This window comes from Onychomys torridus, chromosome 16, assembly GCF_903995425.1.
Source record: "Onychomys torridus chromosome 16, mOncTor1.1, whole genome shotgun sequence".
Taxonomy (NCBI): domain Eukaryota; kingdom Metazoa; phylum Chordata; class Mammalia; order Rodentia; family Cricetidae; genus Onychomys; species Onychomys torridus.
This window is the reverse complement of record NC_050458.1, coordinates 29,635,338-29,767,814: the sequence shown is the minus strand read 5'-3', so window position 1 is coordinate 29,767,814 and position 132,477 is coordinate 29,635,338. Positions and strand designations below refer to the sequence as shown.

Here is a 132,477-nt window from a genome sequence, read left to right as displayed (position 1 = left end):
AATAGTCAGTCTATCAAGGGCTGGCAATGGATGTCAGATGTCATGTGCTCTTGAGCAATAGTGATTAACCAGGGCCTGGCAAGACTTGGCCAAGGCTACTCATATTGTTAGTGCAGACCTAGGGCCAGAAACTCAGCTCAGGAAGCCCACATCCAAGCAGCCCCAGCTTCGGCATGTGGTCCTCACTCTTGTTCACCTTTTAGGATCTCCTTTCGACCCCTGACCCTTTTACCTACTAGGGCTCCCAGAATGTAGAGGATAGCCCTGCCTCTCAACTGTGACAAGTTGCCTGTGGAGTCTTGGAGGATGCTTAAGACAAAGCCCCCAGGGCCTTCCAGCTGAGCCAGCAACCCAGTGTCCAGAGCCTGTTCCAGCTGCAGGGAAAAGATGTAAGGAAGAGGTCCTTGTTCATGCATTCAATGCCCCTGTCCATTCAAGGAGTCATTCCTGCCTCTGGGTACCCATGAGCATGCAAAGAGCTTGATTTGGGCTTGAGCTTGGCCAAACCAGATTCTTCCTAACTGGGTAGGCCAATGGGGGTCTGGGCTTCAGTGTTTGGCACAGTAGCTGACACTAAGGCATGCTAGTCCATGCATGGCCAACCTCACATTCCCAGCAGTGTGTGTGAGAGCCCCAGGGAAGCCCTGTCAGGTACCAAGCTCTGTTTCTGCCCCTTCTGCCCTTTCCCTGTCTGCATGCCCAGATCTGGGGCCTTTGCCAAATCTGGCCAGTGTGCCCATCACCGTGTCCTCCAGCTCTTGGAGTGCCTGGCGGTCTTGTAGTAGCTCCTGGAGGGCACCCAGCAATGTGTCCCGTAGCTCTGAGGACAGTGCGGCCAGGTCCTGCAACTGGCCATGCGCTTGGTCCTGCAAGCTCTGGAAGTTAGACTCCTCCTCTGAATCCTGGCTGAAGGCTAAGCCTGTAGAGATCAGGTGATCAGCCACTTAGTCTTGGGCTCAGTCACCTGTTCAGGGGTTCTTTGTGCTCTCAGCCTCCCTAGGAGATCCAGTGTCCCAGGAGTGGTCCTGTGCAGCCCCCTCACACAAAAGTACATATGTGCCATATGTACTCACCTCATTTCCTCCTTCACCAGACATTTGCAGGGCATTTTGCCCATACCAGGCGTCACAGGTCTTAGCCAGCCTCCCTATTTTTCTCCCCCTTTCACAGTGCTCCCAGGGAAAGAATAAAGTCTGACCTAGCTTTCTCTTCCAGGGCTGCTAGGCCTCTCTAATTGTGGGAACCCTGGCTGACTCGGGCCTAGCCTCTGAGGCTCTGGCTCTCATCCTCTAGGCTGGAGAGGTAAGTGTCAAGCTCTGCGTACAGGAGAGGGAACCAGGATTGGAACAGTTAGGGGTCTCCAATGGGGCAACTCAGCCACTCATTCCTCTTGACAATTATGACTCACTTTACCTCATCAGGTGGATCACCCCATAGCATTGGGAAGGGGGCCACAGAACCATGTCAGAGCAGTCACCCATCTTGGGTAGTCACTCACCTCTCCGGGTGTCCCCACAGAGCTTTCTCTCAGGGAAGTGAAGGACAGCTGTATGGAGCAGAGCAGAGAAAATACAGACAAACCCAAACATGCAGGACATGGTCAGGGAGGCTGCAGCTCCATGCTGACCAGCAGGGGTGGCGCACTGCAGGGTTTCCCACACGCCATCCTAAATCAGCCCAAGCCCTGCTAGAGAGTGACAGGGGCCACAGATGACAATAGTTGGCTCCTGAACTCATGCTTTTCCCTTCCACGGTGGGGGTGTGGGGGGGGACAAAGAAACTGTGTTGATTTGCCGCCTTCTCTCTCTCCAAGGCAAACCCTAAAGATCCAGGGGCCAGACTGAGGGCCTAGAGCTGGTGCCATCTAGGAAGTTTCCAGATGCATCTCTGGTTTAGGACATGGATGGACGCAGCAAGGCCCACTGTGTCTCTGGGCTCAACTTCTGACTACAGCTGTGCATGCAGAGAGACTTTGTTCCAATTATGTAACAAAGGCCCTCTCCCTAGTAGTCAGCTGGGGCAGACTGGGTTTAAAGCTCCCCAAAATCTGACCTCAGCGGCCTCCTACAAAAGTTAACTCTTTTCAGGTGGCCTGACCAACCATTGCTCAGCCAATGGGGAGCACTGGGACTTCCTCATCTCTTTCGCGACTGTTGGTAGGGGTTGGGTGGGGTAGGGACCAGGGATGAATAGGCTTACCCCAGCCATCTTCTTCCACCACCAGCTGCAGAGCCCTGTAGGCCAGTACACTGCCCTGTGGGATGCTCACCGCTTTCTCTGTGTCCATGTGGCTCTGAACCTGGACCTATGATGGAGGCAGGGGGACACGGACACCAGGCCTCAGGCCTCCAGAAGCTCCAGGCATGGGTTTGGGAGGCAGATAGGAAGACTATGAGGGTCTTGATGACAAGATTCCTGGAGGGTTGGTGACAGGTAGCTGAAAGTGGGGCCAGAAGGACCCCTAAATGAAGCAAGAACACAAAATATGCCTACTGTGGGAGCCCGTGTTCAGGTTCCTTGTGGCTTTACCCAGCAGGTCCGCATAGAGGATGACTAGGGTCACGGGCCTCAGTGCAGGTGTCTGAGATGGTCTGCACTTGGCTGTGCTGGGGCGGGCTGTGTGTGTGTGTATGTGTGTCTTTTGCTCCACCCATTGGTGTCTCTATAAATACCTTGGGGCAGAGACAGTCAGGGGCCGTTGAAATAGGTTCCAGGTCCTCTCGAGGCTATTCTTTATTTTCTGTTTATCTCCACACTCTAAATCCTTATCTAATATTTCCTGCTGCTCACACTCAAGAAAACCCTGGGGAGCTGTGGGGTTGGTGGGTAAACACCCTGCAGACTACATAGAAGATATTTCCAGAAAATAACCCAAGACATTCTGGACTTTAACAATGCACCTGGCTTAGTAAAGTTTTAAGAAGTTACACAACAAAGACACCACTGTGTGTTTTGTCCCATTAAACGTGTTACGTTCTCTTTGGGACATTCACTTGGAAAATGCTGAGGTGTAGGCATGGAGGCATGGCTAGTGTATCTAGACTTCACATGGCCACAAAGAGCCTTTCTCCCATTTTCCACATGGAAACCATGACTTAGGTAAAGGTATGAGAGGAAGGCAATGACCCTGGAGGCTAGGCTTCCATGACACTTGCTTGACCCATTGGCACAGCCATTTCTGCCTGCTCCCACAGGCAAGAGCTACTTACAAGCAATTGTCACACAGCTCATACACCTTCAGCAGGCAACATGATCATGCTGGATACAGGCTACCATCTTGCAGCAAGATGGGGCCACATAGCCAAGCTTCGGCTGACAGGACAGTGATGTTGGCAAGTTTTGGGGAGCATTGCTCCCTCTCCCCTGTTCTGTGGTCTGGGATGGATACCATAGCCATGCTGGCACATGAGATGAGAGTCATACACTGGGAGTGACGGCATTGAATGATAGAAAGGCCAGATCCTGGGTAACTGCAGTCTACCACTGGGACTCTTGGGCTCCTACCTGGACTTTTGTGGAAGCAGAAAATGCTTTTCTTCCTTTGAGTCAGTATTATTTTTTAATTCCCTCTCACTTGCCAGTAGATCGTCCCATCTGCTGGGGGACCAAGTGATTAGAATGCATTTACAGGCTGCGCTGCTCTTCACATGTGTGTTGAACACATGGGTCAGACTTGAACTTGGATCCCACCACTTACTGGCAGTGAGGTCCTCAGCTAGGGACTTCCTCTGTGCTCTGGTTTCCTCAGATAAAGAAGCAGACGTAATAAACATACTTCCTGGAATCATCAGGATGAATTGATAGGGCCTGTTGAATGCTTACAGGCAATACTCCCATCATGGGAGGGAGGCTCTCCTTAAAAGCGGTCCCTATTTGTAGGCAGCTACATTGGTGGGCATGCTAAGGGGATCTGCCACCTGTGCCTGCAGCTAATAAGTGGGAGACAGTGAGCCCCAGAGCCCTAGAAGGCTTGTGTGAAGCCAGCCTTTTTCTATGTGACTGTAAGAGAGGCTGAAATAAAAGACAAAGGAATAGAAGTTTGTAACCAAATGTACAAATCCCCCTACTGTGAAGGACACATGCAGGGATCATCTGGAAAAACTCAAACTAAACCAGTGATTGTGTGCTACTTCAGACCCATGATAACTTGAGTAGAGGCCCATGCTGCTGCCAGGTCTATAACACTGGGTACCTGGAAAGTAGAGATCACTTGAGTCCAGATTGGGCAATATCCTAAGACCCTGGCTCAAAACAGAAGGAAGGAGGGGACAGCTGGCAAGGGCATGAGAAACCTCAACAAAAAATGTGTGCAGGCAGAGCTAAGATCATGTCAGCTTCCAAGGAGGGCACTTCCCTTTGGGACAGGGAGGCTTCCAGGCAGAATACCTTCTTGAGGCTGATGGTATTCAGTATTCCAATCCCACTGCCATGCCAGCACACTGCACATACCTGGACATGGCCTAGTTGTAGGAGGGACAGCTGACCAGCTCCTAGCATTTGGCCCTGGCTCTGAAGTACGGCTTCTTCCAGTGTCTCCACAGCCTCTGTCACCACGTACAGGCTCTCCCTCTCCTTCCGGCTCTGTAGTTCCTGGAGGAAGGAGGGTCTAGGCACCCTCATTTTCCTGGAGGGTGTGGAAAGCAGAGAAGAGAGAGCTGGGAGGGGTGTCTATCTGTCCAGCTGGGGAGTCCAAGGCCTTTCTGGGCTTGGTGCTATTTGCGATGATCTCAGCAGCCTGTGGGGGCAATGTGCTAGCCTTGTGGGGTGGTGGGTGGGTGGGTGGGTGGGGTGAAAGGACTGCTTTTCTAAAGTGAGTGGGGATGGCCCCAAAAGGTGAAACTGAGGAAAGCCTGGAACAGTCCTCTTCAAGGTTATAGATATCCAGACAGGTCAAAATGAGATTTAAAATTTGGGAGAGAATATTAAAATTGATGAAAAAGACTTAGATTGCTAACCTGGGGAACCAGCCTCACGCAGATGTCTCTAGTTTGCCATATTCCAACCACTCCCTGGTGCCTTACACTCCTACAGTTTTGTTTCCTTTCCTGGCCCTGGATGTATCTGGACTAAACCCTGTGAGCCTCCACATGGGCCCAGGGCTCACTCCCATGGTGGGCTCCTACACCCTAGCCTCCATTTTGGCTTGTCAGGCTGCAGGCTGGCAGCACCCTGGTCTTCTCCCTCACACCTGGAGGATTTGTGCCCATTGACCCCAGCTGGCAGTCCCATTGCCAAGGAACCTTCCCTGCTCTTACCTCTTCTCAAGCAGCATCTCCCAGGTGCAAGGGGGAACCCAGAGCGTCTGCACAGTCAAGGCAGAGATGCAGGCGGTCTTGCTGTTTCCGGTCACCTGGCCCTGCAGCCCAGTGCTCAGGCTCACAGCCCCTGTTAGCCCTCCTGCGGCCTTCTCCCAGACATTGATGGGACTGCTGTGGCTCACCTCTGCAGAGAAAGAAGCCCAAGCTACAGGTGCCTGGCAGGGGAATGAGGCAGATTGCAGGGTGGGCCAGGATGCAGTGGCCTCAGTCAGGTCTCAAAATGGCTGCTAGCACTTATGCAAATTGTGTATGCTAAGCGGAAGCCACTGAGCTCTTAGAGCCTTAATGTCCTCATGTATATGCTGCGAAGAAAGAGCATCATGTGCTGTGGGATGTCTTTCTGTATGCTGTGAATATGTGTTGCTCTGATTGGTTGATAAATAAAGTTGCATTGACCTATGGCAGGGCAGGATAAGGTTAGGTGGTACATTCAGACTGAAGAGGAGATAAAGAAGGGTGGAGTCAGAGCAGATGTAGCCCATCACTGAAGGAGCAACAAGATGCCAGCAGACCAGTAACACCATGGTCATGTGGCAACATAGAGATTATAGGAGTGTGTTAAATTAAAGTTGAAAAAGCTGATCCATAGGCCATACAGTTTGCAGGAAATATAAGCCTCTATGTGTTTACTTGGGACCAAGCAGCTGCAGGACTGGGATAGACACAGGGAAACTTAAGATTACTATCATGGGCTTCCTCTGAGTGGGATTTGAGGGTGAAAGGTGGATTTGCCAGTGTGGTCTCTGGCACAGAAAGCCTGGAGTCCATGGTAGCCTTTATAGTGGATTAAACTTACTGTTGGGCCTGGAGAGATGGCTCAGTACTGAGAGTACTTGGCTCCAGAGGACCTGATTCAGTCCCTAGCACCCATGTTGGCCTGTTCACATCCACTTGTTGCTGCAGGGGGGTCTACACTCTCTTTTGGTCTCTGAGCACCTGCACTCATGTAGTACATGTGTGCACTCGTGAGCACACATACACACACACAGATAAAATAAATCTTAAATAAAATGAAATAATTGTTCTAGAACTAGACTCTGAGTGTGTGGTGCGTACACATGCATGGCGTGGAAGTAGAAAGAGGGGACAAGATCTAAGGGCGGAAGGGGGAGTAAGGGCATCTTAGTGACAGGAAGCAGAAGGGAGCACTGTCCGGGAGGAGGGGGACCAGCAAGAGGAGGGGGATGGTTGGGGAAAGGTACACAAATACAAACAAATTAATATACGTGTGTCAAGTGGCATGATGGGTGCTCAGGGCGTAAGCCTGACGACCTGGGTTTGATCCTGGGCCCCACATTGTGGTAGGAGAGAAGAGACTCCTGCAAGTTGCCCTCTGTCCTGCATGTGGGCACTGTGGCACACCACACCACACCCCCAAGGAGTAAATAAGTATATTAAAAAAAAAAAAAAACCTGTTCAAAAGAAAATGCTGTAACGAAGCCCACTGTTTAGTACACTAACTTAGAAAATTAATAAAAACAAATAATGATTGTTCGCTATGACTTATTTCCCAGGGAGGAACACAAGAAGAGATGAGCCTTTCTTGTGTGCATACAGCCACAGTGACATGGCTATGAGGGCCATGCTTCTGCCAGCCTCACCCAGGGGTCTTGGGGCACCAGGGTAGAAGCCTGTTTGTTCATTTTTCTCAGCACATTCATCTGCTTCCCTGCACTGCAGCCTCCATATAGAAAATACCTGGGTTAGGGCAGCCAGGCTCCAGCACGTCCAGGAGGGAGAAGTCTGTGGGGATGAGGGGGGTGTCCCAAGGCCAGAGGTAACGCTTGTGCTTCTTCCTCAACAGGCAGAAGGGGCGCAGGCGAGGCGAGCTGTTCAGGCTGTCCACGGGCACCAGCTCCCCCTTCCTGCCCAGCTCTCTCACCAGGCTCTTCATGGTCCTCAAGAACAAGGATGGCATGCTCCTTAGAAGCAAAGGACATTATCATCCAGGGTTGGCTATGGGGGGGGGGGGGCTCGGTGACAGCTGCCAGCTGGAAACAGAGGAGCAAAGACTGGGAGCCCAGACTGGCCGCCTGAGTCACACCTGGTCTGGAGCTGGGTTTCTAACTCTGGTCTTAGCCTAGAAGCCACAGCTGGCAGGAAACACCCTTCTAGTTTACCCCAGCGGACAACATTGGAGCCTGAGAAGTTCAGGGCCACAGACTCGATTCTCTGGGTTTCTAACTCTGGTCTTAGACTAGAAGCCACAGCTGGCCGGAAACACCCTTCTAGTTTACCCCAGCGGACAACATTGGAGCCTGAGAAATTCAGGGCCACAGACTCAATTCTCTGGGTTACGGCTGTTTGTTTGGGAACACCACTGAATCCCTCTGTGCCTTGTAATGAGGTGATTTAGTCACATTTAGAAAATGCCTCCTCCATGCATCTCTGTGAGGACTCAGTTAACTGTAAAGACCTTCAGCAACTAGTCTAGGTCCATAGACTGTGTCTCTTTGCATTCTGGCCTCACTTTCTTTCCCAGAGGCACTGGGGACCAGTGTGGTCTACAGAAGGAGGAGCTGGGTTGAGAGAGGAGGAGGAATCCTACTTGCCTTCAGTATGCTTGTACAAGTTGTGCAGAAGGATCTAGGATGAGACAACAGTTTCCTCTCTGAGCTCCAGCGGCATCTGACGGTATCTTTCTCTGTACTTGGTGTTGAAGCCAGCACCTCCCTGCGGTGGGGTCCTGGATTTACTGGTTTGTTGCAAGCGCTAGGTGTCGATTTTAAGATGAGCCTTGGGCTGAAGGCAGGGAAGAGAAAATGAACCAGGGCATTTGGGAGCTGCAGAAGAGAGCCTTGCACACAGCCCTGGTGACTAGGGGTAGTGCCTAGCTAGTTATTTTAGGGATTCTGAGAAATGTCTAAATTTGTTTTAAAATAGGAAGAAGGGAAATAGAACCTTTAAAGCCAAAGTATGTCTCAATACTAAAAAAAAAGATATTAGTATATTCTTTTCTTTTTCTTTCTTTCTTTCTTTCTTTTTTTTTTTTTCCGAGACAGTTTCTCTGGGTAGCCCTGGCTGTCCTGGAACTCGCTTTGTAGACCAGGCTAGCCTCGAATTTGGAAATCAGCCTGCCTCTGCCTCTTGAATGCTGGGATTAAAGACATGTGCTAACACAGCCCGGCAAGATGTTAATATATTCTTTACCACAATAGCATTAAATGACATTAAATAATATTCCTGGGGCAGCAGGATAAGGCAAAAGTGCCTGGGTCCTCCAGTGTCATCCTCCTGGGACCCAGAAGAGAGAGGTGGAGTGGGAACTGGGCCCTTGGAGCAGGGCAATGGCAACACTCTGCATGGCAGCAGGAGGGGTAGCCTAAAGGTCAGGGGTCAGAGGGAGGAGGCAGGCTGACCAGTGCCCGAGGCCAGGTCCAGGAGAGCAGGACAGGGAGGGACCTAAGGCGGTGGGACAAGGAGCACAGAAGGAGAGCCAAGACAGTGGGACAAGGCCCTCAGCCTGCCTTCCTCGGGGTAGCCAGGACAGCGGCTGGTAGACACCACGGGGCTGACTTCCTACCGGATGCCAAGGGCACTGCGCCTGCGCAACTTGCCTCTGGGCTCATGGAACTTCTTAGCTTCGTGGGCCAAGGGATTCAGGTCCTGCCTTTGCTGGGTCCAAAAAGCCCTTTGATGGCTAGCTGGAGATTTCAACTCCTGAGCAAGGAAATGCTGCTTCAACTTGCCTCCCTAGCCACACACACCCCTCCCCCAGTTCTCTCTTCTTAGGATGACAACACCCAGCATCTCAGTCTATGGCTTTTCCTCTGTTCTGACACACGTGGTGACTCATGGGCGCTGCAAAACTCTCCACTTCTCCCTGCTTCCCCCATCCAACCATGCGGGAGCAATGGGGTGGTGAAGGGGTGTTAACACTGCTCACTTAGTCCTCACCCTCCATATGGGCACCCAACCCCTTCCTGTCTCTAGGCCTGCAAGCCATAGGAACCAGCCATTGCTGCTTCTTACCTGAAAACTCCACCATGCTCCCACCTACAGTCCCTCCTTGACAGACTAGATCAATGCAATTGCAGAAGTCTGAGCCCTTGTAACATGTCAAGTCCGTCTCTACCCACTGCTGATCTTGCTGACCATTTCTTACAGCAACTCCACATCTGTTTCACTCTGGAGTTATTATTCTTCTTATTTTAATAGCGATTCTATTTTCAAAGAATTATAAACTGCTTCTCTAGTCTTCCAAAGAGCCTTCATCCACACCTTCTTCACTTACCCTTCTCACTCTGGGAGCTACACCTGAAGACAGACTCAAAGCTCCCCTTCCCTGAACAACCCCTCTTCCCCCGCAGGCTTCCTCCACCCAACTGCAAAGCAGCTTTCAACCAAAGCAACAATAAAATAAAATAAATAAAATAAATGATAAACTGTGCAAATTGGCTTCCAGCTGCATCTTCCCTTTACAGGAAAACTCTTAGCAAACGCCTACGCTGTCTGCAGGGATCTGCGTTTCACTATTTTGCCTCTCTCAATGGTTAAATGTACTCATGTGATTTCAGTGTGTGGTCATTTTAGGTATATGTACGCTGCTATTTGTCATCTGTGCTCATAAATGTTATTTGTGCTCATGTGAGATTTTTTTTTTTCTATCAAAAGTAGCTAGTCCACCAAGGCCCAATATTCCATTACCAACCCCACCAACCTTATGCAAAGCAATTAAAATATTTTAATCTTCCTCATGATGGTGGTATGAAAGAAAATGGCCCCCAAAGGGAGTGGCACTATTAGGAAGTGTGGCCTTATAGAACTAGGCGTGGCTTTGTTGGAGGAAATGTGTCACTGTGGGGGTGGGCTTTGAGACCCTCTATGCTCAAGCTTCTTCACCCAGTGTCACAGTTCACTTCCTGTTGCCTGCAGATCAAGATGCAGATCTTTCTCCAGCACCATGTCTGCCTGCATGCCACCATGTCCCACCATGAAGATAATGGACTAACATCTGAAACTTTAAGCTACCCCCAATGAAATGTTTTCCTATATAACAGTTGCTGTGGTCGTGGTGTCTCTTCACAGCAATAGAAACCCTAACTAAGACACACATCTGGTAAAAGTTTTATCCAAATTTTTAAAGTCCTCCACTTGGTGAAACTTATCTTTATGCAAAAGCCCCATTGTACTCTCTGAACTTGGTAGCCTGGAGCAGCTGAACCCTTCTCCATTCCTGTTTCTAGGATTCCTTTTAAACTAGCTTATTCTGAAAGACTAGAGGTCAGACCACAGCCAAGGTGGGAGAGATAGAGTCCCTATCTACATTAGAATAACAAGTAAGCCCTGCCCATGAGTTTTACAAAAAGAAACTGCCTTGCCTAATAACATTCACTTTGTTCATGCATTCCTTTGTGCCCCACCAAGATTATTATTTTCCAACGTTCATAAATATATATATGTAAACTGTCTTTATGTATCAGAGGACCTGTGGTCAAAAGTTAAGATCATGAAATGCTATGTACCAGACCACCATGGAACATTCTTTTTTTTTTTTTTTTTTTTTAAGATAATATGTCAATTACTTTTTTATTTACTTTTATTTACATTTATTTATTTATTTATTTATTTATTTATTTATTTATTATGTACACAGAAGAGGGTGCCAGATCTCATTACAGATGATTGTGAGCCACCATGTGGTTGCTGGGAATTGAACTCAGGACCTCTGGAAGAGTAGTCCGTGCTCTTAACCTCTGAGCCTTCTCTTCAGCCCAAGATTCTTTTAATTGATACATTATTTTACATGATGCATCTACTGGGGTATTTAAAGGGGTTTTCCCAGCCATGTGTTTCCAACTCTGGCCAGCTGCCAAAAGGATGGAACACCCCGAAATGGCTAGACCTGGAGGCTCATGCAAAATTACAACAGCTCAGGCCCAATCTGAAAAGCATGCATCCCACCAGGTGCTGGACATGTCACAGAAAGTAAAAAGGTGGCCGATTCAGCTAAGTTGGCATCAGTGTGCTTGGGCTAGGGGTTGGAGATGTTGACTTACTGAGGCTTAATACCTGTAATTAGTGAATGTTATTACATCTCATGATATTAATAAAAAGTACAAGGGAACCTCTAAGTAGAAAAAAATATTAAAAGTATTTAAGAGTAAATATATTTTTAGTAAAGTAGGATTTCTTCATGATAAGACTTTGTTCTAAGTTGAGCTGGCTGGATATTTCCAGAAAGGAAGAGATAAAGATGAAGCTTGGAAGCCTAAGAAGTGCTGGAAGATCCGAGTGAGTTATATAGGGTGTGTCAAAAATGAGACTTATGTGTATGATGACTATAGGTTATTACAATTTCTAAGGTCAAAGTTCAAACAAATAAGTGTTTAAATCAATAGAGTTCTCTTGTTATTGTTCTGCTTTCAGTAATACTTATAAGGACTGGCTTTAAGAAAAAATGTGCATCCAATCAATAGTCATTTAAAACTATTTGGGTTTTGTTTAAGGTTCATTTAAATCTTTCATAAAATGTTGTGGGATATTTTACACTATGTGAAGGTGTATGGCTGTGATTGGTGTAACAAAAAGCTGAACAGCCAATAGCTAGGCAGGAGGTACAGAGAGAGAAAAGAAGAGAAGGAATCTAAGCCCATGAGAGAGAGACATGAGGAGACACAGAGAAAGCTGGATGGGCAGCACACAATAGAATGTAGATTAATAGAAATGGGTTAACTTAAGTCATAAGAGCTGGTTAAAAACAAGCCTAAGCTAAGGCCAAGCTTTCACAATTAGTAAGTCTCTGTGTGTTATATGTGAGCTAGGGGCCTAAAGGAAAATCTGACTACAATAAAAGTTAAAGTCTTCTTAGGGACAAACCCCTGATAGGTCATCCAACCCCAAGTGGTCAGCCCTAAGCATATGCACATACAAGCAACACAAAATGGTCTCAGCAAACTGTATTCATGTATAAATATGTGTGTATGTATACAACAATAATTAAAGATGAGTTCATTAATTTTTTAGGGAGTGCTAACAATTCTCACCAAATTCCCAGGGACCCCTTTTCCTAGTTGGGCAAGGATAGCTGCTTGGCTATAAAATTGGAGAGGAGTCTATGTGAGAACTGAGGGATCAGTTCTCACATTTCCAACCACTAATGTTATTTCTGGTCTTGCTACTCCACGGTGAGGAAGCAGCCCAGTCCTACCCCAGTCCCTGACCCTCCATGCCACTTGTGTACCCTCTGACTTTGGAATGTTGATGCCTCTTGTCTTCTGTTCTATTTCCCTTTCTTTTGGGTGTTTACTTATTTGTACTGGGATTCATCAACACGACAGTGAGTTCTATGAAAGTGGGAAGTAAAGTCCTCTTTCTTCTTATGAGCATGAGGTGGATTTCAGATACAGTTAAACAGAGGCAGGTGTGAATTTCACTGAGTTCTGTTAATCCTGCAATATTGCATTTACTACTGGATATCTGTTTTCTTTCTTAGATTTAGGTTATTTTAGAAAGTAGATGATAAGGGTAGAGTATTTATGCAGACTTTTCATAGTCTTCACAATTTTGGTGGCCCAGTTCTTCAGTGTGTGTGTGTGTGTGTGTGTGTGTGTATTTGGGACAGGATGTCACTGTGCAACCCTGGCTGATCTGGACCTCACCATGTAGACCATACTGGCCTTAAGCTCACGGAATTCTTCCTGCCTCTACCTTTGCCTCCAAGTGCTGGGACTAAAGGTGTGTGCCACTACACCTAGCAAATTCTCCAGTATTATGAAGTCTAATGACTATCTATACCTGAATATTTGTTAATTTTTGAATTATTTTCTTAAGGCATGTTTGTCAATGAGGAATTCAAAGTCAAGAATATCAGTGTTTTAGATGATTTTGGTATATGATACTACTAACAGAAATATTGTGTTGGTTTATGTTTCTATCAATGTATCATTTCATCACTGGTGGTACTGAAAAGTATTTATATTAAAAAAACTTTCCTTAATCAAAATGAAACCAGAATCTTAGAATTATTTTCTATGTGAACCCAGATGAGACTACTAGCAATAGTGGAGAAGGTGCCTGAACTGGCCTACCCTGGTAATCACATTGGTGAATACCCTAACTGTCATCATAGAGCCTTCATGTGGTAACTGGTGGAAGTAGATGCAGAGATCCACAGTCAAGCACCAGGCCAAGCTCCAGGAGTCCAGTCAAAGAGAGGGAAGTGGGATTATATGAGCAAGGGGTGTCAATATCACAAAGGGGAAACATACAGAGATAACTGAACCAAGCTTGTGCGAACTTACAAACTTTAGACCAACAGCTGTGGAAACTGCACGGGACCAGACTAGGCCCTCTGTATATGGCAGACAGTTGTGTAGCTTGTTCTGTTTGAGGGGCCCCTGGCAGTGGGATCAAAATCTATCCCTGGTGCATGAGCTGGCTTTCTGGAGCCCATTACCTATGGTGGAATGCCTTGCTTAGCCTTGGTGCAGTGGGGAGGGCTTAGTTCTGCCTCTACTGAATGTAGCAGGCTTTTCTGTCTCCCCATTAGAGTCCTTACTTTTTTGGAGGAGGAGATGTGGGGTGGGCCCGGGATTGGGGGAGGCTGGGGGGAAGCGGGAGGAGGGATGAGAGGGGGACCTGTGGTTGGTATATAAAATGAATAAAAAATTCCTTATAAATAAAAATAAAAAATTGTTTTCTCTGATTTCTAGTGAGCTTCAAGATTTTAAAATGTAAACTTGGATCTTTTTCTCTAGGGAATTAATAATTTGGTCCTTAACTCACTTGTGAAGTTAAGTTCTGTACTTGATCTTAGGAATGACCCTTTCTTGTGTGGAGTTGCTTTGTGTCAGACATTTGGTCATAGCAATGAGTGAGGTAACAGTGCCTGTGCATCCAGACTCTTCCCATCTTGCAGCCACGTGTTGTACCCAATGCATGCATCAGAAGAAGCATGAATAGTTCCAACCTCATTTCCTGAAAATCAAGATCCAGACTTGTTCAGCTGGTTTTCTTTGCAAAGAGAGAGAGGTACACTGTTTCCTAAGAATCCTCCCTTCTCTAAGCCAAGAGAGTCTTCCAGGTATACCTGCAAGTGTTCTCTGGTGCTGATCCGTGGTCTTTTGGATGGTGGATTTGAACAGTAGTTCTGTGCTCAGAGCTTAGTTCCTAGAGGAAAGAGGTCGTGCCTGTGCTTAGATGTTCAGAATATTACACAGAAAACTGACTCTGACCTGTTAAAACAAAGGAAACACAGGAAGAGAATCACATTGGTTTGGTCCTGGAGTTTGTACAAACTGTACTTAAATCAGAAGTCCAAGGACTGTGAGGAGCTGCATTCAACTGCACTTTCTCTAGAGGAGGAAAACCACTTCAACCTGGTAAGTGCTTAAGGGGATGAAGGAGTGAGTAAGGAGAGAAGGCTGTGTGGTCAGAGACTATCTTTCAGGCTGGTTGTGAAGTGAGTTGACCAGTTTATTCCTATGTAATGTAACCCATGGGGAAGGAAGCATTCCTTCCTTAAGTTCTCCCTAGGAGAGTTAGCAGGGAGCTCATGAGAGCATGTAGGGTAAAGGCTGGGTATCTGAACCATCTATGTTCAGGTTTGGTGTTGGGGATTTAGGGATTTAGCTCAGTGGTAGAACTCTTGCCTAGCAAGTACAAGGCCTTAGGTTTGGTCCTCAGTCCAAAAAAGAAAAAAAGAAAAAAAAAAAAAAAGGTTTGGTGTTGGAGGCATAATTAAAAATGGTCACATGAGGACTTGTGCATGATCAATGACAATTCTGTTTTATTATAGTCATATCCAAAACTCAGCTCCTTGTCATTGGGAATCTTGTTTATTGCTGTAAAGAAAGTAATATAAGCAGATTACACTTATTTCATCTTGTCTACAAAGTGCTGTAACTCCTGTTGATCTATGTAAGTTCACCAGTATCTACAGCCAAGATTTTGATTTCCACCCACACCTCTATGTCTTAAATGTTTTAGCTCCATGACAGTTCCTACTGTCCAGTGCTTGGTTTCTATTTTAATCTTTCCATGGCTCTCAAAATCAAAAACCAATGAATTCATTTTCTTTCTCCACTTCGGCACTCAGGGAAACGGCCCCACATCTATCATGTTTCTCAATCTACAAACCTCTGAAGTCCTCTGTCTTTCTTATGACCCACAAAAACTGAACCATTAATATTTTTGATTCTGTAGCAATCTTGAGTCATCATCCTAGTGTAAGCTTCAATGAAGTCTATCTCTTATTTGAACATTGCTATGAATAGCTTCTGATGTAAGTCACACTATTCGCTGTTGGGATTTTTGTTGTTGTTGTTGTTTTGTGTTTTGTGTTTTTGTTTTTTGAGACAGTTTCTCTGTGTAGCTTTGGAGCCTTTCCTGGAACTCGATCTGTAGACTAGGCTGGCCTTGAACTCACAGAGATCCGCCTGCCTCTGTCTCCCAAGTGCTAGGATTAAAGGCATGCACCACTACTTCTGGCTTAACTGTTGAGATTTTTTTTATATAAGATCTTTATTGACAGATAATTCACATAGCATACAACTTTCCTGTTTGCACAATTGGATAGACTTTAGTCCAGCATCCTCATAGGCCCATGACACCATTACCACTTTCTGTTTTAGAACATCGCTGTCTTCAATTTCTTTCTTTCCTTTTTTTTTTTTTTTGAATACCGAATGCCATTTATTGAAGGAGGAAGAAGGTCTTAAATACAGGCTTACAGCACAATGGAGGGGGCAGTTCACTTCCATTGTTTTACAATCTTGCACCTAAGCTGTTAATGCTCAATATGCAGGATACACAGACAAGGAGCTTCCCTTAAGCATTCAGGAGGGTGGAATCTCACAGGGGAGGATATCAAGGTCAAGGTCAGCAAGCAAGGCAACAGTTGCCCAAAATGGGGGCCAAGGCCCTACAAGTCCCCCCCCCCCTTTACTCAAAAATGAGCTTCTGACTTAGGTTGCATGGGACATCAGCAGGCCACCTTACCCATCATGGAGACACTTGTCCAGGCCCCCTGTGTTAGGATGGTGAGGGCCCCCCCAGGCATTACCCATCTCTGAATACTTATTATCATACAGGCTCAATGTGAGATCTTCAGAGTTAACTGTTGCCAAAGATCTCTAAGTGGTGCTGGGCTTGCAATATGTGTGTTCAACATTGAAAAGCCAACAGAAGTCTTAACCCATCCATAGCTGGTAGGCTAAGGGGGACTGAGACATTCCCTTCCTTAATGAGCCTTATTGCAAATGGAGTCCTTGTAAGATGGTATCCCAAAAGCAAATGGAACTTGAGTTTGTAAATTTATAAATTTCAAAGCCAATCAAAATGTATATAACTATAGATTTAAATTTGTCATGCCCAATAGAATGAAAGATTGACTAACTGTGGTAGCTACTTTTGCTGCCAGGGTCTCCACTGTGCTGGCTGTAGTAACCAATTATGAAATGCCAATCCCAGAAACAGTAGTAGTGGTGGTCATCACTGTTATAACAGCAACAATGGCAGTAGTGATGTCAAATTCTCTTCTGGAGTGTGTGGGCATCCACTGGCATGGACACAACTCCAGGAACATGAACTGCTGAGGCCCATTTTTCTTGATCCCAGCACGACTTAAGCTGGCAGCTCTGCAGAAGAACAACTAAGAACCATAAAGAAAAAACAGGCAGTTCACAAGGAGCAGAACTAATGGTCTCATAATGGCTGCATTCAGGCTTACAAATTTTAAGGTATCTTCAAGGGGGGCTAAATGAATTTCAGGAGGCCAAAAAATGTTGCACAGAGCCACTTGTGAGAAGTAGGTACTACTCCAGCTTGAATAGGATTGTGAAAATGAAAATACTTAGCTGGCATGCTACTGTAAATAAATGAAGGTCAGTGATCTTCAGTGTTATCCTTAATCTCCAAGGTGTCTGGGTGACACGTTCTCAAACATACTTGAAAAAAATGTTGAGATTTTTATACTGAGGAATTTTTCAATGTCAGAAATCTACTTATGTCATTCTTTGCCTTAATTACATTTTGTTTTGCTCATTGGTAGTATGGTTGGCCTTACAGATTTGGATCCTGCAGCTTTGGAATTAACTGACCATTGATTGATTCTATTCAGAAAAGGGCTTAGGGAGATGGCTCAGCAGGAACAGCACCTGCTCAAGAACCCATGTAAAATCCAGTGGACAAGGTGCCTACTTGAAATCTCAAAATACAGGATGTATAAATAGGGTGTAGATGTAACCGTCTTGTTATATAAGAAACACAGAACCAGTTGCAGAGTTAAAAAACCAAGAGATCAGAGCAGTAGCTGAGAGCCTTACCCTTCACTACTTCTGCTGTCTTTCCTCTCCACAAGAGACCTACTTCTGTGTGTCCTGTCTTTTTTATAGACTTTCTGTTCTCTTTTCTCATTGGTTGTAAACCCAGCCACATGACCTCCTCATCACTGCCTGTTTGCACAGACCTCCAGGTCTTCTATGATTGGTATTAAGATTAAAGTCATGTGTCTGCCATGCTGGCTGTGTCCTTGAACACACAGAAATCTACCTAGCTCTGCCTCCCAAGTGCTGGGATTAAAGACGTGCACCACCACCACCCAGCTTCTGCTCTGGCTTGCTCTGACCTCAAGGCAACTTTATTAACATACAAATAAAATCACATTTCAATATAAATAAAATATCACTATAATAGGGGATCTCTGGGGCAAACTGACTAGCCAGATTAGCTGAGATGGGGAGCTCTGGGGTCAGCAAAAGACTTTGCCTCAATATAGAAGATGGCGAATGATTGACAGAGTCACTCAATGTCAACCACAGGCCTTCCTATGCATACATGAGTATGTGCATCCACACAAATGTGTGCTCATACATATCCAAGTATGCATTCATACATACATGCACATAGGCACATATACATATTTAAAAAGGGAAAATATTTAGAGGCTAGAGAAATGGCTCAGCAGTTAAAAACATTTGGGGTCCTCTTTCAAAGGACCCCAGTTCAGTTCCCAGTACCCACATTCACCTGTAACTTGCGTTTTAGAGGATCTTCCCTCCTCTGGTCTCTATGGGCACCCATATGTGGCACATACACGGACTTGCATTAAATAAAAAATGAAAACTAAATATTTTAGAAAGAAAACATTCAGAAGCTTGCATCTGAATAGAACACATTCAGACTCTGTTTTGCATGTGCCAGTATTCTGCAAAACTATGCATGTAGTTTGTTGTCTGCCATGTTTTGAATGTGAAATGTGTTCTACTCTCAGGTTATGTTGAATGTGTGGGCTCCTGCTACTGTCATTATTCTGTGATTCCTAGGGGAACTCTAAGATGAGGGCCATAGGTAGAGGATCTATGACACTGGGGACATTAACTTGGGACTCCATGTCCCCTCCTTGTATGGCTCTCTGCTTCTTGCTTGTCAAGAAGTCAACCATTATCTCCTCCATGTTCTCCTGTCACCATGATGTTCAGTCAGAATGCACAGGGCTAAAGCAACTGTGGACTGAGCCTTCTGGAACCCTGTGTCAAAATAAATCTCTCCTCCATTATTTATGTCAGGTATTTTTTTCACAGCAGCTTAAAACTGTTACTGATACAATATCATTTCAAGTGTCCTAGAAACAATTTAAATGATGAAGAAAGGGGTGTGGTCATATACAAAGACATTTGAACATCTGCAGATTCTGATTATCATCTTAGAAATACCCAGCTATGTAGAATTATGACTGTATGAGTGGACAATATTTTCTATAATAGTTAATATATTGTGAGAAAATATATAACATGAGGTTATATACAAAAGTGTATTGGTCCAAACTTTGCTAGCTGACCTGCAGTTTCTTCATTTTGTACAAATGAAACATTAAGCTGGTTGACTAGCAATGGTCCTTTCCTGTCTCCTCCAGTAGAGGGCATCCTTGCACTCTGTGGGTCTTGGAGAATTTGAGATAATTCATATAAATAAATCCATGGGTGTTTATACTTGAATGACATATACTTTGGCATCCTTAAGATTTATCAAATTCTTGCATTTGTAAACTTTCTTTCCTTTTAAGGCTGATAATAGTTCACAGTAAGATGCCACATTTCCCTCATCCTGTTGATGGACATTTAGAGTGTTTCTACATTTTGGTCTTTGTGACTAGCGCTGCGATGAGCATGACTGTGCTATTGTGTTGTTTTCAGTTCTATTTTGTTTGTTTGTTTTTTGTTTTTTGATACAGGGTTTCTCTGTGTAGCCCTGGTTGTCCTTGAACTTGTTCTGTAGACCAGGTTGGCCTAGAACTCATAGAGGTCTTCCTGTCTCTGTCTCCCGAGTGCTGGAGTTACATCCTGTTTTCAATTGTATTAAGTTTTTGAGAAATCTCATTTATTTCTTTAGAGGAGATAACATTTAACATTCCCACAGTATACAGGGTTCCTCCATTATTTAAACATTAATACTGACAATTATTGCCTTTGTACTTTTTGGTAATAACATCATGGCAGATATAATATCTCACTGTGATTTGGTTAACATTTTTATGATAAGTGGTGACATTGTGTTTTAATTGTCTTATTGGTTATTTATATGTCTTTTTGGTAGTATTGAGTCTTAAGACCAGGTCCTTGTTCATGCCAGGGAAGGATTCTAATTCACTAGGCAAGGAACTGATTGCAGTTAAAGGACTGATGGTATCCAAGTCACTAGCACACTTATTTCTTTTGGTATTTGTTATCTTTTTTTTTTTTTCCCCCCGAGACAGGGTTTCTCAGTGTAGCTTTGCGCCTTTCCTGGATCTCGCTTGGTAGACCAGGCTGGCCTCGATCTCACAAAGATCCGCCTGCTTCTGCCTCCCAAGTGCTGGGATTAAAGGCGTGTGCCACCACCACCCGGCTTGTTGTTATTTTAAATTAGCATGAAATAGTGGGTTTCATTGTGGTGGCCTCACACAGTATATGTTTTGTTCATGCTCACCCCATTATGTTTTCTAGTTTTCCTGACCCATATCCACAGCCCCTCTCTTCCTGAAAATTGTCCCTTTCTGATTTAATATTTTATACATACATATTTTATGTGTATATATGTGTATATTTATGTATATATACACATGCATGTATGCATATCCATTAATATATATTTTTGTATACTTGTATACATAAAATGTAGTATGTGTGTATGAGAGAAGCATGCAATACCTGTATCTCTCTGTTTAGTCTATTTCATTTGGCATGATGGTCTTGAGTTCCATTCAGTATATGATGTAATTTCACAGTTTCTGGCTAAATAAAACTTAACCATGCATGTACACCACATTTTATTTCTCCATTAATCTTTTAAAAAATTAGTTATTTTTATGTGTATGGATGTTTTGCCTGCATAGATGTATACTATATGTGTGCCTAATGCCTGAGGAGGTTAGAGGAAGGCATAGGATCCCCTAGAACTGGAATTATAGATGATTGTGAGCTGCCACATAAGTGTTAGAAATTGAATCCATGCCCTCTGGAAGAATAGACAATGCTATTAACCTCTGAGCCATCCTTCTAGCCTCTGCCTCCATTCTTCTTTTGACAGGCATCTAGGTTGAGCTTGTATTTTGGCTATTTAGAATAGTTCAAGGATAACTGGATGTGTATATATCTGCTGTGTGCTGATTTGGGGGCTCTCTCACACTTTGGTGGTTTATGGAAAATATGAGGAATCATGGAGAGTCAGTGTGGGAGGCCAGCTCCCACCTTTTAAAGAGTTCCTATTTGGAGGAGAGACTGATAAGAAAATATTAGATAGAATAATAGCAAAGAGGGAAAAGAGAGAAACACTAGATAGCTTTGGGAGGACCTAGGTTAATACCAAATGACCTCTTCTGTCTCTTCAAAAGGGTTTTTTATAACAATGTCAAAGGGTGGGACAAAAGACTTCCCCCTTGCTAGATCAACACATACCATACATCCAAGTGTAGACCCTTCCAAACATCTGGTAAACATACCCATGGTCAAATCTTCCCTTTATGCATCCCTGCTGGGTAAAGCAAGCTCAGATTCTCAGACTTTGAGCAAGTTCTCACTAGGAAACCTCTGTGGGTCTCCACAGCTCCCCCATCTCAATATTTTAAAAGGCTCTCAATTCCCTCAGATAGACTGTGTCAGCCTTAATTCACCATCTTCTTCACTAGTCAGCCTTACCCATCATAAAGATACACTTTCCATCAAGCATACTCTATCTTAGGTTGACAGCTAGCAAGAAGGACTTACCCATCCCTGACTACCAGCCCCTGACAGGGGAATGTACAGAGCTTAACTCAGCTCTGACTCAGGTCCCTACTAAGAGCTTACAAGTAGCTGGAACAACTGCAGCAATCCCTATTACTGACACACCCTCCAGTAAAGGAGTAGAGGATGACCAAGATGGAATGTTTTTTTGAATGTATCTAAGATGTCTATAATAGCCTTAGCTGCACAAAACCATTTTACAAATCAATAAACTCTTGATGCAACCATATAAAATAAAACAATGAATTCCTGATGTAACCACATCAAACCTAAAGACTCCCTTAGCTTCACCAAACCATTGTTCATCAATATCAACAGGTTAACATAATTCTAGTATGGATACTCATATACATATTTACAATTCTTACAAACTTACATCCAAAAGCAAACTCTCTATAGGACTATTTACACTTTACAAATTTTAGCAAACATTCAAAAATGATCTCTTAACAGAAGTATTTACATTTTCTTCCAGCAAGGCAGAGGGAACATGAATTGTGAGTCACCACAGTTAAAATTGTAAGTGAAAGCAAAACTGTTCCGTTTCTGAAGCTTGAAGTTCTGTTTTGATACAAGTTTTAAAGTTCCCCTGAAAATTTGCAATCAAAGCCTGACTTGTCTGTGGCTCTGGAGTCTTTGTATAGAGGTCCCTTTACCAAAACTTGTTGCAGTGCAACAACCTAGTCCAAAACAAGTCTCTCTGTTTTCTGGTAGCCTTCCCTATGAGAGCTGCCCTAGGGTGAAGGTGGAATTACCATATTGAGCTGCTGTAACTCTTAGAAAAGCTTTCTGCTCAGCTAGTAGGAATCAGGAACTGTTTCTTAAAGGAGCCACACATTGGTTTGCCACTAGCAACCAGAAGCAGTGTGGCTCCAGTATTCATTACATTCCAGCTTTTATAGTCTCAGTCCTTGAATACCAAATAGTGACAAAACTTTTGTCCCAAACTCCTTCTCAGCAGTCTGGTTGTCCTCATTAAGTCTTCTGCTTTCCCCTGACTGTCAGGAACACTGGTTCAGAGGCTCTCACTCCAGCTTCTCTGGGGAAACGTTAGCAGCTATGGTGTCATCAGAGCTCACATTCCTCTGTTCCACTCACCACACCAAGTGTTCAGGCAGCCATCAAGCTTCATCAAGCTTCATTTGTGTTGTGAAAAAACACAAACATCCCTTGACCCCATATTAAAACAAGGTCAGGACTCTTCCATAATTCTGAGCAAGGATCTTTCCATTTTACCTGAGCAAAAGTCTCTTGGGTGCCATCATGCCAAAATCTATCCAGGGCAGATTCATCAGGGACATATACATTAAAAAAAATTCAGAAAAAAGCATAATTCAATGCATTATGTGGTGACTGAGGGTACAAGTAACCCCTCTTAATTTTTTGAAGCTGCATCTTGAGACTGCCATTGACTCTCTCAGCTATGCCTTGTACTTGAGGATTATAAGGAATGCCTATTTTATGCTCAATTTGCCATTGGGAACAAAATTGCTGAAATGCTTTACTACTATATCCAGAACCATTATCAGTTTTAATAATTTTTGGTATCACCATATAGGAAAAACATTTCAGGAAATGAGCAATTATGTGCTTTGTAGCTTCTCCAGATTGCACACTAGCCATTAGAAATCCTGAATAATAATTGCCATAAATGATCAGGAAGAAGATCCCAAGTGAGGTACAGGAAAATACCTTAGACACACCCCTAATTCTACTTAGGATAAGGCAATCATCCATGTTAATTGGTCAGCTGTTACATTACCACTGAATAAAAGAAAGGAAGATTGTAATGTGCTCTAATGTGACCCACAAAGCATGATAGCTTTCTTTGGTGAATAGAATCTTGAATTTGTTGAAACAGCATTCTAACTTGACTGTTACTAGTCCCAATGCATGGAACAGCTTCTATAGCTTCAAGAGATCTATAAATATATTGACTATCTATATATAAATTAAATGAACTGTCTACAAGAAACTGAAAAACCATATTCACTGCTCTTAATTCTACTATCTCTGCTGAATTGAGGGCTGTTTGTACTACATAACATTTCCATTGACAACATAAGCAGCCCTCCCATTGGAGGAACCATCAGTAAAAAGTAGCATAGAATCTCTTACAGGATCTTTCATCACAATCTTAGGAAATATAAATGAATGCATTTCAGTGAATTGTAACAATTGATCAGTTGGAAACTGATTATCAATTTGACCTAAAAACTGAGAAAAAGGCAAATGCCCAAGAATCATTATTCTGAACAAGCCAATCAACTTTCTGTTTTGTAAAGAATGTTGATCATACTTGGTTCTTTACCAAAATAACATCTAGATTCAATCCTGCTTTTCTGTACCAAACATGCTACAGCTTCATAATATGGATTTAATGCTTTAACTGGTGAAACAAAAAGATGTAACCATAAAAGAGGACAGTTTTGCCATAATACTTCTGTAGGAGTATGTCTAGTAGGCAAGTTATATGTGTGCCAAGGTAGACAATAATTAATTAAATAGTATTCTCAACTTGCAAAAGAACCTGTCTACCTTTTTCAGTTAACTGTCTGGACCGGATAGAATAACTATCTTATTTTAAAATATAACTTAAAGGTTCCAAATCACCAGTAGATAATTTTAAATAGGGTGCAACCATTAAATGTCCTCTAATAACTTTTGAAAATAATTCAAATTTTTAACCCATCCTTAGTTATTTCAAAATTTTGAGGCTTTAATTCCTTAGGGTTTATATATATATATATATATATATCTTATACTATACATCCTAGATATTGAAAAGGTGGCTGTCTTTGCACTTTCTCTGGAGTGATAATTAACCCTGCATGAGTAAGACAGTGCAGAGGCTGTTCAAAACTGTCAAGCAAAATTTATTCATCTTTATGCACAAGAAAAACATAATCCATATAATGAACAATATAAACTTGTTGAAATTGATCTCTAACCTTTTGGATAGCTTGAGCCACAAACTTCTGATACAATGTTAGGCTATTGACCATTCCCTGGGGCAAAACCTTCCAATGAAATCTTTTCATGGGCTCTTTAAAGTTAACTGAGGGAATGGTAAATGCAAATCTTTGACAATCTTTGGGAGCCCAAGGGAGGGTATAAAAACAACTCTTTAAATCCAAAATAATTTTATAAGTGGTTATTATTATTTTTTTTTGGTATGGCTGAAGGGGTATGTAATCCAGACTTCAAAGATCCCATTGGCTGTATGGTCTTATTAATTTTCCTTAAATCTTATAATAATCTCCATTTCCCTGACTTCTTTTTGATCAGGAAAATAGAAGCTTTCTAAGGAGAATTAGAAGGTTCTTTATAGCCACCATCCAACTGTTCCTGTACTAACTGCTGGATAGCTTATATTTTTAATTCTGTTAGGGGATATTGATCTATCCACACAGGATGGTCAGATTTCCAAGTTATAGGATTTGCATGGAGTACAGGCTACTCAATGACCCTTCCTAAAAATACTCTAACTCCTAGTAAGGAACCTTTTGCTTAGTGACTACTGTATTGGGGCTATATAAATATATTCTCATATTGCTCATACCATCTTGACCCCACAAATTTACAGGGGCAATGTATGGCTGAAAAGTTGCTTCATGACCTTCCTCATCTTTCCAGGAAAGTTCATTGCTACTCTGCTCAGGACACTAAGTTTAACCAATCCCTTGCAGCTGTATAATAGTTTCCATCTTTGGCCACATGGAAGGCCGTTGACTAGCAGTAATTACAGACATATACTCCTCCATGTCTAGAAGACCCAAGAAACTTTTCCATTTATGACCAAAGTAAGTTCTGGATGCTTGTAGCCAATAGGCATCTGATGAACCAAATCCAGCTTCTCCTCTCTTATCCCTTTTAACTGAATTTCTTGTTTGCACACGAGGAAGTAAAATAAACGGTGCAAGTCTCTGGCCTGTCTTTATTACAGAAATTCCCTTAGGTAAGTGAGTCATCACCTTAATTTCACCAACATAATCAGCATCAGTTACTCCAGGAGCAACAAAGACTCCCTGCACAGTGGTACTACTTTTTCCCAGCAACAACCCTACAGTGTCTTCTGGCAAAGGCTCATAAACATCAGTAGGGAAGGCCTGTATCCCCATTTCAGGAGTCAAAACTGTAAAGATGGAAGAGCTGAGATCTAATCCAGCACTATCTGGGGTTGCTCTGTAGAGGTCCTGAATATACTCTTTTGCTAGGAGACCATCTGCAGAATTATCCCAAAACTCTACTCTATCCAGGCCTGGGTCTGGCCCTTCCATCCATTTCCCTGAAAAGGATTCCCATGGGTATCCACCTTTGATAGATATTTACTAGCCCAGTGCTTCCCTCAGGCACCACCCAGGTTTATTATTTGCCCTTAGGCTATTTCTCTTTCAGGACACCTTTTGACCTGGTGTCCCACCTGGCCACACCCACAGCTTCCTGATGGTCCAACAGCTTTAACTTGTGTGGAGCCATAATTTCTTTGTTGGTAAAGAACATAATTTCTCTGTTGGTAAAGAAAAAATACATGTTTTTCCCTGTAATGCCACAGCCATGATTTTCCCCTAATTGTACAAGGGCCTATATATAGTCAAAGATGTTTCCTTCCTTTCTAAAAGCCTCAAAGTGGTCTGAGAAGTGGCATTAGCATTTTCATAAGTGAACTGCTCAACAAGCAAAAGTCCAGCTTCTGAATTCCCAGTTAACCTGCCTGCTATTTGCATTAGCCTAGAGACAAAGTCCTGAAACAATTCATCAGGCCCTTGCCTATCTTTGATAAATACTCTGTCTTCCAGACCACAGAAGCTTATTCCAGGCTTTTGAAGCAGCTGCATTAACCTGAGAATACATTGCCACATCAAAATTTAACTGCTGACCTATGTCTTAATAAAGGCCTTCTCTGGCAAGCATATCAAAAGTAATGGGACTCTGCTGGACCCAATTTATTTCAACTGTGACATGATATTGCTCCAAAAACTTGCTTTTCTATAACAAATAATTTCCTCCTGACAGGCAAGCTCTGTCCATTTGTTTCCAGTCCCTGGGAGGCAAGGCTTCTAGAGCAAGGCTTTCTAGCAAAGTTTGTGTGAACAGGGCTAGTCAGATTATATTGGTTGCTTGCTGCTTTTAATTCCTTAAGTTATTTAAAAGGAATTGGAATATGCACTCACACTATATGACCCTGGGTATCTTGGCTGCTCAGTTATGGCGAACATTTGAAATCCTTGTACCTCCTTCCCTCTGCTAGCTGCTTCTCTAATACTGGCTTGAAGGGGAGATGCAGGACTAGTGTGCCATGCTCCAGGAGGTTTTTGTACCAGGGCAATTATGGGTGACTTTACCACTCTGATAGATGACCCCTCAGGTGAGTCTAATTCCATCCCTACAGAAGGAAAAGGAGTACCCTTCTGCTAAGGAGAGCCCTGAAAAGCTTCCAGTTTTTGAGAAAGAAAAATTACTAAGATTCTCAAGCTTTTCAGTTCCTCCCTTGTCTCATCCTAAAACTTCTGTTCCTTGAACTTGGCTTCATGGCCAATAGGGGACTGATCCTGATAGAATGATCTTGTAAAAAAAAAAAATGCCCCCATCTAGCACCAACTCCTGCAGAGCAAAGGGTTTTATCTTGCCTGTGTCTACCTTAGGGAAAATTTCTCCCTGCCACTCAAGACTCAGATCTAAAGTATCCTGAATTAACACCCACAGGCCAAAAGCTTCCACTGAAATCTTTTCCGGCCCATGTTCCTCTTATTTTGTTGCATTTTGACTCTGATTCTTCCCCATGACTCTGCATCCAGAGTCTCATAGTCAGAAATCCAAGGACACAGCTCCTCCACAAACTCCAAGAACCTCTGTACTTGTTTTGTTCTACCTTAACTCCCCTAGTTTTCAAACTTTCTACAAGTGAATATTCTAACATCTGCCTACTATGTCACTGCCCCGTATTGGCTTTTCTTTCTCGGACTGCTAAGCCTGCAGTGGCTACTCATTCTTAGAAGCTGTTTTCTGTGTGCCAGGTCTGGCACTAGGGAAATTCTACTCTTACCCTAAGTTTCTTCCTACACAATATCCCAATACTTAAACCCTATATTTATTACCTAATGTAATAGATAGATATTGAGAGAGAGAGAAAAAGTGAGAAGCGGAGAGAGAGCGAGAAAGAGAGAGAGAGAGAGAAAGAGAGAGAGACTTGCTATAGTCTAACTTTTACTACTTGCTTCAGCTTAATTTTTAGCTGCTTTGCTTTATCTACATACAGTTTTACTCCTGAATAATAGAATACCACCACCTTAACCATAATTCATAACAACTGCTTCAACAGTTCCCCCTATTCTCTCTTCCTTGTCTCCTCTGCACCCAAGTCCCAAGTTCTGGCATCATCTGTGGGTGGCCAGTTACCACCTTTTAAAGGGTTCCTATGAGGATGGGAGATGGATAAGAAAATATTAGATAGAAAGATAGTGAAGAGGAGAAAGAGACACAGTATAGTTTCAGGAGGACTTGGGACAATACACAATGCCTCTTCAAAAGGGCTTTTTATAATAATGGCAAGAGAAGGGGCAAAAGACCTCCCCCTTGCTCAATCAATGAACACTGCACAGCCAAGTGTAGACCCTTCCGCACACCTAGTAACCACACCTGTGGTCAAATCATCCCTTTATGCAGCTCTGTTGGGTAAAGCAAGCTCAGATTCTGAGTAGGAATCCTCAGTGGGTCTCCACAAGTCAACTACAGTCTTTGTCTTCTCAACTAAACTTTGCACTTCCTTCTGTCTGATACTAGCACCATGCCCCACTCATTTGACTGGGTTTGCAAGGATGTGGTCAAGAAACTTCAAGGAAAAGATCTGAAGCCTGTCAAACGTCTGTCAGATGCGATGAAATTCCGCCAGTTTGAGATACTGCAGAAGAATCCTCAGTCACTGTTTTGGAAATCTGAAGATACTCCAGTTGGATATTCCCTTCTGCAGATCTTAGAGCCAAATTGTCCAGTCCCAGGTACTGTCAGCTAAGGGGCAGAGAAATGTAAAAATCAGCATTTTCAGTGGTGCAGCTTCCCAAGAAGCACGAGGTATCCAGACAGGTAGCTCATGAGCCATCCCGCTTAAAGGCAAAGGACAAGGAAGGTCCTAATTTAGGCATCCACTCATTTTCTGGACCCTTCCTTGCATCTGGTCATATAACACTTCCAAGAGCCTCTTTAGATGAGATATGATACCTATTTTACAAAAAAGTAATTGAGGTTCCTAAAACAACTTGTTCATAGTCACACAGTTCAAACTGGTAGAACTAGGATCCAGACTGAGGTCGGTTTGTCTGCAAGTCTCAGGTATTTTTATTTTTCAGGCAGCTTCCCCAGGGCTGGACTCTGTTCTTGGAAAGATAATTTCAGGGGACTCCTAGATACTGCACAGATGATTCTTTTCTCTGTTAGGATTAAGACTATGCTTGCATTACTCCTTAAATTTTCCCTCTGTAGTAATTTGCATTTCAGATATTGATTACATATATATTATATATAAATTAATTATTAGCTATCTTCTTGACTATGTTTTAATTGAGGAGAGGAATTGGCCTTGTATTTCCCATTTTCCAGAGCAGCTGTTCCACAGTGAATTCTTGGCTAAACTTCTGTCCCCTTTCCTCTTCAGAGCCTGAAGTGTCAGCTCCCATCCCCCTCAAACACACTGTATCCCAGAAACTGAAGGCTAACACAGGTGTCAACGCCATTGCAGAAGGAAGTGTGTCAGCAGAGTTTGGTCAGTCCTGTGGATACGACATCGAGGTTCAGTGTACTAGCATCCCAGATTCAAAACTGAAAAGTCTTCAAAACAGGTGAAGAGATGGGTCAGCTACGTCCAGGGATGTGTTATTGTAGGCAAAGAGTCATGGAGCAGGTTTTATGACAACTCACAGTATTCTGCTTTAAAAAAAAAAAAAAAAAAAAAAAAAAAAAGTCTTGAAATAATCGCTTATTATACTAATAATACTCATTAATACAGAATCACCCATTACAGCTCTATTAATGTGATGGAGACAGAAAAACAAGACAGACAGACAAAAGTTCTGATGTGAGAGAAGTTTCTGTTCATTGTACAGAGAACGGGCATGTAGTGAGAAAAGAATCATAGAAGTAAATGGGTGGAGTATTTATTAAAATATGAGGAAGATTGTAACAATCACTTTGACATCCCAGTGCTTTGGGACTTAGCTGACTTCTACAACATCTCTTTTGAGATATAATTTAGAAGTAGAAATGCATGTTTCATGTGCAGCATTTTGGTGTGATATATGCATATAAGTGTAAGTCAGTAACATCAGGAACTGTTATTGCTATGACAAGAACATTTACTGCCTACTGTCTTAGCAGAGTTCAAGCACATGTAGCATGTAGTCAACTATAACCATATTAGGCTCTAATACCACTCCTGGGGAATCTGATTTATGTCCTCATGCTTGCATGGCCAGCACTTTATAGACTGAGCCACATTCCCAGCCTGAAGCTGACTCAATCTCTTTACATCTTAAAGGCTGGCTCACATTTTCTGTTTGGGATTTTTTTCACTCTTATAATTTGGTCTCTGTCACTCTGAAATTAGCCATTTGGATCTTTTCATTCTCATTTTACACCTTCAGGAAGCTGCTGGATCGGGAGCCATCATTTCTGAATGATTGCCGGATGGGAAAGAAGGAACTGTATGTGGTGACAGAGGCCTTTGAAGTGACCAAAGATGCTGTGCTGGAAGGGAGTAGCAGTGTAGACCTTTCAGGAAAAGTGGTCGTCCCCCAGATTGCCAAGGTATGGGACAGGGATGTGAAGAAACACCAAGTGCAGCCAATTCACTCTTACTTCTCAAGGGCTTCTGGGGACCAGTTTCTAGGGGTCAGAGGGTGGGGTCATTATTCTCCTCTGCTCATATGCAATATATTGCTAACTCCTGATCTTAGATTGCATTGTTTTTTTTAACATAATTTAAAAAATTTATTCTTTGATAATTTCACATCATGTACTTCAAATCCCACTCATTTCCCAGTCCCTCTGTATCTACCCTTCCTCCTTGTAGCATTCCCCACAACGGAAAACTTAAAAAGAAATAATAAAAATAAGAAAATAAAAACCACAAATGAGAATATTAACTAAACAAACAAACAAAAAAGCAAACACATAAAACAAAACAACAACAAAAATCACTTTGCTCTTTCACCTCTTCCACCCCTCCATCACCTCTTCATCCATCTTGGTGGCATTGGAAGCTGTGGTGTGTCCTGCAGTATTTTCTCCAAACAGCTTTACTTGCAAATGTTCATTATCATTATTGTTGCTGGTCAGGTTCAAGGCCTCTGGCTTCTGGTACAGCATCAATACTTGCCCTCTCTGACATTCCTCTCAAATATCCTGCTATTGCCTGGAGTCATGGAGCTTCTGTGGCTATGGTTCTAAGGGACCAGTCCCTTTACGTACTCCAGTAGGTCATGGATGGGGAGATATTGGTAGAGTACCAACTCAAAGCCCTGGATGTGGGCCTGAGTGGCAGTTGATATGGTTTGTAAGGGTTGTTGGGACCCCATCTGAGAGACGTGAAGCCAGCTTTCCCACACCTACAGTGAGGGATGGGACCAGCTTTCCCAAATTTGGGTGGGGAGCAGCTCTTCTATGAGGGGCCATGCCAGTGGGGTACAGGGTCAGCCAGTTAGCTCAGTTGCTTAGATTGCATTCTAATGCCCTCTTTTATAATGGTTTAATACATAAAATTAGCAGATATTGGTAAATTCCAAAATAGACATAATTTTTTGGTACCATGTTTTATTTTGAGTAAATGATAGTTTGTACAGAAATAGAAATGTGAGGATTCTGTATTATTGCACACCAAGTTTCAAGGCTGGAGAAACATGGAAATACCTTTATTAAACTGCTGCTGTTAATCTACATTCTATGACCATTTGATTACAAATGTTTTTTGAGATAAGGTCTTATATAGCCTAGACTTGTCTTCAGACTGGCTACAGGGCTGAGGCTGACCCTGAACTCCTGCTCCTGTTTCCACTCTTTTTTTTTTTTTGAGACAGGGTTTCTTTGTGAAACAATCTCCAGCTGTCTGGGAACTCACTTTGTAGACCAGGCTGGCTTCAGACTCACAGAGATCTACCTGCATCTACCTCCCGAGTGCTGGGATTAAAGGCGTGCGCCACCACCGCCTGGCTGTTTCCACTTTCCAGATGCTATGGGATTACAGGTATATCCACTGTGCCTGACTTTGATAAGGAATATTTGGAGGAGCAAGATTTAAATACCTTTAAGCACATGTGATTTACACAATCTTCTCACCACAACCAGACATTATTTAAAAATTAACATAAAATTAATATTAGCTAAAATATGGAATATTATCTCTCTCCTCTCTTCTATGTTTTAATTCTGTATTCCTTAAGTAGTTTAATTAAATTTATTTTTCCTAATTTTATGGATGTATAACATGCATTCTGATAATTCTTACCCTGATCTCTCTTACCTTCCTGCCACATTCAGCAACCCACCTTCCTCTTTTCAGGTCCCTTTCCCCAATTCAAGTCTTTTGTTTTGTTCTGTGACTCACTGAATTTGAGAACTCTGTGTGAGTACGGATGTACAACTATCCTTTGGAGCATGAGAACTCCATTGACTCCAGCTCCTGGCATCTAAGGACCACAGTAGAACTATGAAAGCTTTCAACACACTTCTGAATGTCTGAAGTGAGTGTCAGCTAACTCTGTGGAAGGTTTGTTCCTGTGTTCACAAGCTGCACCCAGCTGTAGCTGAGCTAGGACTATTTATGATACCCCGGTTTCACATCCACACTGAGTGGTTCCAAGACTGAATTTTAAGCATCACAGGTGGTCCAAAAAACTGACAGTTGGGGTAATAGCAATGCCAACTGTAGTGGGTAGCTGTTTTAGCTTTGATCTGGAATTACTACCCCCATTGAGGCTTCCAGTAACTCATGCCTACAAGGTGGAGCCAAGGGAGGAGCCCTTAAGACCTAAGATCTGAATGTGCCACCTCTCTTGGTTCCTGGATCCTGGATGCTGGAGGTAGACTAAGTAGAGTTCTCCAGAGAATACTGCTGGACTGCAATACACCTTTCCTGTACCCTGTAACCTATCCCTTTACTTGTAAGTTATCCCACAAAATAAACCTCCTTTTTAACTACATAGAATTGACTTAATACTTCCACCAATAGCCAACTCAACAAACAAATGTGCATATGGACAGTTAGCCATACTGAAAACACTATCAACAATCTAACTCCATATGCCTAGAAACTATTACAAAAACACAAAGAACACACACACACACACAAACACACACACACACACACACACACACACACACACACACACACAGAGAGAGAGAGAGAGAGAGAGAGAGAGAGAGAGAGAGAGAGAGAGAGAGAAACAAAAAACCCCTCCAAAAAAAACCAAAACTAAAACCAAAATATTGTGTCTCCTTGAAAAACTAGTACTCCCATAGTTAAATTTCCAGGAGAGAAGCAACTTGAGATGACACACAAGACAATGATTTCAAACATCAATTATAAATATGTTCAAGCCAGGCAGTGGTGGCACATGCCTTTAATCCCAGCACTCGGGATGCAGAGTCAAGTGGATCTCTGTGAGTTTGAGGCCAGCCTGGTCTACAGAGCAAGATCCAGGATAGGCACCAAAACTACATAGAGAAACCCTGTCTCAAAAAAAAAAGTTCAAGTGTCTCGAAAAGATATCAATAAACGCAAGTATGAAAACTAAAAAACAGTTGAATGAAATAAGAAATTTAATAAAGAGACTTTTTAAAGGAAACCCAAATTGAAATAAACATGAAATGAAAAATTCAGAAAGTTAAGGAGCTTAGTGGAAAGTCTCAGCCACAGAACAGATCAAGTGAAAAAGCTTGAAGTCAAGAAACAGGAATTTGATCAATCACAGATCATGACAAACCCCATAAACATAATGTTTTAGTTAGGGCTTCTGTTACTGCAGTGAAACACCATGACCAAAAAGCAAGTTAGGGATGAAGTGCTTATTGGCCTTATGCTTCAGCATTGCTGTTCATCCCTGAAGGAGGTCAGGACAGGAACTCAAATAGGACATGACCCCTGAGGCAGGAGCTGATGCAGAGCCCATGGAGGGGAGCTGCTTACTGGTATGCTGCCCATGACTTGCTCAGCCCACTTTCTTATAGAACCTGGGACCAGCAGCCCAGGGATGACACCACCCACCACAGGCTGGGCCCTCCCTCATTGATTACTAAATGAAAAAATGCCTTAACACTGCATCTCAAGGAGGCATTTCCTCAGCTGGGGCTCCTTCCTCTCTGATGATTCTAGCTTGTGTCAAGTTGACACACAAAACTACCCAGTACATATAACATGCAGTAATTCTGGGACACTATACAAAGTCCAAATCTATAAATCATATAGAAGAAGGAGAAAAGATCCAAGACAAAGGCACAGGAGATTTTTGACAAAATCATGGAAAAAATGTTTCAAATCTAAGGAAAGGGATGCCTGTTGAGGTGTAAGAGGCATGTAGAGCACTAACTAGACAGAATCAGAAAAGAAGTTACCGTATTATAATAAAAGTAAAGACACTAAATGTGCAGAACAAAGAAAAGGTATTGTAAACTGCTGTGGATATATTGCTCTGTATAAATAAAATGCTGATTGGCCAGTAGCCAGGCAGGAAGTACAGGCGGGACAAGCAGAGAAGAGAATTCTGGGAAGTGGAAAGCTGAGGCAAGAAGACGCTGCCGGCTGCCACCATGAGAACCAACATGTAAGATACTGGTGAGCCACAAGCCATGTGGCAACTTATAGATTAATAGAAATGGGTTAAGATATAAGAAATGTTAGCAAGAAGCCTGCCACAGCCATACAGTTTATAAGTAATATAAGTCTCTGTGTGTTTACTTGGTTGGATCTGAGCGGCTTTGGGACTGGTGGGTGAGAGAGATTGTTCCTGACTGTGGGCCAGGCAGGACTGGAGAAAACTCCAGCTACAGGAAACTGCAAGAGAGAAGACCAAGTCACATAATAAAGGCAAACCCATCAAAATGACAGCTGAGTTCCCCGTGGTGAATTTAAAATCAAGAAGAGTTCAAATTAATATACTGCAAGTCCTAAAAGAATACAGTCAACCTGGACAGCTATGACCAGCAAAACTATCAGCCACAGTTAAAGAAGAAAAAAACCTTTCCACAATGAAGCATGTGAAGGGAATTTATGACCACCAGGCTAGCCCTACAGAAGAGACTAAAAAGAATATTTCTGCTTGAAATATTTGCAGTGACAGCAAAAATTAACAATGTTAGGTCAGTGATTAAAGAAAAGACAACAAACACCATAATAAACAAAATGAAAGAATCAATAACCTTTGAACATTAGGGGTTTCAACTCCCTAATAAAAGACACAGAATATCAGACCAGATTAAGAAACAGGATCTGTTTTGCTGTCTCTGAACAAAGTACTCAACCACTAAAGATGAAAGCTATCTTAGGGTGAAGGTTGGGCAGAGGTGTTCAAAGCAAACAGAGATAGGCTAACAGGAAATGCTATAGTAACACCCGAAGAAATAGAATTCAATCCAAAAATAATCAGAAGAAAGAATGTCATTCTACACTGATCAAGAGATCAATCTATCAAGAAGACATTATAATATTAAACATATTTGCACCAAAAATGGGTCCACACAGCTTCATAATGCAAATACTTCTATATGTAAAGCAACAGATTAATCTCAGTTGTAGGTGACTATAGCTGGAAGTTTCTCCAGTCCTGCCAAGCCTCCAGGTCTAGATGAATCTCTCCCACCTGAGCTCTTGCAACCACTTAGAAAATAATCTCTCAGAGGCTTAATATTAATTACAAACTGTATTTCCTATGGCTTCACCTTCTTGCTAGCTAGCTCTTTCATCTTAAATTAACCCATTTCTATTAATCTATATGTTGCCATGTGGCCATGGTGTTACACGTCTGCTGGCATCCTTTGCTCCTTTGGTGATGGGCTGGAATCACTCTTGGCTCCACCACTCTTCTCTCTGTCTCTTTGCTCAGATACCCCACCTTGCTGTAAGTTTTCTTGCCATAGGCAAAAACAGCTTTTATTTTTATTTTTTTATTATCTAATGGGAGCCACATGTATTCACAGAATACAGAAAGACATCGCACAGCAGGTGACTTCAGTATCTTAGTCTCACCAATGGGCAGTTTATCCAGATGAATCAATAAGCATAGAAATATTAGAGTAAACAACACACACACACACACACACACACACACACACACACACAAGAACTAGAAGTAGATTTACCATGTGCTTCAATTACAGCACTCCTGGAAGTATATAGCCAAAGGACTCTGTATTGGACCACAGAGATACTTGTTCATCCATGCTCAGTGCTGTTCTAGTCATAATTGCCAGTAAACAGAAACAGCCTAGATGTCCAGTTGATGAATGGAGAATGAAAATGTGACATACACACACACACACACACACACACACACACACACACACACACACAGTGGAATTTTATTCCTGTGAAATGATTTATTTATGGAAATTATGAAGCGCTCAGGAAAATGGATGTAGTTGGAAATAATAATCCTGAATGAGGTAACCCAGACCCAGAATGGCAAGTGCTGATGTCCTCTCTCAGGCCCTGAGAGGCTGCTCTGCTCCAGTAGATGGTCCTACACTCAAGCGTGTTCTGGCTAAGGGGACTCAATGAATTAATTAAAAATAAAAAACAACAGGAGTATATGAAGTTGGGAGGGAAAAGTGATGGGGATGAAGTAAGGGAGGAGATGGAAGTGAGTTAATGGGGTTTGTGGGTTTGATCAAAATACATTTATGTATATATGAAATTCTCAAACATTAAACAATATTTAAGAGGAAATTGTGCATTAAAAAAGGAAAAGAACTTAAATTCCATGCTAGATTTTTTCTTTATTCTTTTTTCAAGACAGAGTTTCTCTGTGAAATAGTCCTGGCTGTCCTGGAACTCACTCTGTAGACCAGGCTGGCCTTTAATTCACAGAGATCCATCTGCCTCTACTACCCAAGTGCTACTGTTAAAGGTATGCATCACCACTGCCCATCTTCCTGCCTAGAATTCTATGTCCTTCAAAATGTGACCTAAATGCGAGTTAAAGATGTCTTTGGGTATCAAGGTTTTTAGGCATATAACTCTCAGCTCCCCAGAAGATAATATGTAACAGGACAGAAAAGACAGAAGACATCACATTGCCTGATAGAGACAAGATCTAGAATTAGGAGAAGCAATCTCACCCAACAGCTGACAGAGAGTACACACCTACACAGAACCCAGATGTGAATATGGGCAGAGCAGCAAGCATTGAGGGCTGAGTAGGAGAATGAGACCCTCAACTCAGAGGGAGACAGCAAGCCATACACCTAGTTTGAAAAAAAAAATCAAGACATTGTAATAGGGCTGGTTGTATGGCTCAGTGGAACTCCTAGCCTGGCATTCATGGTTGCTCTGGGTTCAATCATCAGGTTTCTCTGGGAACATCTCCCAAATTTCAATGCAGGTAATATTGTTATATAAATGGGAGAAGCAGTAATTGGACATGGAGACCAGGAGGAAGGGGAAGTGAGAGAGCTAGTGTTTTCTCATGAACTTTCTAGATTTATTTGACTTTTAAATTACAGGCATATGTTGCCTTGATTTAAAGTAAACATGATTTTTATAGGACAAAGAGCTATAAACCCCGAGGGATCTTTTGTCTCCCCAGGGTCAAGCTCAGGGACAGTGGCAAAGGGAGAGAACAGATTCAGTGCCTATCCTGAAGGGTGCAGTGGTGGCCTACAAGAAGAAGCAACTGGTCATTGAGAATAATACATGCGGTGAGCAGAGTTGGGGGTAAAGTGGGGGTGGGATGTCTAGAGACCTGAACCTCCTCTTCTCTCCTGACTGTAGACCAGGAAGAACACTTTTCACTGTCCAAGTCACATGTCCCACCATCCTTAGCCACCTCTAACAATGGCCAAACTCAAATACCACTAGCTGCAGGAAGAGATTCATCTTGGGGTGCTTAAATGGAGATATCTTTAGCTGGACGAGATCCAGGCCCAATCACAGCCATCTCTAGTCATTCATCTCTAGCCAGTGAAGGTTCTGCCACTCTCAGAAGCTCAGTAGGGAGTCCACAGGCCCAACAGGTGATCCTTAAACTCACATTAACTCTCCATAAATAGGAGCACAACACAAATGAAACTGTATGTAGAAGGCTTGAACAACATAGCACAGGAATTTTTCCATGGCTCTCCCCTTGAAACACACATGCACACAGACACAGACACAGACACACACACAGACACACATGCACACAGACACAGACACACACACACACACACTACATGTATGCATCCATGCAAGCACACCCCTCCCCCATGGGTTCAGACTCTTCCCTGGTGCAGAAGTGTCTGAGTTAGGAATGGATATATGTGTTATGTGAGTGCCAGAACATAAGTAGGTTTCAGAGCTCCAAGGTACTCATCAATATGGAGGGCATCTCCCTTCAGAAAAGGGGGGATGCCTTTCATGTACAGGCATTCATAGACACATGCACACATATGTTCACTCTTCCCCACTGAAATATCTATTTTTTAAATTCTGGCCAAGGGAAAGTCCTGGAGTCAATCCTCTAGTTGGCAGCAATAGACTTTCCTGTATAGTACAGTTAGTGGACCATGGCTTATTGAGAAAGATTATGCACACTCTATAGGTACCCTTGACTGGGTCATAGGGTAGGGAGTGGGTACAAGGTTGGAGATGCCTTTGAAATGCCTGGAGATGTTGTTTCTATTACAGATTGGCACAGCCATATCTGAATGGAATGGCAGAAGTCGTAAAGCAAGCACAGCTGCTTGACAAAGATCCAGCAAAGCTGAGCTACATGATGGCTGCCATGCCACCTTTGGTTTTCATCTCTACCTGTTACATACTTTGGGTACATTTAATATTTGTACAATTTGAGGATATTGGATTGATGGAAAATTCCTTATGAATCATTTATGCCTTCTTTCAGTAATGCTGCTTCTAAGCTTACCCAGGAAAGTCCTGAACATACTATTCCCCCCCCACTTTGAGGGAGATACCCTTATCTACTTGATGGTCTTCCTTATGCCTTGGAGGTTGTGACACATAAAGAAGCCGGAGGTCTCTTTATGAGTCTATGAGACATTCTTTAAACATCTGTCCCTGTACTTACACTGGAATAAGATATTCAAAACAAAGTAAAATTCAAACAACAAGATTCAGTGAGCTAGAGGAATTGTCTGCAGTTGAGATTACAAGCCTCTTCCCACTCTACGCTCAGACAATTACATGGCATACAACTCTGCTCTACATAGAGACATATTGATAAGTAAAGTATGTAGTGGAAAGATAATGAAAGTATGAGGTGTCAGGACCTCCCTCTCTTAAAAGTTAGTTCATGTGGAGCCACTACAATGTCATATGACCAAGGAACAACAGAATGCCAGGATTAGACATATAGACCAATTCTATAAAGATATAAATGTGAACATTGATTGTATTATGCCAGTATTTGAATAATAACTGTAGCAGCTTTAGCCTGAGGGTTTTTCCTGGGTACTCTGATCACTAATAGTTAATAATACACTGCTTGGGACATGGCAAAAATGCCCAGGGTTGTTGAAGATTTTGTTTTGGTCCAGTGTCCTTGAAGCAACCAAAGCTATCAGCCTGAGAACAGGCTGTCATATGCCTCTAGTTTCTCAAAAACTGGGTTATGGGGTTAATGAGTAAGAATGATAACTCTGTTTATTAATGATGTCAAAAATTGAGGGAAAATAATTGGAAATGATAACTCTGTTCTGTCATAGTTTATTAATGATGACTAAAAGATGGAAGTGAAACACATGTCCCAAACCAAAAATGATATGATCTATGTTTTGGAACATCATGAATGTATTCCTGCTAACTAAATTCTGTATAAATAAATAAACACTCTGGCTGATAGTCAGTCAGGCTGCAAGATTCTCCTGACCACCATAGCCTGGCTCACTTCCTTCTCCTGTGGGATCCTTATACGCTCTGCAGGACACATCCACTTCCAGGGATGGCTTCCAGCAACATATCATAGCAAATGAAAAGAGCTTTCATTTTCAGAGGGAAAGAAAGCGAACCCTTTACTAAAAATATGAATGGCAAACAAACACACAAAAACCCCAATCTGATTAGATTAGGTCAGAAGTTGTATCTAGAGAACCAAGGCCATGTTTGTGGAAGCTGAAACCAGTAAAGGTTGAGGTGCGCATAAAAGGAGAGAAGTGATGTACCATCACTTATGAAGTCCTTTTTGGTCTGTTATGAGGACTAAATTAGTTCTTGCCAATCAGCTCATGGTCCTGGTTGGTCCCTTCCTTTCCTGCTGTGCCTGATTGTGTAAACAAGATGCCCTGTTCACCCCCTAGTGCCCAGAATGTGACTTGCAGACACTCTCTGAAGTTTGCTTTTTGTTTAACTTTGTTTAATTCACACATTAAATGCTGTCATTTTTTCTCTCTTGGCTCATTTCATGTGTTCAATGCTTGAACTGTGTTGTTAGGCAAGTCTCAGACCTCAGCACATCTCTATGGATGTAATGCAAAACAATACAAGATTGCCAGATGGAGTGTAGATAAGGAAGGGCCAGATAGTAACTGAAAGCTAACAAGAAACATATTTGACAAGGCAGGAGGAAGCCAGTATGCTTTACCTCATGGAGTATTTATTTGTTTATAACTATTATGAGTAGTTGTGTTTTGCTGTCATGTAAGTGTACAATGTACATGCAATGCTCTAGGAAAGCCAGAAAAGGGCACTGCCATGTGGGTGCAATCCTTTGCAAGAGCAGCACTGGCTCTGAACTGTTGATCTTACTCTCCAGACCTCATGGCATAATTCTTTAATTTTAGAGGGCATGATGATTGTCTACAGTGCTTATTTAAAATGCAAGTTTTAGGCTGGTGAGATGAATTGGCTGGTAAAGGCACCTGTGCCAGTCCTAATGCCTTGAGGTCCACCTCCAGGTCCTGGCACCAATGTGGGACTTTGTACAGAGGAACACTGCAGGTTAAATGGGCATACTCATATCATTAATTTGGGTACAATGTTTTTCTTTTTTGAAATCCTGTAAGAGAATAATCTGGGTCTGAGTCCCCTGAGGCAACATGAGAACTGTTGAGTTGAGGCAGAGCTGTGCTCCAGGCTGAATGGAGATGGAGATGGGCTGGAACCCAGGCCAGCCTGAGCTCCCAGTGGCAGGGTGCAGCTGGAACCATGGAGCTGCCCTGGGGGTGGCATTTGGCTGTGCAAGCAACCAGTAGAGCAGGTAATGGGACCAGGGTGCTGAATGGAAGCCTCAGATTGTACTGGCAGGGAGGCACCTTGAGCCCATGCAGTGTGAGGCAGTTGAGAACCCTCAATTCTCAGGACACATGGGTCTCTAGACTGGCAGGCCCAGAGATAGGAGGCACAGAAGGACTAGGACTGTAAAAAAGCCAAAATGAGACAGAGCTAGCAGCTAAAGCTTCACAGTTTCTATTTGCTGGTGGTGAACAAATTCATGGCTACTTTAAGAGACAGCTTCCTGGTTCATGCTGGTTGTAAGGAGAGCTATTTTGAAGAGGTCTGCAGTCACGCAGCTACAGTGACAGTGATGCCAACTTTGCTCTGTTGCAGATATCCTAGGGGAAGTCTTCTGGCTAGAAAGTGTTGTTGTAGATGAGAGCAAATTTCAGAGACTCTTGTTTGAACTGGGTTGTTGTATTCAAGAGAATTGCAACAAGTTTTTGGTCATGGTTTTTTTTTCTTTTTCTTTTTCTTTTTGTTTATATTTGGAGCTTTTCACTTCAGATTAATCATGATTTAAACAGCAATACAAAGGCTTTGTCAGGCACAGATCTTGAGCTTTCAGTGGAATGTTAAGCCTGGTATTAGAACTGAGTTTTTTGAATTTTTCAGACTTCAGAAATGAGACAGTTTTGACTTCACCACACTTATATACTCTATTAACTGTGGTGACTCATGAACTGTTTTGTGTAGGAATGGAACTGTTTTTTGTCGAAACTTTATGAAGTATAAATAGTTCTATTAAGAGTTTGCTTTTGGATGTAAGTTTGTGAGAACTGTAATTGTGTATAGACTCATGTTCAAATTATGATGTTAACCAGCTTATGTTAGTGAACTATGGTATCGTGATGCTAAGGAGTCCTTAGATTTGGTACAGTTGCATCAGGAATTAACTGATTTATTTGGCGCAGTTGTATCAGGAGTTTATTGATTTTAAAAAATGGCTTGATGCACCTAAAAAGACTATAGTCATCTTAGACACGTTTGAAAGACTAACCCATCTTGATCATCCTCTACTCATTTACTAGGAGGTATAGCAGCCATAGGAGCAGGAGTATTGCTATAATTATTATAGCTATTTGCAAGCCCTTGGTGGAAAAGCTGCTTCAGAGTTGCATGGAGTTAGATTCTGTACCTTCCCCTTCCAGAGGCTGGTAGTCAGAGATGGGTAAGGCCTTCTTGTAAGCTGTCAACCTAAGACAGAACATACTTGTTGGAAAGTGTGTTTCAAGGATGGGTAGAACTGTATGGTTGAAAAAGGAGACCTAATACAGGCACAGTCCATCTGAGGGATCTGAGGGACCCTTTATATTTTAAAGAAAAGGAGATTATGTAGGGGCCCACAGAGGCTCCCTAGTAAGACCTTACTCAAGGTCAGAAAATCTGACCTTGCTTTACCCAGCAAGGCTGCATAATGGAATGATTTGGCCAGGGACGTGGTTACCAGATATTTTGAAGAGTTTACACTTGGCTGTATATTGTGCATTGATCTTGAAACGGGGAGGTCTTTTGCCTCTTCCCTTCATAGTGTATAAAATGTCCATTAGAATAAATCTTGATGAAAAGAAAAGAAAAGAAAAAAAAAGAATAAATCTCGAGGTGGCTGGGTATTGACCCAGGGCTCTCCCAAAGCTATCCTATGTCTCTGTCTTTTTTATCTTCTTCACCTATATTTCTATCTAATCCTTCCTCATTTCTCTCCTCCCTCCAAGATCCCTTCAACAGGTCAGAGAAAGACTCTGACAAAGGCCTACATATTGGAAGGAGATAACTGACTTCCAGAGTTTTCCTCTGACCTCTGTATGTACTCTGTGGCATGCACACACACAAAATAAATAAACAAATAAATGAAAACAATTCAATAAAATAAAACGCACTTGCCAAAGGATGTGATTTACAGGTCACAGAGGCTAGTGTTTAGGTTGACGTCATCCCTGGAGTTTGGCCTGAGAGTCTCTAAATGGTGTGTGGGAACTACTCTAGCAGATATAACTGTATCTCTCCTAACTGAATTTCTTTTCCATTCAGCCATTCTGCTTTCTGATAATGCTAAGAAGAAAAGCTTTCTAGGTATGGTACCTAGGCTGCTAAGAGGCTTCGCTGCTTCAGACGATATGGTCCAATGTTCTGCAACCACTGAGATAGGTATGTCTTTGTTGTACAGGATCTACACGGGGAAGGAATTATCACTGCAAATTTCATATGAAAGTAGAATTAAGGTAAAAAACAAGGGTGGATGGAGGAGTTGGGAAGGTATGAGGTAAGGGAAGGAGTGGAGAGAGTAAGTATTGGTGACTGAGCCTTTTACTTTCTCTTTCCAGGGCCACATCCAACAAGACAGCAAGGTGAGTGAAGGATTTGCAGTCATGAGAAATGGACTTGCTCCTTCATGTTGACAGCTAAAAAACAAAAACCCACATGATTGTCTTTGTCCAATATCTTGAGATCTGGTCTTCTGCACAAAGGGTGGGAATAGAGAATAAATAAATGTCGGGACACAGGGGAAATAAGGTCAAATACTAATTCTTGGGTGGGATAATGTATTTTCTCTTTCTAGACTGGGAACTAAATCACATCTCACTAATTGGTGAGTGTGTGACTGGTGGGGTTGTTGTGGAGATCCGGGTGATGCTCCTGTGCTCAGCCCTAGCTCTGGCTCTAGTTCCTGTGGGATGGGGAAGATCATGGAGGGCTGGTGTGGAGAAAGCACAGACTGGGGATGGAGCAGGAGGAGATGGCAGGAGAGACACAGTGTGTGTGTGTCCAGAGCAAAGTGAGCATGAAGAAAACTTGTGCTTCTCTTTCTAGGAACGACAGAGGAACCTTTCCATCTAGGTGAGTGGCATTTTTTTTTTTTTTTTTTTGTTTGTTTGTTTTCAGAGCAATCCTTAGATTCTAGTGGGAAACCACAGGTTTGAACTCAAATGAGAACTTTCTTCAGAACACAGAAACCTGAAGTCTGTTTTCATATTTTTAGTTAGTTTAACTCACACATGTGCAACTACATGCACCAATGTTCACTGAGGACTTTCTAGGAAGCAGGCATTACTCCAGCATGCGCACTATGAAATAATAGGGTGAAAGTGCTCATATCTTTGGAGCTTCCATTATGGTATCCTCTCACACTCACAGATCACCTGTAGAACACTTGAGAGAACCAGAATATCCTCCAATACAAGCTGGGCTAATTCTTCATAGATGGTGGAGATAGTTATTACTAAGTGTGGCTCTTACATACCCGGTGCCTGACACAGACTCATTGACTCCTCACCATGTCCCCATTTGTCATATGTGGAAACTGATCCTTAAGGATTGTCATCTCTGGAGTCTAACAGTACATTTCCTTCCTGACATATCCCAGACATGAACATGTGATCATTTCTCTCACACTTGTGATAACCAGTTTTCAGAATTTCCAACTCTGCTTCCAGTACTGTATCCTCTCCTTCCAGAGTGCTGACACTGCCTGATCTGTAGTTCTTTGTAGCTTTATGATAGTTGCCTCACTGGGGCTCAAGCAGGCTATCAATGGAGACACTTTTAACCACTGGAAATGGTACTGAAAGGGAAGGGCTTAGCATCCCAGGGATATTAAATGAGGAATTTCTCTCACTCTCTGATTGGTGTTGCTGTCTACAAGCAGATTTCCAGTGCCTTCAAGATGAGATTTCTGAGAAAACAGAGGAACTGTCCATGCTTTCAAAGGATGTTCAAGATGTTGTGTTCTCTAGTCTCCTGCCCATGCTCAGTGACAGGGAGATTCTGTATGACCTGATGAACATGGTACGAGTTCCATAGCTGCCTAGAGATGATGAAACCTGTAAGGTCAGTTAGGATGATGGGGATGCCAAGATAGATGAGGAAGGAGGGATGCACATGATGCCCAGGAGACTGAGAAATATGTTAAATATTGGGTATTCTGGCTCCATGGTCAGTCATGAGGGCTGGAGAATATGGCCCCTGAATTCTGGTAAGAATGCCCCCAGGGGAGGCAGAAACTACATCCTAGACATGCTTTTAACTCCTCTAGATATAGGTACATCACACAACAATGGTTTTTAGCCAGATATGGGAAGCTGAAGCTACTTGCAGGAGGGTTGCAAGTTCAAGGCCTTTCTGGGCTACATAGCAAGTTCAAAGCTGGCATGGGCAACAGTCTGAGACCCTGTCACACAAAAGAGAAAAATGAAGGGAAAAAGGAACCAGGCTACAGCTTCATGGTAGAGGATTTGTTCAGCATGTATAAAGCCATCCAGTCCCCAGCACCGGGAATGCTGATATTAACAGAATTCCTGTCTCCTCCAGCTGGAATTGGATCAGTTGGGGCATATGGATGGTCCAGGTGGTGTGATCCTAGATGTGCTGTGACAGGACTCAAGACCCCCATGGATCGACCTAAAGAACCTCATTCTTTATCTCCTTCAAGCCCTAATGGGTAAGAATAAATTGAGGGAAGAGTAGGAGAGTCCTTGTCTTGGTTCTCAGAGGGCTCTTTTAGATCCACTTCCCCAAGGCTCTTGAAGTTACATGGTCATTCTCATGTCACCCTTCTCTGTGAGGTCAGTAAGGCTCAGGATGATAACAGTCCATGTACCACACAGATGGAGTCTGAGGTGTAGAAAGTTAGCAGTCACCAGTCTCCTCACACATCCTTGGCGGAAGACAGTTCCTGCTTCAGCCCTTAGATTGTTAGTCTTTGGATCATGTCATTTACAATTCTCCAGTCCATCTCAAGGGCAAGAGAGCTTTCTAGGCCAGTAGGATATTCAAGTTCAATGGGACATATTCCTATGTCCAGAATTCTCCTCTCATTGGGTGTCCTAGTTTACAGTGAGAGGAAAACATTGTATCTGTCATTCTGTTTTCTCCTATGTCCTTTCCCCCAGTGCTGAGTGATACCCAACTCAGTCTGCTGGCCCAGTCTATAGAGAAGAGGCTCCTCCTCCAGCAACAAGAGCTGGTAAGAAACTGCCAGTGGCTGGCAGTCCAGGGAGGGTGGAGAGGAAAGCATGGATAGGAAGAACATTCTAGAAGAAAGCAATAAATTTTTCACAAGGTGAGGAGTCAGAAACCCCCTGGTTGCTTTCTCTTTCTGGGGAGCAGTCACATTGGATTTGATCCTGTCTGGAGCATCTCTGTATTCATGGCAGCCTTAGAAGCCAGGCTCACTAAGTCTAAATTAGCTACCTAAGAAGACATCTCTATATGAACTAAGGGAATGAACGTCAGTTATAACCTTCTTTGTTTACAGTTACCATTTGCAAATTGGCTTTTCTCTCCCCATGTATTTATCTATAAATACAAAAGAGTGTTCTGTCCTATGTGCGTGCACGCGCACGTGCACACACACACACACACACACACAGATGGCACTCTTGTACAACATAGGCTTTATTATTATCATGTTGTAATAGGAACCAATGTTTGGTGGCTTCAGTTTTCACTTGGTTTATTATCCTTGTGGTTCCTCACTGTTAGGACAGAAAAAATTTTCACCCTGGTGTCAGAGCCTGGTTTGCCCAATCTGAGAGTTTTTCTTCTAGGTAAAGAGCATCCTGCAGCCAAACTTCAAGTATCCCTCGAACATCCCCTTCACTCTCCAGCCTCAGCTTCTTGCCCCACTCCAGGGTGAGGGCTTGGCCATTACTTACGAATTGCTGAAGGAGTGTGGTCTGAAGATGGAGCTGAATAATCCCAGGTCAACTTGGGATCTGGAAGCCAAGATGCCTCTGTCTGCTCTTTATGGGAGCCTGTCATTTTTGCAGCAACTTGTAGAAGCCTAAATCTTCCTCAAGGCCTGGCCTCAGCTCAGTCTATGTCGAGTCCTGGAAACATTTGAGATGTGGCACCACAGCATACACAAGAATGGAGTTTTCTGTGCATGTTCTAGGGTTGTGAGAATAAGGATGCTGAGGATTCTCTTTTGATTTTATTATTCATTCACAATCATATAAATAATATTTTGATCATATTCATCTCACCCCATTTTCCTTTTTTCTAATGCATCTCACCACGCTCCTTCTCAACAACTTCTCATTCAACTTTTTTTTTGATGCTCTGTTGCATTTAATTAGGATTGTTTGCATGACCGTGGGGTTATTAATTTGGGTAAGGGTGACTTTACAGAGGTTACACTGCTGGGAAATGTGACTCTTCTATCCATAGCACCATTAACTGCCAACAGTGTCTTAGGGAGGAGTTATCTTATAGGACCCTCCTCTATCCATGATGAAATGTAGGTGAGCCTGTGCTCTCTTGGTCTTGTTTAGGTAGGCATTGCTCTTGTGAGTTTAGGGGTGTAATACTCATGTCCACAAATAAGAATGCTGGTATCTGTCCACACTCCTCAAATAGTTGGCTAAAGATTCAAACATTTTCCTCTATATAAAATAAAGTAAAATTAATGTTACTTTTACTTAATTGTGTGCATTTTCAATTGCTTTGGGTAAAAGGTGCTGGTGTCAGTAACTTTGGAATGGGTCAGAAATAATTTGGGGATATTTTTAGGTAGGTAGTTAATAGTGTGATTATTCCATACTTTTTGCAAGCATCCTTACTCATTTTATTTTCTTCCCAGCTTCTGTATTTTTCTCTCATCCCCTTTCTAATTTGTCCCCTTCCCATTTTCTCCATTTCCTCTATGGGATCCCTTGTACCCTCATGTTCCCCTCTCTATTGCCTTCTACTGCCCTACAGTGAGGAGTTATCTGAGGCAGTCTCAATGAGCATTGCCAGATCAGATTGGCCTGTGACCATTTCAGTGAGGAATTCTCTTGTCTGATGATTGATATGGAAGGACTCAGCCCATTGTGGGAGGCACCATCTTTAAGCAGATGGACTTGGACCACACAGGAAATGTAGTTGAGCATGGGGGAGTGAGTAAACAAGTAAGCAGCAAGAAGTCTTGCATCCGAGTTCTTGCCTTGAATACCTCCCTGACTTCCCTCAAAGATAGACTGTGACCTGGGAGTGTCAGATGAAAGAAACCCTTTCTTCCCCAGATTGCTTTTGATCCTGGTGTTTATCACAAAAGCAGAAAGCTAACTAGGACACTTCCATTACTTCCAGTACCTGAAAGTCAGCAACAATAGAGACCTCAAATCCTTATTTTTAAAACTTATAATTAATGTTTCTGATAATTTTATATATGAGTACTGTATTTGCACCACCTACAACCCCTCACCCAGCTGGAACTCCTCCATGTTCAGCACTCCCTGTAAAGTTCATGAACTCTTCTTTAACTATTGTTGCACACGTGCACACTTATTTATACATGAACACAGTCTGCTGAGTCTATTTTGTGTAGCTTGTATTTGCACATGCTTAGGGCTGGCCACTGGGATTGGGTAACTATCAGGGATTTGTCCCTGTAGAAGAATGATTCTCCTCTCAGCAGCCATTAATTGCCTATAGTTTTCCATGTATGGTTAGGGCCAAGTGAGACCTTCTCTATCCACACTGAAAAGCCAACTTATGTTGTCACTATGCAGGTCTTGTTTAGGTGACTCTAATTTTGAGATTTCATGAGTACATCTTCCTTCTCATATCTTGAAGACAGAACCTTGCAGCAGACTTCCTGCTCTTACAATCTTTCCATTCCATCTTCTACAATGGTCCTTGAGCCTTTGGTTTTTGGCTAATTTTAAAGATGCATCAACTGTGGGTGGGTATCCCATGGTCAATTATTCTCTGCATTTTGACCAGTTGCAGATTTCTGTAATTGTCTCTGTCTTAGTCACTATTCTATTTCTGTGAAGAGACAACATGATCAAGGGAATTCTTATAAAAGAGAGCATTTAATTGGGGCTTGCTTACAGTATCAGATGGTTAGTCCATTATCATCATGGCAGGAAGCATGGTGACATGTAGGCAGGCATGGTGCTAGAGAAATAGCTGAGAGTTTTACATTGGAATCCAGGGGCAGCAGGTAAAGAAAGAACCAGATGCTGGGCCTGGTGTAGGCTTTTGAAACTTCAAAGCCCATCTTCAGCTACACACCTCTTCCAAAATGATACTCCTACCCAACATGGCCACAGTCCTGATCTTTCCCAGTTAATCTACTGTGGACTAAGCATGTGAATCTATGAGCCCCTGAGGGAAGTGCTCATTCAAAATACCACAGCCTGTGCTGAGGAAAGAAGCTTCTTGGTGTAATAAAAAGTTGAACAGCCAATAGCTAGGCAGGAGGTACAGAGAGAGAAAAGAGGAGAAGGAACTAAGCCCATGAGAGAGAGACATGAGGAGACACAGAGAAAGCCGGATTGGTGGCACACAATAGAATGTAGATTAATAGAAATGGCTTAACATACGTCATAAGAGCTGGTTAAAAACAAGCCTAAGCTAAGGCCAAGCTTTTACAATTAGTAAGTCTCTGTGTGTTATATGTGAGCTAGGGGCCTAAAGGAAAATCTGACTACAATAAAAGTTAAAGTCTTCTTAGGGACAAACCCCTGATAGGTCATCCAACCCCAAGTGGTCAGCCCTAAGCATATGCACATGCAAGCAACACAAAATGGTCTCAGCAAACTGTATTCATGCATAAATATGTGTGCATGTGTACAACAATAATGAAAGATGAGTTCATTAATTTTTAGGGAGTGCTAACAATTCTCATCAAATTCCCAGGGACCCCTTTTCCTAGTTGGGCAAGGATAGATGCTTGGCTATAAAATTGGAGAGGAGTCTATGTGAGAACTGAGGGATCAGTTCTCACATTTCCAACCACTAATGTTACTTCTGGTCTCGCTACTCAACAGCGAGGAAGCAGCCCAGCCCTACTCTAGTTCCTGACCCTCCATGCCACTTGTGTACCCTCCGACTTTGGAATGTTGATGCCTCTTGTCTTCTGTTCTATTTCCCTTTCTTTTGGGTCTTTACTTATTTGTACTGGGATTCATCAACATGACAGTGAGTTCTATGAAAGTGGGAAGTAAAGTCCTCTTTCTTCTTATGAGCATGAGGTGGATTTCAGATACAGTTAAACAGAGGCAGGTGTGAATTTCACTGAGTTCTGTTAATCCTGCAATATTGCATCTACTACTGGATATCTGTTTTCTTTCTTAGATTTAGGTTATTTTAGAAAGTAGATGATAAGGGTAGAGTATTTATGCAGACTTTTCATAGTCTTCACAATTTTGGTGGCCCAGTTCTTCAGTGTGTGTGTGTGTGTGTGTGTGTGTGTGCGTGCGTGCGTGCGTGTGTTTGTGTGTGTGTGTGTGTGTGTGTATTTGGGACAGGTTGTCACTGTGCAACCCTGGCTGATCTGGAACTCACCATGTAGACCACACTGGCCTTAAGCTCACGGAATTCTTCCTGCCTCTACCTTTGCCTCCAAGTGCTAGGACTAAAGGTGTGTGCCACTACACCTAGCAAATTCTCCAGTATTATGAAGTCTAATGACTATCTATACCTGAATATTTGTTAATTTTTGAATTATTTTCTTAAGGCATGTTTGTCAATGAGGAATTCAAAGTCAAGAATATCAATGTTTTAGATGATTTTGGTATATGATACTACTAACAGAAATATTGTGTTGGTTTATGTTTCTATCAATGTATCATTTCATCACTGGTGCTACTAAAAAGTATTTATATTAAAAAACTTTCCTTAATCAAAATGAAACCAGAATCTTAGAATTATTTTCTATGTGAACCCAGATTAGACTACTAGCAATAGTGGAGAAGGTGCCTGAACTGGCCTACCCTGGTAATCACATTGGTGAATACCCTAACTGTCATCATAGAGCCTTCATGTAGTAACTGGTGGAAGCAGATACAGAGATCCACAGTCAAGCACCAGGCCAAGCTCCAGGAGTCCAGTCAAAGAGAAGGAAGTGGGATTATATGAGCAAGGGGGTGGTCAATATCACAAAGGGGAAACATACAGAGATAACTGAACCAAGCTTGTGCAAACTTACAAACTTTAGACCAACAGCTGTGGAAACTGCATGGGACCAGACTAGGCCCTCTGTATATGGCAGACAGTGGTGTAGCTTGGTCTGTTTGAGAGGTCCCTGGCAGTGGGATTAAAATCTATCCCTGGTGCATGAGCTGGCTTTCTGGAGCCCATTACCTTTGGTGAGATGCCTTGATCAGCCTTGATGCAGTGGGGAGGTCTTAGTCCTGCCTCAACTGAATGTAGCAGGCTTTTCTGTCTCCCCATTAGAGTCCTTACTCTTTTGGAGGAGGAGATGTGGGGTGGGCCCAGGATTGGGGAAGGCTGGGGGGAAGCAGGAGGAGGGATGAGAGGGGGACCTGTGGTTGGTATGTAAAATGAATAAAAAATTCCTTATAAATAAAAATAAAAAATTATTTCCTCTGATTTCTAGTGAGCTTCAAGATTTTAAAATGTAAACTTGGATCTTTTTCTCTAGGTAATTAGTATCTTGGTCCTTAACTCATCTGTGATGTTAAGTTCTGTACTTGATCTTAGGAAAATACCCCTTTCTTGTGTGGAGTTGCTTTGTGTCAGACATTTGGTCATAGCAATGAGTGAGGTAACAGTGCCCGTGCATCCAGATTCTTCCCATCTTGCAGCCACGTGTTACACCCAGCACATGGATCAGAAGATGAGTGAATAGTTCCAACCTCATTTCCTGAAAATCAAGATCCAGACTTGTTCAGCTGGTTTTCTTTGCAAAGAGAGAGAGGTACACTGTTTCCTAAGAATCCTCCCTTCTCTGAGCCAAGAGAGTCTTTCAGGTACACCTTCAAATGCTCTCTGGTTCTGATCTATAGTCTTTTGGATGGTGGATTTGAACACCAGTTCTGTGCTCAGGAAGCTAACTTCCTAGAGAGAAGAGGTGGTGCGTGTGCTTACACGTCCAGAATATTGTATTGAAAACTGACTCTGACCTGTTAAAACAAAGGAAACACAGTGAAGAGAATCACATTGGTTTGGGCCTGGAGTTTGTACAAAGTGTACATGAATAAGAAGGTCCAAGGACTGTGAGGACCTGCACTCAACTGCACTTTTTCTAGAGGAGGAAAACCGCTTCAACCTGTAAGTGCTGATGGGGATGAAGGAGTGGGTAAGGAGAGAAGGCTATGTGGTCAGAGACTATCTTTCAGACTGGTTGTGAAATGAGTTGACCAGTTTATTCCTATGTAATGTAACCCATGGGGAAGGAAGCATTCCTTCCTTAAGTTCTCCCTAGGAGAGTTAGCAGGGAGCTCATGAAAGCCTGTAGGGTAAAGGCTGGGTATCTGTACCATCTTAGTTCATGTTTGGTGTTAAAAATGGTCACATGAGGACTTGTGCATGATCAATGATAATTCTGTCTTATTATAGTCATATCATCCAAAACTCAGTTCCTTGTCATTGGGAATCTTGTTAATTGCTGAAAAGAAAGTGATGTAAGCAGATTACACTTATTTAATCTTTTCTACAATGTGCTTTAACACCTGTTGACATATGCAAGTTAAGCAGTATCTATACCCAAGGTTTCAATTTCCACCCACACATCTATGTCTTAAACATTTTATCTGTATGACAGTTTCTACTGTCAAGTGCTGGTTTTTCTGATTGTCTGTTTTAATCTTTCTGGGGCTCTCAAAATCAAGGTGCTGTGGTAAGAATTCATTTTCTTTCTCCACTTAGAAATGGCACTCAGGGAATCAGCCCCACCTCTTTCATGTTTCCCAATCTACAAATCTCTGAACTCCTCTGTCTTCTCATGATCCACAAAAGCTGCATCACTAACTTTTTTTTTTTTTATTCTGTAGCAATCTTGAGTCATCATCCTAGTGTAAACTTTGACTATCTCTTATTTGAACATTGCTATGAATAGCTTCAGATGTAAATCACACTATTCGCTGTTGGGATTTTTGTTTTTTTTTTTTTTTTTGTTTGTTTGTTTGTATGTATGTTTTGAGACACAGTTTCTCTGTGTAGCTTTGGAGCCTGTCCTGGAACTCGATCTGTAGACAAGGCTGGCCTTGAACTCACAGAGATCCTCCTGCCTCTGCCTCCCGGATGCTGGGATTAAAGGCATGTGCCACTACTTCTGGCTTAACTGTTGAGATTTTTATATGGAGGAATTTTTCAATGTCAGAAATCTACTTAGGTCATTCTTTGCCTTAATTACATTTTGTTTTGCTCATTGGTAGTATGGTTGGCCTTACAGATTTGGATCCTGCAGCTTTGGAATTTACTGAACGTTGATTGATTCTATTCAGAAAAGGGTTTAGGGAGATGGCTCAGCAGGTACCGCACCTGCCCAAGAACCCATGTAAAATCCAGTGGACAAGGTGCCTACCTGTAATCTCAAAATGCAGGAGGTTTATATAGGGGATCTCTGGGGGAAGCTGACTAGCCAGATTAGCTGAAATGGGGAACTCTGGGGTCAGCAAAAGACTTTACCTCAATATAGAAGATGGAGAATGATTGACAGAGTTACTCAATGTCAATCACAGGCCTTCCTATGCATACATGGGTATGTGCATCTACACAAATGTGCACCTATACATATCCAAGTATGCATTCATGCATACATGCCAATAGATGCATATACATATTTAAAAAGGGAAAATATTTACAGGCTGGAGAAATGGCTGAGCAGTAAAAAGCATTTGGGGTCCTCTTCCAAAGGATCCCAGTTCAGTTCCCAGTACCCACAATCACCTGTAACTCAAGTTCTGGAGGATCTTATTTCTATGGTCACCCATATGTGGCACTTACACAGACATATATTAAATAAAAATGAAAACTAAGTATTTTAAGAAGAAAATATTCAGAAGCTTTGCATTTGAATAGAACATGTTCAGACTCTGTTTTGCATGTGCTTCTATTCTCCAATGACTATGTATATAATTTGTCTACTGCCATGTTTTGAATGGGAAATGTCTCCTGTCCCCATGTTATTTTGAATGTGTGGGCTCCTGCTACTGTCACTATTCCGTGATTCCTGGATGAACTCCAAGATGAAGGCATTGGTAGAGGAACTATGACACTGGGGACGTGAATTTGGGTCTACATGTCCCCTCCTTGTATGGCTCTCTGCTTCTTGCTTGTCAAGAAGTCAACCATTATCTCCTCCGTGTTCTCCTGTCACCATGATGTTCAGTCAGAATGCACAGGGCTAAAGCAACTGTGGACTGAGCCTCTGGAACCCTGTGTCAAAATAAATCTCCCTCCATTAAGAAGTCAGGTATTTTTTTTTTAACAGCATCTTAAAGCTGTTATGGATACAATATCATTTTAAGTGTTTTAGAAACAATTTAAATGATGCAGGAGGGGCTGTAGTCATATGCAAAGATACTCAAACACCTGCAGATTTTGATTATCAGCCTAGAAATACCCAGCTATGAAGAGTTATGACTGTATGCATGGACAATATCTTCAATAGCATCAAATATATTGTGGAAGAGGCACAAATGAGATGTGTCTCAACAGGTTTTAAAATATAGAAAAATGTATAGGTCCAAACTTTGCTATTAGACCTGCAGTTTCTTCATTTTGTACAAATGAAACATTAAGCTGGTTGACTAGCAATGGTCCTTTCCTGTCTCCTCCAGTAGAGGGCATCCTTGCACTCTCTGGGTCTTGGAGAATTTGAGATAATTCATATAAATAGATCCATTGGTGTTTACGCTTGAATGACACATACTTCAACATCCTTAAGATTTATCATATTCTTGCATTTGTAAACTTTCTTTGCCTTTAAGGCTGATAATAGTTCACAGTAAGATGTCACATTTTCCTCATCCTGTTGATGGACATTTAGAGTGTTTGTACATTTTGGTCTTTGTGACTAGCGCTGCAATGAAAAAGACTGTGCTATTGCATTGTTTTCAATTCTATTGTTTTTTTTGAGACAGGGTTTCTCTGTGTAGCCCAGGCTGTCCTTGATCTTGTTCTGTAGACCAGGCTGGCCCAGAACTCATAGAGATCCTCCCATCTCTTTCTCCCAAGTGCTGGAATTACAACCTGTTTTCAATTCTATTAAGTTTTTGAGAAATCTTATTTATTTCTTTAGAGCAGACAACATTTTACATTCCCACAGTATACAGGGTTGCATTTTTTGAACATAAATACTGACAGTTATTGCCTTTATACTTACTGGTAATGGCATCCTTACAGATATAATATGACATTGTGTTTTTGGTTAACCTTTGTACTGTAAGTGGTGGCATTGTGTTTTCATTGTCTTATTGATTATTTAATTTCTTTTTTTGTGGTACTGGGTCTTTAATTCAGGTCCTTTTTCATGCCAGGGAATAATTTTAATCCACTAGGCAAGAAACCAATTCCATTGTCCAAGTCATTAGCACATTTATTTCTTTTGGTACTTATTGTTATTTTAAATTAGCATGAAATAATGAGTTTCATTGTGGCAGCCTCACACACTATATGTTTTGTTTATGTTAACTCTATTATATTTTCTAGTTATCCTGACCCATCATCTCCACAGCCCGTCTCTCCCGAAATTGTCCCTTTGATTTAATATTTTATACATACATATTTTATGTATATATGTGTATATTTATGCATATATACACATACATATATGTGTACATACTAATATATATTTATGTTCACTTATATACATAAAATGTAGTATGTGCATATGAGAGAAGCATACAATACCTGTATCTCCCTCCTTAGTCTATTTCATTTGGCATGATCGTCTTGAGTTCCATTCAGTACATGGTGTAATTTCACAGCTTATGACTGAATAAAACTTAACCATGCATGTACACCAAATTTTCTTTCTCTATTCATCTTTTAAAAAATTAGTTATTTTTATGTGTATGAATGTTTTGCCTGCATAGATGTACACTACATGTGTGCCTAGTGCCTGAGGAAGTCAGAAGAAGGCATAGGATCCCCTGGAACTAGGATTACAAATGATTGTGAGCTGTGATGTAAGTGCTAAGAAGTGAATCTGGGCCCTCTGGAAGAACAGATAGTGCTGTTAAACTATGAGCCATTCTTCCAGCCTCTGCCTCCATTCATCTTTTTTTTTTTAAAAAGATCTATCTATCTATCTATCTATTTATTTATTTATTTATTTATTTATTTATTTATTTATTTATTATGTATACAGAAGGGGGCACCAGATCTCATTACAGATGGTTGTGAGCCACCATGTGGTGGCTGGGAACTGAACTCAGGACCCCTGGAAAAGCAGTCAGTGCTCTTAATCTCTGAGCCATCTCTCCAGCCCTCCATTCATCTTTTGATGGGCATCTAGGCTGAGTTTGTATTTTGGCTATAGTTTGAAATAGTTCAAGGATAGCTTGCATGTGTATATATCTGCTGTGTGCTGACATAGGGGCTCAGTCACACTTTGGTGGTTTATGAAAAATATCAGGAATCATTGAGAGTCAGTGTGGGAGGCCAGCTTCCACCTTTTAAAGGGTTGCTATGAGGACAAGAGACTGACAAAATATTAGATAGAAAGATAGCAAAGAGGAGAAAGACAGAAACATAGGATAGCTTTGGGAGGACCTGGGTTAATACCCAATGGCCTCTTTTGCCTCTTCAAAAGTGCTTTTTATAATAATGTCGAGGGGTGGGACAAAAGACCTCCCCCTTGCTAGATCAAAGCACATTGCACAGCCAAGTGTAGACCCTTCCAAACATCTGGTAACCACTCCCATTGTCAAATCCTCCATTTATGCATCTCTGCTGGTTAAAGCAAGCTCAGATTCTTGGACCCCGAGTAAGTTTTCACTAGGAAACTTCTGTGGGTCTTCACAGCTCCCCCTTCTCAATATTTTCAAGGGCTCTCAGGCCCCTCAGACAGACTGTGTCTGCCTTAGGTCATCATCATCTTTTTCTTCTTCTTCTTCTTCTTCTTCTTCTTCTTCTTCTTCATCTTCATTAATCAGCCTTACCCATCATGGAGATACACTTTCCATCAAGCATACTCTATCTTAGGTTGACAGCTAGCAAGAAGGACTTACTCATCTCTGACTACCAGCTCCTGACAGGGGAACATACAGAGCTTAATCAGCTCTGACTCATGTCCGTCCCTACTAAGAGCTTGCATGTATCTGGAACAACCAAAGCAATCTCTATGGCTACCACACCCTCCAGTAAAGGAGTGTAGGATGACCAAGATGGAATTTCCCTTTTGAATGTGTCTAATATGTCTATAACAGCCTTAGATTCACCAAGCCCTTTTTAAAATCAATGAACTCTTGATGCAACTGTATCAAATCAATAAACTTCTGATGTAACCACATCAAACCTAAAGACTCCCTTAGGTTCACCAAATCATGGTTCATCAAATCAACAGGTTAACATAATTCTAGCATGAATACTCCTGTACATATTTACAATTCTTATAAACTTACATCCAAAAGAAAATTATCTATAGGATTATTTATACTTTACAAACTAGCAAACATTCAAAAGTGATCTCTTAACAAAACTATTTACATTTTCTTCCAAAAAGACAGAGGGAACATGAATTGTGAGTGACCACAGTTGAAATTGTAAGTGAAAGCAAAACTGTTCCGTTTCTGAAGCTTGAAGTTCTGTTTTGATACCAGTTTTAAACTTCCCCTGAAAATTTGCAATCAGAGCCTGACTTGTCTGTGGCTCTGGAGTCTTTGTATAGAGGTCCCTTTACCAAAACTTGTTGCAGTGCAACAACCCAGTCCAAACAAGTCTCTGTGTTTTCTGGTAGCCTTCCCTAGGAGAGCTGCCCTAGGGTGAAGGTAGAATTACCATACTGAGCTGCTATAACTCTTAGAAAAGTTTTCTCCTCAGCTAGTAGGAATCAGGAACTGTCTCTTAAAGGAGCCATGCATTGGTTTGCCACTAGCAATCAGAAGCGCTGTGGCTCCAGTACTGTTACATTCTAGCTTTTACAGTCTCAGTCCTTGAATACTAAATAGTGACAAAACCTTTGTCTCAAACTCCTTCTCAGCAGTCTGGGTGGCCTCCCTAGTCTTCTGCTTTCCCCCAACTTCAGGATGGAACATCTGTGGGTCAGGAACACTGGTTCAGCTGCTCTCACTCCAGCTCCTCTGGGGGAACATCAGTAGCTATGATGTCATCAGAGCTGACATTCCTCTGTTCCACTCACCATACCAATTGCTCAGGCAGCCATCAAGCTTCATTTTCATTTTGTGAAAAAACACAAACATCCCTCGACCCCATATTAAAACAAGGCCAGGACTTTTCCATAATTCTGAGCAAGGATCTTTCCATTTCACATGAGCAAAAGTCACTCAGGTGCCATCATGCCAAAAATCTATCCAGGGAAGATTACTCAGGGACAGACACATTCAAAAAATTCAGAACAAAAAGACCATAATTCAATGCATTATGTGGTGACTGAGGGTACAAGTTACCCCTCTTAATCTTTTGAAGCTGCATCTTGAGACTGCCATGGGCTCTCTCAGCTATGCCTTGTACTTGAGGATTATAAGGAATGCCTGTTTTACGTTCAATTTACCATTGGGAACAAAATTGCTGAAATGGTTTACTACTATATCCAGAACCATTATCAGTTTTAATAAATTTTGGTATCACCATATAGGTGAAACATTTCAGCAATGAGAAATTACATGCTTTGTAGTTTCTCCAGATTGCATTCTAGCCATTAAAAATCCTGAATAAGTGTCAATGGTCACATGTACATATTTTAACTTGCCAAATTCCACAATATGAATGTCATACATTTACCATAAATGATTAGGAAGAAGATCCCAAGTGAGGTACAGGAAAATGCTTCAGAAACGCCCGACATTGTTTAACTATCTGTCAAGCAACTTCCCTGGTAAGACTAAATTGCTTTCTTAGACTTTTAATATCTTGTTGATAAAAAGTATGTGATTGTTGAGCTAATTATATATACTTCAGGTAAGGCAATCATCCATATTAATTGGTCAGCTGTGACATTACCACTGGCTTAAGGAACAGGAAGATTGCAATGAGCTCTAATGTGATCCACAAAGCATGATAGCTTTCTTTGGTGAATAGAATCTTGAATTTGTTGAAACAGCATTCTAACCTGTTACTAGTCCCAATGCATGGAACAGCTTCTATAGCTTGAAGAGATCTATAAATACATTGGCTATCTGTATATAAATTAAATGAACTGTCTACAAGAAACTGAAAAACCATATTCACTGCTCTTAATTCTACTATCTCTGCTGTACTACATAACATTTTCCATTGACAACATAAGCAGCCCTCCCATTGGAGGAACCATCAGTAAAAAGTAGCATAGAATCTCTTACAGGATCTTTCATCACAATCTTAGGAAATATAAATGAATGTATTTGAGTGAATTGTAACAATTGATCCGCTGGAAACTGAGTATTAATTTGACCTAGAAACTGAGAAAAGGCAATTGTCCAAGAATCATTATTTTGAAAAAGCCAATCAACTTTCTGTTTCATAAAAGAACATTGATCACACTTGGTTCTTTACCAAAATAACGTCTAGATTCAATCCTGCTTTTCTGTACCAAACAAGCTACAGCTTTATAATATGGATTTAATGCCTTAGCTGGTCAAACAGGAAGATGTTAACATAAAAGAGGACAGTTTTGCCATAATACTGCGGTAGGAATATGTCTAGTGGGCAAGATTTATGTGTGCCAATGTAGAACATAATTAATATAATGTACTTGCTGATATTGAATAACATTCTCAACCTGTAAAAGAACCTGCTTCCTTTTTCAGTTAACTGTCTGGGCAAATTAGGATCACTATATCCTTTTAAAATATCACTTAAAAGTTCCAAATCACCAGTAGATAATTTTAAATAAGGTGCAACCACTGAATATTCTCTAATAACTTTTGAAAATCATTCAAATTTTAACCCATCCTTTCTTTTTTTCTTTTTTTGGTTTTTCGAGACAGTATTTCTGTGTAGCTTTTTGTGCCTTTCCTGGAACTCACTCTGTAGCTCAGGCTGGCCTTGAACTCACAGAGATCTACCTGCCTCTGCCTCCCAAGTGCTGGGATTAAAGGTGTGTGCCACCACCACCTGGCAAACCATCTTTTCTTATTTCCAATTTTTGAGGCTTTTATTCCTTAGGGTATAATATATATTCTAGATATTGAAAAGGTGGCTGTCTTTTCACTTTCTCTGGAGCAATAATTAACCCTGCATGAGTAAGACAGTGCTGAAGCTGTTCAAAGGTGTTCTTATTCATCTTTTTGCACAAGAAAAATATCATCCATATAATGAATAATACAAGCTTGCTGAAATTGATCTCTAACCTTTTGGATAGCTTGAGCCACAAATTTCTGATACAATGTTAGGCTATTGACCATTCCCTGGGGCAAAACCTTCAAATGAAATCTTTTTGTGGGCTCTTTAAAGTTAACTGAGGGAACGGTAAATGCAAATCTTTGACAATCTTTGGGAGCCAAAGGGATGGTATAAAAACAACCCTTTAAATTCAAAATAATTTTATAAGTTTTTTCTTTTTTTTTTTTTGGTATGGCTGTAGGGGTAGGCAATCCAGGCTGCAAAGGTCCCATTGGTTGTATGGTCTCATTAATTTTCCATAAGTCCTGTAACAATCTCCATTTCACTGACTTCTTTTTGATCAGGAAAATAGGAGAATTCTAAGGAGAATTAGAGGGTTCTTTATAGCCACCATCCAACTGTTCCTGTATGAACTGCTGGATGGCTTATATTTTTTCTTCTGTTAGGGGCTAGTGATGTATCCACACAGGATGGTCAGATTTCCAAGTTACAGGATCTGCATGGAGTACAGGCTACTCAATGACCTTTCCTAAAAATACTCTAACTCCTGGTCAGGAACCTTTTGTTTAGTGACTCCTGTATTGGGGCTATATAAATATATTCTTATATGGCTTATAACATCTCAACCCCACAAATTTACAGGTAAGCAAGGAACAATGTATGGCTGAAAAGTTCCTTCATGACTTTCCTCATCTTTCCAGGAGAGTTCATTGCTACTCTGCTCAGGACACTGAGTATGGCCAATCCCTTACAGCTGTGTAGTAGTTTCCATCTTTGGCCACATGGAAAGCCATTGACTAGCAGTAATAACAGACATGTCCTCATCCATGTCTAGAAGACTCAAGAATTTTTTTCTGTTTATAAGCAAAGTGAGTTCTGGATGCTTGTAGTCAAGAGGCATGCATATGATGAACCAAATCCAGCTTCTACTCTCTTATCCCTTTTAACTGGATTTCTTTTTTTTAAAGATTTTTTTTTTATTTATTTATGTATATGGGTGCTTTATCTGCATGTACAACTTTATGCCAAAAGAAGGCATCAGATCCCACTAGAGATGGTTGTGAGCCACCATGTGGTTGCTGGGAGTTGAACTTACAACCTCTGGAAGAGCAGGCAGTGCATTTAACCACTGAGCCATCTCTCCAGCCTTCTTAACTGAATTTCTTGTTTGCACATGAGAAAATAAAATTAAATGTACGAGTTTCTGGCTTGTCTTTATTACAGAAATTCCCTTAGGTGAATGAGTTTCCACCTTAATTTCACCAGTGTAATCAAAATCAATTACTCCAGGAGCAACAAAGACCCCATGCATGGTGGTACTTCTTCTTCCCAGCAACAACCCTACAGTGCAAAGGCCCATAAACACCAGTAGGGAGGACCTGCATCCCCATTTCAGGAGTCAAAACTGTATAGCTGGAAGAGCTGAGATCTAATCCAGCACTACCTGAGGTTGCTCTGTAGGGGTCCTGAATATACTCCTTTGCTAGGAGACCATTTGCAGAATTATCCCAAAAACTACTCTATCAGGGCCTGGGTCTGACCCTTCCATCCATTTCCCTGAGAAGAATTCCCCTGCATATCCAACTTTGATACATATTTATTTTAGCTCAATGCTTCCCTCTCTTGTATCTCAGGCACAACCCAGGTTCATTATTTGCCCTTAGGCTCTTTCCCTTTCAGGACACCTTTTGACCTGATGTGCCATCTGGCCACACCCAAAACAGCTTACTGGTGGTCCAACAGCTCTCCCTTGTCTGGAGCCATAATTTCTTTGTTGGTAAAGAACAGAATTTCTCTGTGGTTAAAAAAAAAAATACATGTTGGGGCTGGAGAGATGTCTTAGAGGTTAAGACCACTGACTGCTCTTCCAGAGGTCCTCACTTCAATTCCCAGCACGCATATGGTGGCTCACAACCATCTGTAATTAGATCTGGTGCCCTCTTCTGTATACATAATAAATAAATAAATAGATCTTTTAAAAAAAAATACACGTTTTTCCCTGTAATTCCACAGCCATGACTATATCCCCTGATTGTATAAGGGCCCTATATATAAAGATGTTTCTTTTCTCTCTAACGGGTCTCAAAGTGGTCCGAGAAGTGGCATTAGCATTTTTATAAGTGAACTGCTCAACAAGCAAAAGTCAGCTTCTGAATTCCCAGTTAACCTGCCCGCTGTCTGCATTAGCCTAGAGACAAAGTCCTGAAACAATTCATCATGCCCTTGCCTTATCTTTGATAAATACTCTGTCTTCCAGACCACAGAAGCTTATTCCAGGCTTTTGAGGAAGCTGCATTAACCTGAGAATACATTGCCACATCAAAATTTAACTGCTGACCTATGTCTTAATAAAGGCCTTCTCTGGCAAGCATATCAAAAGTAATGGTAATTGGCTGGACCTGATTTATTTCAACTGTGGCCTAACATTGCTCCACAAATTCCCTTTTCCACAACAAATAATTTCCTCCTGACAGGCAAGCTTTGTCCGTTTGTTTCCAGTCCCCGGGAGTCAAGGCTTCTAGAGCAAGGCTTCTAGAGCAAGGCTTTCTAGCAAAGTTTGTATAAACAGGGCTGTTGGATTATATTGGTTGCACGTTGTTTTTAATTCCTTAAGTTGTTTAAAAGGAATTAGAACATGCATTCACACTATATGACCCTGGGTGTCTTGGCTGCTCAATTATGGGGAACATTTGAAATCCTTGTGTCTCCTTCACTCTGCTGGCTGCTTCTCTAATACTGGCTTGAAGGGGAGATGCAGGACTAGTGTGCCATGCCCTGGGAGGCTTTTGTGCCAGGGCAATTATGGGTGACTTTACCATTCTGATAGACAATGCCAGGTGAGTCTAATTCCACTCCTACAGAAGGAAAAGGAGTACCCTTCTGCTAAAGAGAGACCTGAAGAGCTTCCAGTTTTGGAGAAAGAAAAATTACTAAGTCTCACAAGCCCTTCAGTTCCTCCCTTGTCTCATCCTAAAACTTCTGTTCCTTGAACTTGGCTTCATGGCCAATAGGACATTGATCCTGATAGAATGATCTTGTAAAAAAAAAAAAAAAAAAAAAGCCCCCATCTAGCACCAGCTCCTGTAGAGCAGATGGTTTTGTCTTGCCTGTGTCTGCCTCAGGGAAAATTTCTCCCTGCCACTCAAGACTCAGATCTAAAGTATCCGGAATTAGCACCCACAGGCCAAAAGCTTCCACTGGAATCTTTTCCGGCCCATGTTCCTCTTATTTTGTTGCATTTTGACTCTGATTCTTCCCCATGACTCTGCATCCAGAGTCCCATAGTCGGAAATCCAAGGACACAGCTCCTCCACAAACTCCAAGAACCTCTGTACTTGTTGCTGTTCTACCTTAACTCCCCTGGTTTTCAAACTTTCTACAAGTGAGTATTCAAACATCTGCCTACTATGTCACTGCCCTGTATTGGCTTTTCTTTCTCAGACTGCTAAGCCTGCAGTGGCTACTCATTCTTAGATGCTGTTTTCTGTGTGCCAGGTCTGGCACTAGGGAATTCTACTCTTACCCTAAGTTTCTTCCTACACAATATCCGTATACTTAAACCCTGTATTTTGACCTAATTTAATAGATAGAAATTGAGGGAGAGAAACCTAGACAGAGAAAAATAGTTGCCATAGCCTAACTTTTAATATTTGCTTCAGCTTAATTTTCGGCTGCTTTACTTTATCTATATACAGTTTTACTCCTGAAGAATAGAATACCACCACCTTAACCTTAATTTATAACTGGACATGTCCAACTGCTTCTATGGTTCCTCTTATTTTCTCTTCCTTGTATCCTCTGCACCCAAATCCCAAGTTCTGGCACCATCTGTGGGTGGCCAGCTACCACCTTTTAAAGGGTTCCTATGAGGGTGGGAGATAGATAAGAAAATATTAGATAGAACGATAGTGAAGACGAGAAAGACAGAGAGACACAAGATAGCTTCAGGATCAATAACCAATGGCCTGTTCTGCCTCTTCAAAAGGGCTTTTTATAATAATGACAAGAGAAAGGGTGAAAGACCTCCCCCTTGCTTGATCAATGAACACTGCACAGCGAAGTGTAGACCCTTCCACACACCTAGTAACCACACCTGTGGTCAAATCTTCCCTTTATGCAGCCCTGCTGGGTAAAGCAAGCTCAGATTATGAGTAAGTTCTCACTAGGAATCCTCAGTGGGTCTCCACAAGTCAACTACCCTCTTTCTCTTCTCAACTAAACTTTGCACTTCCTTCTGTCTGATACTAGCAACATGCCCCACTCATTTGACTGGGTTTGCAAGGATGTGGTCAAGAAACTTCAAGGAAAAGATCTGAAGCCTGTCAAACGTCTGTCAGATGCGATGAAGTTCCGCCAGTTTGAGATACTGCAGACAGATCCTCAGTCAATGTTTTGGAAATCTGAAGATACTCCAGTTGGATATTCCCTTCTGCAGATCTTAGAGCAAAATTGTCCAGTCCCAGGTATGGTTAACCAAGGAGCAGAGAAGTGTAAAAATCAGCATTTTTAGTGGTGCAGCTTCCTAAGAAGCACTAGGTGTCCAGACAGGTAGCTCAGGAGCCATCCTGCTTAAAGGCAAAGGACAAGGAATGTCCTTTAGGTATCCACTCATTTTCTGGACCCTTCCTTGCATCTGGTCATATAACACTTCCAAGAGCCTCTTTAGATGAGATATGATACCCATTTTACAAAAGTAATTGAGGTTCCTAAAACAACTTGTTCATAGTCACACAGGTCAAACTGGTAGAATTAGCATCCAGACTGAGGTCAGTCTGTCTGCAAGTCTTAGGTATTTTTAATTTCACCCACTTGACTCAGGGCTGGATCTGTACTTGAAAAGATGATCTCAGTGGACTCCTAAACACTGAACAAATGATGCTTTTCTCTTTTAGGATTAAGACTGTGCTTCCATTGGCTCTGGAATTTGCCCTCTGAAGTAAAATATATTTCAGATATTAATTATTATTGTATATTATACATATAATTATTAGCTAGCTTCTTTACTAAGGTTTAATTGAGGAGGAGAACTGGCCTTATATTTCCCATTTTCCAGAGCAGCTGTTCTGCAGTGAATTCTTGGCTAAACTTCTGTCCCCTTTCCTCTTCAGAGCCTGAAGTGTCAGCTCCCATCCCCCTCAAACACACTGTATCCCGGAAACTGAAGGCTAACACAGGTGTCAACGCCATTGCAGAAGGAAGTGTGTCAGCAGAGTTTGTTCAGTCCTGTGGATATGACATCGAGGTTCAGTGTACTAGCATCCCAGATTCAAAACTGGAAGGTCTTCAAAACAGGTAAAATTGTGGGTCAGCTATGTCCAGGGATGTGTTATTGTAGGCAAAGAGTCATGGAGCAGGTTTTATGACAACTCACATTATTCTGCTTTATTATTTTTACAAGTCATTGAAATAATGGCTTAGCATTTCCTAATAATACTCATTAATACAGAATCACCCTTTACTGCTCTCTTAATGTGATGAGGACAGAAAAACAAGATAGACAGACACAAGTTCTGATGTGATAGAAGTTTCTGTTCATTGTATAGAGGATGGGCATGTAGTGGGGAAAGAATCATTGGAAGTTAGGTTGGAATATTGATTAAAATGTTACAAAGACTGAAACAATCACTTTAACATCCCAGTGCTTTGTGACTTAGCTAACTTCTACCATATCTCTTTGAGGTATCATTTAGAAGTAGAAATGCATGTTTCATGTGCAGCATTTTGTTTTGATATAGGCATGTAAGTGTAATCAGTAACATATTATTACCCTACCTGGTAACCATTATTTTAAATTTTTCTTTTTTACTTTTATTTATATACTGAGTGTGTGTGTGTGTGTGTGTGTGTGTGTGTGTGTGTGTGTGTGCACTCTCATGCCATGGCTCAAGTGTGGAAGTCAGAGGACAACTTCAGGAGTCAGATCTTTCCCTTTGCTGTGTATGTCTGGGAATAAGCTTAGGTCTACAACCATCTTTACACGCTGAGTCATCCTGCCAGCTCAGGAACTGTTATTGCTATGACAAGAACACTTACTGCCTACTGTCTTAGCAGAGTTCAAGCACATGTAGCATGTAGTCAACTACACCACATTGGGCTGTAATGTGGCTCCTGGATCTGATTAATGTCCTCATGCTTGCACGGCCAGCACTTTATAGACTGAACCACGTTCCACCCTGAAGCAGACTCAATCTCTGGAGCTCTTAAAGGCTGACTCAATTTTTTTTTCATGATTTGGTCTCTGTTTCTCTGAAAGTAGCCATTTGGATCCTTTCATTCTCATGTTGCACTTTCAGGAAACTTCTGGATCGGGAGCCATCATTTGTGAAGAATTGCCGGATGGGAAGGAAGGAACTGTATGTGGTGACAGAGGCCTTTGAAGTGACCAAGGGTACTGTGCTGGAAGACAGTAGCAGTGTAGAACTTTCAGGAAAAGTGGGCATCCCCTACCAGATTGCCAAGGTATGGGACAGGGATGAGAATAAGACATCAAGTACAGCCAGTGCATCCTTCCTTGTCAAGGGTGTCTGGTGACTAGTTTCTAGGGGTCAAAGGGTGTGGTCCTTATTCTTCCCTACTCATATGAAATATATGCTAACTCCTGATCTTAGATTGCATTCTTTTTTAAACATAATTTTTTATTGATTCTTTGAGAATTTCACATCATGCACTTCAAATTCCACTCATTTCCCTATCCCTCCATGTCCCCCTTTCATCCTTGTAGCATCCCCCACAAAGGAAAACTTAAAAACAAATAATAAAAATAAGAGAATAAAAACCACTAATAAGAATATTAACTAAAAAAACAAAACCCAAAAACAAATAAAAATGCAAACAAGTGAAACAAAACAACAAAAAAACACTTTGCTCTTCCATCTTTTCCACCTCTTCATCCATCTTGGTGGCACTGGGAGCTATGGTGTGTCCTGCAGTATTTTCTCCAAACAGCTTTACTTGCAAATGTTCATTGTATAGTGTGTTGCTGGTCAGGTTCAAGGCTTCTGGCTTCTAGCACAGCATCAATTCTGGCCCCTCTTTGAAAATCCTCTTGGGTATCATGCTATTTCCTGGAGTCATGGAGCTACTGTGGCTATGGTTCCAAAGGACCAGTCCCTTCACGTACTCCAGTAGATCATAGATGGGGAGATATTGGTAGAGTACCAACTCAAAGCCCTGGATGTGGGCCTGGGTAGCTGAATTTGTCAGCAAGGACTGTTGGGACCTCATCTGAGATGGGGTGAAGCCAGCTCTCACCACACCCAAAGTGGGGCCAGCTTCCCCAAATTTGGGGAAGGGAGTAGCTCTCCTATGAGGGGCCAGGCTAGTGAGGGGCCAGCCAGTTAGCTCAGTTGGTTAGATTGCATCCTACTGCCCTCATTTATTATGCTTTAATACATAGGATTACCACATATTGATAAATTTGAAACTAGACATAATTGTTTGGTACCATGTTTTGTTTTGAGTAAATAATAGCTCACTTTAGAAATAGAAATGTGAGGATTCTGTATTATTTGCACACCCAGTTTCATGGCTGGAAAAAGATGGGAATACCTTAATTAAACTGCTGCTGTTAATCTACTTTCTATGACCATCTGATTACAAATATTTTTTGAGATAAGGTCTTATATAGCCTAGATTTGTCTTCTAACTGCCCATGGCGCCAAGGCTGACCCTGAACTCTGGTTCTCCCTCCCCCCCTTTTTTTTCTTGTTTTATTTTGAGGCAGGGTTTCTCTGTGAAACAGGCCTGGCTGTCCTGGAACTCACTCTGTAGACCAGGCTGGCCTCAAGTTCACAGAGATCTGCCTGTATCTGCCTCCCGAGTGCTGGGATTAAAGGCATGTGTCACCATTGCCAGGCTGTTTCACTTTCTAAATGCTGTGGGATTACAGGTATACCCATTATACCTGACTTTGATAAGGAATGTTTGAAGGGGCAAGATTTAAATACCTTTAAGTATATGGAATTTACAGTCTTCTTACCACAACCAAAAATTATTTAAAAATTATCATAAAATTCATTTAGGGGTTGGGGGATTTAACTCAGTGGTAGAGCGCTTGCTCCTGGGTTTGATCCTCAGCTTAAAAAAAAAAAATCATTTATTAGCTAAAATATGGAATATTATCTTTCTTTTCTATATTTCAATTCTGTATTCATTAAGTAGTTTAATTAAATTTATTTTTGATAATTTTATAGGTATATAACATTCATTCTGATTACTCTCGCCCTGGTCTTTCTTACCTTCCTTCCACACTCAGCAACCCACCCTCCTCCTTTCAGGTCCCTTTCCCCAATTCAAGTCTTTTGTTTTGCTCCATGACCCACTGAGTTTGAGAACTCTGTGTGAATATGGTTGTACAACTGTCCACTGGAGCATGAGAACTCCATTGACTCCATCTCCTGGCACCTAAGGACCACAGCACAACCATGGCAATCTTCCACAGACTCCTGAATGTCTGCAGTGAGTCCCTGCTAACTCTTTCGAAGGTTTGTTCCTGTGTTCAGAAGCTGCACCCAGCTCTAGCTGAGCTAGGACCACCTGTGCTACCCCGTTTTCACATCAACACCAAGTGGTCCCAGGACTGAATCTTAAGCATCATTCAGGTGGTCCAAGAACTGAGAGTTGGGGTAATAGCAATGCCAACTCAACAAATGTGCCAACAACCTAACTTCATATGCCTAGAACCTAGTGCAAAAACACAAAGAACACACACACACACACACACACACACACACACACACACACACATGAAACAAAACAACCCTCCCTAAAAAAAACCAAAACCAAACCAAATTAGTGTGTCTTCTTGAAAAACTAGTACTCCCATAGTTAAGTTTCCAGGAGAAAAGCAACTTTAGATGACACACAATGATTTCAAACATCAATTATAAATATGTTCAAATGCCTCAGAAAGATATGAATAAATGCCCAGATGAAAACTAAAAAACAGTTTAATGAAATAAGAAATTTAATAAGGAGAATTTTTAAAGAAACCCAAATTGAAATAAACTTGAAATGAAAAATTCCGGAAGTTAAGGAGCTTCGTGGAAAGTCTCAGCAACAGAACAGATCAAGAGAAAGAGCTTGAAGTCAAGAAACAGGAATTTGATCAGTCACAGCTGATGACAAAGCCCATAAAGCTAATGTCTTAGTTAGGGCTTCTGTTACTGCTACAATTGCTAGTTAGGGAGGAAGGGTTTATTGGGCTTACACTTCAGTGTTGCTGTTCATCGCTGAAGGAAGTCAGAACAGGAACTCAAACAGGAGCTGATACAGAAGCCGTGGAGGGGAACTGATCCTGGCTTGCTCCCATGACTTGCTCAGCCTGCCTTCTTATAGAACCCAGGACCAGCAGCCCAGGGATGGCATCACCCACCATACGCTGGACCCTCCCTCATTGATCACTAAATGAGAAAACGCCTTACAACTGGGTCTCAAGGAGCCATTTCCTCAGCTGAGTCTCCTTCCTCTATGATGATTCCAGCTTGTGTCGAGTTGACACACAAAACCATCCAGTATACATAACATGCAGGAATTCTGGGACACTATACAAAGACCAAATTTATAAATCATAGGTATAGAAGGAGAAGAAACCCAGGACAAAGGCACAGGAGATATTTTTGACAAAATCAGGGAAAAAAAAAATGTTCCCAATCTAAGGAAAGAGATGCCTATTGAGAAGCAAGAGACATGTAGAACCCTAGCTGGATAGAATCAGAAAAGGAGCTCCCCATATCATGAAAAAGTAGAAACACTAAATGTACAGAACACAGAAATGATATTGAAAGCCACAAGAGAGAAAGACCAAGTCACATATAAGACAGGTGCTGTGGATATCGCTCTGTGTAAATAAAGTTCTGATTGGCCAGTGGCCAGGCAGGAAGTATAGGCGGGACAAGAGAGTAGAGAATTCTGGGAAGTAGAAGACTGGGGAGAGACACCGCCAGCCGCCGCCATGAGAAGCAACATGTAAAGACACTGGTAAGCCACAAGCCATGTGGCAAAGTATAGAATAACAGAAATGGGTTAATTTAAGATAGAAGAAGTAGATAACAAGAAGCCTGCCACAGCCATACAGTTTCTAAACAATGTAAGTTTCTGTGTGCTTTCTTGGTTGGGTCTGAGCGACTGCGGGACTGGAGGGTAAGAGAGATTTGTCCTGACTATGGGCCAGGCAGGAAAACTCCAACTACAGACAGGCTCATCAAAATAACAGCCGATTTTTCAGTGGTGAATTTAAAATCAAGAAGAGTTAAAATTCATATACTGCAAGTCCTAAAAGAATACAGATGCCAGCCTGGACAACTATACCCAGCAAACCTGTCAGCTCTGGTCAAAGGAGAAATAAAATTTCACAATAAAGCATGTGAAAAGAATTTAAGACCATCAGGCCAGCCCTACAGAGGAAACTAAAAAGAATATTTCTGCTCCAAAAAAGAGATAAGAATATCCAGGCGGTGACAGCAAAAATTAATAGTGTTAGGTCAGTGATTAAACAAAAGACAACAAACACCATGAAAATAAACAAAATGACAGAATCAATAACCTTTGAACATTAGTGGTTTCACCTCCCTAATAAAAGACACAGACTAGCAGACTGGATTAAGATACAGGATCTGTTTTGCTGTCTTCCAGGAACATAATCAACCACCAAAGATGGAAACTATCTTAGAGTGAAGGTTGGACAAAGGTATTCAGAGCAAAGGGAAGTAGACTAACAGGAAATGCTCCAGTAAAATCCAAGGAATAGAATTCAATCCAAAAATAATCAGAAGAAAACATGTCAGTCCACCCTGATCAAGAGATCAATCTATCAAGAAGACATTGCAATTCTAAAAATATTTGCACCAAACATGGGTCCACACATCTTCACAATGCAAAGACTTCTATATGTAAAGCAACAGATTAACCTCAATGGTAGGTGACTGTAGCTGAAGTTTCTTCAGTCCTGCCAAGCCTCCAGGTCTGGATGAATCTCTCCCACCTGAGCTCTCGCAGTCACTTAGAAAATAGTCACTTAGAGGCTTAATATTATTACAAATTGTATATTCTATGGTAGCTTCTTTCTAGCTAGCTCTTTCATCTTAAATTAACCCATTCCTATTAATCTACATGTTGCCATGTGGCCATGGTGTTACTTGTCTGCTGGCATCTTGTTGCTACTTTGGCGAAGGGCTAGAATCGCTCTTGGCTCTGCCCCTCTTCTCTCTGTCTCTCTGCTTGGATTTCCTGCCTGGCTGTAAGCTTTCTTGCCATAGGCCAAAACAGCTTTTTTTTTTTTTCTTTTATTATACAATGGGAGCCACATATATTCACAGAATACAGAAAGACATCCCGCAGCAGGTGACTTCAGTATCTTAGTCTCATCAATGGGCTGTTTATCCAGATGAAAACAATAAGCATAGAAATAATAGAGTAAACAACACATGCACACACACACACACACACACACACACACACACACACACACACACAAGAACTATAAGTGGATTTACCATGTGCTTCAATTACAGCACTCTTGGACGTATATGGCCAAAGGACTCTGTATTGGAGCACAGATACTTGTTCATCCATGCTCAGTGCTGTTCTAGGCATAATAGCCAGTAAATGGAAACAGCCTAGATGTCCAGTTGATGAATGGAGAATGAAAATGTGACACACACACACACACACACACACACACACACACACAAGAACTAGAAGTAGATTTACCATGTGCTTCAATTACAGCACTCCTGGAAGTATATAACCAAAGGACTCTGTATTGGACCACAGAGATACTTGTTCATCCATGCTCAGTGCTGTTCTAGTCATAATTGCCAGTAAACAGAAACAGCCTAGATGTCCAGTTGATGAATGGAGAATGAAAATGTGTCATACACACACACATACACACACACACACACACACACACACACACACACACACAGTGGAATTTTATTCCTGTGAAATGATTTATTTATGGAAATTATGAAGCGCTCAGGAAAATGGATGTAGTTGGAAATAATAATCCTGAATGAGGTAACCCAGACCCAGAATGGCAAGTGCTGATGTCCTCTCTCAGGCCCTGAGAGGCTGCTGTGCTCCAGTAGATGGTCCTACACTCAAGCGTGTTCTGGCTAAGGGGACTCAATGAATTAATTAAAAATAAAAAACAACAGGAGTATATGAAGTTGGGAGGGAAAAGTGATGGGGATGAAGTAAGGGAGGAGATGGAAGTGAGTTAATGGGGTTTGTGGGTTTGATCAAAATACATTATATGTATATATGAAATTCTCAAACATTAAACACTATTTAAGAAAAGGAAATTGTACATTAAAAAAGAAAAGAACTTAAATTCCAAGGAATTCCATCCTAGAATTCTTTTTTTTTTTCTTTTTCTTTTTACTTTTCTCTTGTTTCAAGACAGGGTTTCTCTGTGAAATAGTCCTGGCTGTCCTGGAACTCACTCTGTAGACCAGGCTGGCCTTTAACTCACAGAGATCCATCTGCCTCTACTACCCAAGTGCATGCATCACCCCTGCCCAGTTTCCAGCCTAGAATTCTATGTCCTTCAAAATGTGAACTGAATGCAAGTTAAAGATGTCTTTGAATATCAAGGTTTTCAATCATGTACCTCTCAGCTCCACAGAAGATAATATTTAACAGGACAGGAAAGACAGAAGACATCACACTGACTGATAGAGACAAGATCTAGAACGAGGAGAAGCAATCTCGCCCGACAGCTGTCAGAGAGTACACACCTACACAGAACCCAGATGTGAATATGGGCAGAGCAGCAAGCATTGAGGGCTGAGTAGGAGAATGAGACCCTCAACTCAGTGGGAGACAGCAAACCATACACCTAGTTTGGGAAAATCAAGACATTGCAATAGGGCTGGTTGTATGGCTCAGTGGTAACTCCTTGCCTGGCATTCATGGTTGCTCTGGGTTCAATCATCAGGTTTCTCTGGGAACACCTCCCAAATTTTAATGCAGGTACTATGGTTATACAAGTAGGAGAGGCAGTAACTGGACATGGAGACCAGGAGGAAGGGGAAGTGAGAGAACTAGTGTTTTCTCATGAACTTTCTAGATTTATTTGACTTTTAAATTACAGGCATATGTTGCCTTGATTTAAAGTAAACATGATTTTTATAGGACAAAGAGCTATAAACCCCGAGGGATCTTTTGTCTCCCCAGGGTCAAGCTCAGGGACAGTGGCAAAGGGAGAGAACAGATTCAGTGCCTATCCTGAAGGGTGCAGTGGTGGCCTACAAGAAGAAGCAACTGGTCATTGAGAATAATACATGCGGTGAGCAGAGTTGGGGGTAAAGTGGGGGTGGGATGTCTGGAGACCTGAACCTCCTCTTCTCTCCTGACTGTAGACCAGGAAGAACACTTTTCACTGTCCAAGTCACATGTCCCACCATCCTTAGCCACCTCTAACAATGGCCAAACTCAAATACCACTAGCTGCAGGAAGAGATTCATCTTGGGGTGCTTAAATGGAGATATCTTTAGCTGGATGAAATCCAGGCCCAATCACAGCCATCTCTCGTCATTCATCTCTAGCCAGTGAAGGTTCTGCCACTCTCAGAAGCTCAGTAGGGAGTCCACAGGCCCAACAGGTGATCCTTAAACTCACACTAACTCTCCATAAATAGGAGCACAACACAAATGAAACTGTATGTAGAAGGCTTGAACAACATAGCACAGGAGTTTTTCCATGGCTCTCCCCTTGAAACACACACACACACAGACACAGACACACACACACACACACTACATGTATGCATCCATGCAAGCACACCCCTCCCCCATGGGGTCAGACTCTTCCCTGGTGCAGAAGTGTCTGAGTTAGGAATGGATATATGTGTTATGTGAGTGCCAGAACATAAGTAGGTTTCAGAGCTCCAAGGTACTCATCAATGGGAGGATGCCTTTCATGTACAGGCATTCATAGACACATGCACACACATGTACACTCTTCCCCACTGAAATATCTATTCCGTAAATTCTGGCCAAGGGAAAGTCCTGGAGTCAATCCTCTAGTTGGCAACAATAGACTTTCCAGTATAGTACAGTTAGTGGACTCTGGCTTATGAAGAAAGATTATTCACACTCTACAGGCACCCTTGACTGAGTCATAGGGTGGGGAGTGGGTACAGGCTGGAGATGTCTTTGAAATGCCTGGGGAAGATGTTGTTACTATTACTGATCATAGTAAATGAAAAGAGCTTTCATTTTCATAGGGAAAGATATAATAAAATAATAAAAATATTAACAGGAAACAAACAAACAAAATCTCAGATCTGATTAGATAAGAAGCTGTACCCAGAGAACCAAGGCCATGTTTATGGATGCTGAATCTAGGAGAGTTCCCCAGCTGGTAAACAGTAAAGATTGAGGTGTACATAGAAGGAGAGAAGTGATGTCCCATGTAGAGGGCACTTAGGGGAGCTCACTAGAGGGGGTAAGTGCGTGAGAGGAGGTGATCATGGGAGGGGACTCTGGAGTGAGGGTTTCTGAAGGTGCAGAGATTGTTGTCAGGTCTGGCAAAGAGCTTGGTGAACCTAAGGAGTGAAGACAGGTTGGGGCTGGATGCTTTGCTGGTCACTTACTTCCTGCCTTCATGTCAGCTTGGGGAGAAAGGTCTCATTTCTCTCTTACACATGAGAAGGACAGGTTTTTTCTGAAGCTGCTGGCCAGTGATATGGCAATTATTGTCTTTTTGGTCTGTTATGAGTACTAAATATGTACTTGTCAATCAGCTCATGGTCCCAGTTGGTCCCTTTCCTGCTGTGCCTGATTGTGTAAACAAGATGGGCTGCTTGCCCCCTAGTGCCCAGAATGTGACTTGCAGACACTCTCTGAAATTTGCTTTTTGTTTAACTGTTTAATCCACACATTAAATGCTGCCATTTTTCTCTCTTGGCTCATTTCATGTGTCAAATGCTTGAACTTTGTTGTTAGGCAAGTTTCAGACCTCAGCATATCTTTATGGATATAATGCAAAACAATGCAAGATTGACAGATGGAGTGTGGATAAGGAAGGGCCAGTTAGAAGGCTAACAAGAAACCTATATGACAAGGCAGGAGGAAATCAGTCTGCTTTACCTCATGGAGTATTTTTTTTTTTTATAACTGTTTTATGAGTAGTTGTGCTTTGCTGTCTTATAAGTGTACAATGTACATGCAATGCTCCAGGAAGCCAAAAGGGGGCACTGCCATGTGGGTGCAATCCTTTGCAAGAGCAGCACTGGCTTTGAACGGTTGATCTTACTCTCCAGCCCTCATGGCATAATTCTGTAATTTCAGAGGGCATGATGATTGTCTACAGTGCTTATTTAAAATGTAGGTTTCAGGCTGGCGAGATGGATTGACTGGTAAAGGTGCCTGTGCCAGGCCTGATGCCTTGAGGACCACCTCCAGGTCCTGGCACCCAATGTGGGACTTGAGTATAGAGAATAAAGAAAAGGAATACCTCAGGTGAAGTGGGCATGCCCAGATAATTAATTTGGGTGCAGTGATTTTCTTTCTTTCTTTCTTTCTTTCTTTCTTTCTTTCTTTCTTTCTTTCTTTCTTTTTTCTTTTTTTTTTTTTGGTGTAAAATTATAAACAAAGAACAGTGTAATAGTAGAAGTTAGGCGGCACCAAGTTTTTCTCTCTCTCTCTCTCTCTCTCTCTCTCTCCTAAGCTAGGTCTAAAAGTTGTAATATAAGTAAGTCATAAAAGCTTTTGTGAAGGTTGGTTTGAGAAATATAACCTTTAGGTATAGGGGTATTGTGAAGGGTTGTGTAGAGTGTAGCAGAGGTTTTAAAATCCTCCCTGTAATGGAAATGCAAGGTCTGAGTCCCCCGAGGCAGCACAAGAACTGCTGAGGTGAGGCAGAGCTGTGCTCCAGACTGAATGGAGATGGAGATGGGCTGGAACCCAGGCCAGCCTGAGCTCCCAGTGGCAGGGTGCAGCTAGAACCAGCTGGAGCAGAGGCTCCCTAATAAGGCCTTATTCAAGGTCAGAGAATCTGACCTTGCTTTACCCAGTGGGGCTGCATAATGGAATGATTTGGCCAGGGACGTGGTTACCAGGTATTTTGAAGAGTCTACACTTGGCTGCATATTGTGCTTTATCTTGAAAAGGGGAGGTCTATTGCCTCTCCTCTTTGTAGTGTATAAAAAGCCCATTAGAATAAATCTTTAGGTGGCTGGGTATTGACCCAGGGCTCTGCTGAAGCTATCCTGTGTCTCTGTGTTTCTTGTCTTCTTCACCTGTATTTCTATCCAACACTTCCTCATTCTGCTCTCCTCCCCAAAGGAACCCTTCAACAGGTTGGAACAGGGCTCTTACAAGGTCCCACATGTTGGAAGGATATAACTGACTCCCAGAGTTTTCCTCTGACCTCTTTATGTGCCCTGTGGCATGCACACACAAAAAATAAATAAACAAATAAATGAAAATAATTCAATAAAATAAAAATGCAAGTTTCAGAACACCTGTCAAAGGATGTGAATCACAGGTCAGAGGCTAGTGTTTAGGTTGACATCATCCCTGAGGTTTGATCTGAGCATCCCTAAATGGGATGTGGGAACTACTCTAGTAGGTGTAACTGCATCTCTACTAACTGAGTTTCTTTTTCATTTAGCTATTCTCCTTTCTGCTAATGCTAAGAAGAAAACCTTCCTAGGTTTTCTACCTAGGTTGCAAAGCAGTTTCGCTGCCTCAGCTGAGATGGGCAGATTACGTTTTGAGACAGGTATGTCTTTGTTGTACAGGATCTACCTGGTGATGCATTTATCATAGGAAATTTCTTTTTGTTTTTTGTTTTTTTTTTCATAGCTGAGGACTGAACCCAGGACCTTGCACTTGCTAGGCAAGTGCTCTACCACTGAGTTAAATCCTCAAACCCAAAGATTTATTTGTTGTGTGGTTTTTTTTGTTTGTTTTTTGTTTTTTGTTTTTCAAGACAGGGTTTCTCTGTGTAGCTTTGCGCCTTTTCCCTGGAACTCACTTGGTAGGCCAGGCTGGCCTTGAACTCACAGAGATCTGCCTGGCTCTGCCTCCCAAGTGCTGGGATTAAAGGTGTGCGTCACCACCACCCGGTTGAAATTTCTTAAGAAAGTAGAATTGAAAGGTGAAAAGCAAGGGTGGATGGAGGAGTGGAGAAGGTCTGAGGAAAGAGAAGGAGTGGAGAGAGTGAGTGTTGGTGAGTGAGCCCTTCACTTTCTCTTTCCAGGGCCACATTATAGAAGACAGCTAGGTGAGTGAAGGGTTCTGGGACTATGAGAGTCAGAACTGCTCCCTCACGCTGACAACTAAATAACAAAAACTCACCTGATGTCTTTCCCAAGGTCTTGAGGTCTGGTCTTCTGTAAGGGGTGGGGATGGAGTATAAAGAAATGTCAGAGATACAGAGGAAGTAAAGTCAAACACTAATTCTTGGATGTGGTGATGTATTTTCTCTTTCTAGTCAGGAAGATAAATTACATCTCTCCAATTGGTGAGTATGTTCCTAGTAGGGTTGTTGGGGTGATTTGGGTGATGCTCTGATGCTCAGCCCTAGCTCTGTCTTGGTTCCTGTGGGATGGGGAAGATCATGGAGGGCTGTTGTGGAGAAAGAATAAACTGGGAATGGGGCAGGAAGAGATGGCAGGAGAGAGACTCTCCAATGTGTGTGTCTCAATAGTAAACCGAAGATGAGGAAAGTGTGTGCTTTTCTTTCCAGGAAGGATAGAGGAACCCTTCCATCTAGGTGAGTGGTATTTTTTATTTGTTTGTTTGTTTTCCAGAGAAATCCTTAGATTCTAGAGGGAATTGAGAGTCTTGAACTCAAATGAGAACTTTGTTTGGTGCTCAGAAAACTGAAGTCTACTTTCACCTTTTTAGTTAGTTCAACTCACATGGGCAACTTCGTGCACCAATGTTCACTGAGGACTTACTTGGAAGCAGGCATTACTCCAGCATGGACAATGTGAAATGATTGGATGAAAGTGCTCATGTCTTTAGAGCTTCCACTATGGCGTCCTCTCACACTCAACAGATCACCCATAGGACACTTGGCAGAACTAGAATATCCTCCAGTGCATGCTGGGATAATTCTTCACAGATGGTTGAGATAGTTATTACTAAGTGTGGCTCTTATGTACCTGGTGCCTGACACAGACTCATTGACTCCTCACCATGTCCCAATTTATCACACATGGAAACTGATCCTGAAACACTGAGGATTGTCATCTCTGGAGTCTAACAGCACATTTCCTACCTGACATATCCCAGACATGAACACATGGTCATTTCTCTCCCACTTGTGATAACCAGTTTTCAGAATTTCCATCTCCACTCTCGGTGCTGTGCTCCCTCCTTCCGAGTTCTGATGCTGTCTGCTTGGTAGTTCCTTCCAGCTTTATGATAGTTGCCTCACTGGGGCTCAAGCAGGCTATCAATGGAGATACTTTTAACCAATGGAAATGGTACTGAAGGGGAAAGGTTTACCATCCCAGGGATATTTAATTGAAAAATTTCTCTCACTCTCTGATTGGTGTTGCTGTCTACAAACAGATTTCAAGCACCTACAAAATGAAGTTTTCTGGAAAACAAGGGAACTGTCCATGCTTTCAAAGGATGTTCAAGATGTTATGTTCTCTAGTCTCCTGCCTGTGATCAGTGACAGGGAAATTCTGTATGACCTGATAAACATGGTGAGAAATCCATAGCTGCCTAGAGATGATCAAATCTGTAAGGGTCAGTTTGAGTGATGGTGATGCCAAAATACATGAGGGAGGAGGGATGCACATGATGCCCAGGAGGCTGAGAAAGATGTCAGATATTGGGTATACTGGCTCCATGGTCAATGACGAGGACAAGAGAGTGTGGCCCCTGAATTCTGCTAAGAATGCACCTGGAGGAGGCAGAACTACATCCCACAGCTGCTTTTAACTCCTCGGGACATAGGCACACCACACAACAATGGTTTTGAGCCCAATGTGGGAAGTTGAAGCTAATTGCAGGAGGGTTGCAAGTTCAAGGACTTTCTGGGCTACATAGCGAGTTCAAAGCTGGCATGGGCAACAGCCTGAGACCCTGTCACACACAAAAAGAAAAATGAAAGGAAAAAAATGAACCAGGCTGTAGCTTCATGGTAGAGGACTTGTTCAGCATATAAAAAGTCATTCATTGACAGCACTGGGAATACTGTTATTAAGAGAACATCTGTCTTGTCTAGCTGGAATTGGATCAGTTGGGGCATATGGATGGCCCAGGTGGTGTGATCCTAGATGTGCTACAACAGGACTCAAGACCCCCATGGATTGACCTAAAGAACCTCACTCTTTATCTCCTTCAAGCCCTAACGGGTAAGAATGATTTGAGGGATGTGTGGGAGAGTCCTTGTGTTGGTTCTCAGAGGGCTCTTGTAGATCCACTTCCCCAAGGCTCTTGAGTTACATGATCATTCTCATGTCACCCTTCTCTGTGAGGTCAGTAAGGCTCAGAATGATAACAGTCCATGCACTGCGGATGGAGTCTGAGGTGTAGAAAGTGAGCAGTCACCAGTCTCCTCACATGTCCTTGGTGGAAGATGATTCCTGCCTCAGCCTCTAGATAGTCAGGCTCTGGATCATGTCCCTTATGATTCTGGAGCCCATCTCAAGGGCAAGAGAACTTTTTAGGGCAATGAGCTTAACCTTCAAGTCCAGTGGGGCATATTCCTCTGTCCCAGAGTTCTCCTCTCATTGGCTGTCCTAGTTCAGGGTGAGAGGAAAACATTGAGTCTCTAATTCTGTTTTCTCACATGTCCTTTCCCCCAGTGCTGAGTGATACCCAACTCAGTCTGCTGGTCCAGTCTATGGAGAAGAGGCTCCTCCTCCAGCAACAAGAGCTGGTAAGAAACCCCAAAGCCTAGCAATCCAGGGAGAGGGAGAGAAGAAAGCAGAAAGAGGAAGAACATTCTAGGGAAAAAAAATACAGTTTCCACAAGGAGAGGAGTTGGGAAACCTCTTGGTTGCCTTCCCCCTCTGGGGATCAATCAGGCTGGTTGCATTTGATCCTGTTAGTAGTGTCTCTGTATTTATGGCAGCCCCCAGAAACCAGGCCTTCTAGGCCTTCTAGGAAGGCATGTCTGTTGAAACTAAGGGGATGAATGTCAGTTACACACTTTTTTGTTTATAGTTATTTTTAAATTGCCTTTTCTCTCCCCATGTATTTATCTATAAATACAAAAGTGTACCTAGCCATATGCATACTTGTGCGTACACACACACACACACACACACACACACACACACACACACACACAGATGGCACTCTTGTGCAGCATAGGCTTTATTATTACCATGTTGTAGCTGAGGAACCAATGCACAGTGATGACTCAGGTCTTGCTTAATTCATTATCTTGTGTGGTTCATTGTTTGTAGGACAGAAAGTTTTTCACCTGGTGTCAGAGCCTGTTCTGCCCAATCTGAGAGTTTTTCTTCTAGGTAAAGAGCATCCTGCAGCCAAACTTCAAGTATCCTTGGAACATCCCCTTCACTCTCCAGCCTCAACTTCTTGGCCAACTCCATGGTGAGGGCTTGGCCATTACTTACGAATTGCTGAAGGAGTGTGGTCTGAAGACGGAGCTGAATAATCCCAGGTCAACTTGGGATCTGGAAGCCAAGATGCCTCTGTCTGCTCTTTATGGGAGCCTGTCATTTTTGCAGCAACTTGTAGAATCCTAAATCTTCCTTAAGGCCTGGCCCCAGCTCAGTCCATGCTGAGTCCTGGAGACATGAGATGTGGCACCATGGCACACACAAGAGTGGTGGTTTCTGGGCATGTGCTAGGGTGGTGGGAATTAGGATCCTGAGGATTTTTCTTTAGATTTTACTATTCATTCACACACACACACACACACACACACGCACGCACGCACGCACGCACGCACGCACGCACGCGCACACACACACACAGATATGTTTTGATCATGTTCACCTCCCCCATTTTCCTTTTTTCCAATGCATCTCACCACGCCCCTTCTCAACACCTTCTCATTCAACTTCTTTTTGATGCTCTGTTGCATTTAATTAGGATTGTTTGCATGACCGTGGGGTTATTAATTTGGGTAAGGGTGACTTTCCATAGGCTACACTTCTGGGAAATGTGACTCTTCTACCCACAGCACCATTAACTGCCAACAGTGTCTTAGGGAGGAGTTACCTTATAGGACCCTCCTCTATCCATGATGAAATATTGGTGAGCCTGTGCTCTCTTGGTCTTGTTTAGGTAGGCATTGCTGTTGTGATTTTAGGGGTGTAATACTCATGTCCACAAATAAGAATGCTGGTATCTGTCCAAACTCCTCAAATAGTTGGCTAAAGATTTACAATAAAATAAAGTATAATAAAAGTTACTTTTACTTAATTGTGTGCATTTTCAATTGCTTTGGGTAAAAGGTGCTGGTGTCAGTAATTTTGGAATTTGGGGATATTTTTAGGTAGGTAGTTAATAGTATGATTACTTAATACTTTTTGCAAGCATCCTTAATTATTTTTTTTTCTTCCCAGCTTCTGTATTTTTCTCTCATCCCCTTTCTAATTAGTCCCCTCCCCATTTTCTCCATTTCCTCTATGGGATCCCTTGTAACCTCATGTTCCCCTCTATATTGCTTTCTACTGCCCTACAGTGAGGAGTTATCTGAGGTAGTCTCAATGAGCATTGCCAGATCAGATTGGCCTGTGACCATTTCAGTGAGGAATTCTCTTGTCTGATGATTGATATGGAAGGACCCAGCCCATTGTGGGAGGCACCATTTCTAAGCAGATGGACATGGACTGCACAGGAAATGTAGATGAGCATGGGAGAGTGAGCAAACCAGTAAGCAGGAAGAACTCTTGCATCTGAGTTCTTTTCTTGAGTGCCTTCCTGACTTCCCTCAAAGATAGACTGTGACCTGGGAGTGTTGACCTCCTCAGGTTGCTTTTGGTCTTGGTGTTTATCATGAAAACAGAAAGCTAACTAGGACACTTCCATTACCTCCAGTACCCAAAAGCTCACAACAGTAGAGATTCCAAACTCTTCTTTTTAAAATTACATTTAATGTTTTGAGAATTTCATATGTGAGTACTGTATTGGCACCACCTGCCATCCCTTACCCAGCTGGAACTCCTCTGTGTTCAGCACTCCCTGTAAATTTCATGAACTCATCTTTAATTATTGTTGCACACGTGCACACTTATTTATACATGAACACAGTCTGCTGAGTCTATTTTGTGTAGCTTGTATTTGCACATGCTTAAGGCTGGCCACTGGGATTGGGTAACTATCAGGAGCTTGTCCCTGTAGAAGAATGATTCTCCTCTCAGCAGCCATTAATTACCTATAGTTTTCCATGTATGGTTAGGGCCAAGTGAGACTTTCTCTATCCACACTGAAAAGCCAACTTATGTTGTCACTATGCAGGTCTTGTTTAGGTGACTCTAATTTTGAGATTTCTTGAGTACATGAGTACATGTACATGAGTACAGTTTCTCTATCATATCTTGAAGATGTTGCCTTGAAGCAGATTTCCCGATCCTCTGGCTCTTACAATCTTTCCATTCCATCTTCTACAATGGTCCTCGAGTCTTTGGTTTGTGGCTAATTTTAAAGATGCATCAACTGTGGGTGGGTATCCCATGCATTTTGACCAGTTGCAGATTTCTCTAATTGTCTCTGTCTTAGTCATTGTTCTGTTGCTGTGAAGAGACACCATGATCAAGGCAACTCTTATGAAAGAGAGCATTTAAGTGAGGGCTTGCCTATAGTTTCAGATGGTCAGTCCATTATCTTCATGGCAGGAAGGATGGTGACAATCAGGCAGGCGTGATACTAGAGAAATAGCTGAGAAAATTTTACATCAGAATCCAGGGGCAGCAGGCAAAGAAAGAACTTGACACTGGGCCTGGTGTAGGCTTTTGAAACTTCAAAGCCCACTTCCAGCTACACACCTCTTCCAAAATGATTCACCTACCCAACATGGCCACAGTCCTAATCTTTCCCTGTTAATCTACTGGGGACTAAGCATGTGAATCTATGAGCCCCTGAGGGATATGCTCATTCAAAATACCACAGCCTGTGCTATGGTGATATTTTATTTGTACTGAAATGTGATTTTATTTGTATGTTAATAAATAAAGTTACCTGGGGGTCAAAGCTAATAGCAAGCTATAGCAGAAGCTGGGCAGTGGTGGTGCACGCCTTTAATCCCAGCACTTGGGAGGCAGAGCTAGGCGGATCTCTGTATCTTCAAGGATACAGCCAGCATGGAGACACACGCATTAAATCTCAATACCAACCTTAGAAGACCTGGAAGTCTGTATAGACAGACAGTGATGAGGAGGTCATGCGGTTGGGTTTACAACCAATGAGAAGGCAGACAGAAAGTCAATAAAAGGACAGACACACAGGAAGTAGGACTCTTTACTGATGGGAAGGACAACAGTGGCAGTGAAGGGTAAGAAAGGGGTTTTAGCTCTTAGCTAATGCTCTGACCTCTTGGGCTTTTAACTCTGCAATTGGTTCTGTGTTTCTTGTTTAATAAGACTGTTCATGAACACTGTGCTGAGGAAAGAACCTTCTTTGAGGAGGGAGGAGAGCTACAATTAATTGTGAGTAGATGGAGTCTTCTGGGTACTCTTTCTTTCTCTCTCCCTTCCTTCCTTCCTTCCTTCCTTCCTTCCTTCCTTCCTTCCTTCCTTGCTTTTTTTCTTTTTGTTTTTGAAGTTTTTGTGGTTTGATTTAAACACAAATAAAACACACACCCAAGCCATCTATTCATTTTCATCACTGTGTAGCCTGACATTGGAATTGGTGACTCAGCCAGTTGTGCTGCTCTTTCAACGATGGCTTTTTGGTTATTGGAGGAAACATTGTGAGCAATCTCAGCACAGTAAGATTTGTTGGACCAGAAACTTCTGGAAGATGCTAGGCAGCATGTCCTTGATTTTCTTGTTGCTCCTGTAACCAGTGTTAGGCATTAAATCTGGCCTTGAATCTTCTCTGCACCCTGTTGTCGATACCTCTGAGTTTCTGTCAGTTTTGGTTAATTTTGACATATTGGTCTGACTGGTGCTGGATGAACTTCTTGGTCCTCTTTTGACAATCTTGGGCTTCACCAGAGGTGGGAGGGCAGCCATGATGCCGCTAAACAGATGGCAGCCACTTCACAGGTAGGGCTGAGGAAGAAGGAAGGGGCGGTAGCAAGCTCAAGGGATGATGGGGTGGGTACACTTTCAAATGCTCTCTGGCGCTGATCCATAGTCTTTTGGATGGAGGATTGCAACAGTAGTTCTGGGCTTAGAACTTAGTTCCTAGAGAAGAGTTTGTGCCTGTGCTTACATATCCAGAGTATTGCATAGAAAATTGACTCACATCTGTTAAAATGAAGGAAACACAGTGAAGAGAAACATTGGTTTGGTCCTGGAGTTTGTATGATGGTACAAATTGTACGTGAATCAGAAGGTTCAAGGACTGAGAAGAGTGGTGTTCAATTTCACTCTCTACAGGAGGAAATCTGACTTCAAGGTGATAAATTATTTTTAATATTAATGTGGTAGTAGGGTCTCAGTAAGGTGAAAGTGCCTGGGATTTCCAGAGTCACCCTCCTGGGACCCAGAAGAGAGAGGAGGAAGAGCCTAAGGGTCAGGGGTCAGCCCAAGCCAGGGATCAGAGGGAGGAGGCAGGCTGACCAGTGCTGGAGACCAAAGAGACCAGGAGAAGAGGACAGGGGAGGGACCTAAGGCAGTGGGACAAGGCCCTCAGTCAGAGTACCTCTAGGAAGTGGGAACAGTGGCTGGTAGGCACCACCTGGCTGACCTAAGGGAGTCCAGGGCACTGTGCCTGCACTACTCAGCTCTGGGTTCAAGAGACTTCTTAGGACCATGGGCCAAGATATTCCAGTCCTGCCTCTGCTGGATCCCAAAAGTCCTTTTCTGGCTAGCTGGAGATTTCAACCCCTCCTGAGCAAGGAAATACTGCTTCTACTTGCCTCCCTAGCCACACACACCCCTCCCCCAGTTCTTTCTTCTTAGGATGACAACAACCAGCATCTCAGTTTATTGCTTTTCCTCTATTCTGACACACGTAGTGACTCATGGGCGCTGCAAAACTCTCCACTTCTCCCTGCTTCCCCCATCCAACCATGTGGGAGCAGTGGGGTGGTGAAGGGGGTGTTAACACTGCTCACTTAGCCCTCACCCTCCATATGGGCACCCAACCCCTTCCTGTCTCTAGGCCTGCAAGCCATAGGAACCAGCCATTGCTGCTTCTTATCTGAAAACTCCACCATGCTCCCACCTACAGTCCCTCCTTGACAGACTAGATCAATGCAATTGCAGAAGTCTGAGCCCTTGTAACATGTCAAGTCAGTCTCTACCCACTGCTGATCTTGCTGACTTGTAACCATTTCTTACAGCAACTCCACATCTGTTTCACTCTGGAGTTATTATTCTTCTTATTTTAATAGCGATTCTATTTTCAAAGAATTACAAACTGCTTCTCTAGTCTGCCAAAGAGCCTTCATCCACACCTTCTTCACTTACCCTTCTCACTCTGGGAGCCACACCTGAAGACAGACTCAAAGCTCCCCTTCCCTGAACAACCCCTCTTCCCCCGCAGGCTTCCTCCACCCAACTGCAAAGCAGCTTTCAACCAAAGCAACAATAAAATAAAATAAATAAAATAAATGATAAACTGTGCAAATTGGCTTCCAGCTGCATCTTCCCTTTACAGGAAAACTCTTAGCAAACGCCTACGCTGTCTGCAGGGATCTGTGTTTCACTATTTTGCCTCTCTCAATGGTTAAATGTACTCATGTGATTTCAGTGTGTGGTCATTTTAGGTATATGTACGCTGCTATTCGTCATCTGTGCTCATAAATGTTATTTGTGCTCATGTGAGATTTTTTTTTCTATCAAAAGTAGCTAGTCCACCAAGGCCCAATATTCCATAACCAACCCCACCAACCTTATGCAAAGCAATTAAAATATTTTAATCTTCCTCATGATGGTGGTATGAAAGAAAATGGCCTCCAAAGGGAGTGGCACTATTAGGAAGTGTGGCCTTATAGAACTAGGCGTGGCTTTGTTGGAGGAAATGTGTCACTGTGGGGGTGGGCTTTGAGACCCTCTATGCTCAAGCTTCTTCACCCAGTGTCACAGTTCACTTCCTATTGCCTGCAGATCAAGATGCAGATCTTTCTCCAGCACCATGTCTGCCTGTATGCCACCATGTCCCACCATGAAGATAATGGACTAACATCTGAAACTTTAAGCTACCCCCAATGAGATGTTTTCCTTTGTAAGAGTTGCTGTGGTCATGGTGTCTCTTCACAGCAATAGAAACCCTAACTAAGACACACATCTTGTAAAACTTTTATCCACTAGTTTGGCACATGAACTGTGGACCAATAGCTGAGGAGCCTCCATGGTATTGGACTAGGCCCTCTGGATAAGGGAGATAGTTGTTTAGCTTGAACTGTTTAGGGGGCTCCCAAGCTGTGGGATTGGGACCTGACCCTAGTGCATGAGCCGGCTTTTTGGAACCTAGTGCCTATGGTGAGATACTTGGCACAGCCTTGGTACAGGGAAGAGGGGCTTCGACTTGCCTTAACTGAATCTACCAAGCTCTGCTGACTCCCCATGGGATACCTTGCCTTGAAGGAGGTGGGGATGGGGGTGTATTGGGGGGCAGGAGGAGGGAGGACAGGGTAATCTGTGGTTGGTATGTAAAATGAATAGAAAATCTCTTAATACATTTTCCCCCCAAATTTTCAAAGTCCCTCACCTTGTGAAACTTATCTTTATGCAAAAGCCCCATTGCTTTCTCTGAACTTGGTGGCCTGGAGCAGCTGATTCCTTCTCCCTTCCCTTTTCTAGTATTCTTTTTAAACTAGCCAATTCTGAAAAACTGTGAGGTCCAACCACAGCCAAGGGGGGAAAGATTGAGTCCCTACCTACATTAGAATAACAATCAAGCCCTGCTCATGAGTTTTACAAATAGAAACTGCCTTGCCTAATTACATTTACTTCATTCCTGCGTTCCTTTGTGCTCCACAAGGGTTATTATTTTCCAACGTTCATTAATATATATGTAAACTGTCTTTAGGTATCAGAGCACCTGTGGTCCACTGTTAAGATTATCAAATGCTATTTACCAGAACTCCATGGAGGATTCTTTTAATTTATACATTATTTTACATGATGTATCTACTAGGGTATGTAAAGGGGTTTTCCCAGCCAAGTGCTTCCAACTTGGCTAGCTGCCAAAAGGATCGAACACCTCCTGAAATGACCAGTTTTGGAGGCTCACACAAAGTTACAGCAGCTCAGGCCCAATCTGAAAAGCATGCATCCCACCAGGTGCAGGACAAGTCACAGAAAGTAAAAAAGTGGCCGATTCTGCTAAGGTGGCATCAGTGTCCTTGGGCTAGGAGGCGAAGATCCTGACTCACTGGGGCTTAATACCTGTAATTAGTGAATGTTATTATGTCTCATGATTTTAATAAAAAGTACAAGGGAACCTCTAAGAAGAAAAAATATTAAAAGTATATAAGAGTAAATATATTTTTAGGAAAGTAGGATTTCTTCATGATAAGACTTTGTTCTAAGTTGAGCTGGCTGGATATTTCCAGAAAGGAAGAGATAAAGATGAAACTAGGAGGCCTAAAAAGTTCTGGAAGATCCAAGTGAGTTATGTAGGGTGTGTAAAAGATGACACTTATGTATATGATGCCTATAGATTATTACAATTTCTAAGGTCAAAGTTCAAACAAATAAGTATTTAAATCAATAGAGTTCTCTTGTTATTTATTGTTTTGCTTTGAGTAATGTTTATAAGGACTGGCTTTAAGAAAAAAATGTGCATCCAATGAAGAGTCATTTAAAACTCTTTGGGTTTTGTTTAAGGTTGACCTAAATCTATTATAAAATGTTGTGGGATATTTGTACACCATGTGAAGGTGTATTGCTGTGATTGGTGTAATAAAAAGCTGAACAGGAGGTCCCGGTGGCACTTCGAGACAGAGAGAGATGAGGAGGAGGAGAAATGTAGGTGCTTGAGAGAGACATGAGGAGACACATAGGAAACAGGGTGGATGGTACACAACAGAACATAGATTAACAGAAATGGGTTAACGTAAGTCTTAAGAGCTGGTTAAAAACAAGCCTAAGCTAAGGCCAAGCTTTCATAATTAGTAAGTCTCCGTGTGTTATATGTGAGCTAGGGGCCTAAAGGAAAATCTGACTACAATAAAAGTTAAAGTCTTCTTAGGGACAAACCCCTGATAGTCATCCAACCCCAAGTGGTCAGCCCTAAGCATATGCACATGCAAGCAACACAAAATGGTCTCAGCAAACTGTATTCATGTATAAATATGTGTGCAACAAAATTTAAAGAAGAGTTCATGAATTTTACAGGGAATGATGAACAATTCTCACCAAATTCCCAGGGACCCCTTTTCCCAGTTGGGCAAGGATAGCTGCTTGGCTACAAAATTGGAGAGGAGTCTATGTGAGAACTGAGGAATCAGTTCCCACATTTCCAACTACTACTGTTATTTCTGGTCTTGCTACTCCACGGTGAGGAAGCAGCCCAGCCCCACCCCAGCCCTGACCCTCCATGCCGCATGTATACCTGTAGCATGAATCTTAAAGAGTCTTATTAAATAAAATCAAACCTGAGGCCAGTTATTGGAGTGAATGCTGGAAGATCAGAGAAGCAGAACAAGCCACAGCTACCTCACCCTGCCAGTTCCTCAGCTGATCCTGTTTCCTCAGTCTGGAAGCCTCTGAGTCCTCATCCAGAATGGGTCTCAGCTGAACTGTGCTGCTCAAAAGCCTAAAAGCTTAACCAACCAAATGCTGCTAGTTTCTGATCTTCACGCCTATATACCTTTCTGCTTTCTGCCATCACCCCCTGGGATTAAAGGCTCTCTTTCTGGGATTAAAGGTGTTTGTTACTGTGCCGGGCTGTATCCTTGAAAAAATGGATTTCTGCCTCTGGAATGCTAGGATTAAAGGCGTGTGCTACCACTGCCTATCCTCTATGTTTAGTATTGTGGCTGTTCTGTCTATGACCCCAGATAAGTTTATTAGGGTGCACAATATTTCAGGGAACACAATACCACCACATGTACCCTCCAAGTTGGAATGTTGATAACTCTTGTCTTCTGTTCTATTTCCCTTTCTTTCCATCTTTACCTATTTATACTGTGTTCAACAAATAGGTTAAACCTAAGCAGGTATGAATTTCACCGAATCCCACTAAATCCACAATATTGCATCTACTACTGAATTTCTGTTTTCTTTCTTAGATTTTTAGGCTGTTTTAGGAAGTGTATTATAAGGGTAGAGTATTTATACAAATTTAACTTCATAGTATTCACAGTTCAGGTCCCAGTTCTTCAGTGTGTGTGTGTGTGTGTGTGTGTGTGTGTGTGTGTGTGTATGTGTGTGTGTTTATGTGAGGGTGTGTGTGTCTTTGAGACAGGGTGTCACTACGTATCCCTGGCTGGTCTGGAACTCACCATATAGACCATACTGGTTTTAAACTCACAGAATTCTTCCTGCCTCTGCCTTTGCCTCCAAGTTCTGGGACTAAAGATGTGTGCCACTATACCTAGCAAGTTCTCAGCTATTATGAGGTCCTAATGAGTATCTATACCTGAATATTTGCTAATTTTTAAATTATTTTCTTAAGGCATGTTTGTCTATGAGGAATTAAAAGGTCAAGAATGTCTATGTTTTGGGTGATTTTGGTACATACTACTACTAACTTAGAATATTGTGGTGATTTATGTTTCTATCAGTGTCTGTATGAAAGTCATCATTTTGTCACTGGTGATACTAAAACATATTTATGTTAAAAATAATTTCCTTAATCAAAGTGGAACCAGAATCTCAAAATTATTTTCTGTGTGAACCCAGCTTAGACTACTGGTAATAGTGGAGAGGGTACCTGAGCTGGCCTACTCTGGTAATCAGATTGGTGAATACCCTGTCAAAACAGAGCCTTCATCCAGTAACTGATAGAAGCAGATGCAGAGATCCACAGCCAAGCACCAAGGTGAGCTCCGGGAGTCCAGTTGAAGAGAGGGAGGAGGGATTATATGAGCAAGGGGATCAAGATCATGATGGGAAATCTACAGAGACAACTGAACCAAACTCATGAGAATTCATGAACTATAGACTGAAAGCTGTGGAACCTGCATGGGACCAGACTAAGCCCTCTGCATACGGGGACAGTTGTGTAGCTTGGTCTGTTTGAAGTGCCCCAGGCAGTGGGATCAGGATCTATCTCTGGTTCATGGGCTGGCTTTTTGGAGCCCATTACCTGTAGTGGGATGCCTTGCTCAGCTTTGATGCAGAGGGGGAGTGGATTGGTCCTACCTCAACTGAGTGTACCCTGCTTTGCTGCCTACCTATGGGAACACTTACCCTTTTGTAGGAGGGGATAAAGGGTTGGCAGTAGACTTGGGGGGAACAGGAGGAGGAATGAGAGGGGGATTTTGTGGTTGGTATGTAAAAATGAATAAGAACATTTCTTAAATAAAAATTATTTTCTATGATTTCTAGTGAGCTTCAAGATTTTCAAATGTAAATTTGATTTTGTTTTTCTCTAGGAAATTAATATTTTGGCCTTAACTCACTTATGAAGTTAAGATCTTTACTTGATCTTAGGAAAATAACTATTTCCCCCTGGAATTGCTTTGTGTCAGGCATTTGGTCATAGCAATGAGTGAGGTAACTGACAGTGCCTGTGCATCCAGACTCTTCCTGTCTTGTAGCCACATGTTACACTCAGCACATGCATCAGAAGAAGAGTTAATAATTCCAATCTCTTTTCCTGACAATTGGGAACCAGACTTGTTCTGCTGGTTTTCTTTGCAAAGACAGAGAGAGGTACAGTGTTTCCTAAGAATCCTCCCTTCTCTGAGCCAGGAGAGCCTTCCAGGAACACCTTCAAGTGTTCTCTGGTGCTGATGCTTGGTTTTTTGAATGGTGGGTTTGAACACAAGTTCTAGAGAAGAGGTCATGCCTGTGCTTACACGTCCAGAATATTACATAGAAAACTGACTCAGACCTCTTAAAACAAAGGAAACACAGGAAGAGAATCACATTGGTTTGTTCCTGGAGTTTGTACAAACTGTACTTAAATCAGAAGGTCCAAGGACTGAGAGGAGCTGCATTCAACTGCACTTTCTCTAGAGGAGAAAAACTGACTTCAACCTGGTAAGTGCTGATGGGGACCAGGGAGTGAGTAAGGAGAGAAGGCTGTGTGGTCAGTCAGTCATTCAGGCTGGTTATGAAATGAGTTGACCAGTTTATTCCTATGTGTTGTAACCCATGGGGAAGGAAGCATTCCTTCCTTAAATTCTCCCTAAGAGAATTAGCAGGGAGCTCATGAGAGCATGTAAGGGCAAGGGCTTGGTCTCTGATATATCTTTGTTCATGTTTGGTGTTGGAGATATAATTGAAAATGGTCATATGAGCACTTTTGCATGATTAGTGACAATTCTTGTCTTATTACAGTCATACCATCCAAAGCCTAGTTCCTTGTCATTGGGAATCTTGTTCATTGCTGTAAAGAAAGTGATGTACACAGATTACACTCATTTAATCTTTTCTATAAAGTGCTGTAACACCTGTTGACATATGCAAGTTCACCAGTATCTACAGCCAAGGTTTCGATTTCCATCCACAAATCTGTGTCTATCTCCATGACAGTTTCTACTGTTGAGTGCTGGTTTGCATGACTGTCTGTTTCAGTCTGTCCCTGGTTCTCAAATCAAGGTGCTGAGGTATGAATTTATTTTCTTTCTCCACTTGGCAACGGCACTCAGGGCAACTCCACTGTGTTGTCCAATCTAGAAGCTTCAAAGCCCTCTGTGCTCTTCTGTCTTTCTCATGACCCACACAGAACCTGTTATTATTATTTTTGGTTCTCTAGCAATCTTGAGTCATCATCCTAGTTTCAGCTTTGAATATCTCTTATTTGAACTTTGCTGTGAACAGCTTCAGAAGTAAGTCACATTCTTTGCTGTTGGGATTTTTATACCGAGGAATTTTTCCATGTCACAAATCTACTTAAGCCACTCTTTGCCTTAATTATGGTCTCTTTTGCTCATTTGTGGTACAGTTGGCCTTATGGATTCATGGATCCTGCAGCTTTGGAATTAACTGACCATTGACTGATTATATTCAGAAAAGGGCTAAGGGAGATGACTCAGCAGGTACACCACTTGCCCAGCAGTGTGAGGATCAGAATTCTAATCCCCAGAACCCACCAAAAGCCCAGTGCCAAGGTGTCCACCTATAACCTTGCATGCAGAGGTATATATAGGGGATCTGTGGGGTAAGCAGGTTAGCCAGACTAGCTGAAATGGAGAGCTCTGGGGTTAGGAAGAGACTGCCTCGATATAGAAGATGGACAGTGATCTAGGCTGCAGGTGAGGTCAGCCTTGCCCCAGCACATCTGCCTTTCATCGGTGCAGATGAAAGTGATCAAAAGTCACTCAATGACAACCACAGGACTTCCTATTCACACATGAGTATCTACATCTATGCAAATGTGTGCCTAAACACACCAAAGCATGCATTCATACTTATATGCATACACACCACATAGACACATATACATATTTTAAAAAGAAAATATTTAGGGGCTAGAGAAAGGGCACAGCAGTTAAAAACATTTGGGGTCCTCTTCCAAAGGACCCCAGTTCAGTTCCCAGTACCCACAATCACCTGTAACTTAAGTTTTAGAGGATCGGCCCTCCTCTGGCCTCTATGGGCACCCATATGTGGCACATACACGGACTTGCATTAAATAAAAATGAAAACTAAATATTTTAGAAAGAAAATATTCAGAAGCTTGCATCTGAATAGAACACATTCAGACTCTGTTTTGCATGTGCCGGTATTCTGCAACAATTATGTATGTGGTTTGTCGTCTGCCATGTTTTGAATGTGAAATGTGTTCTACTCTCAGGTTATGTTGAATGTGTGGGCTCCTGCTACTGTCATTATTCTGTGATTCCTGGGGGAACTCTAAGATGAGGGCCATAGGTAGAGGAACTATGACACTGGGGACATTAACTTGGGACTCCATGTCCCCTCCTTGTATGGCTCTCTGCTTCTTGCTTGTCAAGAAGTCAACCATTATCTCCTCCGTGTTCTCCTGTCACCATGATGTTCAGTCAGAATGCACAGGGCTAAAGCAACTGTGGACTGAGCCTTCTGGAACCCTGTGTCAAAATAAATCTCTCCTCCATTAAGTTATTTATGTCAGGTATTTTTTCACAGCAGCTTAAAGCTGTTACTGATACAATATCATTTCAAGTGTTCTAGAAACAATTTAAATGATGTGGGAGGAGTGTGTGTTCATATGGAAAGACACTTGAACATCTGCAGATTTTGATTATCAGCCTAGAAATACCTATGTAGAGTTATACATGGACATTATCTTCTATAGTAGTTAATATATTGTGGTAAAATAATAACACGAGCTCTGCCTTCAACAGGTTTTAAAATCTACAAAAATGTATTGGTCCAAACCTTGCTAGCAGAACTGCAGTGTCTTCATCCTGTGCAAATGAAACATTAAGCTGGTTGACTAGTCATGTTCTCTTCCTTTCTCCTCCAGTAGAGGGCAGCCTTGCACTCTCTGGGTCTTGGAGAATTTGAGATGATTCATATAAATAGATTTGTGGGTGTTTACACTTGAATGACAGATATACTTCAGCATCCTTAAGATTTATCAAATTATTGCATTTTGTAAACTTTCTTCCCCTTTAAGGCTGATAATAGTTCACAGTAAGATGTCACATTTTCCTCATCCTGTGGATGGACATTTAGAGTGTTTCTTCATTTTGGTCTTTGTGACTAGCACTGCAATGAGCATGATTGTGCTATTGTGTTGTTTTCAATTCCATTTTTTTCCAAGACAGGGTTTCTCTGTGTAGCCCTGGCTGTCCTAGAACTTACTCTGTACACCAGACTGGCCTAGTCATAGAGGTCTGCCTGTCTCTGCCTCCTGAGAGCTGGCTGGGATTATACCACATTTTCAATTTTATTAAGTTTTTGAGAAATCTTGTTTATTTCTTTAGAGGAGACAACATTTTATATTCGCATGGTGTACAGGGTTCCATTTTTAGAACATTAGTACGGACAGTTATTACCTTTATACTTTTTGGTAATAGCATCCTGAAGATACAATATGTCATTGTGATTATGGTAGCATTGTTATGGAAAGTTGTGACATTGTGTTTTCATTGTCTTGTTTATATTTCTTTTTGGTAGTTCTGGGTCTTTCCAGGGAAGGATTCTTATCTACTAGGCAAGGAACTGATTGCATTTCTTATTTAGAGAAATGCCTATCCGAGTCATGAGCACACTTACTACTTTGGGCATTTATTGTTATTTAAATTAGCATGAAATAATGGGTTTAACTGTGGCATCCTCACACAGTATATGTATTGTTCATGTTCATCCCATAACGTTTTCCAGTTCTCCTGACCCATCTCTCCAGCCCCTATCTCCCTGAAAATTTTCCCTTTTTGATTTCAAACTTTATATATTTATGTGTGTGTGTATATATATATACACACATACATATATGTGTATATCCTTATGTATATATATATATTTATACATAAGATGTAGTATGTGTATACAAGGGAGTCATGTGATATCTGTACCTCTGTGCTTAGCCTATTTCATTTGAGATGATGGTTTTGAGTTCCATTCAGTATGTGTTGTAATTTCACAGTTTATGGTTGAATAAAACTTAACCAAGCATGCATACCACATTTTCATTTTCCATTTGTCTTTTGAATATTCTTTATTTTTATGTGGATGGATGTTTTGTGTGCATATATGTACACTACATGAGTGCCTGGTACCTGAAGAGGTTAGAAGAAGGCTTAAGATGCCCTGGAACTGGAGTTACAGATGGTTGTGAGCTGCCATGTAAGTGCTGGGAATGAATCCTGGCTCTCTGGAAGAACAGACAGTGCTGTTCACCTCTGAGCCATCCCTCCAGCCTCTGCCTCTATTCTTCTTTTGATGGGCATCAGGCTGAGTCTGTATTTTGGCTGTTTGGGATGGTTCAAGGATAACTTAGATGTGTATATCTCTGCTGTGTGCTGACTTGGGGGTTCTGTCACACTTTGGTGGTTGATGAAAAATACTTGGAATCACTGAGTGTCAACTACACTCTTTCTCTTCTCATCTAAACTTTGCATTTCCTTCTGTCTGATGCTAGCAACATGCCCCACTCATTTGACTGGATTTGCAAGGATGTGGTCAAAAGGCTTCGAGGAAAAGATCTGAATCCTGTCAAAGGTCTGACAGATGCGATGAAGTTCCGCCAGTTTGAGATACTGCAGACGGATCCTCAGTCACTATATTTGGACTCTGAAGATACTCCAGTCGGATATTCCCTCCTGGAGATCTTAGAACCAAATTTTCCAGTCCCAGGTATGGTCTTCCAAGGGGCAGAGAAGTGTAAAACTCAGCATTTTCAGTGGTGCACCTTCCTAGGAACCACAAGGTATCCAGACAGGTAGCTCATGAGCCATCCTGCTTAAAGGCAAAGGACAAGGAAGGTCCTTTAGGAATCCACTCGTTTTCTGCACCCTTCTTTGCTTCTGGTCATATAACGCTTCCAAGAGCCTCTTTAGATGGAGTTATGATAGCCAAGTTACAAAAAAGTAATTGAGGTTCCTAAAACAACTTGTTCATAGTCACACATTTCAAACTGGTAGAACTAGGATCCAGACTGAGGTCAGTCTGTCTGCAGGTCCCAGGTATTCTATTTCAGCCAGCTTCCCTGGGGCTAGAATCTGTTGTTTGAAAGATAATCCCAGGGGACTCCTAGACACTGCACAGATGATGCTTTACTTTTTTAGGATTAAGACTATGTTTTCATTGGTTCTGAAATTTGCCCTCTGTAGTAATTTATATTTCAGATATTATTATTATTATTATTATTATTATTATATTTATAATTATAGATTATACATATAATTATTAGCTATCTTCTTGATTATGTTTTAATTGAGGAGGGGAACTGGCCTTGTATTTCCCATTTTCCAGAGAAGCTGTTCCACAGTGAATTCTTGGCTAAACTTCTGTCCCCTTTCCTCTTCAGAGCCTGAAGTGTCAGCTCCCATCCCCCTCAAACACACTGTATCCTGGAAACTGAAGTCTAACGTAGGTGTCAACGCCATTGCAGAAGGAAGTGTGTCAGCAGAGTTTGTTCAGTCCTGTGGATACGACATTGAGGTTCAGTGTACTAGCATCCCAGATTCAAAACTGAAAAGTCTTCAAAACAGGTGAAAGGATGTGTCAGCAATGTTTGGGGATGTGTTGCTATAGGCAAAGAGGCACCAAGCAGGGTTTATGACAACTCACACTATTCTACTTTATACATATATATATAGTATATGTATATTTACAAGTTATTGAAATAACGGCTTATAGTGTCCTAATAATACTCATTAATACAGTATCATCCATTACTGTTCTATAAATGTGGTGGGGACAGAAAAACAAGACAGACACACAAAGGTTCTGATGTGATAGAAGTTTTGGTTCATTGTATGGAGGATGGTCATGTATTGAGGAAAGAATCATTGAAGTAAATGGGTGGAGTATTTATTAAAATGTTATGAAGACTGTAACAATCACTTTACCATGTGCTTTGGGACTTACTGACTTCTATCACATCTCTTTTGAAATATAATTTAGAAGTAGAAATGCATATTTCATGTGTAGCATTTTGGTTCCTCATATGAATATAAATATGTCAGTAACATCACTCTGCCAAGTAACCATTATTTTAAATTTTTCTTTAATGCATTTATTTATATATATATTCTCTCCCTCTCTCTCTCTCTCTCTCTCTCTCTCTCTCTCTCTCTCTCTCTCTCTCTCTGTGTGTGTGTGTGTGTGTGTGTGTGTGTGTGTGTGTGTATGTGTGTGCACTCATGCCATGGCTCAAATGTGGAAGTTCAAGGTCAGCTTGCAGGAGTCAGATCTCTCCCTTTGCTGAGTGTCTGGGAATCAAACTCATGTCAGCAAATATGTCTACGTGCTGAGGCGTCCTGCAAACTCAGGATCTGTTATTGTTATGACAAGAACACTTACTGTCTACTGTCTTAGCAGAGTTCAAGCACATGTAGCATGTAGTCAACCATAATCACATTGGGCTGTAATGTGGCTCGTGGGATCTGAATTCATGTCCTCATGCTTGCATGGCCAGCACTTTATAGACTGAGCCACATTCCCAGCCTGAAACTGACTCAATCTTTTTAGTTCTTAAAGGCTGGCTCACATTTTCTGTTTTTGTTTCTTTTTTTGTTTGTTTGTTTTCTCTCCCATAATTTGGTCTTTGTTTCTATGAAATTAGCCATTTGGATCTTTTCATTCTTATTTTACACCTTCAGGAAACTTCTGGATCAGGAGCTATCATTTGTGAATGATTGCCGGATGGGAAGGAAGGAACTGTATGTGGTGACAGAGGCCTTTGAAGTGATCAAGGGAACTGAGCTGGAAGACAGTAGCAGTGTAGACCTCTCAGGAAAAGTGGGCATCCCCCACAAGATTGTCAAGGTATGGGACAGGGATGAGAAGAAGATGGGTAATTCAGCTGGTACATCCTTGCTTCTCAAGGGTTTCTGGGGACTAGTTTCTGGGGGGTCAGAGTGTGGGATTGTTATTCTTCCCTGCTTGTATGTGCTAACACCTAATCTTAGATTGACTTCTTTTTTTAAACTTAGTATTTTATTTAGTCTTTGAGAATTTCACATGATGCACCCCAATCCCACTCATTTCCCAGTCCCTCTGTATCTACCCTTCATCTGTGTAGCATCTCCCACAAAGAAAAACTTAAAAAGAAATAATAAAAAATGAAAACCACAAATAATAATATTAATTAAACCAACAAAAACCATGAGAAATAATACAAATAAAAAACATAAATAACAATATTATTTAAACAAACAAACAAACAAAACCAAAAAAAGAAACAAAAAGCAAGCAAATAAAACAAGACAACAACAATAAAACCCTTTGCTCTTCTGTCTTTTCCACCCCTCCATCACCTCTTCATCCATCTTGGTGGCATTGGGAGCTGTGGTGTGTCCTGCAGTATTTTCTCCAAACAGCTTTACTTGCAAATGCTCATTGTACAGTATGCTCCTGGTCAGATTCAAGGCCTCTGGTTTCTGGTACACCATTAATACTGGACCCTCACTGAACTTCCTCTCAGGTATGCTGCTATTGCCCTGAGTCATGGAGCTCCTGTGACTATGGTTCTGTAGGACCAGTCCCTTCATGTACTCCAGTAGGTCATAGATGGGGGAGATAATGGGAAGTACTAACTCAAAGCGATGGATGTGAGCCTGGGTGGTAGCTGAGTTGGTCAATAAGGGCTGTTGGGACCTCATCTGAGAGGGGTGAAGCCAATTCTCCCAGAGTGAGGGGTGGGACAAGCTTTCCCAAATTTGGGTGGGGAGCAGCCCTGCTATGAAGGGCCAGGCCAGTGGGGGGCAGGGTCAGCTCTCTGGTGAGGGGGACTGGCTCTCCCTGGGCCAGTGAAGGCCAGGGCCAGCCAGTTAGCTTAGTTTGTTAGATTGCATTCTAATACCCTCATTTATAATGGTTTAATGCATAGGATTAGCAAATATTGGCAAATTCCAAAATAGACATACTTGTTTGGTACCATGTTTTGTTTTGAGTAAATGATGGTTTGCTCAGAAATAGAAATGTGAGGATTCTCTATTAGTGGCACACTGAGTTTCATGGCTGGAAAAACATGGGAATACTTTTATTAAACTGCTGCTGTTAATCTACATTCTATGACCATCTGATTACAAATATTTTTGGAGATAAGGTCTTATATAGCCTGGGCTGTTTTCAGACTGGCTCTGGAGCTGAGGCTGACCCTGAACTCCTGGTCTTCCTGTTCCCACTTTCCAAATGCTGTGGGATTACAGGTATATCCACCACGCCAGGCTTTGATAAGAAGTGTTTGAAGGGGCAAGATTTAATACCCTGAAGCACATGTGGTTTATGCAGTCTACTTACCACAACCAAACATTATTTAAAAATTAACATAAAAATGAAATAAGAAATTTAATAAAGAACATTTTTAAGAAAACTCAAATTGAAATAAACTTGAAATGAAAAAATTCCAGAAGTTAAGGAGCTTCATGGAAAGTCTCAGCAACAGAACAGATCAAGTGAAAGAGCTTGAAGTCAAGGAAGAGGAATTTGGTCAATCACAGCTCATGACAAACCCCATAAACATAATGTTTTAGTTAGAGCTTCTGTTACTGCTACAAAACACCATGATCAAATGCAAGTTGGGGAGGAAGGGCTTTTTTTGGCTTACATTTCAGCATTGTTGTTCATCACTGAAGGAAGTCAGGACAGGAACTCAAAACAGGGAAGGATTCTCGAGGCAGGAGCTGATGCAGAGGACGTGAAGGGAAACTGCTTACTAGCTTGCTCCCCATTATTTGCTTAGCCCACCTTCTTATAGAACCCAGGATCAGCAGCCCAGGGATGGCACCACCCACCATGGGCTGGGTCCTCCCTCACTGATCACTAAATGAGAAAATGCCTTACAGTCGGATCTCCAGGAAGCATTTCCTTAGCAGAGGCTCCTTCCTCTGATGACTCTAGCTTGTGTCCCAGTACAAATAACATGCAGGTACTCCAGGACTCTATACAAAGACCAAATCTATAAATCATATAGAGGAAGGAGAAGAGACCCAGGACAAAAGCACAGAAGATATTTTTGACAAAATCATGGCAGAAAATGTTCCCAATCTAAGGAAAGAAATGCCTATTGAGATGTAAGAGGCATGTAAAGCACTAACTAGGCAGAATTAGAAAAGGAACTTTCCATATCATGTAAAAGTAGAAACACTAAATGTACAGGACAAAGAAAGGATGTTGAAAACTGCAAGAGAGAAAGACTAAATCACATATTAAGGCAGACTCATCAAAATGACAGCCAATTTCTCAGTGGTGACTTTAAAAATCAGGGAGAGTTCAAATCCATATACTGCAGATCCTAAAAGAATACAGATGCCAGCCTGGACAACTACACTTAGAATAACTGTCAGTCACAGTCAAAGGAGAAACACAATTTCACAATAAAGCATGTGAAAGGAATTTATGACCAGTAGGCCAGCCCTACAGAGGAAACTAAAAAGAGTATTTCTGCCTGAAGAAAAGGACAAGAACATCCAGGCAGTGACAGAAAAAATTAACAATGTTAGATCAGTGATTAAACGAAAGTCAACAAACACCATGAAAATAAACAAAATGACAGAATCAATAACCTTTGAATATTAGTGGTTTCAACTCTCTAGTCAAAATACATAGACTAGCTGATCGGATTAAGAGACTGGATATGATTTGCTGTCTCCAAGGAACATAATCAACCGTCAAAGATGGAAACTATCTTAGGGTGAAGGTTGGACAAAGGTATTCAGAGCAAAGGGAAGTAGACTAACAGGAAATGCTATAGTAACATCCAAGGAATAGAATTCAATCCAAAAATAATCAGAAGAAAGCATGTCAGTCCACACTGATCAAGAGATCAATCTGTCAAGAAGACATTCTAATATTAAACATATTTGTACCAAACGTCAGTCCACACAGCTTCATGAAGCAAATTCGTCTATATGGAAAGCAACAGACTAACCCCAATGTTAGGTTAATCTCAGTATCTCAGTCTCACCAATGTGAAGACAGATGAACAATAAGCATAGAAATAATTGAGTAAATGACACATACTCACCCATACACACACACACACACACACACACACACACACACACACACACACAGTAGAAATAGATATACCATGTGCTTCAATTACAGAACTCCTGGACATATACACCCGAAGAACTCTATGGGATCACAGAGATACTTCTTCATCCATGTCCATTGCTGTTCTAATCATAATAGCCAAGGAAATGGAAATAGCCTAGATGTCTATAAGTTGATGAATGGAGATGAAAATGTGGCACACACATAGTGGAATTTTTTTCATGTGAAATTATGTGAAATTATTTATTTATGGAAATTATGGATCTTTCAGGAAAATAGATGTAGCTGGAAATAATAATCCTGAATGAGGTAACCCATGCCAAGAATGGCAAGTGCTACATGTTCTTTCTCAGGCCCCGAGAGGCTGGAGTGTTCTAGTAGATGGTCCTCCACTCAAGCATGTTCTGGCAGTACTAAGGGGACTCAATGGATTTAGTAAAAATTAGAAACAACAGGAGTACATGAAACTGGGAGGGAAAAGTGATGGGGATGGGATAAGGGAGGAGTTGGAAGTGAGATAATGGGGTGTGTGGATTTGATCAAAATACATTAATGTATATATAAAATTCTCAAACATTAAACAATATTTAAGAAAAGTAAATTATATGTTTTAAAAAAAGAAAGACAACTGAAATTCCAAGGAATTCCAGCCTAGAATTCTTTTTTTTTTCTTTTTTGGAGACAGGGTATCTCTGTGAAACAGTCCTGGCTGTCCTGGAACTCTCTCTATAGACCAGGCTGGCCTCAGCCTCACAGAGATCCACCTGCCTCTGCCTCCCAAGTGCTGGGAATAGAGGCGTGCACCACCACTGCCTGACTTCCAGCCTAGAATTCTATGTCTTTCAAAATGTGAACCAAACGCAAGTTAAAGATGTCTTTAGGCATCAAGATTTTTAGGCATGTACCTCTTGGCTCCCCAGAAGGTAATCAGTAACAGGACAGAGAAGACAGAAGGCATCTCACTGTCTGGTAGAGGCAAGGTCTGGGAAGAGGAGAAGCAGTCTCGCCCAACAGCTGACAGAGAGTGCACACCTACACAGAACCCAGATGTGAATATGGGCAGAGCAGCAAGCATTGAAGGCTGAGTAGGAGAATGAGACCCTCAACTCAGAGGGAGACAGCAAACCATACACCTAGTTTGGGAAAATCAAGACATTGCAATAGGGCTGGTTGTATGGCATAGTGGTAAATACCAGCCTGGCATTCATGGTGCTCAGGGTTCAGTCATCAGGTTTTTCCAGGCACACCTCCAAAATTTTAATGCAGGTAAGTATTTTTATACAAGGGGAAGAAGCAGTTACTGGACATGGGGACCAAGAGGAAGGGGAAGTGAGAGACTGCTAGTGTTTTCTCATGAGCTTTCTAGATTTATTTGACTTTCAAATTACAAGCATATGTTGCCTTGGTTAAAAGTAAACATAATTTTTATGACACAAAGTGCTATAAAACTTTAGGAATGTTTGGTCTCCCCAGGTTCAAGCACAAGGACAGTGGCAAAGGAAGAGAACGGATTCAGTGCCTATTCCAAAGGGTGCAGTGGTGGCCTACAAGAAGAAGCAACTGGTCATTGAGAATGACACTATTGGTGAGCAGACGTGGGGACCAAGTGGCAGCGGGTTGCCCAAGGACCTGAACCTCCTCTTCTCTCCTGATTATAGACCAGGAGGAACACTTCTCACTGTACCAGGCACATGTCACACACCATCCTTAGATTTTTAGCCACCTCTAAGCATGGCCAGGCTCAAATTCTACTAGCTGTAGATGCAGAGAAAGCCTTACACATGGGAAGAGATCCAACTTGGGGCGCTTACATAGAGGTGTCTTCAGCTCGGTGACGTCCAGGCCTAATCCCAGCCATCTCTAGTCATCCATCTCTAGCCAAAGTCCTGCCACTCAGTAGCTCATCAGTGACTCATCAGGCCCACCAGGTGATCCTTAAATACACATTAATGCTCCGTAAAATATCAGAAGCACAACATAAAGGAAACTATAGGCAGAAGGGCTGAACAACATAGCACAGTAGTTTTTCCATGACTTTCACCTTGTAACACACACACACACACACACACACACACACACACACACACACACACACAAGTTCAGACTCTGTCCAGGGGCAGAAGTTTCTGTGTTAGGAATGGACATATGTGTTTTGTGAATGCCAGAACATGAGTAGGTCTCTGAGCTCCAAGGTCCTCCTCAATGTGGATGACAGCTCCCCAGAAAATGGGGGATGCCTTTCATGTAAATGCACACATATACACATGCACACATATGTACACACTCCCCTTACTGTGAAACATCTACCTGGAGTCAGTCCTCTAGTTGGCAGCAATAGACAGGGACGCCGGACTCTACAATGTAGTCCAGTTAGTTGACGATGGCTCTTTAGAAAAAGATGGTTGTCCACACTCTACCAGCACCCTTGACTGAGTCACAGCATGGGGAGTGGGTACAAGGTTGGAGATGCCTTTGAATGCCTGGGGGAGATGTCCTTACTGTTACAGATCCTGGTGAATGAAAAGAGCTTTCATTTACAGAGGGAAAGAAAATGAACCCTTTAGTAAACATATTAACAGCAAACAAACAAGCCCCCAGATCTGATTAGATCAGATGTTGTACTTAGAGAACCAAGGCCATGTTTGTGGATGCCAAATCCAGGGCAGTTCCCTGGAGGATAAACTGTAAATGTTGAGGTGTGTGTTGAAGGAGAGAAGTGATGTTCCCTGTAGAGGGTACTTGGAGCTGACTAAAGTGCGGTAAGTGTGTGAGAGGAGGTGATCACAGGAGGGGACTCTGGGGTGAGGGTTTCTGAAGGTGCAGAGAATGTTGTCAGATCAGGCTAAGAGCTTGGTGAACTTAAGGAGTAAAGACAGGCGGATGCTTTGCTGGTCTCTTACCTCCTGCCTTCATGTCAGCTTGGGGAGAAAGTCTCATTTCCCTCTTACACATGAGAAGGATAGTTTTCTCTGAAGTGGCAGGCCAGTAATGTGGCAGTTATGAAGTCCTTTTTGGTCTGTTATGAGGACTAAATTAGTTCTTGTCAATCAACTCATGATCCCAGTTGGTCCCTTTCCTGCTGTGCCTGATCGTGTAAACAGGATGCCCTGCTTGCCCCTTAGTGCTCAGAATGTGACTTGCAGACACTCTCTGTGGTTTACTTTTTGTTTAATTCACACATTAAATGCTGTCATTTTTCTGTCTTGGCCCATTTCATGTTCAAATGCTTGAACTTTGTTGTTAGGCAAGTCTCAGACCTCAGCATATCTCCATGGATATAATGTAAAACAATGCAAGATTGCCAGATGGAGAGTGGATAAAGAAGGGCCAGGTGGTAACCGAAGGCTAACAAGAAGCCTATATGACAGGGCAGGGAAACCGGTCTGCTTTACCTCATGGAGTATTTATGTGTTAATTTTTATTTTGTGTGTAGTTGTGTTTTCCCTGCATTTAAGTGAAGTGCATGCAGTACCCCAAGAAGGCCAGAAGAGGGAGCTGCCACATGGGTGTGGCCCTTTTCAAGAGTGGCACTGGCTCTGAACTATTGGGAATTGAACTCAGGACCTCTGGAAGAGCAGTCAATGCTCTTAAATCTGAGCCATCTCTCCAGCCCCTGTTTTGTTTTTCGAGACAGAGTTTCCCTGTGTAGCTTTGTGCCTTTCCTGGAACTCACTTGGTAGCCCAGGCTGGCCTCGAACTCACAGAGATCTGCCTGGCTCTGCCTCCCGAGTGCTGGGATTAAAGTGCTTTCTAGCCCTTATGGGGTAATTCTTGAAACTCAGAGGGCGTGATGGTCACTTAAAGTGCTTATTCAAAATGCTAGTTTCAGGCTGGTGTGGTAGATTGGCTGGTAAAGGTGCTTGTTGCCAGGCCTGGTGCCCTGAGTTCCACCTCCAGGTCCCTTATGTTGGAAGGAGATAATTGACACTCATGACAGTTTTTCGTCTGACCTCTGTATGTGCCTTGTGGCATGCAAGCACACAATAAATACACAAATAAAGGAAAAATAATTCAATAAAATAAAATGCAAGTTTTGGGGCACCTGTTAAAGGATGTGTCACAGGTCACAGAGGCTAGTGCTTAGGTTGACATTATTTCTGGGGTTTGACCTGAGCATCCTTAATGGGGTGTGGGAACTACTGTAGCCGGTGTAACTGCATCTCTCCTAACTGGGTTTCTTTTCCATTTAGCCATTCTCTTCTCTGCTAAAACTAAGAAGAAAACCTTTCTAGGTATGCTACCCAGGTTGAGCTGTCTTTCACCTGCCTCAGAGATGGTCAGATTCCATTCTGAAGTCATTGTGATAGGTATGCCTTTGTTGTACAGGATCTACCTGGGGAAGGATTTATCACAGGAAATTTCTCATGAAAGTAGAATTGAAAGGTGAAAAGCAAGGGTGGATGGAGGAGTTGGGAAGGTCCAAGGTAAGGGGAGGGGTGGAGAGAGGGAGTCTTGGTGAGTGAGCCCTTCACTTTCTCTTTCCAGGGCCACATTATAGAAGACAGCTGGGTGAGTGAAGGGTTCTGGGGCTGTGAAAGTGAAACTGCTCCCTCATGTTGACAACCATATAATAAAACCCCACCTGAGCCGGGCGGTGGTGGCACACAGCTTTAATCCCAGCACTCGGGAGGCAGAGCCAGGCGGATCTCTGTGAGTTCGAGGCCAGCCTGGGCTACCAAGTGAGTTCCAGGAAAGGCGCAAAGCTACACAGGGAAACCCTGTCTTGAAAACAAAACAAAAACAAAAACAAAAACAAAACAAAACAAAACAAAACAAACCCACCTGATTGTCTTTGTCCAAGGTCTTGAGATCTGGTCTTCCGCACAAGGGGTGGTGGGTGGATGATAGAGAAATGTCTGGAACACAGGGGAAATAAGGTCAAACACTAATTCTTGGGTGGGGCAATGTATTTTCTCTTTCTAGACTGGGAGATAAATTACATCTCTCCAATTGGTGAGTATGTGTCTGGTGGGGTTGTTGTGGAGATCCAGGTGATGCTCCTGTGCTCAGCCCTAGCCCTGTCTCTGGTTCCTGTGGGATGGGAAAGATCATGGAGGGCTGGTGTGGAGGGAGCATAGACTGGGAATAGAGCGGGAGGAGATGGCAGGAGAGACAGAGCAAAGTGAGCATGAAGAAAGCTTGTGCTTCTCTTTCTAGGAACTATAGAGGAACCCTTCCATCTAGGTGAGTGGTGTTGTTTGTTTGTTTCAGAGCAATCCTTAGATTCTAGTGGGAAACCACAGGCTTGAACTCAAATGAGAACTTTCTTCAGAACACAGAAAACTGAGGTCTATTTTCATATTTTTAGTTAGTTTAACTCACACATGTGCAACTACATGCACCAATGTTCATTTAGGACTTTCTAGGAAGCAGGCATTACTCCAGCATGGACAATATGAAATAATAGGGTGAAAGTGCTCATATCTTTGGAGATTTTACTACGATATCCTCTCACACTCACAGATCACCTGTAGGACACTTGGGAGAACCCGAATATCCTCCAATGCATGCTGGGCTAATTCTTCACAGATGGTGGAGATAGTTATTACTACGTGTGGCTCTTATGTACCTGGTGCCTGACAAACACAGATTTGTTGACTCCTCACATTTGTCATACATGGAAACTGATCCTTAAGGATTGTCATCTCTGGAGTCTAACAGTACATTTCCTTCCTGACATATCCCAGACATGAACACATGGTCATTTCTCTCCCACTTGTGATAACCAGTTTTCAGAATTTCCATCTCCACTCCAGGTGTTCCCTCTTTCCAGAGTGCTGACACTGCCTGCTCTGTAGTTCTTTGTAGCTTCATGGTAGTTGCCTCACTGGGGCTCAAGCAGGTATCAGTGGAGACACTTTTAACCACTGAAAATGATACTGATGGGGTAAGGCTTACCATCCCAGGGATATTTAATTGAAGAATTTCTCTCACTTTCTGATTGGTGTTGCTATCTACGAGCAGATTTCCAGTGCCTACAAGATGAGGTTTTCCGGACAACAAGGGAACTGTCCATGCTTTCAAAGGATGTTCAAGATGTTGTGTTCTCCAGCCTTCTGCCCATGCTCCGTGACAGGAAGATTCTGTATGACCTGATGAACACAGTGAGAAATCCATAGCTTCCTAGAGATGAGCAAACCTAAGAGTCAGTTTGGGTGATGGGAATGCCAAGATAGATGAGGGAGGAGGGATGCACATGATGCCCAGGAGACCAAGAAGATGACAAAGACTGGGTATTCTGGCTCCATGCACAATGATGAGGGATAGAGAGTGTGGCCCTTGAATTCTGCTCAGAATGCTCCTGGAGGAGGCAGAACCTATAGCCCAGACCTTGCTCAACTGCTCTGAACATAGGCACACCACACAACAATGGTTTTGAGCCAGATATGGGAAGCTGAAGCTACTTGCAGGAGGGTTGCAAGTTCAAGGCCTTTCTGGGCTACATACCAAGTTCAAAGCTGGCATGGGCAACAGCCTGTTACCCTGTCACACAAAAGAGAAAAATGAAGGGAAAAAGGAAGCAGGGTGCAGCTTCATGGTAAATGATTTGTTCAGCATGTATAAAGCCATCCAGTCCCCAGTACTGGGAATGCTGATATTAACAGAATTCCTGTCTCCTCTAGCTGAAGTTAGATCAGTTGGGGCATATGGATGGTCCAGGTGGTGTGATCCTAGATGTGGTACAGCAGGACTCAAGACCCCCATGGATTGACCTAAAGAACCTCATTCTTTATCTCCTTAAAATCCTAATGGGTAAGAATGATTTGAGGGATGTGTGGGAGAGTCCTTGTGTTGGTTCTCAGAGGGCTCTTGTAGATCCACTTCCCCAAGGCTCTTGAGTTATATGATCATTCTCATGTCACCCTTCTCTGTGAGGTCAGTAAGGCTCAGAATGATAACAGTCCATGCACTGCGGATGGAGTCTGAGGTGTAGAAAGTGAGCAGTCACCAGTCTCCTCACATGTCCTTGGTGGAAGACAATTCCTGCTTCAGCTCTTAGGTTTTCAGATTCTGGGTTATGTTGTTTACAGTTCTCCAGCCCACCTCAGTTTAAGAGAACTTTCTAGGGCTGTTAGCTTGACCTTCAAGTCCAGTGGGGCATATTCCTCCGTCCCAGAGTTCTCCTCTCATTGGCTGTCCTAGTTCATGGTGAGAGGAAAACACTGAGTCTCAAATTCTGTTTCCTGTTGTGTCCTTTCCTCCAGTGCTGAGTGATACCCAACTCAGTCTGCTGGCCCAGTCTATGGAGAAGAGGCTCCTCTTCCAGCAACGAGAGCTGGTGAGAAACCCCCAGTGGCTGGCAGTCCAGGGAGGGTGGAGAGGAAAGCATGGATAGGAAGAACATTCTAGAAGAAAGCAATAAAGTTTTCATAAGGAGAGGAGTTATGAACGCCCTGGTTGTTTTCTCCCTCTGATCAGCAGGCGGGTTGCATTTGATCCTGTCAGGAGCATCTCTGTATTTGTGGCAGCCTTAGAAGCAAGGCCCAGTAGGTCTAAATTAGTCACCTAGGAAGGCATCTCTATAGTAACTAAGGGGATGAAAGTCAGTTACACCCTTCTATGTTTACAGTTATCATTTGCAAATTGTCTTTTCTCTCCCCATGTATTTATCTATAACTACCAAAGTGCGCCTAGCCATATGCACACTTGAGCGTGCAAACCCACCCACCCACCCACCCACCCACCCATCCACCTCCACACACAGACACAGACACACACACAGATGGCACTCTTGTGCAGCATAGGCTTTATTATTACCATGTTGTAGCTGAGGAACCAATGCACAGTGATGACTCAGGTCTTGCTTAATTCATTATCTTGTGCGGTTCATTGCTTGTAGGACAGAAAGTTTTTCACCCTGGCGTCAGAGCCTGTTCTGCCCAATCTGAGAGTTTTTCTTCTAGGTAAAGAGCATCCTGCAGCCGAACTTCAAGTATCCCTGGAACATCCCCTTCACTCTCCAGCCTCAACTTCTTGGCCCACTCCAGGGTGAGGGCTTGGCCATTACTTACGAATTGCTGAAGGAGTGTGGTCTGAAGACGGAGCTGAATAATCCAAGGTCAACTTGGGATCTGGAAGCCAAGAGGCCACTGTCTGTCCTTTATGGGAGCCTGTCATTTTTGCAGCAACTTGTAGAATCCTAAATCTTCCTTAAGGCCTGGCCCCAGCTCAGTCCATGCTGAGTCCTGGAGACATGAGATGTGGCACCATGGCATACACAAGAGTGGTGTTTTCTGTGCCTGGTCTAGGGTGGTGAGAATTAGGATGCTGAGGATTCTTCTTTTCAATTTATAATTCATTCACAATTATATAAATGCTATTTTTTGATCATATTCACCTCCCCCAAATGTCCTTTTTTTGAATCTACTTCCTCCAAGCTCCTTCCCAATAACTTCTTATTCAACTTTTTCCTTATGTTCTGTTGCATTTAATTAGGGTTGTTTGTATCACTGTGGGATTATTAACTTGAGTAAGGGTGACTTTACAGAGGCTACACTGCTGAGGAATGTGACTCCTCTCCTCCCAGCAGCATTAACAGCCAACAGTGTCTTAGGGAGGGGTTACCTTATAGGACACTCCTCTATCTATGATGGAATGTTGGTGAGGCTGGGCTTTCATGTCTTGAGAAGGTAACCATTGCTACTGTCAGTTTATGGGTGTAATAGCCAAGCCGTATCCTTGCCATGTCCATGAATAAAGATGCTGGTATCTGTCAAAGATCCTTAAATAGTTGGTTAAAGATGTAAACACTTTCTTCTATATAACATAAAATAAATGTTACTGTTACTTAATTGTGTGCATTTTGAATTGTTTTGGGTGAAAGATGATGGTGTCAGTCATTTTAAATTGCACCAGAAATCAATTGGGGGATGCTTTTAGATAGATAGTTAATAGTGTGATTACTTATTACTTTTTTCAGGCATCCTTACTCATTTTATTCTCCTCCCTCCTTCTGTATTGATCTCCAGTCCCTATTCTAATTACATTCCCTGCCCCCATTTTCTCCATTTCCCCTATGGGATTTCTTGTATCCTGCTGTTCCCCTCTGTATTGCTTCCTACTGCCTTAGAGTCCAGAGTTATCTGAGGCAGTCTCAATTGGGGATTACCAAGATCAGTTTGGCCTGTGGCCATTTCAGTGAGAAATTGTCTTGACTGATGATTGATGTGGAAGTGCCCAGCCCACTGAGGGCTGGACCATCTTTAAACAGACGGACTTGGGCTGTACACGAAATGTAGTTGAGCATGGGGGAGTGAGCAAGCCAGTAAGTAACATTTCTGTATGGTTCTTGTATCTGAGTTCTTGCCTTGAGTGCCTTACTGACCTCCTTCAAAGAAAGATTGTGACCTGGGAGTGTCAGATGAAATAAACCCTTTCTTCTCCAGGTTACTTTTGGTCCTGGTGTTTATTACAGTAACAGAAAGCTAACTAGGACACTTTCATTACTTCCAGTACCTGAAAGTCAGCAACAATAGAGACCCCAAACCCTCCTTTTAAAAACTTACAATTAATGTTTTTGATAATTTTATATATGAGTACTGTATTTGCATCACCTTCACCATCTCCCTGCTGGAACTCCTCTGTGTTCATCACTCCCTGTAAAATTCATGAACTCTTCTTTAATTATTATTGCATACATGCACACATATTTATACATGAACACAGTCTGCTGAGTCCATTTTGTGTAGCTTGTATTTATTTGCACATGCTTAGGGCTGACCACTGGGATTGGGTAACCTATCAGGGGTTTGTTCCTGTAGAAGACTGATTCTCCACCCAGCAGCCATTTATTGCCTATAGTTTTCCATGTATGGTTAGGGCCTTGTGAGACTTACCCCATCCACACTGCAATGCCAACTTGTGTTGTTGTTGCATAGGTCTTGTTTAGGTGACTCTAATTTTGAGACTTCATGAGTATAGCTTCCCTCTTACAATCCCTTGGCTCTTACAATCTTTCCAGTTCCTCTTCCACAATGTTTACTGATCCTTAGATTTGGCACTAATTTTATAGACATATCAACTGTGGGTGGGTATCTCATAGTCAATTATTCTATGCATTTTTGACCAGTTACAAATTTCTGTAATGGTCAGTGTCTTAGTCACTATCTATTGCTATGAAGAGAACCATCATCAAGACAACTCTTATGAAAGAGAGCATTTAAGTGGGGCTTGACTACAGTTTCAGAGAGTTATGGCATGAAGCATGGTGGCACGCAGGCAGGCCTGGTGCTAGAGAAATAGCTGAGTTTTACATTGGAATCCAGGGGCAGCAGGCAAAGAAAGAACCGGACACTGAGCCTGGTGTAGGCTTTTGAAACTTCAAAGCCCATGCCCAGCTACACACATCTTCCAAAATGATACACCTATTCAACATGGCCACAGTCCTGATCTTTTCCAGTTAATCTGCTGGGGACTAAGATTGTGAATCTATGAGCCCATGGGGGATGTGCTCATTCAAAACACCCCAGTCGGTGCTAAAGAAAGAAGCTTCTTTGAGGAGGAATGAGAGCTATAATCAATTGTGAGTGAAAGGAGAAGTATGTAGAATGTGGTTACAAATCAAACTGGTTTAGGAAAGTGGCAGCAGTAGGTTTTCTTTTGGGTCCATAACCTCATCAGCCATGGGTAGTTTTCTAGGTTTATGGTGCCAGGCCTGAATTCCCTACTATTGATCAGGCCTTAAGTCCAGTGGAAGGTTGTTAGTTGTCCTGAAGATAGAAATGTCACTTGGGCATATGTTGCCATGATGGTCATAGTTGGAGTTTTTAGGCTTTTCAGCAGGGCAGGACTAATGGTGTTTCCTGCTTTGGTGGCTTGCATAACACCTTCACATACTCTGAGAGAAAGTCCTCAAGGAGATAGCTTCCAGGTCAGTTCATCTCAGTTCCTCCAAGTCCTCTGTCTGGGTGTGTGGTGTCTTCAACAACAGCATCTTATCTCCAAGTTCTGAGAGGGCAAGCAAGGGGGAATCCAAGCCCAATTTCAGTTGGAAGCAGCCAGATTGCCTGGATGTCCACCTCCCAGGCGGTTTTAGAGTCTCAGTTCTTGAGATGATAATGTTAGATAACTAGATATTAGCAGGCTTGGAGGCCATTGAGTAAAGATGCCTTTTTCATGGATTTTGTTCACTTTCTCTGACACCAGGGGTTTTCTTACTCATTTTCCTTCTGCAATATGGTTGCTTACTAGCTTCTATTAATGAACATACCTGCTTTCTTAGACCCTACCTTAAAAGACATGACTCTCCACTCTTATACACTGTCTAATCTGTCTTAGGTCCCAGATACTGAACTCTTTTATTGAGGATACCACCTGAAGGACATGCTGTCAGTTTTCTTTTCCAAAATTTCTGATACCAGAAACTGTTCCAAGATTTTCCCCTAACCCACCAAGAAAGAGCTATGAAAGAAACAACTTAGGCTCCTTCTCCAGCTATCTGAATTGTAACAATTCTCACCCAAATCACAGGGAACCCTTTTCTCAGTTGGGCAAGGACAGCTGCTTGGCTACAGAATTGGACAGTGGTCTAAGAATTGCAAGGCCTTTGACACATTTGCAACTACTGCTGTTCCTTCTGGTCTGGCTACTCCATGGTGAGGAAGCAGCCCAGTCCTATTGCAGTCACTGACCCTCCAGTGGTTATTTATCCATGCCATTTATGTGCCCTCCATCTTTGGAATGTTGACGCCTCTTGTCTTCTATTTCCCTGTCTTTCAGTCTTTACCTATTTTTACTGGGTTCAACAACACGGCACTAAGTTCTATGAAAGTTTGAAGTAAAGCTCTCTCCTTTCTTATGAGAGTGAGTTTGATTTCAGATATAGTTAAACAGAAGCAGGTATGAGTTTTACTGAGTTCCATTAAACCCACAATATTGCATCTACTACTGGATGTCTGTTTTCTTCTTAGATTTAGGTTGTTTTAGAAAGTGGATTGTAAGGGTAGAGTATTTACGCAAGTTTAACTTCATAGAGTTCACAGTTTAGGTCCCAGCTCTTCAGAGTGTGTGTGTGTGTGTGTGTGTGTGTGTGTGTGTGTGTGTGTGTGTGTATGTGTGTGTGTATTTGAGACAGGGTGTCACTATGTAACCCTGGCTGGTCTGGAACTCACCATGTAGACCACACTGACCTTCAACTCATAGAATTAATTGTTCAGGCCTCTACCTTTGCTTCCAAGTGCTGATATTAAAGATGCTACAACACCTAACAAGTTCTTTCATATTTTGAATGATGCCCTAGTGAATATTTATACCTGAATATTTGTAAATTTTTGAATTATTTTCTTAAGGCATAGTTGTATATGAGGAATTAAAAGTTTAAGGATGTCAACGTTTTGAATGACTTTGGCACGTACTATTACTAACTTAGATTTATGTTTCTATCCATATCTGTAGTAGAGTCCTTATCATTCCATCACTGGTGGTACTTAAAAGTATTTAATTAAAAAAACTTTCCTTAATCAAAATGAAACTAAAATCTCATTTTTTAAAATGATTTCTAGTGAGCTTCAAGATTTTAAAATGTACACTTGATATTGTTTTTCTCTAGGGAATTAATATCTTGGTCCTTAACTCATCTGTGATGTTAAGTTCTGTACTTAATCTTAGGAAAATAACCCTTTCCTCTGTGGAGTTGCTTTGTGTCAGGCTTTTGGTCATAGCAATGAGTGAGGTAACTACCACAGTGCCCATGCATCCTGACTCTTCCTGTCTTGCAGCCACATGTTACACCCAGCACATTCATTAGAAGATGAATGAATAGTTCTGCCCTCATTTCCTGAAAACTGGAAACTGTTGTACCCAGAGTCCTCCAAAGACCAGAAAGAGGCCAAATCCCGTGTAGAAGCAAGAGTCTCTTTTTTGGTGCCAGTTAATTTGGGCCTCTCCATCTGTTTGAGGCAGCAGCAGAGCAGGAGAGATCCCGAGTATCAGTGGGGCAGGATTTAATGGCATTTATCTATCTATCTATCTATCTATCTATCTATCTATCTATCTATCTATTATCTATCTATCTATCTATCTATCTATCTATTTATATTTGTGTTTTAACTTTACATATCAGCCATGGGTTCCCCTGTCCTCTCCCCTCCCGCTCCCGCCTTTCCCCCATCTCCTCTCCCCCATTCCCATCTCCTCCAGGGCAAAGACTCCCCTGGGGATTCAGCTCAACCTGGTAGATTCAGTACAGGCAGGTCCAGTCCCCTCCTTCCAGGCTGAGCAAAGTGTCCCCACATATGGGGGCAGAGTTTTTATAGGGGGTATAGTAAGGAAGGGTTTGGAGTCTATGGACTACATAGGACCAGACTCAAGATTGATGTACATCCCATAGGGAGGTGCCGTCCTTGGTTAGCTTGCAGGTGCAAGGACATTATTATCTCTTTCGGTGGTTGCAGTGGTTATTACATTTTTTCTTTATCATGAGCCTGGTAGCTGAAACTTTTAATTGGCTTCTCCTATTATATGGGGGCACTTGGTGGAGTTTTCTTGTAACTAGAGTTAGGCCCAAGGTCAGGGGCTCAAGGGCCCATCATGTTGTGCCAGGGGTCCACATCCTGTTGGATCTTTTCCACAGCCTGTGATGGCTGCAGAATAGGCAAGGCAGGGGTCTGGGCAGGGGCCTGAGTTTCTCAGGAACCAGACTTTTTCAGCTGGTTTTCTTTGTGAAGAGAGAGGTATACTGTTTGCTAAGAATTCTCCCTTCTCTGAGCAAGCAAGGAGAGCCATGCAGGTACACCCTCGGATGTTCTCTGGTGCTGATCCATAGTCTTTTGGATGGTGGGTTTGAATATTAGTTCTGTGCTCAGAGCTTAGTTCCTAGAGAGAAGAGGTCTTGCCTGTGCTTACATATCCAGAGTATTGCATTGATAACTGATTGAGACCTGTTAAAAAGATGGAAACACAGGAAGAGAACCGCATTGGTTTGGTCCTGGGGTTTGTACAAACTGTACTTCAATCAGAAGGTCCAAGGACTGAGAGGAGCCACATTCAATTGGACTTTCTCTGGAGGAGGAAAACCACTTCAACCTGGTAAGTGCTGATGGGGATGAAGGAGTGTGTAAGGAGAGAAGGCTGTGTGGTCAGTCAGTCATTCAGGCTGGTTATGAAATGAGTTGACCAGTTTATTCCTATGTAATGTGACCTGTGGGGAAGGAAGCATTCCTTCCTTAAGTTCTTCCCAGGAGAATTAGTGGGGAGCACACAATGAGCACGTAAGGGTAACAGCTTGTTCTCTGATACATCTTTGTTCAGGTTTGGTGTTACAGATGTAATTCAAAATGGTCACATGAGGACTTGTGCACCATCAGTGACCATTCTTGTATTATTATAGTCATATAATCCAAAATTCTGTTCCTTGTCATTGGGAAACCTGTTCTTTGCTGTAAAGAAAGTGATGTAAACAGATTATTCTTATTAATTTTTTCTACAAAGTGCTGTAATACCTATTGACATATGTAAGTTCATAAATATCTACAGCCAAGATTTTGATTTCCACCTACACATCTATGTCTCAAACATTTTATGTCCATGACAGTTTCTACTATCGAGTGCTGGTTTGCATGATTGTCTGTTTCAGTCTGTCCCTGGTTCTCAAAATCAAGGTGCTGAGGTATGAATTTATTTTCTTTCTCCAATGGGAATGACACTCAGGGAAATGGCACCACCTCCATCATGTTGCCCAATCTAGAAATGCTGAACTCCTCTGTCTTTCTCATGACCCACATGGAACGTATTATTGTTATTATTATTATTATTATTATTATTATTATTATTATTAATTCTGTAGCAATCTTGAGTCATCATCCTAGTTTCAGCTTTGAATATCTCTTATTCGAACTTTGCTGTGAACAGCTTCAGAAGTAAGTCATACTCTTGGGATTTTTATAGTTAGGAATTTTTCCATGTCACAAATCTACTTAGGTCATTCTTTGCCTTAATTATGTTCTCTTCTGCTTATTTGTGGTACAGTTGGCCTTATGGATTCATGGATCCTGCAGCTTTGGAATTAACCATTGACTGATCATATTCAGAAAAGGGCTTAGGGAGATGACTCAGTGCATACAGCACCTGCCCAGCAGTGTGAAGGTCAGACTTCTAATCCTCAGAACCTAACTAAGCCCAGTGGAAAAGGTGCCCACCTCTTACCTCAGCATGGAGGAGGTATAGATAGGAGAACTCTGGGGCAAGCTGGTTAGCCAGACCAGCTGAAAAGGAGAGCTCCAGGGTCAACAAGAGACTTTGCCTCAATATAGAAGGTGGAGAGTGATCAACAGAGTCACTCAATGACAACCATGGGCCTTCATATGCACAAATGGGTATGTGCATCCATGCAAATGTGTGCCTAAGCACAACGAAGCATGCATTCATACATGCGTGCACATATGCCACATGAATACATGTACATAGGTCAAAATGAAAATATTTAGGAGATGAAGAAATGACTTAGCAGTTAAAAACATTTGACGCTCTTCCAAAGGACCCCAGTTCAGTTCCCAGCACCCTCAATGGGTGGCTCACAATAATCTGTAACTCAAGTTCAAGAGGATCTGGTGCCCTCCTCTGGCCTCTATGGGCACCAATATGTGGCCCATACACAGATACACATTAAATGAAAATGAAAACTATTTTTAAAAGAAAATATTAGAACATGTTCAGACTCTGTTTTGCATGTGCCAGTATTCTGCAACAACTAAGTATGTGGTTTGTCTACTGCCATGTTTTGAATGTGAGATGTCCCCTGACCCCAGGTTATGTTAAATGTGTGGGCTCCTGCTACTGTCACTATTTTGCAATTCCTGGGGGAACTTTAAGAGGAGGGGCATAGCTAGAGGAAATATGAAACTAGGGCCATGAACTTGGGACTACAAGTCTCTTCCTTGTATGGCTCTCTGCTTCTTGCTTGTCAAGAAGTCAACCATTATCTCCTCCGTGTTCTCCTGTCACCATGATGTTCAGTCAGAATGCACAGGGCTAAAGCAACTGTGGACTGAGCCTTCTGGAACCCTGTGTCAAAATAAATCTCCCTCCATTAAGAAGTCAGGTATTTCTTCACAGCAGCTTTAAACTCCTACTGATACAATATTATTTTAAGTGTTCTAGAAATTATTGAAATGATGTGAGAGGTGTTGGAATTCCTGGCCACTCCCTCAGCTATATGATTGCACATGCCCAGTTCAGTAGCCAAGCAAGGGGCCTTACCTTGGTGCGCTGTGTGATCACATAATTTGTGCGCAGCGTGATCATGCAATCTATGTGCATGCGTGGCTAGCTCTGTAAGCCCATATGTGCACGTGCAGGGGAATCCATAAGAATCGAGTCACAGACTCCTTCCCTCTCTTCCCTTCTCCTCTCTCTGTGCACATGCCTTCCACACGCTTGGTCACCCTCTCTTGAGTCCCTCCCTTCTCCTAATAAAGCTCTGACACTGTTTTTTTTTTTTTTTTTTTTTTTTTTTTTTTTTTTTTTTTTTTTTTTTTTTTTTGCATCATGGCCTTTCTTGCATAGTAGCAGCATCGCTTAATGAATAACACAGTGCTGCGGCATTAAAACCAACAGGAGCAGTGTGTGGTCATATGCAAAGACACTTGAACATCTGCAGATTCTGATTATCAGCCTAGAAATTCCCAGCTATATAGAGTTATGACTGTATGCACGGATAATATCTTCTATAGTAGTTAATATATTGTGGTAAAATACATAATGTGAGCTCTGCCTTCAACAGGTTTTAAAATGTACAAAAATGTATTGTTCCCAACCTTGCTAGCAGACCTGCAGTGTCTTTATCCTGTGCAAATGAAACATTAAACTGTTTGCTAGTCATGGTTCCTTCCTTTCTCCTCCAGTAGAGGGCATCCTTGCACTCTCTGAGTCTTGGAGAATTTGAGATAATTCATATAAATAGATTCGTGGGTGTTTACACTTGAATGATATATACTTCAGCATCCTTAAGATTCATCAAATTATTGCATTTTGTAAACTTTCTTCCCCTTTAAGGCTGATAAAAGTTCACAGTAAGATGTCACATTTCCCTCATCCTGTTGATGGACATTTAGAGTGTTTCTTCATTTTGGTCTTTGTGACTAGCACTGCAATGAACAAGACTGTGCTATTATTTTATTTTTTGATACAGGGTTTCTCTGTGTAGCCCTGACTGTCCTTGAGCTTGCTCTATAGACCAGGCTGGCCTTGAACTCATAGAGATCTACCTGTCTTTGCCTCTCGAGTGCTGGGATTACACCGTTTTCAATTCTATTAAATTTTTGACAAATCTTATTTATTTTGTTACATTCTCATAGTATACAAGGTTCTATTTTAAAAACATCATTTCTGACAGTTGTTGCCTTTATCCTTAATGATAATAGCATCCTGACAGATATAAATATCTCATTGTGGTTTTGGTTAACATTTTTATGATAAGTGGTGGCATATGTTTTCATTGTCTTGGTGGTTATTTATAAGTGTTTTTGGTAACACAGGGTTTTGAACACAGGTCCTTATTCATACCAGGAAGAATTCTAATCCACTAGTCAAGGAACTGATTGCATTCTCCAAGCCACAGCACACTTACTTCTTTTGGTATTTATTGTTATTTTAAATTAGCATGAAATAATAGGTTTCATTGTGGTGGCCTCACACAGTATATGTTTTGCTCATCCTCACCCCATTATGTTTTCTAGTTCTCCTGATCCATCTCCACAGTCCATCTCTCCCTGAAATTGTCCCTTTGTCATTTAATATTTTATACATACATATTTTATGTGTATATATATGCACATACATATATGTGTATATAACTATATATGTATACTTATATACATAAAAATGTAGTATGTGCGTATGAGAGAAGCATGGAATATCTGTATCTCTGTGTTTAGTCTATTTAACTTGGCATGATGGTCTTGAGTTCCATTCAGAACATGATGTAATTTCACAGTTTCTGGCTGAATAAAACTTAACCATGCATGTACACCTCATTTTCTTCCTCCATTGATCTTTTAAAAATTATGTATTTTATGTGTATGGATGTTTTGTCTGTATAGATGTACACTCCATGTGTGCCTGGTGCCTGAGGAGGTCAGAAGAAGGCATAGGATCCCCTGGAACTAACTAGGTTAGATGACTGTGAGCTGCCTTGTAAGTGCTGGGAATGAATCCTGGCTCTCTGGAAGAGCAGACAGTGCTGTTCACCTCTGCGTCACCCCTCCAGCCTCTGCCTCCATTCATCTTTGGTGGGCATCAGGCTGAGTCTGTATTTTGGCTGTTTGGGATGGTTCAATGATAACTTCGATGTGTATATCTCTGCTGTGTGCTGACTTGGGGGCTCTGTCACACTTTGGTGGTTGATGAAAAATACTAGGAATCATTGAGTGTCAACTACACTCTTTCTCTTCTCAACTAAACTTTGTACTTCCTTCTATTTGATACTAGCAACATGCCCCACTCATCTGACTGGGTTTGCAAGGATGTGGTCAAAAGGCTTCAAGGAAAAGGTCTGAGATCCATCAAATACCTGACAGATACAAAGAAGTTCTGCCAGTTTGAGATACTACAGAACACATATCATTCACTGTTTAGGAAATCTGAAGATACTCCAGTTGGATATTCCTTCCTTGTAGATCTTAGAGCCAAAATGTCCAGTCCCAGGTATAGTCAGCTAAGAAGCAGAGAAGTGTAAAACTCAGCATTTTCAGTGGTGCAGCTTCCTAGAATCCATGAGATGCCCAGACAAGGTAGCTCATGAGCCATCCTGCTTAAAGGCAAAGGACAAGGAAGGTCCTTTATCTGGTCATTATCTGGACCTTTGCTTTCATTTGGTCATATAATGCTTCCAAGAACCTCTTGGAGATACAATACCCATGTTACAAAAAAAGTAATTGAGATTCCTAAAACAACTTGTTCAAAGTGACACAGTTCAAACTGGTAGAACGAGGATCCAGACTGAGGTCAGTCTGTCTGTAGGTCCCAGGTATTTTTTTCTCTTTTTCAGTGAGCGGCCCCAGGGCTTAATCTGTACTTGGAAAGATGATGTCAGAGGACTCCATTAGATACTGCATAAATGGTACTTTTCACTTTTAGGATTGAGACTGTGCTTACATTCACTCTGGAATTTGCCCTTTGTAGTAATTTATATTTCAGATATCAATTATTATTATATTATACATATAATTATTAACTATCTTCTTGACTATGTTTTAATTGAGGAGGGGAACTGGCCTTGCATTTCCCATTTTCCAGAGCAGCTGTTCCGCAGTGAATTCTTAGCTAAACTTCTGTCCCCTTTCCTCTTCAGAGCCTGAAGTGTCATCTCCCATCCCCCTCAAACACACTGTATCCCGGAAACTGAAGGCTAATGTAGGTGTCAATGCCATTGCAGAAGGACGTGTGTCAGCAGAGTTTGTTTAGTCCTGTGGATATGACATCGAGGTTCAGTGTACTAGCATCCCAGATTCAAAACTGGAAAGTCTTCAAAACAGGTGAAAGGATGGGTCAGCTACGTCCAGGGATGTGTTATTGTAGGCAAAGAGTCATGGAGCAGGTTTTATGACAACTCACGTTATTCTGCTTTTTTTTTCAAGTTATTGAAATAATGGCTTATAGTGTCCTAATAATACTCATTAATACAGAATCATTTATTACTGTTCTATAAATGTAGTGGGGACAGAAAAACAAGACAGACAGACAAAGTTTCTAATGTGATAGAAGTTTCTGTTCATTGTATGGAAGATGGACATGTAGTGAGGAAAGAATTGTAGAAGTAAATGGTTAGAATATTGACTAAAATGTTAGGAAGACTGTAACAATCACTTTAACATACCAATGTTTTGGGACTTAGTTGGATATTATGAGAAATCCATAAATTCTGCTTAAAGGGTGAAGGAATTTATTAGGGAGGAAAACTCACTACAGCACAGGGGATTTTTTTGTAGGGTCCTGGAAGGCTGAGTTACAGTCCCACACTGTTCTTCCGCCTGGTCCATCTCTGCATCCAAACCCACAAGGGAGAAAAAAGAGTGGCATAGGCACAGTCTTAGAGGTAAGTCTGAGCCATGCACTAGGGGCAGGTATTCCAAGGTCAAAGGTAGGTAGGACAGTTACCTGCTATATCTCTAGGGGCCATGCTTCAAGGTCACAGACAGAACAGATAGCCACTACAGTTAGTTTCTACCACATCTCTTTTGAGGTATAAACATAGAAGTAGAAATATATGTTTCATGTGCAGCATTTTGGTGTGATATATGCATGTAAGTCAGTAACATTATCACTCCGTCTGGTAAACAATATTTAAAAAATTTCTTTATACATTTATTTATTTTCTCTCTCTCTCTCTCTCTCTCTCTCTCTCTCTCTCTCTCTCTGTGTGTGTGTGTGTTTGTGCATATGTGTGCACCCTCATGCCATGGCTCAAATATGGGAGTCAGAGGACAGCTTGCAGGAGTCAGATCTCTCCCTTTGCTGTGTGTCTGGGAATCAAACTCAGGTCAGCAACCACCTCTACATGCTGAGCCATCCTGCCAGCTCAGGAACTGTTATTGCTATGACAAGAACATTTGCTATCTACTGTCTTAGCAGAGTTCAAGCACATGTAGCATGTAGTCAACTATACCACATTGGGCTATAATGTGACTCCTGGGGTCTGAATTCATGTCCTCATGTGTGCATGCCAGCACTTTATAGACTGAACCACATCCCAGTCTGAAGCTGACTCAATATCTTTAGTTCTTAAGGGCTGGCACATGCTTTCTGTTTTGTTTTCCTGTTGTTGTTGTTTTTCCTCTTTTCTTTTTCATGATTTGGTCTCTGTTTCTATGAAATTAGTCATTTGGATCTTTTAAAAGATCTAATTAAATTAATTTTTTAAAAATTTAATTTAATTTTTCATATCAGCCATGGGTTCCCCTGTCCTCACCCCTCCCGGCTCCGACCCTCCTTCCTCCCAGCCCCTTTCCCCCATTCCCATCTCCTCCAGGGCAAAGACTCCCCTGGGGATTCAGCTCAACCTGGTAGATTTAGTACAGGCAGGTCCAGTTCCCTCCTTCCAGGCTGAGCAAAGTGTCCTCGCATAAGCCCCAGGTTCCAAACAGCCAGCTTATGCACTAAGGTCAGATCTGGGTGCCACTGTCTGGGTGCCTCCCAAACAGTTCAAGCTATTCAATTGTCTCACTTATCCAGAGGGTCTGATCCAGTTGGGGGCTCCACAGCTTTTGGTTCATAGTTCATGTGTTTCCATTAGTTTGGCCATTTGTCTCTGTGCTTTTTCTGAGATACTACCTTACACCTGTCAGAATGGCTAAGATAAAAAACACAGAAGACAGCTTATGCTGGAGAGGATGTGGAGCAAGGGGAACACTCTTCCACTGCTGGTGGGAATGCAAACTTGTACAGTCACTTTGAAAATCAATATGGCGCTTCCTTAGAAAATTGTGAATCCATCTCCCCCAAGACCCAGCTATACCACTCTTGGGAATATACCCAAGGACTGCTCAAGCATACCACAAGGGCATTTGCTCAGCTATGTTCACATCAGCATTGTTTGTAATAGCCAGAACCTGGAAACAACCTAGATGCCCTTCTACTGAAGAATGGATAAAGAAAATGTGGTAATATACACAATGGATTACTAGTCAGCAGAGAAAAACAATGACATCATGAGGTTTGCAGGCAAATGGATGGATCTAGAAAAAATCATCTTGAGTGTGGTAACCCAGACTCAGAAAGACAAACATGGTATGTACTCTCTCATAGGAGGATACTAGATGTAAAACAAAGATGACTAGACTGCTACTCACAACTCCAGGGAGGCTACCTAGAAAACAGGACACTAAGAAAGACACAGGGATTGCCCAATGACAGAGAAATGGATGAGATCTACATGAACAACCTGGACATGAGTTGGGGTAATGAAGGGCAAGGTTTGAGGGAAAGAAAGCTTAGAGGAGCAGGAGATCGCAGCTGGATCAAGAACAGAAAGGGAGAACAAGGAAGAACAGACCGTGATAAATGAAGACCACATGAGAACAGGAAGAAGCAAAGTGCTAGAGAGGTCTCTAGAAATCCACAATGAAACCTCCACTGTAGACTACTGGCAATGGTCGAGAGAAAGCCTGAACTGACCTAGTCTGGTGATCGGATGGCCAAACACCCTAACGGTCATGCTGGAACTCTCATCCAATAACTGATGGCAGTGGATGCAGAGATCCTTGGCCAGGCCCCAGGTGGAGCTCCAGGAGTCCAATTGTCAAGAAAGAGGAGGGATTGTAAGGTCGTGAAATGTTGAGACCAAGCCATATGGATCTTTTAATTCTCATTTTACACCTTCAGGAAACTGCTGGATTAGGAGCCATCATTTGTGAACGATTGCCGGATGGGAAGAAAGGACCTGTATGTGATGAAAGAGACCTTTGAAGTAACCCAGGGTACTATGGTAGAAGACAGTAGCAGTGTAGACCTTTCAGGAAAAGTGGGCATCCCCCAGGCTGCTAAGGTATGAGATAGGGATATGAATAAAATAGGTATTATAGCTAATACACCCTAACTTCTCAAAAGGGCTTCTGGGACCAGTTTCTAGGGTTCATAGGGTGGGGTCATCATTCTCCCCTGCTTGTATGTAATATATGCTGAATCCTCATCTTAGATTGCATTCTTTTTTAAAATATTTTTTTATTTATTCCTTGAGAATTTCACACCATAGACTCCAATCCCACTCATTTTCCAGTCCCTCCATATCTACCCTTCATCCTTGTAGCATCCTCACCTAAAGGAAAACTTAAAAAAAATACAAATTTTAATTAGACAAACAAAACCAAAAACAAATTATAAAAATAAAAAATAAAATCTACAAATAAGAATATTAATCAAACAAAAGCCAAAACAAACAAAAAGCAAACAAATAAGAGAAAATAACAACAAACAAACACTTTGCTATTCTGTCTTTTCTACCTCTCCATCACCTCTTCAGTCATCTTGGTGGCATTGGGAGCTGTGTTGTGTTCTGTAGTATTTTCTCCTAACAGCTTTACTTGCAAATGATCATTGTGTAGTGTGTTGCTGGTCAGGTTCAAGGCCTCTGGCTGTTACAGCATCAGTACTGGCCCCTCTCTGAAATTCCTGTCAGATATCTTGCTATTGCCCAGAGTCATGGAGCTCCTGTGGCTATAGTTTCAAAGGACCAGTCCCTTCTTGAGCTCCAGTAGGTCATAGATGGGGTAGATGTTGGGGAATGCCAACTCAGCACTGGATGTGGGCCTGGGTGGTAGCTGAGTTGGTCAATAAGGGCTAGTGGGACCACCCTCTTCAGATGATGGGTGAAGACAGTTCTCCCACACCCATGGTGGGGGGGTGAAACCAGTTTTCCCAAATTTAGGTGGGGGGAGCAGCTCTCCTATAAGGGACCAGGCCAGTCGGGGGCAGGATCAACTCTCTGGTGAGGGGGAGCTGGCTCTCCCTGGGCCAGTGAGGGGCATGGTTATTCATTGAATTCAGTTGCTTAGATTGCATTCTAATGTCCTCATTTATGATGCTTTAATACATAGGGTTAGCAAATATTGGTAAATTCCAAAATAGACATAATTGTTTGGTACCATGTTTTGTTTTGAGTAAATGATGGTTTGCTTCAAAAATAGAAATATGAGGATTCCATATTATATGCACACCAAATTTCATGGCTGGAAAACATGGGAATATCTTCATTAAATTGAAGCTGTTAATATACCTTCTATGATCATTTGATAACAAACACTTTTTGAGATAAGGTCTTATATAGCCTAGACTGTCTTCAAACTGGCTCTGGAGCTGAGGCTGACCCTGAACTGGTCCTGTTGTTTCCACTTTATTTCTTACTTTTTTTTTTCTGAGACAGGAATTCTCTGGGAAACAGTCCTAGGTGTCCTGGAACTCACTCTGTAGACCAGGCTAGCCTCGAACTGACTGAGATCCTCCTGCCTCTGCTCCTGAGTGCTGAGATTAAAGGTATGCACCACCACCGCCTGGATGTTTCCACTTTCCAAATGCTTGGGATTACACATATATCCACTTGGCTTGTCTTTGATAAGGAATATTTGAAGGAGCAAGATTTAAATACCTTTAAGCACATGTGATTTACACAGTCTACTCACCACAACCAACCATTATTTAAAAATTGACATAAAATTAATTTATTAGCTTTTTCTTCTTATTTATTTATTTATTTATTTATTTATTTATTTATTTATTTATTTTTTGGTTTTTCAAGACAGGGTTTCTCTGTAGCTTTGGAGGCTGTCCTGGAACTTGCTTTGTAGACCAGGCTGGCCTCGAACTCACAGAGATCCACCTGCCTCTGCCTCCCGAGTGCTGGGATTACAGGCGTGCTCCACCACCACCCGGCTAATTTATTAGCTTAAATATGGAATAGTAATCCCCTCCTCCATTATGTATTTTAATTCTATATTCCTTAAGTAGTTTAATTAAATTTATTTTTGATAATTTTATAGATGTATAACATGCATTCTGATTACTCTTACCCTGCTGTCTCTTACCTTCCTTCCACACTCAGCAATGACCCTCCTCCTTTCAGGTCCCTTTTCCCCATTCAAGTCTTTTGTTTTGTTCTGTGACCCACTGAGTTTGAGAACTATGTGTGAGTATGGTTGTACAACCATCCACTGGAGCATGAGAACTCCATTGACTCCATCTCCTGGCACCTAAGGACCACAGCACAACCATAGCAATCTTCCACAGACTTCTGAATGTCTGCAGTGAGTCCCTGCTAACTCTCTGGAAGGTTTGTTCCTGTGTTCAGAAGCTGCACCCGGCGCTAGCTGAGCTAGGACCACTTGTGCTACCCCGGTTTCACATCAACACCAAGTGGTCCCAGGACTGAATCTTAAGCATCATTCAGGTGGTCCAAAAACTGAGAGTTGGGGTAATAGCAATGCCAACTCAACAAACAAATGTGCGTATGGACCCATTTAGCCATACTAAAAACACTACCAGCAACCTATCTCCAGTTGCCTAGGACCAATTGCAAAAACACAAACAACACACACATACACACACACACACACACATACACACACACACATACACACACACGTATGCACATACATGCACGCACACACACACACACACACACACACACACACCACACACACCCACACACACCAAATACAAACAAAAGAAAACACCCTCCCTCAAAAAGCCAAAATCCAAAAGAATGTGTCTGTTTGAACAACTAGTACGCCCCTAGTAATGTTTCCAGGAGAAAAGCAACTTAAGATGACACACAGGACAGTGATTTCAAACATCAATTATAAATTTGTTCAAATGCCTTAAAAACATATGAATAAATGCCAAGATGAAGACTAAAGAACAGTTGAATGAAATGTTAAGAAATTTGATAAAGAGAATTTTAAAAGAAAACCCAAATTGAAATAAACTTGAAATGAAAAAAAAATCCAGGAAGTTAAGAAGCTTCGTGGAAAGTCTCAGCAACAGAATGGATCAAGTGAAAGAGCTTGAAGTCAAGGAAGAGGAATTTGATCAATCACCGCTTATGACAAACCCCATAAACATAATGTCTTAGTTAGGGCTTCTGTTACTGCTACAAAACACCATGACCAAATATAAGTTGTGGAGGGAAAGGGTTTATTTGACTTACACTTCAGCATTGCTGTTCATCACTGAAGAAAGTCAAGACAGGAACCCAAACAGGACAGGATCCTGGAGGCAGGAGCTGATGCAGAGGCCATGGAGGGGAACTGCTTACTGGCTTGCTTCCCATGACTTGCTCAGCCCACCTTTTTATAGAACCCAGGACTAGCAGCCCAGGGATGGCACCACCTACCACTGGCTAGGCCTTTCCTTATTGATCACTAAATGAGAAAATGCTTTACAACTGGATCTCAAGGAGCCATTTCCTCAGCTGAGGCTCCTTCCTCTCTGATGATTCTAGCTTGTGTCAAGTTGACACACAAAACTACCCAGTATACATAACATGCAGGAATTCTGGGACACTATAAAAAAACCAAATCTATAAATCATAGGTATAGAGGAACGAGAGGAGACCCAGACAAAGGCACAGGAGATATTTTTGACAAAATCATGGCAGAAAATGTTTCAAATCTAAGGAAAGAGATGTAAGAGGCATGTAGAGCACTAACTAGAGAGAATCAGAAAAGGAACTCTCCATAGCATGTAAAAGTAGAAACACTAAATGTATGGAACAAAGAAAGGATACTGAAAACTGCAAGAGAGAATGATCAAGTCATATATAAAGGCAGGGTCATCAAAATAATAGCTGATTTCTCAATGTTGACTTTAAAATCAAGAAGAGTTCAAATTAGTATACTGTAAGTACTAAAAGAATACAGTCAGCCTGGACAACTATACCCAGCAAAACTGTCAGCTATAGTCAAAGGACAAATAAAATTTCACAATAAAGCACGTGAAAGGAATTTGTGACCAGTAGGCCAGCCCTAGGAGACTAAAAAGGAATATTTCTGCTTAAAGAAAGGAATAAGAATTCCAAGCACTGACAGAAAAAAATTAAGTGTTTGGTCAGTGATTAAACAAAAGACAACAGACACCATAAAAATAAACAAAACAACAGGAATCAATAAACTTTGAACATTAGTGATTTCAACTCCCTAGTCAAAAACATTGACTAGTAGACCTGATTAAGACACAGGATCTGTTTTGCTATCTCCAAGGAACATACTCAACCATTAAAAGTGGAAACTATCTTACGGTGAAGATTGGGCAGAGGTATTCAGAGCAAAGGGAAATAGACTAACAGGAAATGCTACAGTAAAATCCAAGGAAATAGAACTATAATCCAAATATAATCAGAAGAAAGAATGTCAAGCCACACTGATCACTGATCAATCTATCAAGAAGACATTATAATTCTAAACATAATTGTACCAAACATGGGTACATACAGCTTCATAAAGCAAATTCTTCTATATGGAAAGCAACAGATTAACCCAAATGGTAGGTTTATCTCAGTATCTCAGTCTCACAATGGGCAGATTATCTAGATGAAACAATAAGCATAGAAATAATAGAATAGAGAGCCTGCCAGCACCAGATTGGACTAAGAGGCGAGTCTTTATCCTCATATCTGAACACCTAGCCCCTAGGCTTTGGGCCCAGTGGCACAACCCTGAACCCCCACACCACCACCCATTGCAGTCCCAGTCTCAGACCAATAGGCAGGCCTCCTGCAGATTGGTCAGACTACCACCATCCCCCACCAGACCCTGTAACCCACAAGCCCCACCTCCCACAAGTCCCACCTACCCTCCAAGACTGTAGCTACTCCCTGAGACAGAGCCCACCAGTGCCAGTGGGACTAAGAGCTGTTCCTTGAGACAAAGAGTCCATCAGCAAAGTTAGACCAAGAGCTCCAGCTAGACCAAGAGCTCTCACTGGACCAAGAGTATGGTAAGACCAAGAGAGGCTCCCTCAGACACAGACACTGCTTGCACCAAGTGGAGAAAGAGATGGGTAGATGCCAGTGCAAAAATACAGTCAACAACATAAAAACCAACATGGCTCCATCAGAACCAATATCAGCAAGAACTGAACATTCCAACACAGAAGAAACAGAAGAAAGTGACCTTAAAAAGGACTTTCAGAAGATGATAGAGATCTTTAAAGAAGAAAAGAAAAATTCCCTTAAAGAAATCAAGGAAAAGTCAACCAAAAAAATTGGAAGAAATCAGTAAATCCCTTAAAGAAAGCCAAAACAAAGCAATTAAACAAATGAGGGAAAAAGTTCAAAATTTGAAAGCTGAAATTGAGACAATGAAGAAGACACAAATTGAAGGAATGTTGGAAGTGGAAAATCTGAGTAAATGAACAGGAACTACAGATGCAAGCATAACTAACAGAATGCAAGAGATGGAAGAGTGGATCTCTGGTGTTGAAGATACAAAAAGGAAATAGATTCATCAGTCAAAGAAAACACTGAAACCAACAAAGTCATACCCCAAAATTTCCAGGAAAATTGGGACACCATAAAAAGACCAAACTTAAGAATAATACGAATAGAAGGAGGAGAATACTAACACAAAGGCACAGAAAATATATTCAACAAAATCATAGAAGAAAACTTTCCCAACCTAAAGAAGGAAATGCCTATAAAGATACAAGAAACTTACAGAACACCAATTGACTGATCAAAAAAAAGTCCCCTCACCACATAATAATCAAACCACTAAACATACAGAATAGAGAAAAAAATTAAGAGCTGCAAAGGAAAGAGGCCAAGTAACATATAAAGGCAGACCCATAAAAATAACACCTGACTTCTCAATGGAGACTCTAAAAGCCAGAAGGTCTTAGACAGACATTATGCAGACACTAAGAGACCATGGATGCCAACCCAGACTATTATACCCGGCAAAATTCTCAATCACCATAGACGGAGTAAACAAAATATTCCATGATAAAACCAAATTTAAACAATATCTTTCTACAAATTCAGCCCTACAGAAAGCACTAGAAGGAAAAATCCAACCTAAGGAAGTTAGATACACCCATAAAAACACATGCAATAGATAGTCCCACACCAACAAATACTAAAAAAGGAAAACATACAACACAATGACCAAAAAATAACAGGAATTAACAATCACTGGTCATTAACTTCCATTAATATCAATGGTCTTAATCCACCTATAAAGAGAGACAGGCTAACAGAATGGATATGGAAACAAGATCCATCCTTCTGATGCATACAAGAAACACACCTCAACTTCAAAGACAGACACTACCTCAGAGAAAAAGGCTGGGGAAAGATTTTCCAATTAAATGGACTTAAAAAGCAAGCTGGTGTAGCTATCCTAAAATATAATAAAATAGACTTCAAACTAAAATCATTTGAAAGAGATCAGGAAGTATATTACATATTTATCACAAGGAAAAATTCAACAAGATGAAGTCTTAATTCTGAATATTTCCCCAAATACAAGGACACCCACATTTGTAAAAGAAACATACGTAGTGACACCCTGTCTCAAAGACACACACACCCTCATAAACCCACACACTGAAGAACGGGAGACCTCAACTGTGAACACTTAGAAGTTAAGTTTGCATAAATACTATACCTTTGTAATCTACTTTTCTAAAATAAAATATTGTGGGTAACAGGACTCAGTGAAATCATACATGCTTGTGTTTAACTGTATCTGAAATACACCTCACTCTCATAAGAAGGGAGAGGGCAGCTGGGCAGTGGTGGCACAATCCCAGCACTCGGGAGGCAGAGCCAGTCAGATCTCTGAGTTTGAAGCCAGCCTGGGCTACCCAGTGAGATCCAGGAAAGGCACACAGAGAAACCCTGTCTCAAAAAGCAAAAGAAAATGTTGAGTGCTTTATTCACACTTTCATAGAACTCAGTGTCGTGTTGTTGAACCCAGTACAAATAGGTAAAGACCCAAAAGAGAGGGAAATAGAACAGAAGACAAGAGGTATCAACATTCCAACATTGGAGAGTGAATAAGTGGCATGGATGGTCAGGGACTGGGGTAGGGCTGGGCTGCAGAAGGAACAATAGTGATTGGAAATGTGTCAACAGATCCCTCAATCTCAGATAGACTCCTCTCCAATTTTATAGCCAAGCAGCTATCCTTGCCCAACTGGGACAAGGGGTCCCTGGGAATTTGATGAGAATTGTTAGCACTCCCTAATATGAACTCGACTTTAATTATTGTTACACACATGCACACATATTTATACCTGAATACACTCTGCTGAGTACATTTTGTTTTACTGTATGTGCATATGCTTAGAGCTGACCACTGGGATTAGATAACCTATGAGGGGTTTGTTCCTGTAGAAGACTTTAACTTTTATTGTAGTCAGATTTTTTCCTGGGCCTCCAGCCGGCTCATAAATAACAACACAGTGACTTATTAATTATGAAGGCTTGGCCTTAGCTTAGGCTTGTTTTTAACCAGCTCTTATAACTTAAATTAACCCATTTCTATTAATCTATGTTCTGTCATGTACCACCCATCCTGCTTCCTCTGTGTCTCCTCTTGTCTCTCTCAAATGCCTAGATTCCTCCTCTTTCTCCTCTTGTTTTTCATTTTTTTAATTAGTAAATTTTCTATTCACTTTACATACCAACTACAGATCCCTCTCTCTTCCCTATTCCTACCCCCACCCTTCCCCCACAACTCATCCCCCATCCCCACATTTTCCAAATGAAGGTCTCCCATGGGGAGTCAGCAGAGCCTGGTACACTCAGCTGAGGCAGGTCCTAGCCCCTCCCACCTGCACCAAGGCTGTGCAAGGTGTCACAACCTAGGCACTGGGCTCCAAAAAGCCCACCCATGCATAAGGGATGTGTAGTTGAAGTTTTCCTATGTCCACCTGGCTCCAGTGTCCTTGGGTTTCTGCAGCCACTCAGAACCAAATAAACACACACAGGTTAATATTATTTAAAACTGCTTGGCCATTAACTCAGGTCTACCACTAACTAGCTTTTACACTTAAACTCAGCCCATTTCTGTTAATCTAGATGTTGCCACGTATTCTGTGGCTTTACCTGTGTGCCTGTCCCTGGATGGTGGGCTGGCATCTCCTGACTCCGCCTTCCTCTTCCCACAATGTTCTTCTGTTTGTCCCACCTATACTTCCTGCCTGGCTACTGGCCAATCAGCATTTTATTTATATAGAGCAATATCCACAGCAGGGATGGATCCTGATCTCCCTGCCTGGAGGCCCCCAAACATTTCAAGCTAAACAACTGTCTCCCATTTCCAAAGGGCCTAGTCTAGTCCTATGGGGGCTCCATAGCTATTAGTCCACAGTTCATGGGTTTCCACTAGTGTGACAGGTCTTCTCTGCCCATTTTCCCATCATGATCTTGACGTCCCCTGCCCACAGAATCCCTCCTCTCTCTCACTGATTTGATTCCCAGAGATCACCCTCGTGCCCGGCCATGGATCTCTGCATCTGCTTCCATCAGTCACTGGATTAAGACTCTATAATGACAGTTAGGGTATTCACTAGACTTTATGTGGGCTATGAATTTTCCCCTTAGCACTGCTTTTATAATTAATGTCCCATAAGTTTGGATATGTTGTACATTCGTTTTCATTGAATTCTAGGAAATTTTAAATTTCTTTCTTTGTTTCTTCCTTGACCCATTGGTGATTAAATTGGGCATTATTCAGTTTCCATGAGATTGTAGGCTTTCTGTAATTTTTGTTGTTGTTGAAATCTAACTTTAAGCCATGGTGGTCTGATAGGATACAGGGAGTTATTCCAATTTTTTTGTGTCTGTTGAGATTTGCTTTGTTACCAAGCATGTAGTTGACTTTAGAGAAGGTTCCATGGGGTGCTGAGAAAAAGGTATATCCTTTGCGTTAGGGTGGAATATTCTGTAGATATCTATTAAGTCCATTTGAGTCATAATGTCTGTTAGTTCCCTTATTTCTCTGTTAAGTTTCTGTCTGGCAGACCTGTCCATTGGTGAGAGTGGGGTGTTGAAGTCTCCCACTACTAGTGTATGGGGTTTGATGTGTGGTTTAAGCTTTAGTA

The 132,477-nt window shown here is 42.0% G+C and overlaps 4 protein-coding genes across 4 annotated transcripts in view; 3 read left to right on the top strand and 1 right to left on the bottom strand.

Annotated features, from left to right (window-relative positions):
- The window catches only part of LOC118597112 (gasdermin-A-like), a 9,678-nt gene extending 2,442 nt beyond the window's left edge, over positions 1 to 7,236 (bottom strand). Inside the window, 7 exon segments of the mRNA XM_036208384.1 lie at positions 233 to 374; positions 744 to 919; positions 1,499 to 1,546; positions 2,200 to 2,305; positions 4,450 to 4,624; positions 5,256 to 5,442; positions 7,017 to 7,236. Of these exon segments, the coding sequence (XP_036064277.1) occupies positions 233 to 374; positions 744 to 919; positions 1,499 to 1,546; positions 2,200 to 2,305; positions 4,450 to 4,624; positions 5,256 to 5,442; positions 7,017 to 7,236 (1,054 nt within the window).
- A 21,071-nt stretch (positions 7,237 to 28,307) lies between these two features.
- LOC118597111 (gasdermin-C-like) lies at positions 28,308 to 46,717 on the top strand. The gene is given in 11 exon segments (XM_036208383.1): positions 28,308 to 28,518; positions 29,172 to 29,355; positions 30,157 to 30,319; positions 37,309 to 37,420; positions 42,963 to 43,079; positions 43,256 to 43,279; positions 43,743 to 43,769; positions 44,578 to 44,717; positions 45,240 to 45,369; positions 45,821 to 45,894; positions 46,478 to 46,717. Coding segments are annotated over 11 exon segments (1,422 nt in total).
- A 17,648-nt stretch (positions 46,718 to 64,365) lies between these two features.
- Positions 64,366 to 80,802, top strand: LOC118596690 (gasdermin-C-like). The gene is made up of 11 exons (XM_036207568.1): positions 64,366 to 64,576; positions 65,222 to 65,405; positions 66,407 to 66,572; positions 73,293 to 73,404; positions 76,734 to 76,832; positions 77,559 to 77,588; positions 77,814 to 77,840; positions 78,647 to 78,786; positions 79,311 to 79,440; positions 79,894 to 79,967; positions 80,563 to 80,802. The coding sequence occupies exons 1-11, from the start codon at positions 64,366 to 64,368 to the stop codon at positions 80,800 to 80,802; spliced, it is 1,413 nt and encodes a 470-aa protein (XP_036063461.1).
- Positions 80,803 to 95,366: 14,564 nt separating this feature from the next.
- On the top strand, positions 95,367 to 109,091 carry LOC118596689 (gasdermin-C-like). Its single transcript, XM_036207567.1, has 12 exons — positions 95,367 to 95,577; positions 96,251 to 96,434; positions 97,548 to 97,713; positions 102,421 to 102,532; positions 105,138 to 105,223; positions 105,776 to 105,784; positions 105,879 to 105,900; positions 106,105 to 106,131; positions 106,912 to 107,051; positions 107,571 to 107,700; positions 108,153 to 108,226; positions 108,852 to 109,091. The coding sequence occupies exons 1-12, from the start codon at positions 95,367 to 95,369 to the stop codon at positions 109,089 to 109,091; spliced, it is 1,401 nt and encodes a 466-aa protein (XP_036063460.1).
- The last annotated feature ends 23,386 nt before the right edge of the window (positions 109,092 to 132,477 follow it).

What these genes read in the sequence shown, in the direction of transcription:
- LOC118596689 (XM_036207567.1), top strand. Translation starts at nt 95,367, where the DNA reads ATGCCCCACTCATTTGACTGGATTTGCAAGGATGTGGTCAAAAGGCTT. An exon ending in TGTATGACCTGATGAACACA is followed by an intron (nt 107,052 to 107,570) that starts GTGAGAAATCCA and finishes TGTCTCCTCTAG; the next exon opens with CTGAAGTTAGATCAGTTGGG. An exon ending in TCTTCCAGCAACGAGAGCTG is followed by an intron (nt 108,227 to 108,851) that starts GTGAGAAACCCC and finishes TTTTTCTTCTAG; the next exon opens with GTAAAGAGCATCCTGCAGCC.
- LOC118596690 (XM_036207568.1), top strand. Translation starts at nt 64,366, where the DNA reads ATGCCCCACTCATTTGACTGGGTTTGCAAGGATGTGGTCAAGAAACTT. An exon ending in CTGGAAGGTCTTCAAAACAG is followed by an intron (nt 65,406 to 66,406) that starts GTAAAATTGTGG and finishes TTGCACTTTCAG; the next exon opens with GAAACTTCTGGATCGGGAGC. An exon ending in AGAGGAACCCTTCCATCTAG is followed by an intron (nt 77,841 to 78,646) that starts GTGAGTGGTATT and finishes GTCTACAAACAG; the next exon opens with ATTTCAAGCACCTACAAAAT.